At 40.6% G+C, this 144,179-nt stretch overlaps 5 protein-coding genes across 12 annotated transcripts; 2 read left to right on the top strand and 3 right to left on the bottom strand.

The window, feature by feature from the left end:
* The first annotated feature begins 15,959 nt into the window (after positions 1–15,959).
* On the top strand, positions 15,960–18,110 carry SP9 (Sp9 transcription factor). The gene is made up of 2 exons (XM_013960481.2): positions 15,960–15,980; positions 16,764–18,110. Exons 1-2 carry the CDS (start codon positions 15,960–15,962, stop codon positions 18,108–18,110), a joined length of 1,368 nt encoding a protein of 455 aa, XP_013815935.2.
* A 6,581-nt stretch (positions 18,111–24,691) lies between these two features.
* Positions 24,692–50,534, bottom strand: CIR1 (corepressor interacting with RBPJ, CIR1). Its single transcript, XM_067299041.1, has 10 exons — positions 50,397–50,534; positions 49,234–49,328; positions 48,598–48,671; positions 46,477–46,490; positions 46,331–46,386; positions 45,871–45,919; positions 45,544–45,661; positions 29,106–29,212; positions 28,054–28,139; positions 24,692–26,268 (listed from the first exon to the last, which is right to left on the bottom strand). The coding sequence occupies exons 1-10, from the start codon at positions 50,466–50,468 to the stop codon at positions 25,542–25,544; spliced, it is 1,398 nt and encodes a 465-aa protein (XP_067155142.1). The 5' UTR covers positions 50,469–50,534; the 3' UTR covers positions 24,692–25,541.
* Positions 50,535–50,602: 68 nt separating this feature from the next.
* Positions 50,603–63,593, top strand: SCRN3 (secernin 3). Of its 2 annotated transcripts, none has more exons than XM_067299040.1 (8): positions 50,603–50,784; positions 51,164–51,345; positions 52,185–52,384; positions 53,101–53,313; positions 55,753–55,915; positions 56,276–56,456; positions 58,038–58,159; positions 62,771–63,593. In XM_067299040.1, exons 1-8 carry the CDS (start codon positions 50,617–50,619, stop codon positions 62,787–62,789), a joined length of 1,248 nt encoding a protein of 415 aa, XP_067155141.1. In that variant the 5' UTR covers positions 50,603–50,616; the 3' UTR covers positions 62,790–63,593. The 2 variants fall into 2 exon arrangements, with proteins under 2 accessions (XP_067155141.1, XP_067155140.1); XM_067299039.1 differs by having other exon boundaries at positions 58,038–58,181.
* Positions 61,825–99,860, bottom strand: GPR155 (G protein-coupled receptor 155). Of its 7 annotated transcripts, XM_067299034.1 has the most exons (17): positions 98,058–99,094; positions 97,702–97,889; positions 86,145–86,650; positions 81,041–81,440; positions 79,518–79,683; positions 78,149–78,304; positions 77,184–77,267; positions 75,774–75,894; positions 73,633–73,717; positions 73,457–73,547; positions 72,180–72,405; positions 71,420–71,521; positions 69,537–69,670; positions 68,095–68,190; positions 66,957–67,021; positions 66,152–66,289; positions 61,825–63,830 (listed from the first exon to the last, which is right to left on the bottom strand). In XM_067299034.1, exons 3-17 carry the CDS (start codon positions 86,635–86,637, stop codon positions 63,608–63,610), a joined length of 2,580 nt encoding a protein of 859 aa, XP_067155135.1. In that variant the 5' UTR covers positions 86,638–86,650; positions 97,702–97,889; positions 98,058–99,094; the 3' UTR covers positions 61,825–63,607. The 7 variants fall into 7 exon arrangements, with proteins under 7 accessions (XP_067155135.1, XP_067155136.1, XP_067155134.1 ...); XM_067299035.1 differs by lacking the exons at positions 97,702–97,889; positions 98,058–99,094 and adding an exon at positions 99,707–99,860; XM_067299033.1 differs by having other exon boundaries at positions 97,702–99,094.
* A 6,453-nt stretch (positions 99,861–106,313) lies between these two features.
* Positions 106,314–141,898, bottom strand: WIPF1 (WAS/WASL interacting protein family member 1). Its single transcript, XM_067299031.1, has 8 exons — positions 141,805–141,898; positions 123,595–123,683; positions 121,788–121,917; positions 119,321–119,506; positions 117,161–117,934; positions 114,366–114,572; positions 112,802–112,915; positions 106,314–111,254 (listed from the first exon to the last, which is right to left on the bottom strand). The coding sequence occupies exons 2-8, from the start codon at positions 123,643–123,645 to the stop codon at positions 111,199–111,201; spliced, it is 1,518 nt and encodes a 505-aa protein (XP_067155132.1). The 5' UTR covers positions 123,646–123,683; positions 141,805–141,898; the 3' UTR covers positions 106,314–111,198.
* Positions 141,899–144,179: the final 2,281 nt, after the last annotated feature.

Raw genomic sequence — 144,179 nt, 5'->3', positions numbered from 1 at the left:
TATAATATAATATGGTATTATATACTATGTACTGAGATTTGGACTGTTTATAAAACGGTTTCAGAACTAAGTATACTTCTTTTATTTTCTCTGCCTAAGGTGCAATAACTATATATGCAATCAATGTTCCACCATGACAGCATTCAAAAATTATCAGATTCCCAAAAATCATGAATTTGACTTGACAATAATAAGAATGTGTAGTCGTTTGGGGGAGGGAAAGAAGGTAAAACAATGACTTGCTTTTTGATTTTTGAGTCTCCAAGGAAAGCTGATAATTCCTCTTTAAATATTTCAGCTTTAAATACGTTTGTAAACATGACTGGATACAGCTACAAGCTGCAAGATAGGGAAGTCACTCCCATACCCTGACAGTGAGAGTGTACATAATACCAGGAGATCTATAGTAATCCCCTGCTATTAAACACACTTCTCCTGAAAGTGTGAGGTCCCCTAGTAGCTGCTCAGCAGGGGACGACATTTACCCTGCAAGCTTCCTAAAGTGGTCTGATGCATGCAAAATGTTTAAATTTTGGGAGAATCACAAACATCAATATCTCCAGTGTACAAAACATGACCCATTTTTCAGTTGCTCACTAAACAGGACATGTCCAAGGTGACATCAATATCAATTGGTTAACCTGAACCTGCCTAGACCCCCCTCTGTAAATCACGCACCATGACAAGGATTTGGTTGTGAAGCCTCGTCAGTTAAGCCAACAATCCATCAGATGAAAAACATGCTCCAGTATCTCAAAGACCAGTCTCCTTGGAAAGAAGAGATTATAACAATGAGGCCACCTCAGTCTTTGATTAGTCTTCCTGTACCTGACAATAGCCCACTAGTAAAAAAAGCATTCTGTCAGCAACTTAAATATTGCAGTTTTATATTTTTGTAATTCCTGGTGACTGCAAGAGTTAAGCATTTTCAAAATATTGGATATCTTTTTTCTCCCTTTTTCAGTATGTGCCGTTCATAATTATTGACTGAAGAAATACAAGCCTATTTAATTTTGAAATGTAAAATTGTGATAGAGTGTGAACTGCAGTAGGTGTGTACCTCTAGAACTGGGAATTTGCCCAGGGACAGCACCTGAAAAAAAACCTTCCCTGATTTAAACAGCCCTAAATACTAAAATGTGTTTGTGAATAAGAAGCTTGAGAGATTCTATTTTGTTTAGCTGAGATGAAAGATGATAATCTAAAGTCTCTCAAAACTCTAAATCACAGAAATTTGTCAAATTCCTGCTTATAAAAATGTTCTGTTAAAATCTTTATTTCATTATCTCTGTGATGGGGATGAATGAACTTTAAAAAGGAAGTTCTGTAACTGATTCCGAAGTTAGATTCCTGTCATTAGATAATAATTTGATAGATTATTTTAAAACCTTTATTCATTATTTACCTTTTGTTTTCACATCAACCCTCTTAAAGAGATTAAATGGAGACCATTTTTAACTTTGATAGCACCTCCTGTGAAATAATCCTTGAAACTTAGTAATATCAATACAGAAATGCTTACAATTAAGCAATTTCCAAATGTGGACTAGATATAATTAGTATGGCTTGCTGAATGAGCTCTTTTCTCCCAATAATCTTTTACAAAAGGTATTTAGACACATTCAGGTGGAATCTTAGAGATTCTCAGTTAAACATTTGCATTTTTAACAGTCATGGCTATGTTGATCTGAAGACAGAATCACTAGTATCAATGCCCACCGTAGTCAGTAGTGCACTGCTGGAATCATGTTCATGTTTTAACCACTACCCAATTTCTTAGATCTCCCATCATTAATACAGACCTGCATTTGGTAGCATCTTCTTGAAACTGGTAGATAAGAAGTGAAACTGCTCACAAATGCAGGTTATGAGTCTTTCAACTGGGTGTATCTCTATAGCTATATACTACTTCCAGCCATTATAAAAGAAAAAAAAAAGTTGAAATCAATAAGAATTAAATGTACATCTTATCTTCTGACCAGTGTTACCTTTGGACAGTTACAGCACTACGTTCGTATGTTAAATGAGTAACTGGCAAATTCACAATGTTAATGTATGCACAACAAATAGCTAATAAATCTAAATTTTATTTCCATCATAGAAAAGTTATGGAAAATACAATGCTTTGGGCTTTTTTTTTTTTTGCTTTGGTTTGTCCCAGAATAGAACTCACAGTTACAAGTTTTTCTCTTTTGGAATTTAAAGTGTATATGAAATGAGCTATAGGCATACGATGCTAGAGTTGGGTAGGTCTTTTTCTTTCCTTTTTATTTAATAAAAACAAATACTTGTGTGGAAACATCAGATCTCATCCTAGCGCTAATATATACAGCTAATATATAATTACTATTACATTAAATGTGATCCTAATCTAATAGCAATTAGGGCTTAAGTGAGGTAAGATTTTTAAATCAACCTTTCAGCGTAGTCCAGTTCAGTATCTCTTAATGTCAACTCAAGTCCTTTCTTTCTAAATAGAGCAGTATATTATATCCTACAGCCAGCTAAAATTTCTTTTGGAAGAGCAAAGCTTCTTTTTTTTCAGTAAAGTTTCAACAGTTAAGAAGACTGTTAAACTATACAGGAATTTAACTACAGTCAAAAGTTCTGAGGTCCTGAAATATCTGACTGATCCCGAAGTGAGCAGTACTCTTCAAGATGATTATACATAGCTAGTTTCCCTGAGTTTAGTATTATTCATCAGTTAAGAAATTTGGCTAATAATCCAATATGGTTCTATGCTGAGTTTCTTGTGTTACTCAAATCCCGGGTTCTGCACACTCAAACACAACATGGACTTTTGAACAACAAAGCAATGGTAACCAGAATTCCTTACACTGTCGAAGGAGGATCCTTTCCAACCACAAAGTAAGAGGAAAAGTTTTGGCCCAAGTAGAGACAACTGTTTAATATATTCCTAAAGAATAGTTTAATTGGCTTTGTATAACTATTTATCTCTTGCTCAGACAATGGTATCCTCCCGTTCCTATTCTCCCAACCATGTGGAACACATACCCTCCTGCCACATGTTAGATTTCATACTTTATATTATTTAAATAACATGGCACTGTGTGTTATTAATCAAAATCAAAATATTTTGGAGATGCTTGTTAAACAATCTTCTAGCTTCAAAAACTTATAAAGTCACAATCTGAGACATTCAGCTGCCTTGAAGCTCTCTTCAGAGAACACTTCAAAGAGTAGAGGTCACTTAACTATATTCAACCCTATAAATGCAATGAAACATTTTTTGTTTTAAAAGTTAGCAGGAAAAACATTATGTAATTGTTTTAAATTGTTGGACTATTTAAAAATTCATATTAAAATAGTTAAGTTCCATGATGAGACTTGTCTCATAGCTTTTGACATGCATAAGCTATAAAGCATGTGTATTATTAATTTCAGAAATAGTTGTGGATATCTACAGTGAATTAAACTGTCACACTTGATGTAATTATTAAGAAAGATTTTATACTATGCTCAGAAGTTCAGATAGTGCCCTTTTCAAAACTTCCTTTGGTAGTTTTATGAGTCCTAGACCAACCTACAATGACCTTGTCACACCGGACTATGGTATGAAAGCTCTTTTTGTTTAAAGCTTGTCTTCTCAATTTTATTTGCAGCAGAGTGCTGTTCTTGTGAATGCAAGCGATTTTCGTTGTTAATAAATTGAATGCATCTCATTAACATTTTTACATGCACATGCAAACAATATAGAGTGACAAAGGAGCATGTAGTACTTGTCACTCGATTTCAAAACTGCAGATTTGTTGTCTGTATGAAATGATCTTAGGCTGAGTAACCTAGCCACAGCAAAGAAAATCTAGTGCACAGTTGTGGGGATGAACATTTTTAACATTATCAATCAAATTGCAGGAATCTGTAGTACCACTTTCACCTTTTTATTTAAAGTGATATGTGATCAAGCAGTATTAGATCAACCCTGTTACAGCAGTGTTGCTAAGCCAAAAAAAGACACTCCAGCAGACGTTCTATTTCTAGACCTGCTGTTTTTCCTGTACAGATGAGCATTCTTAAAACAGAAAATGTATCAACATGTGTGTGGTTTTTTTCCCCCACTTTGAAATGTGGGGGAAACTAATTTAGTTACAGAAATGCTTTCAGTTACACGCTAGAAAAAAAAATCAACTACACAGAAAGCAATTTGCTATACATTCCGAATTTTAAATATAGAGCTACACGATCTGTGATGTTTCTTACAAGGAGTTGGAAACAATAACATATTGCTGTTTTAAACATTGCTAGTTCACTGAAATATTTCCTGCCTTCACAAACTAGTCATGGGACTTGATCCCATAGCAGTAGTCTCACTGAAATCTTATAACCAGATCACCATGTATTGATGTCATTTACACTTGTGCAAATCTAGAATATGCTCGTTGGTATTAATTTTAAATTACTCAGGCGAATGGTGATTTCAGGAGCAGAGCATGGAAATAAATGCACATTGTTCAGCAGCGTTATTGACTTTAAAAGACTTGAAAATATACATTTTTGGTTAATGCAAAGAAAACATAGACATGCATGTGTACATATGGATGTACACCTTTGCATACTTCCCCTAGAAAAGTGACATGCCAGTACTGGATGGCTAGCTGCTAGTTATTTTCTATTCAGGCAATCAGTGTAGAAATAACATAGAGTTAAATGCTCTTCTCCTCTAATAAATTTCAGAAAATAACAGTAAAGTAAGTCATGGAACTTCTTCTGTGCTAACTGCTTAACAAACAAAACAACTTTCACTTTAAAATGGTTCAAGCTGGTTACAAAATAAGCCTTGCAAAAATAATTAGTTTTGTGCCTAGACCTATTGAATATTTAATATAGAAGAAGATGCATGTCATGCAATTTGGAAACTAAATAAGGATGTATATTTTGACTTCTAAAAATGTTAAGTGACCAAGTCTGTATACTTTGGATATAAATGAGAAATGTAACATGAGAAAAGTGATTCGCCATGCGATCATGCATCATTTGAATAGCTAGTACCTCAGTTTCCCTCTCCTGTGAAATAGAAAGAACAATACTTACTCTATAGAGATGGCGCTAGACTTGATGAAAAGATAGACATTAAAAATGTGTCCAGAAGGAGGATGCTATTAGCAGAAAAACTATCAAATATAATAATCTGAACACATTTGGCACTGTCAAGTGTGTGGAGGGTCTGGAAAAGTGGTTATTTCTTAGTCATGTAAATTACTGGAATCTAAAATAAAATCGTCAGTGTTTCTGTTTAAAGGAGATTTCTTTTCTTTTGTTTTTTCCAGTTGTTTTTATAACAGCTTTGTTTTGGTTATGCTAAAATCACTCTTTTCTAAAACATTTACCCTAAGAGTTTAGCAAAATATGTACTGCAGAATGAAAAAAAACCAACACTGCCCTCCTAAAAGATTAGTACTTACTTTATTCCCCCTTCTCCTTTTTTCCTTTTTTTTTTTTGGGGGGGGGGGGGGCGGTGTTGGTAGTTATACGTGTAAGTCTCTAACAGGCCAAAATCTAACTCTGCTATTTGGTATGTTATTGCTATTTTTAAGTAGAACCTTTACAGTTTGGTCTGATTTAGTTTTTATCTGTGGCACAAATTCTACTGAGAGGTATCAAGTGCCTTGTCTTCTGGCAAATGGTCAGTTCTGACTCCCATCCTTACTGATATTTGCTCTTTGGGGATGGAAAAAAAACCACAACATGTTTCATAAAGCTCAAATTGGCCTTATCAAACAAAACATCTGCTATATTTGCGAGTGACTTGTGACAGCAGGAGACAGCAGCACTGGCCTTACCAATAGAAGTCACTGCAGTTAATGGAAGCTATTATGGAAGAATTCTGGCAAGAATTTTTTTTCAAACAGCTAAAAAAAATTAAAATAAAAATATATTATGTTGTTATGGTAACAGCTGTTTGAAAAATAGTGTAACAAAAGGCAATCAAATATCAAACTATCAAGCTGCTAGTTTGACTATTTAGTTTCTTTTTAATTAACTAATTTATCAGGAGCTTGTCCTTCTTTCTTATGCAGCCACAAACAGGAGTGTGTGCACGCAGGTAAGAGGCTGCCTGCAAATAGTTTGTAGAATTTCAGTTGTGGAGCTGCAAAACTGTTGATACTTCAGATTTCTTCCACTCTAAGTTCCTCTACACATTTGACATCCAAAAGGACATTCAGTGTTACTGGGGCTGAGTCCCTCATTCACGCAGCAACAGAACCACACTGCGTGATATTTACCAGTCTGCACTCTTGGCACAAAGAGGTATTCACTGACTCTTAGTCCTTCACAGGATATTGCTAGTCTCTTTGCAGGTACCACATCTACTCCCTAAAGAAGTGCAGTATCACTTCTGTGCGGTCTGGGAATCAGCACTTTTCCAACTATTTGGAAAAGCAGGGTTCCAAAGCAGTTTGGAGGGTTCAAGCTGAATGCAACAAGGTACTCTTCCAATGCCTGCCATTGTATTTAGGACTTTACAATTTTTCAGAAAACTCTCTCTGAACGAACATACACAGTTTCCACATCCACTAACTTCATCATCTTGCTTTGAGTAGGAGTATGTAGTCCTTACTTAGGTGAAGTTTCTGTTGAAGTTAGTGAAAAATGACTTGGGTATTATTACTCTTACCCTTTGATCTATGCTTTTGAAACATCGTGTTTACAAAAACAAACAAACACCACATGCTTTCTGTGGTACACGTCTCAGGCTGAACAAGCCTAGGAGCAGCTACACTAAATTTTCTCCAAAATGCATAATAGAGAATAAAGTAATCCTACATAAGTACCACATAGGTATTGTGAACCTTGTATTTCCTCATACAGAGATGAGATCTTAGAAATGTGAAACTTGCATTTAGTTTCACAGCTTTTAATCACTCTGAGGTGCTGAACAGTACACATTTGCATCGAGTCCTATTTTAAAGAGATTAACTAACATGTTTTAACTAATAGGATTATGAATTTGGGGGGGGGTAGGATGCAGATGTTGGCTTCTAGCTGTTTTGCTGTAACCAAGAATATTGGAATCACATTATTTTCTAAATAGACAAATGCTTTTAGTGCCAACATTGAAAACTATTCAAGTTAGCATGCAATAAAAGCCACAAGAAACATTAGACAGCAACAACCCACAACAACTCATTTTGTATCACTTTGCAAAAGAGAAAGTGAGCTGTCTGCAACCATCCAAATTTAGTAATATTGTGCCATATAGGTCCTACTAAAACTCATACATATATATGGGACTGAGTTTGGAAACTGAATGCAAATGGTGGTATTTTCAAAAGCACCCAAAAATCCCTTGAGCATTTCAGACATTCCAGTCAAAGTGATTCTTTAATTTGAGACCTACTTACCACATTTGTTTTATATTAGAAAATGCTGTATAGGTTGTTTACATTTGTAAAAGTCAGGGGAGAGAGATTTCTGTAAGTGTTCTGAACGGCAGATTGCACCGTTACTGTAACAAGGACAATTATGGACAGACACAGGTAATAGCTGTTTAGAAAGAGTTAGGAGCATTATTGTGGATAATAGACATTCTTTTCTTATCATTGCCCTTAGGAGTTTCATTTTCCACTGGTGTCGTGTGCCTAGATTGCTTGAGACAGCTGTAGTCTTCTCATTTACATTAAGCTTACAAAAAGTTGACTTCTGGGGTGTCCCAGACTGAGTTCAGCAGTACAAAGGTCTGAAACTGAGACCTGAAAATGTCCTAAAAATGTCCATACCTAAAAATGTCAGACATGTCCAATATTTAGAGCTGCTGCAAATTATCACCTCTTCCAGGTCAGAAAGGCCAAAATAATTTCCAGCTCTATTTTTCGAAAAGCCATTTTCATTTAATCTGTCCTTTACAAATGGTAAATTAAATGAGAACTTCAGGACTAACTCAAACTAAAATTAAAAAGAAAAAATTTGGTATATATGTATTCAATTCAAATGTATTTCAGTAAGCAACAACCTGGCCACTACTGAAATAGTTCTCAAGTACTATTGAAATAATAGGTATGTTCACAAAGGAAACCTGCTTTCTTTTAAAGTGACTGTATGCATTATTTCAGCTTCTTCTGATAATAGCACATTTAATACCAGGGCCAAGATGCAATCAATCTTTTTTGTTGGAAGAAAGTGTTATATTGTACCCGTATGCTTATATCCACCCAGCAGTTTCAATCTGTTACGCCACCTGAAGTTCAGCAGGGCTGCTGCTTCACCTCTGCTGTTTTACTCTTTCCTGCTTTTTGGGGGGTGGGAAGTGCAGAAGAGGTGAGAGTGGGACTGGGGAAAAGGAAGGGAGTCTGCCTCTAAAGAGACATTGAATTAGACTGGAGTGAATAGTTGATGTCCTCTGTAATTATACACACATTGAACTCTTTACAGTTGACTTAAGTTACTTCGAACTGCATTGGTGTGGCCCTTCATATTGATTAAAAGCAGCATCTATTTACCTTAGCAATAAATGTGGAGATTAGTAAAAGCTCACTTGATCACAATAAGAAGACTGATAATTAAAGGGCAATGCAACCCAGATGGAATATAAGTGCCCGAAGCAGCACGTTAGGAAGTATAGGCTGCTTTTTCACAAGAGAATATACATGTCTATGTTGTCTTGCAGAAAGCACTTTAGGTAGACAGTTTTTGTGCAGACACTTGAAGCAGGGGAAGGCCAGGACCTGTCCTGAGAAGGTTGGTGCAGCAATTCTCCCGGGCAAAGTGACAAATACAAAGCTCTGGAGAAGGAAAAAGACTTTAAAGCACAATGACTAAATGGGCAATCTCTACAAAACCTTTCAAAGAGGCTCCACATCTTTTATTCTTCCTTCACATCTTCCCTATAAGAAAGAACAACTTTAAGGTAAGCAGGATCCACTGCTGATTCTATGTGTTAAGCTCTTGATGGTGTAGGCTCTATAAGAAAGGGAAGAACTGGATTTAATATGTGAGAGACTCGATAGAAACACTCCCTCTCATTATAGGATCTCCTATATGGAAGGGAAAAGACAGTTCATGTCTTCCTATTGCATTTATTGTTCAGTTTACATGGTAGATGTTGCATTTTACTAATCCCTTGTTATCAAGAAAAGCAGCAGCTGATAACTAGATTAGTAAGTGAACAGTCCTCAATGACATATGAACAACTTGGAAAATCAGATTCTAAAGTGGTTGTATCCACACTTTGTAACAAAAGGGTCGTATCTCTTCACGGGCTTTGACACCCGTCCCTTGTCTCGTTTCTTTGTATAGATATTGATGCACTGTGTGCTTACCTCCTTGCAGAAAATGACGTGATAAAATGGTGACTTTTGACAAGTACTGAAGTGATTTCTGGAGACTGAATGTAGAAAATAGTAGACCAGACTGTTACTGAAATACAGACAATAATTGGGATCTTGAATTAATAACATTCTCCATCGTGTGATATCTCAAAATAAATTTCCAGCGGAAGAAAGACTTACAAGTGTTTTTTTCCTAACAAATGCTGTCACCAGTTACACTGGTCCCATCAAAGAGCTATTTTAAAGAATGGTTTAGTTTTTTCACGTGTGCTTTCTTTTCAGTGGTTTAAATTCAGAACGTGTCAGAAATGTTTAACATCAAGCCAAAGATCCATTCAGTTACTTTGTCGCAGCTATAGAGAAGACAGTAATTTTCCAGTGCTAAGTAGCAAGGTGAATAAGATTAGCAAAAAAAGATATGGAGAATGGGAGAAATAGTAGCCACCCATCGCCATAATGGCGAGCCGTGGTCCTAGTCCTTCTGATCTGAATCTGTGCACCTCTCCCATAGTACTGGCAAGCGCGAAGCCACCAGCCTCTCTCAGCCCCTAACTTTCTGCCAGGAGCTGGGAGGAATTTCTCAGTCCTGAGAGGTTCCGTGTGTCTTCTGAAAGGCGACAAATACAAATAGAGTCAAGGCCTAGGGGGTGGCTCCTCTGGCTTTGGTAGCCCCTGATATTTTGTCATCTCTTCGTTTCAGAAGGGTTAGGATAATTAGGCACTGTAAGGAAGGCTCTGCCATAGCCCTTTCCTTCATCACCTGCGTGTCCCGGACCGGATCGCCGGTCGTTTAGCCTCTTCAGAACTTCAAGGGCTGGTGGTCCCCAGTGTAATTAAAAGGCTACAAAGCGACCCAAACACTTCGTTAAACAAACGTGTAAGCCACTGCTTTGCTCGTTGCATTGCATATGCACAGCAGATTAGGGGCTTGTTTAGGAAGCAGTCAGGAATCTCTTTGTTTCCCTCTTTCAGGTACAAGGTGAATTAATCTCTTTGGAAACCAGCAGATCTCGTCCCCCACCCCCCTATGCCAGAATTCTTCTAGCCTACATCTCTTGACAATAAAGACAGACAAAGCTCGAATACCTCTCAAGACGAAGGACTTGAGCCTGCTTCTTTGCGTCTAAGTTTTCTGAATAAATCGTTTTTGTTTTTTAAAGCTGTGATGAATGGACACGCAGGGCCAGGTTGGTCGCTGGAACAGTACAATGGATGTAAGAAGGTTTTTTTCTTTGCCATATAAATCACTCACATTGTTTAAGGTACATTGATCAATCTAATGGCTTGTAATAGGCTCCTAATTGCCACTAGGAAAGTACTGCAAGCTTGCATTTGAACGTGAAATGGTTCATGATCTGAGCTGAAATTCACCCTAAGCTTGAGCTCCAGTAATTACAGAACACATAAGGAGCACAAAGAACGGTTCTCCGTCTTCCCTCGTCCTAATCCCAGGACGGGAGAAGGGGGAAAGAGGGGAACATACAAATGGGGGAGCCAGTGTATTTTCCTCTTCCAAATCAGCAATTCATTAATGGGCAAAACCTGCAGTAGGATTTATTGGTCATTGTGGACTGAAGAGAACTTTGTAATGTCAATCATCTTGCCTATTACATTCCCACATATCTCTATCTACAGATAGACAGCTTTCTTAATCACAGTCAACATTCTGAGTCACGCCTTGCGAAAAATGTTATATAAAAAGCTAGGACGGTATCAGAAGAAAGATACTAGAAGAAATATGGGGAAAGGAATCTTCTGTTTTAAGGATGCTCTGTTTAAGCACACGTCTAATCTCCCGTTTAACCTCTACAGTGCTAATGCTGCCATTCGCCTCTAATAAGTTGTGCTAGAAGAAGAACTGGAAGTTAAGGAGCCTGAGATGTAGGATGCCCTCCGGGTTTTGACTTCTATAGGAAGACTGTCAAACTAACAGTTGTGGTCAGTGCTTGTCTACTTAAAATACAGTCCTAATTACCAAGTCATCAGAGCTTCTTTAATAGACTTGTATGAAAAAGGTGCTTTTACGCTCTATAAACGTGGGTCTAACCGTTTACTAATTAAACTCCTTCTATTTAGAAACACATTCATTTAAAGAAAGCTTTATGAACGCTGGCACTGGCTGAATTTCAAACCTACTGCAGTCTGAGCTTGTCATGTCTAACCTATATATCATAACAGCATTGTAAAGCATGTGAACCAAGAGATAAAATCCTCATCCTCATACAGTGCTCCTCAGACTTTCCTATCAATGCAGAAAACAAATCTATGATGCTGTTGAATATTCTTCCAATAATTGTAGTAATTAAAATCATCATACAGTCTACAGTCACCTTCCTTCCTTTGACACGAGTCTTCCCTTTAATTGTTAACGTGTCTTCGGCTGAGATAAACAGAACAAGAGAGGTTTAAAATACACGGTCCACATAAATTTAGCGGAAAAGAATTAGTTCTATAAACGTATTTTTGAGTGCAATAAAAGACAAGAGGATTTTTAAAACTATCTTGCAGATTTTCTAAGTGCAGTGTAATATGTGTCGCCCTGCTACTTCTAAATAGTGTCACCTTAAAGACCGAGGAAAGATTAAAGCCCTATCTACTGCTCCATCTTGGGTCTTTATTTGTAGGGGGGTAGGAGTAGAAGGGAGTGTATTATGTAACAAATATTATATGAAAGCTCAAGCAGAAATTGTTGGAGAGTTCCTCAATTTTAATTTAATTTCCATGATCTATTTGATTCCAGTGCTCACCCCCCTTTTTATTAACTATAAAAGATTTCCTTCTAATCAAAAGCTGCACTTCATCTTTACCCACAAATGAAAAACTCTACGGCAGAAAGAATTCAGTGGACTCAACAGGCACTAAGGTCTGTATATTAACACTATCTCTATATATTCTTCCCCCTTTTACTAGCTACTCTTTGGCAGAATAGTGGGGAAGTCTTTTCTTAACTGAAGTTATTAATGTATCATCAGATCCCCCTCTGCGTTGCTCTGATAATCAATGGTGGATTCTAGATCACGTAAATGAAAAGCATAATTGAGAGACAGAGAGAGAGAGGTTCGTATGGGAGTCCTGTTGCTAAAAAAAAAAAAAAAATGGCAGGACGCTATTATTTGTGTAAGCGATGAGCATTTTATGCGTTTCCTGCACACGTTCCTTCTGCTTGGCAGAAAAATTAGGCTTCTTCTCTTGAACTTGGAAGGGTTCACTCCTTTCCCACCCGTAACATCCATGTATAAAACTCCGTGCCCCTCCTAGGATTCACAGGAAATTGTATGGCAACCTTACATTTAACTGCTGTTAAATCGATTTATTTGGAAAATATTTGGCAGATCTTTCGCAGAGCTCTGTTTGAACAGAAGAGCCATTTCATCTGAGTCTCTTGAATATGAACCCAGGAGCCTTCCAATCAGCTTTAATGAACGAATTGTTTCCCAGCTTTACCTCCTAAAGACAGCAACTTTAGTAGTTGCACAGATCAAAAGACACACGTAAAGGGAAGATGGGAAACAATATTGTTCAAAGGAAGTGAACTGTTGCATTTAATTAGGCTATTCTTCTTTATTAGTATTCATATTGAGATTTTTTTTAAGATTTATGTTGATTTAACCATAGTGTATTTATGATGTAAATATATTCCGAGATGAAAACGTCACGGATCAATTGTAAAGGACCCGGATACATAATTTTAAAAAATCAGTTTCAGTTTATATGAGGTTCTCACCCCACTTTCGCTTCTTAGTCAGATTTGTTTATGCAGAATCGACATTTAATAGTGCTAATTGCACTCCAGTTAAATTGCCCTGATTGCAGAAAGGGAAGCAATTTTCGTGCTCTCTGTCTGGGTTTGGAAGAAATTGTTTTATATTCACCTCTTTATAAAGAAGTGGAGATAAGGCACCGAGCCTTTGCACAAATTGCACTTATGGGCTGACTGGCAGCATTCAGGCGCTATAATAGAGCATTATTTGGCCGTTTTGAATAATGTAAAGCATTTGCTGAAAGCTATTCTCCTGAAAATTGCTTTAACTTTTAAAAGGGTGATGATTCACTCCAAACCAGGCCTTTGTTACATTGTCATTATCCCCCCAAATGTTTTAACAGTCAGCTCAACACTTTAGCATAACACATTGATCTTTGTTTAAAAACTAGATTTTTGGAGTATGAAAAAATCTGTCAGAAAATACTTGACCCCCCTAAAGATTTGAGTAGCGTTCCCTGTTTCACTGCCATTCGCTTAGTCTTTTCAACGCGTGCCTTGTTTCTGCGGATTTTAGTTACTTTTATTATTACAAAGGGGATTAGAATATGTAACACGCGCGTATCCATCTGTGTTAGCACACAGCGGAAAGCTGCTCTGCCTCGGGAGCCCGAGCGGGCCGCGAATGCCTTTAGTCACTGGTTTAGACGGAGCGTTTCTGAACGTCACCGTCTCCGCCTGGCTTTCAGATTATTTTATTTATGACTTTGTCAGCTCTCCCTAAGCAGGGGGGAAAGACCCTCTCGCCGCGCGGCCCCGCGGTTGGCCAGAAACGCCTCGCTGCAACTTAACAGCCCGCAGCGCCAGGCGAGCGGCGGCGGCGCCTCCGCGCGCGCGGGGCCCCCCGCGGGCGCAGGCACCTGTTGGGCGACGGCTGCCGGGGCCCCGCGGGGCTCCGCGCCCGCCCGCCCGCCTCGCCGCTCCCCCCGCGCCGCCGTCGCGCGCCTCCGCGCGCTGCGCGCCGCAGCCCCCTGGGTAACGCTGCCGCGCTGAGCGGCTCCAGGCGGACCTTTCGGGGAAAGGGTTTGCGATCCGCTGCGCGGACCCCTGCGCTCGCTGCAGCGCAGTGTGGAAGGAATTAAGCGCAGAGCAGTATTTCCTCCCGCTCCCCCAAGTCTGGTTAATACGCAGCGACAAACAGGCAAACGCCCTTTGAAAATAGCCCTGGACGTTTAAATAAAAGATAATCTCCGGTGACATCCTTTCTATTGTGGCAGAGGTCCTGCAGATTGCATAACACAATGTACAGCGAAATGCAGTTCCTGCTTATTTCAGCATGAAAAAAATCAAACCAAGGAAAGAAAAGCGAAATCCTCTCAAATTCACGGTTTCTCCATCTTGCTCCTTAGCGATGTATATTTTGCATCTACTATGAGGTTTTATACGGGATGCCTGAAGCGGAATTGAGCAGAAGGAAATATTGACTAAAATGCGGAGCAAGCACCCAGCGTTGCTTGAACGCACTCGCCTTTCTGGTTCAGAACTGTAACTAGCTGCGCTGGGGAAGACAGAAAAAGAGGGGAAACGTAATACTCTCGGCGTTACAGAGACAATCGCAATAATAAAAAGTTGCACGTCTATTGATCTTCCGCGGACGCAGCACGGGCAGGTTCTAGATAATTACTTAAGAAGCTTCCAATAATTACAAATCAAGGGACGAGCTTGCAATACATTTAGGAGCCAAGGTTTGGACTTACATTTCGCACATGCAGAGAGCAGGTAAAGTCTCTGTCGCTCACTGGGCGTGTGGAGTGTGCACAGTGCAGAGGCCACAGGCAAGTGCTGGGGAGGCTTATTCCAGCAGCGCCCTAGCACTGCTAGGAGGGAGCAAGCTTTCTGCCATTAGCAGCACTGTTTTCACGGGGGTATATAAGGCTTGAAAAACGTGCTCTAGCCTGCAAATTTGACTTTCAAAGTATTTAGCCGGGGATTACTCTGTAAAATAAAATCCTCTCTCTCAAGCGACAGGATGTCATATGCTTTTTTTTTTTTTTGTCTCCCCTAGGTACGGGAGGAAAGGGATATATGTTGGTTAACTGTCTTTGGATTTCTTAGGCTTATGTAACTAAAAAGCATCCTCAGTTTCTTTTGCAAAGAAAGCAACAAATACATTGTGTCTGGAATCACTTCTAATATTCTGGCAAAAAAAAAAAAAAAAACACCAAACGTTTCCATAAAATGTCAGTATGCATTATTTGTATCCAGCATGGACAGCTGTCCAATGGCCTATAAAGGAAGCAAAGGGCCTGTTGAATAAAAGGAAATACATGTATGTTTTGCTGGATACGAGGATTATAGATAACTGCATAAGTGTTTGGGGGTATAGCATATCCTGCCCAGTTTATAGACAACAGAAATATGGCTGAACAGCGTTAGACGTGACACCAATTCTTCGTGCACGCTGACCTCCGGCTCTCAGCTCTTGCCCTTTGTGGCTTTCCCCTCTTTTCCCACAACCAGTTGGTTAAGAAGGAAGTGTCAGCCCTAACTTTAAATTTCCTGGCTTTTGTTGGCTTGAGTCACAACCTAAAGGACAGTCAAGCCGAGGGTTGTTTTTGTAGTTAATTGCAGTATAATTTCTTCAGTCCAAAGCGCCGAGTTTTATCCCCCTGCCTTTGACTGGCACGCGCCCCGAGTGCGGGGCCCGGCGCCTGCGCGCGCTGATTGGCTGCGGGGCCGCTCCTGCCCGCGCTGCCCGCGCCCTCATTGGGCGAGCGCCGCAGCCAGCGGTACTTCAAAGCGGGCGCTCCCCGCACTTAGGCAGAGTTTAGCCCCGCCGAGCCGCGAGTGTCCTCAGTGCCGCGGAGCAGCGCGGGGCGCCGCGCAGCCGGCACGCTCCTGCCTCCGCCTCCGCCACTGCCTCCGCCAGCGCGCACCCCCGCCCGGCCCGCCGCCCGGCCAACGGACGTGCTATGGCTACGTCGATACTCGGGGTAAGTTGGAGGCGCGTTTCGTTGCGGCGTCCCCGGAGCGGATTCGCCGCCCTCTGGAAAAACTGTTGCTGCCGCGGTATTGCAGTTTCTCGTTATGTAAATCGGGCTGATCTGCAAGTGAAAGGTAATTTCGATTCGTTTCTGGGGGCTCTCAGTGCCGGTTTCCAGTGAGATCGCTCGCAGATAGCCGTAGTTTAAAAACTCTTCCGACCTGAGAGAAGTCAGGCTAATTTTCCTTCTTAACTCGAGAAGCGTAACGCTGAATTCTAAAAGACTTTGCCTAAGGCAGCTTTGCGAGTAACCCTGGTACGAAAGCTCTGTACCATGTTTACATTTCTGCCAGCTCAGTTTTCTACCGCTCTAACACGCTGGCTTTAGGAGACATCGCCTTTCGTTCCCATGAGATTTTTGTTGTAAAGATCGTAGGTTAAAACAGCCAAGCGCTAGCCCAAAGCGTCTCGAGCCGTCCCAGAGCACAAACTTGAACCAATGCTCCTTCTCGGAATAAGCTTGCCGCTTATCCGCACTGGGATTCCGCGAAAAGGTATCCCTCACTTCCGATATAAACCAATTCAGCGCGTATCCGAGCAAGATCGGTCCCTGGAAACCGGCAGAACGCAAGTTATACCGAGTTGGTAGGGCTGGAGTTTTCGTCCAAAATACCAGGAAACTTTTTCGCGATGTCGCTTTCGCGCCGTGCTCGCCTCCACGCTGCCGCGTCCCCGCGGGTGGCTCGAGAGGCGGCGGGGTGAGGCTCACGGGCTTGCTTTGTCTCTGTCTTAGGAAGAGCCGAGATTTGGAACAACTCCCCTGGCCATGCTGGCCGCGACCTGCAATAAGATCGGTAACACCAGCCCGCTGACCACCCTGCCCGAGTCCAGCGCCTTCGCAAAAGGGGGCTTTCACCCCTGGAAACGCTCCACCTCCAGCTGTAACCTGGGCTCCAGCCTCTCGGGCTTCACGGTGGCCACGAGCAGGGGCTCCAGCGGACTGGCCAGCGGCACGGGCACGGCCAACAGCGCCTTCTGCCTGGCCTCCACCTCGCCCACCTCGTCGGCCTTCAGCAGCGACTACGGCGGGCTCTTCTCCAACTCGGCGGCGGCGGGCGTGTCGCCGCAGGAGCCCGGCGGGCAGTCGGCCTTCATCTCCAAAGTGCACAGCTCGGCGGCCGAGAGCCTCTACCCGCGGGTGGGCATGGCGCACCCCTACGAGTCCTGGTACAAGTCGGGCTTCCACTCCACGCTCTCGGCGGGCGAGGTGGCCAACGGGGCGGCCTCCTCGTGGTGGGACGTGCACACCAACCCGGGCTCCTGGCTGGAGGTGCAGAACCCGGCGGGGGGGCTCCAGAGCTCGCTGCACTCGGGCGCCCCCCAGGCCTCGCTGCACTCCCAGCTGGGCACCTACAACCCCGACTTCAGCTCGCTCACCCACTCCGCCTTCAGCTCCACGGGCCTGGGCTCCACGGCCGCCTCGCACCTGCTCTCCACCAGCCAGCACCTGCTCACCCAGGAGGGCTTCAAGCCCGTGCTGCCCTCCTACACGGACTCCAGCGCGGCGGTGGCGGCGGCCAGCGCCATGATCACGGGCGCCGCCGCCGCCGCCGGGGGCGGCTCGGCCCGCTCGGCCCGCCGCTACTCGGGCCGCGCCACCTGCGACTGCCCCAACTGCCAGGAGGCCGAGCGGCTGGGGCCGGCGGGGGCCAGCCTGCGGCGCAAGGGGCTGCACAGCTGCCACATCCCCGGCTGCGGCAAGGTGTACGGCAAGACGTCGCACCTGAAGGCGCACCTGCGCTGGCACACGGGCGAGCGGCCCTTCGTCTGCAACTGGCTCTTCTGCGGCAAGCGCTTCACCCGCTCCGACGAGCTGCAGCGGCACCTGCGGACTCACACGGGCGAGAAGCGCTTCGCGTGCCCCGTGTGCAACAAGCGCTTCATGCGCAGCGACCACCTGAGCAAACACATCAAAACGCACAACGGGGGCGGCGGGGGCAAAAAGGGCAGCGACAGCGACACGGACGCCAGCAACCTCGAGACGCCGCGCTCCGAGTCCCCCGACCTCATCCTGCACGAGGGGGTGGGCGCCGCCCGCGGCCCCGGCAAGGAACCTACCGCGGGGCCCGGCGACTCCTAGGGGCAGCGGAGCCGCAGGAGCCGCCGCCGCAGCAGCCGGGGCCGCGGGCTCCGAGGGAGCCGCCGCCGGGCCGCGCTCCGCCGCCGCCGCCGCCGGAGGGACTCGAGCGGAGCGGCGGGATGCGCCGGCCCGGCCGCCCGCAGCGCCCGGCGCGGCCCCGGGCCCGGGCCCGAGCGGCAGCGAGCAGCGGGCAGCGGGCAGCCGCCCTCCCTCCCGCCGGCCCGGCCCGGCCCGGCCCGGCCCGCCGCCGCCGCCGCCGGGGGACTCCTGGGCCAGCAGGTCCCGCCTGGCGAAGTAGTTACAAAGTGACACTTTTTTCCGTTTGCTTTTTCTCTTCTTTTTCTGTTCAAAGGAAAACATCCTAAGAGAGGCTTAAGGTGAGAAATTAAACTGCAAGTCCGAGACAGTTCCTCTGTATCTCATAAACATCTGTATAAATAGGGTTCAAAAACAGATTGTTCGCTTATTTTTCTTGTAAATGTTGATCTGATAGGGGGGGCTTGGGGGATTTTCTTTTTTTTCTTTTTTTTTTTTTAATTGGTGAATTCCTGAAATTCAGGGAGGTTTTGGGTTTTTTTTTTTTTTTTTTTAAATTTCTGATGCACTTTGTGGAAGTCAGTATATATGTAAAAGATATTTAAAATGTTGAGTTAACATTTCACTCAAAAACACGTAAGTTAAGATCACTTAAAGAAATTAAATGCGTTTATCTGTATGGAAAAAAACTTGACATATTTTCATTTTGGTATTATTAAAGGACTCTGAACAATATATTCACTGTTTTGTTCTTATTCGTACCTCCTCCCCCAGCCCTCGCATGGGTCAGTTTTTTTAGTAGGAGCCTTCGCATCCCTCCCAGTCCTCCTTACAGCGGATGTGATTAAAAATACGGCGTGCGTTGATAGCCGGGAGGGGAAGGAGTCGGCCCCCGAGCAAGGCGAGCTGTAGCGCTCCGATCGCTCTTTTCAAACCACCTTAGGTTTGGGTCCTTTAAAAAAAAAAAAAAAAATACATCGCGTCCGAACCCCACTAAAATCCCCGAGAATCACTCGGAGCCGTAAGCGCGTTTTGCGAAACTGACCCCAAAATAGATTGAAATTAAACTGTGCTGAGAAACTATTTATTTAATTTTAAAAGCCTTTAGCGCCACAAGGCTGCCTAGGTTGGGAGGTGATCTCAGGGGGATAAATCGCTAGAGTCAATACTCCGGAAAAGACATTTCATGCCTAAATGAAAATCTTGTTAAATGTTATTAATTTTGACTTAGAGCACACAGCAGCCCCCTGTGCCTTGTATTCCCTTATTAGGGATTCATGTCTTATCAAATATCTAATTAATCTCCTAGACATCATTTGTTCTGGCCAACTTTATCTCAGCTGGTCCACGGGGAAAACTCCGAATATTCTCGGTGACAAAGCTCCCTTGAAGATCCTTTTAATTGTCCAAATTAACTGCACCAAATTTGCATGTCAAACGGTAAAGGGCAACCTGAGATAAAATGTAAACGTTTTAAAAGCCCCAAACTAAGCACTTGATTTGATAACTAGGCTTTTTAATGTTATGGAAGACAACTGCTCCTTTCCTTTTCAAAGACAGTTGATCTATGCAAATAGTGAATTGGAAATGCTTATGTCCCCATGCAGTCAAATGGTCCTTGCATGTTATTTGAATATCAGTGGCTCTGCTATTGAAAAGGTTCAAGGATGCTCTCTGACTTCTTTGTGATTACTCAGTGCAGCGTCTTATTCTGAAGAAAAAAAACTCAGGAATAATTAAAGGCTGGGCTAAGGCCTGGGAACACATTTGGGACAGGAATCTCATTTAGACAGGCTCTTTCAAAATAAGGCACAGTTAAATTGACCAGAAGGCAATTATTGAAATGAAAATTATTTTCACTCCCTTTGTCTCCTGACCACCAACCTAACAGCCACAGTATTTTTTTAAAGGCAAATTGTTAAATGAGATAATTGTGTTATTAAAAAAAGGGGGGAGAAAAAAGTTAATTTAGTCTGCCCGGTACAGATTGGAGGAATACAAATATTTTAATCCTCCATAAAATAGGGAATGCAAATAACATCGGAAAACGGATTCTGCTGTTGGCCACCAACTGGAATAAAGACGTTGCATTAAAGAAAATACATCTGCTGTGCATACTAATAAACGCATTTCGCTTCCTCCGAGCCAGCGTTGCACAAAAGCGGCCGGGCAGCGCCGGCACCGCCTTTACTCTCGGCGCGGCCGCCGCAGCCCCGCGGGTTATTTTGCGGGACAAACGGAAAGGAGCCTCCCAGGAAATTCATTTTACTTCTCCCCGCGAGCATCGTCCCCGTGAGGCGCTCCGGAATTTTTCTGGCCTAACCCATCCGGAAAAGGTGCCTGCTCCGCGCTGCCCCCACGTTTCTGACTTGCGGCCCGGGCGGGGAGGGCGCCCCCCGCGCTGCCGCCGGGGCGCCGGGAGCCGGGCACTCCCGGGGAGCCGGGGCCGAGGGGCGACACAAAGGCAGGCGGCCGGGGTGACATGCTCGGGCAGAGGTAAAATCAATAGCGAGCTCGCTCGTCGGGCTGCGGGACACGGCTCCCCTCCTCGCCGGCTGTTGTCGGGGTTTCGGAGGAATGCATTCGCGCTGGGTGTTGGGCAGAAGTCAGCTTTGTTTCCAATTTATAATAAAACACATCAAAGGAAACCATCCAGGTCCAGTTTCTGCCAGGCCAGGGTTACAATTCTCAGCTCAATGATCAAGGACCTCTTTGCATTGCCTTTGCCCCTTCGGGTCAGAAAACGTCCATCATCTACAGACTCCCCAGAAATGAAGAAGGGAGCAGCTCTGGGCCGCAGAGCCGGTTCGTTTAACCAGGAAAATAGAAAGCATGTCACCTTTTTAAAAATAAATGACACTATTCTTTCGTACATGTTGGTGATAATTATATGGTCTGGGGAACTTTTACACAAAGAAAAACTAAAGAACAGGCAGTGTGAGAACCGAAAAATAAATCTGATTTCACTCTTTGAATTCGTAGTTAAGTACCATCTCTTCAGTGGGAAGATGCTAACCCGAGAGCCAAAAGCACTGGGAAATAGAGCAATGTCCCTTCAGACGTGTCAGTTATAATGGGCGGGGAGGCCGAGGGGAGATTTAGCCTCCCCTGGCCCCGCACCGCTGTTTCCCTGCGGCTTTGGCCCCTCTTAGGCAGAGCTTGTCCATGAGACAAGCCCATTTGTAATTCACATTTCGCTAGCGCGCTATTACTTCCCATTTCTACACCTTGCGGACAGCAGTTTCACACGAGCTCCTTGATCTAAGTGTCACTCCATTAAAACAAGGTTAAAAAAACCCAACAAACAACGACCGAAAGAGGTAGAACGTCAGGCCAAATTATTTAGTAAATGTCATTTGATCTCTGGGTATCTAATTTACAGGAAGTGTGTTCCCTGCCCCCCACGGCGAGTTACAATCTTAAAGGCTCGTTTTACACTTAAAAGGTAACACTGATATTTTTGTTCTAATGAGATAATATATAAACACCCTATCCCGTGCCCGGACAGTTTGCTAATTGCGTATTTCGATTCAGACGGAAACTTTATCTGCGGGAGCCGCAATTTATTTGCAGCCATTATCTGTTCACCAAGATCCTCTCCCACACTTCCAAAATGCAGATGAAGAAAAATCTAACAGAAATCCCGCCCATTCGGGTAATTGGTGCACTAAGTGTTTATTTTAAGTGAGAATAATTTAGCTACAAATTTCCTTAAGGAATAACATTCTTAACACATTAAAAAAGAGGGGGGGGGGGGCTGGAAACTCTGATTTGCTTTTACGCCTGACAGTCGCTGCCGCGCGCTGCGAGAGCGGCGCCGCACGGCGGCTCTTTGGCGCCATCTAGAGCCGCGAGCAGCGCAGGTCGGCGCAGGGCCGCGCTCCCGCCGCCCGGCCGCGCTCCCCGCGCGCCGCTCTCCGCGCCCCGGCCCCGGCCCCGGCCCAGCCGCGCCCGGGGTGTCCCGCGCCGCGGACCCGGGGGGCGGCCGGTGCCTGCGGCGGGGCAGGCGGCGCGGGCCGGGCCGGGCCGGGCCGCAGCGAGTGGTGGGGGGCGCGCGGGGAGGCCGGGGGCGCCGGGCCGGGCGGGCGGGCCGGGCCGGGCCGGGCCGGGGGAAGTTCTGCGGTGACCACGGGGCAGGAGGGAGGGAGGAGGGCGCGGCGCGGCGGCGGCGCGCACCCACCTGCAGAGCCAGAGACGGCGCCGCCGCTGGGTGCGGGCTGGGCTGCCCCGCTGCCCGCGGGCGGTCCGGGCGCGTCCGCAGCCCGCCGTGTCGGCGCGGTCCCTCGGGGGCAGCTGGGTCCTGCCCGCCGCTGCCGCCATCGCCCCGGGGCGCTCACTGCCCGCGCCCGCGCCCATCGTGCGCGCTGCGCTGCGCTGCGCAGCGCGGCGGGGCGCGCAGCCCGGCGCAGCGCGGCCCTGCGCCGGGCCCGGCTCGCCACCGCGGCCACCCGCGGGCCGGCGCGCAGCGGAGCACCGTGCCGGGGCGGGCGGGCCGCGCCGCTGCGCGGGGCGATGCGGGGGGACGTGTGCTGCTGTTTTAATACAAATCTCCAGCACTGCCTATTTCAAAGATGTGCTAATTGCTACTTGGATGGCAGGGCGCGAAGTCCTTGTCCATTGCCTAGTACAAAGTAGGTTGCTAGAAAATTTGAAATTGCCTTTCAGCCTAAAGCTGCCTTACCTGAATGTCATAATTACAGTAATTATGTACATCCAAATTACATGCTAATTAAATTAGAATCAAATCGTTCTAAATCGAAATCAAATGAGGTAGCGAGAATTAATCAATGACAACATAAATAGAGAGCTTCCTTCAGGGATATTTATTGTAACGATCCAAGCAGGAATTTGATCCGAAAGTCACCTGTTTATTTACTTCCAGAACGGTAATAATTCATTGTTCGGCATAAATTTCACCCGAGCGGGTTTCGGGGCGGCGGAGCTGACGGGGAGCCCGCCCGCCCCCCGCAGACGGAGGCTCTGGGCTGCCCGCCGCCAGGCGGGATCCCCCGCCGCCCCCGCCGCGCTCCGCGCTCCCCGCCGCCGCCCCCGGCCCCGGCGACTTCCCGCCTACCCGGCTGGGTCTAGACCTGCCGCCGGCGCGGCACGAGGGGGAGGCGACGACGAAGCCGCCGTGCACCTGTGGAGCCGGCGGGGCGGCCGCGGGGGAGCCGCCCCCCCCGCTGCCCTGCCCCGCTGCCGCGGGACGCCCCCAGCCACGGCCCGGCCTGGCCGCGACCTCGGGCCCGGCCCGCCGGGGCCTCCCCCGCGGAGGCGGAGCGGCCCCGGCCGCCCGCCAGGACCCCGGCGGCCGTTAGAGGCGGCCGTTGAAAGCGGCAGTTAGAGGCGCCGGCCCGCCCCCGTCACACCGGTGGAGCCGCCTCATGGCCTCACCGTCCCGCCGTGCCCGCCGGCACTCAGGGGCTCGAGCCGAAGAGAGACACTCTTACCGCCATCTGCGGACCGACAGCACCTCCTACAGGGCCCGGCGCGCTCCGCCGAGGCGAGCGGAGGCGGGCCGGGCGGCGGGGCGGCAGCGGCTCCGCGGGGCAGCGCCTGCCGGGGGTCTCCCAGCCCGGGGCTCGCGCGCGCGCGGGCGCCTCTCCCCTCCGCGCAGACCTGCCGCCGCGTTCCTCGCTCCACCGCTGTCACCGCCGAGGCGGGTGGCGGAGGCCCCTGGAGCAACGGCTGCATGCCCAGCCCTACCCGCACCCCTCAGCCCACCGCGTGGATCCAGCTGGCCCACGGCAAGGCCTGAGAGCTGGAAAAGATTCCTCTACCTGTGCCACGCGCAACGAGTGTGGCAGGCCTGTAAAGAGGAGAGATTTCTTCGGAAAAGAAAAGATGCACACTCCAGTATTTATTTGTTATTGCTTGAATCTTTCAAGCTGCACTTAACATGAGAATGTTCTATCAGAATACGCCTTATTTCCCCAAACACATTACTCTCTGTCCTCTCTTATCCAGAGGAATAATAAATTCTTCACAAGAGTTTTTGTTTAGATTATCCTAACGGGCTTTCTAGCTGTCTCCTCCTGATCCTTCTAAATCAGAGCTTCCACACATACATTAATACAGGGCCTGGCTCTATAGAGCTGTGCATGCCCTTCAACTCTCAGCTACTTCAGCAAGAATGCCTGAACCAACCTAGTGCAAAGGCATTTTAAAGAGAAAGGTGACATCTCTTAATGGCTTACCTTTTTAAGCACATGTGAATGACTTCGAAAGATAGGCCAGGTCATTTCTATGTATATTACACTCCCTCTGATACTGAAAAATTTCTGTATGATGGTTTTAAGAAGCAGAAGTGGACTGGTAATAAAAGAAAGTACCATTTGTCTTGTGAGTGAGGAGGGCAAAAAGAAGTTGCTTGCCAGAATACTGAGTACGATGACACATTTTCACCCGTCCACTAACTAATATACCTCTACCTGCCACCCTGAAGAGGCAAAGAAACATTCCCTTTGCAGTAGGAAGAACACAGAAAAGTGTTGCCCTGTGCATTTGTACTGACTCAGAACTCTGGCAAAGGCGGCAATTCTTACTGTTTTTAAAGAATACGATACTTTATTATGGAAGTTCATCTTCATAACAATGTTTGCAGAAAATGGCTGGCAATCATGAAGAAAAATAAGGTTTTTTTCGTGAAAACAAAAGAATGAATATTTACATTAACTTTCACAAACAATGAAATACCTGAAACAGTCAAGGCAGTAAATATTCTTTTCATCTCTTGAGAGATTATTGAACAATAACTTGACATTGTACTGACATATATCAACAGGGGTTCAAGATGTTTAGATAGCCCTGACCAAGCTGTACACCGCAGGAGGTCAAAAAACGTCGGCTACACACTTATGTGAACTATGTCTCTCTGTTGTTTTAACTCATGAAATTGATCTCTTATGGGGAACTTTAGGAAAAATGTTTCAGTATGAAAAAAACCTCTACAATCTGATATTTTGACATCTGAAGCAGTGATTTTATCCAGAACTATCTCAAACGTCTGTTATCATTTAAAATATCCCAGGACTCTTCCCAAATTACTCTCTGATTCCCCTCACAGTTGCATCTAAACAGAAATCATTGTCAAAACCCAGAGTATCACATATTGCTCTGAAATATTTTAAAACACTAAAATCAGGTCTATGGTCTATGACTTACTGCATGTATACAAGAAATACTTACCAACAAGCATATTTATACTGTAAGAAAAATACAGTAACATTTGTACCTAATTTACAAATATTCCCACATTATAGAAATTATGCTGTTGGTTTTATGTAGGAAATGACAATTACAGAGATTGGAAAATGAGCAGCAATACATAACTGAGCCCTTGTTAAAGGTATTCATCAAAAATGGAGACATTTTTGTTTGCACCTGTCCCCTACACTATCTGTTTTTTTTCCTCTCCCAGCTTCTGCTTCTACTGCGTCTGCTGCTTTCTCTATGTTCCACTTTACCACACTTGTCTCCTCCATAGCTCTCTCTACATTTTTTCTTCTCTTTGTGCACGTCTGTGCTGGAGCTTCTGGTTTCATTTCTCCTGTGCCGTTCTTCACTGGGGCTTTGACTTGGATTTTTTCTTATCTGCCTTTGCCTTTTACTGCTGTGACTTGTGCAAGGGCTTCTCCCGCTCCTCTCATCCGTGCTTTGGCTTCTGCTATCCCTCTCCTTTCTTTCAGTCTCTCCCTTGTTGGTGCTATGGTATCTACTTTTGGACTTTCTTTCCCCCTCACAGGAGTGCCATTTGTTGTTCTCTGCAGAACTGTCTTGCTTTAAAAGTCTATACTTCTCCCTATCTTTGTCCTTGTTACCGTGACTACTGGAGAGATCTTCATAAAGTTTTTCCTTCCTAGTCTTTGCCTTTCCTTCTGAATCGCTGCTGCTAGCCTCTGAAAACTTGTCTTTTTTTCTTTTCTTAGAATACATCTTCTTTTGTGCTGCTTTATCTCTGCTGTCAGTCTCACTATCACTGCTGCTTACTGAAGTCTCACTGGAGGATGAGGAAGAAGACCTTGCCTTATGTTTCTTGTGTTTACTTCTGCTTTTTTTCTTTTGCTGCTTTTTCTTCTTTCTGTCTTTCTTTTTCTTTTTCTTCTCCAGACGATCCAATTTCCTTTTATTTTCAAAATAAAAGAGTAGAGCAATCAGATGTGTTAAGACATTTTAAAATGTAATGTCACTGTCTTTTGAAGTTCGCTACTTTAGATGACCTACACAGTAAATAGAGTATTTTCCATAAAAGCTTGTTGAATTTCTCTCCTTTCTGCAAAGTCTTATTTTAAAACTTATGACCTTGAGTTAACCATAGCTAGAAACCTCCTGTAATCCACAACGGTTCCCTCAAAATAGGAGGGATACAACTTTTTAAATTCCTTAATTTAGAAAAAATAGAAGAAATGTGAATTTGGGCATTCTAACTAAGAATACATTCAGCAGTGCTTTTCTTTCATGTCAACCTGCTTTGGAGACTTTGAAAATAATTTGCTGCTTTTTGTTTGTGCATTTTTATAATAAGAGATTTTGAAAATGAAAAATTGGCAATTAGTATTCATTTCCTAATAATGACAGAAACCGAGAATCTAAAGCCTACATCTCCACGTTCTCCAGGCAAATAATACTGATGTTTTCAATCATTTCTTCTGTCACAAATAGAAATTTGTGATTTCTAGCCAAAAGGACAATATTCTATCATGCGCACTACAGTCACTGCCATTTAACTGCTTTTACCTAGTTTTTAATTTCAACCCCTTGCTGTCTCCGTTCATTCTTCTCAAAGAATCAGTGACCAAAAAGTGAAAATACTTTCAGTGTATTCGAAAACATCACTTCAGACTCTTAGAATGTAAAGGACCTAAGTATTTACTGAACTTCAACTTTGAAAATATAAAGTACCGTGATTTAATAGTGTTGGGCCAACAAGTTCAAACAAAATATTTTTAAATGACTCAGACTACACAACGTTCGTTACTTAAAATGAACATAAAATATGTCCAGCATTTTCAGAGCATGACTTATCATATATACAAATATGATATGTACCTAGCTACTCATGTACCTGCCTATGCATTCACCTTCCCCCCTTTTTTCCTTTCCATGGACAGAATGTATTTTTAACCTAAAAGGCTGCCTGACTGCCATTTTAACTAGTGATACCTATAGGGGATCTATCAGGCAGTAGTTCGTATTTTCCATTTTAAACATTTCCAAGTTATTTTAAGATAATGTTGCAAATTAACAGAGGGAAAAAAAATGTGAGCCACCTTAAGCATATGAAGTCAGTAGGATGGAAGCAAGGAATGAAAACCTTAATCTTGCAGTTCTCATAAAAAGTTAATATGGGGAGCTCCCTCTGCTGGCTTAGTTGCATCAGCAAACTTTAAACCCCTCATCTAGAGCAGCGCTGAGCTATAACAACCTTGATGCTGGGACACGACATCAGGTTAAATTTAGCTGTACTGGAAAAGATATAAACTTTGCCAAGTTGTAAATCAGTAAGCAAGCACATATCATTTTTACTCCTGGAAGAAGATGCTGTAAACAAGAGAGTTCAAAATAATATTTTAAAATAGGAATTGACAGTATCTTCAATGAGCCAATGCACAGGTAGTACTAGAGTGCTTATTTCAGTAGCAGATAAATTAAAATGAAACTCAATCCAAAGGTATCAAAACTAGACTAGAAGAGCCAGATTAAAAAAAAACAACTGGATTAAGAAAAACCATGCTGCATAATGCCATTTGTGGTCAAGTATATTTTAAATTAAGTTGATTTTCTTCTGCCATGATGTTGCTAAATTCTTCAATGGTATAGGATAGTTACAATGACAAGCATGCACGAGAAAGCTATGGTGTCAGAATTACTGGCTATATAGATCCCCTCCACTAGGTACCACAATTACCTTAGAAGCTTCTGTTTTTGTTTGGTTGACAGTGATTTTAAAAATTCAACTTCTGGATCATCATCTCCTTCACTTGCAACATATTCCTAGGAAAATGTAGTAAGATATTAAGTCCTTAAATAAAAATAATCTCTTAATTCAGATTTCTGTATTAAATCTGACGTTTCTGTGTGTACCTTATATTTCCATAGGCACAAATACATTTAGTATTACCACATCAACTTAAGACTCTTTGGAAGGAGCCACATATTTGCTACAAAGAAGAAACACACTCTGTCTCAAAGAGAAGTAGATTCTATAATGCAGGCCAACAACCCTTATATCACTGTGATAAATTTAATATTGCCCATATGCTACCTGTCTTCTGGAATAAAATATAGCTTTGTTTAAATGCAAAGGGAGATCCGTCTGTAGAGACACAATGAATTGTCCATGTGCTCAGGCTTTTCAGGACGAGTGAGGGCTCTTGTCCCCAGTCTACTTCACCTTGGTCACCTAGTGGTTTGACTGTCTTGCTATATGAACAAATACTATTTCATGGTGACTCACTCAAGTAGCATATACAAATTGCTCATTTTACATTTTTATTAAAGCACCTCAATTAGAAATGTACCTTGAGAAGTCTAAATAAAGGCAATTAAATATTTTCACTCCAAATAACAACAGATGTAACAACAGTCAATTAAGTCAAAAATCTTCAGATATAGCATTCCTGGCAGTAATTATTTGTGATGCTTTCCTAAACTTCATCCAAAGGCTAGTATCGCAGAAGAGGTATGTGGCAAAATCCCTAACCATCCCCTTTTGTGAGAAATTCAATTTCTAGTCAGCCAGAGGAGGTATTTAATTCATTAAAGATGAGTTATAAAAAAATTTGCCATTTTGACTAAAACAAAGCTGGAAAACACAGTAAGTTTCTGGATATTTTTCCTCTAGTATAGCTATTCAGCTTTCCTATGGATATGCATATTGGAAAACATTAAGCAGCAATTCACAAGCAATCACATTTAGATTTATAGACATTTTCAGCTTACCGGTAAAAAGATCATTACCTGTGATGGATCATTTGCGGTCAAGTTTCTCCCCAGTACATTTCGTTTCAGTGCAAACCCACTGTTTCTCATCTCCGCTATTAGCTCTGAGGGGTGCATTGATGGCCCTGTTCACAAAAATCACAGTTTGAATGTACCATTTATATCTCTCTACCTTTTTTGGACTCCACAGTAGGAATTCAGTTGAAGCTTTGTTAAGTAAAATCACAGCTAAATCAACTCAATAATCTTCTGCTGGGCAAATAATCAGATACGATTTTCTAAAACAGCAGTCTGGAGATTCAGAATAGAAAATAATTGCATTTTTCTTTAAGTGCAAGGGGATTCTCTTATGTAACTTTGTCATGTTGAAAATAATATATTAAGTAAGTCTAGTAGTATATTTTTATTATAGTACAAAACAACATACGAAACCAAGAAAAAAGCATATTAGGTGAGACTTTCAAGTACCTCCTCTTCCCTAGAACAATGGGAAAATGCACTTCTAATATGCTATTAATATGGCATTTTTCATAATGACACAATTTTTTCACTTAAATGCAGAAAGTAACCAAGAAATTCGGTATATTTATGAAAAAACAATTAAATACATGAAAAATTAAACTATGTCCTTATTTACTGCAGGGACCCCCAAATGTGCTGGGTCTCTGGGCTGTTAATTTTAATGCTCCTCACAGGTCTCTGTTGTAATAGCTTGCGTTAGAGTAGGTGTTTGGGATTTGGCATGTTATCTTTGTTTGCAAACACCTACATAAGAGTAAAATGTGAGACATATTTTGGATCATTCAGCTTTGACTGCATGACTTATAAGCCCCATAACTCACTCTTTTGCCTGAATTAAATACTGTGATCATCAAGACCTCACGTACTCCTGCGATTAGATACTTTCCCCACCCTCAAGCACGCACTCTTTCGGTAGGTCACTTTCAGTAAATTTACTTACCAGTTCATTCACTAAACTCACTGTCAATTAATTAGCAATACTGTATAAGGTTAATCTGAATTATAAGGCATGTAAAATGAAGCACAAAGCACATGACTGCTAATACTTCAGTAAATTGATTGTAAATGATAAAATAAGCTAGTTTTATCAAATATATTGATCCTGTTTTGCAGTTTTAAGAGTTTCTTAGTTGTGGAGAAGAACAAAACTCACAAATTTTTGATACAGAAAAGTATGGAAAACAAACAAATTTTTAATATGGAAAACATAATAGCACTTTCTCAAAAAATGGCAAATAACTTTTTCAGTTCTTCTGCATACCACACTGCTTATAGAAACAGATCTATCTGCAAAGCAGGAATGAAGAAGATAACACTTGAAAAAATAATGGTTTAAGCAGCCTTTGCATTACTGACTTCCTCTTCACAAGTTTCTAATTTTTCCAGCCAGAAGAATTTTTTAAGGAAATACTTTTTAGCTCCTCATTGAGTTTAAGTGTTTGAGTTTAAGTAGAGGTGTATTTTTTTCCCTCATATATATTTTACCAAAAGTGTTTTTTCCTTTAAAATGCTACACTGTAACCCTAAGCTCAGTGATAGTTAATGAATGCGCATAAGTTGCTTTGCTTACATTTGTGCTTATTTCAGTTTTAAAAGACTCACTGAAGAGAGGAAAGGAACATAATTAAGTTTCTCAGCTCCTCAGTATCCCTGTACAAGCTTGCCAACATACAGATCTGTCCATGTCTGTACAGCATCAAAAGAGATTATATCTATCAGCAAACAATGGTGATAAAAATAGAAAGATATTTGCAGGAAAATCAGTAAGGCTCAGCACATCATAAGTTCTCAAAGATTTACTAAAAACGTAATTTAAATTACTCTTACTACAATTCCAAATTCACATATTTGGATGAAAAGAGGAAAGAGTGAGTCTTTTTGTTTGGAAGGGTTGCTTCCCCAGGTACCTCTGACAGGGATTTTTCCTGAGAAGATCTCAGAACTGAAATGGTGGCTGTACATGGCAGCACATTTTGAACTCAGCAAGTCACTTGCAGCTGATGATCTCAGGGCCATGTTTAGGGAAGTACACGCAAGAGCAGATCCCAGACAAAGCAAACTGGTCAACAAAAGGAATTCACAGGTCAAAAGCTATGGTAGTCAGAGATGTTACTGTAACCTTGCTCTGCTTGCCCAAATCTAATCTGGATGAACACCAAGATTAGACACAAACCTAACAACAGAATTTGTACCAGCTGATGTCTTGATTCAAAAAAAGCCATGTAAAGCAGTCATACAATACAATAAAATACTAAAACAAAAACAAGCCCTGTATAAAGAAGCGGAACAGAGACACACCTGTACAGTCACAAACGAAGATTTCACAATACCAAAGAAATCAAAACCTTTGACCAGATTAAATTTTATAATCCCCCTTTTATCCAAAGACTACGGCAGTAAGAGCCACTGCCTGTCAAAATAACATGACTAACTTACCAGGCCTTCCCCCTGCAGTATCTCAGAGCATTGCAAGCACTTTGATATGTGCCGAATACCTAGATACTCCCATTAGTGTAATCAGAAAAACAGCAGAATACAACTTGTCCAAACCTACATAGGAAATCTGGAAGAGAACGAGGACAGAACCCCTAATTTTATGGTTATTTACAAAGACTAGAGTCGGGATCAAGACAGGAGAGGCATAAAGGCATGGAGGCACATCTGCCTTCTAAAGCACAGTTCAAAACCATTTTCTAGAGTGAGACCTTTCAGGCCTTCTTTGTGCACAACCATGGGGAAGGAGGTAAGCAATTTCCCCCCCCCTTTTTTTACATAAAAAGCTTATCACGAATGCACAGCATTACTGATTTTTGTGCACTTCTGGCCAATCTATTTCAGTTGTTCTTTGAAGTATGGGTCAATACAAGTGAACAAGAGGCCGGTCGGAGTGGCTACTCAGGCCAGGATCCAACACAGAACTGCACGTTAACTTTTCAGTGGGCTTCCATATGCTTTTTAGAGGCGAAATCAGCATTAGGTTGAAAAAAAACAGGAACACACACTAAGTAAGCTTGGAAGGAAAGCAAATTAGGCTAAAAATAAATTCACATGAATTCTGCTTCCTTATTTATTAATGAGATTAGGGAGACATGTTCATAGCTCCATCTGCAATGTTTTAGACACAACATGGTCCTACCATAACAAGGACAAGTAACGAATCATTGTTACTCCTGTTTTGTGGACATACACAAATTATATCAAATGTACCTACAAAACCCTTAGAAAGTCAATTTTCAGTTTTTTGAAGTGGTTTGTGAAATAAGTGATTCCTGTTTTGGTCTCCCTATAATCGTGGTGAGGGAAACAGCAATTTAGGTTCAGCCAAGGCTTGTGAGGAAAAGCGAGAACCTTCTTGAAGCTTTATTACATAAATTTTTCTGTAACTACAGGTTTTAAAAAACAACACTAAGAAACAGATTTAGAAAACAAGTCTACTCTATAAAGTACATATAAACACAATCCCATTTTACAACTCTTGTGTGGTGATGCCAGCCAGGCATGACACAAGCATATTGACCACTATGGTTGATTACAGAGGACTCTTTTGTATCAGAAAATCTTTCTGGTTTAAAAGACATTAACAGTTTTGAGCGGGCTACACAGGGGAACCTGCTCAAACTTATTTTTTTGCACAGCTGATACCAATGAACTTCTCAGAAGTTCTGACACCTACTGACAGAAAGACTGCATTGCTACTTTTTTTTTTTGGAGGGGTAACATCACTAGACTACATAAGGATAATTCAATATCTGATCTGAGAAATCTAAGACTGTTTTGTATCTGGTTATAAATCCAGGCTGAGAAATTCGGTTAAGACAATAAAATTGATAATGGCTACACAGCTTAATATCAACCCTCTATTACTACATACTGTCTGTAACACAACACTAGAATCAAGAAAAGCTTTATTCTTATAATTGAATTCCTGCTCAGTGACTTTCTTTCCCACTCCTGCATCAGCAGACCACTCTTGATTTATACTTGAATGACTTTTGATAAACTGATCTGATTTTCCTTGAAACATCAGTGACAGTTTGAAGTCTTCTGGGATTCCTGGGCACAGTTTTTTTATGGGACAGCATTGAGGGTTGCAACACTTTTCTTTTTGGGCTTCTTCGTCACAGTCTTAATGGCTGTAGCTGCCTACACATGTGAGCAAACAATCACAATGCCACTTCCACACTACAAAATTAAATAGGAGATTTCTCCTGGATAATACAAACGAGAGAGACAAAAACAGTAGGAAAGACAAACACTGAACCTCACTTAACACAGGTCTGAAAAATTCCTAACGTCTCAGCAGTGTGCTGGGTTTCCTTATTTAGGAGCTAAAGCTTAGGCCTAGGAGCCACCACTGACTTGTTGGTAGAGGGCCTGCTCATTACTAGGTGACATAAAACTCGTGAATTGACTGTAGAGTCTTGCTGGTTGGAGCTGTGACTATGCCAGTTACCAAAAAGGTAAATCTTTTCAGCTTTATCTTTGGCTTATGACCTCACTTATGTCATCACCTTCCAAGATCTTCAGACAAAATAGGTATGAGGTATACCTTATAGCCATATATCTTCATTCAGTTAAGTTCCAACTAAGTCGTAAACTGCAAGACAGATGATAAGTTTGAGCTGAGAGGCTCTCAGTATGCTAAAATCTTGGGATCCGATGCTAGCTAAGTATTCTTGGCCAGTATCCACCAACTTGCAAAAATTCATGAGTACATCAGGAACAGAAAAATATAGTGTATTGCAAAAATTGATGTCCTCATATATTCATCCCTTACTTGGGAGATAGTCTGTACAGAAGCTGGTATGACCTCATACAGGTGAAAAGGTCTAGATATGACTGTCATGAGTTGATAAAAAGTTAGATATAAAAATCCTGTAAAAATAGCTGATTGCTGGGACTTCTAACAACCAGTCTCTCAGCATTCATCCATCAGCAAACTAAAAATAAGTTCAAACTTATAATCTGTTTCATCATCTGTTTTTTATCCTTTCTGAAACAAGTCAAATACAGTACCTTGCTATTTTTGAATATGACTATGTGTCAAGCTTATTTTCTGGAATTTTCATTTTGAAAGGAAAGAAAAAACCACACACTTTTAAACAAGTGTCATCTGGAAAAGTTTTAAACTAAAACATTAATCTTCTGTAAAATCCATAGTCACAGAAGAGCTTTTTACCACACGAGAATTAATTCATTGCATATCGATATACTTCTTTTTGTACATTAAGACAACTTAAGTTTTCTAGAGCTACAGTTACCTAAAATTTTATTAAGGGGTTACACAAAAGAGGCTCCACAGTTAAGAAGCAACAAAAGCTTTTTTTTATTTTTTCATGGCCTTTGTAATTTTCAAGAAAAAGTGTTTTCAAGCAAAGAGACTATAGTTTCTTCCTTCTCCTTATTTCTCACAGAAGCACTTATTGCATTACTCCTCTCTCTCTTCTTCTGCTTAAGATATTATTTAAGGTAAAAAAATCCAGTTAGCTCAGCTGACTCAGGAGTTGGAGCATAAAATCTGGAAACTCAACTCATTAAATGAAGTGTGAAAAGAAGGATTTTAGTCTTGCACAAAGTGCAACCTGAGCAGAACCTTAAATCAACAGATGTTGATGCATCTCTATAATATTCATACAATTAAGAAATAGAAGAGCGGTAAATAGAAGTTTTCTGAAGCCTATATGAGCCTCAATTATACTGGATTGCAGAAGAATATCATACTAGGATTTCTAGAACATATTGTCAATTTGCCTGTATAACAAAGAACACTCCAATTTCTTACTGCACTTAACCAAGATCAAATTAACAGAATTAATTCTATTAAACATCTTGGGGGGCAGGGGGAAATATAATTCAGGATTTCAATTACTAAATGCCTAACTTACAGAAAGCTCTCCTACCCCACCCTACAGCACCCTCCCCAGCCCAGAAACAAAATAAACGTATAGCTAAGACTGACATTTTAGATTCTGTCCATATTTCTCTTAAAGTTACACATGCAAAGGATGCATTTAATGCTTTGTTGTTGCCAGGATGTTTCTTTGAACATGCATGGGCAAAGAACTCGTCTTAGAAGAGCAATCCTAGCTGTAACACACCATCTAGCATCCCTCCATTAAAATGTCTAAAGCACATTTTTCAAATTATTCAATATTAGAGGACAATGTGCTAAAAATCTCTTTTCATAACAACTGTGATTAAATACCACTTTTTTCCTACAACAATTTCAGCGGCAGTAAGGACAGAACCATAATGTTATGATTGCCAGTATGTCCAAAAATAGCACTTTTACTTCTGTCTATTCGCAATGCAAAGTCTTGACAGTATCTGCTCAATTTATTGATAAAAGCTTCCACTGCTGTCAGCAGTGCAGATGAGCAAACTGAATTATTCTTTGCAATCAATTAAGTTTCTAATTAGATTTTGATTCTGGAATATGTACAGAAAGCAAAGAGGTAAGAAACGGTAAGAGTGTAACCACTAACCCCACCTATGACAGGGGAAATTATAGTAACCAATTGTACTTCCACAGTGGTTGCAGTTATGTATTGATATAAAAATTACTGAAAAAAGGCAGCAGATTCCTTATGGTGTCACTTTAACTACAACTTTTTGACCTACATTTTAACACATGCCCACTGTGTGTATATATCATCAAAACAGATACTATTTAGAACAGAGCTGGACTTTTCTCAAGCTTCCTTTTCCTAAGGAGAGGTTCTGGTGTGGGACAGCTTTTAGTTTATGTATGTGGTTATTTGAATCTAAATTAACACCACCATCATACCATTAGACTTCTGCTGATTTGGTGAAAGATATATAATTATTATGGACATAAATGTAAGATAAGTACACAGGTACATCTGCTATCCATACATCAGTCTCATATATTATACATCAGTATACTCTGCACCATCAAGTTTAAAAAGTCATGTATCAATCAAGGACAAGATATTTTCAAGGCTTATCCTTTTTACTACATAGATTCTGTTAACAAAGTAGGACTAAAGCATGTTGTCTTCTTTCTCTCTCATAGGCATCTTAGACAACATGATACCATAATTCTTCCAAAATTTAAATCTGGTCTTTTATGCAACAGTGATACTAAAGCTGTGCTCTGTTATTGCCAAAAATTAAATTGGCAACTACCACTCAGACTTTAAAACTGCCTTGTTAGTGATCTTTAAACAAAGCAAACAGGAACTTACTGAATTACCCATTAAAGATGAACTACACATCGCAGGCTCACAAACAGCATTTCACTGATCAAGGATAGCATAGCTGTGTGCAAGCATTCCTGAACTGGATTACAAGGGAAACTACTTAATGATCATTTTCAATGCTGCAATTGAGCTGCTCCTGGGTTTTTGCCACATCTGAAGGCAGAGTCCTGTGGTTCTGAACAACTCCTCTTAGTGTGGAGTCTTCTACATGAACTAAGTGTTGAAAACCCATTCTGCTGGCAGGTTTTGGCTTAGCACACACTTGCACAAAGCAGGAATGCGTTCTAAACTCAGAATACTGCCTTCTCTGGATGGTGGCAATGGCAGAACATTTGCATACAAGGGTTTGGGGATTTTGTTTTTAAAAGACAAACTGACTTTATAGCTAGCATAAACAGTTCTGGCAATACATTCAAACTTTTTTTGCCTTCTCTCTACGGTCCCATACATTCTTTTTCATATGGCTTAAAATAAAAGTGAACAACAATGTAAAAAATCACAGATTGAGCCTAATTATACTATCTTCTATGACCTTTTATTATTGTTGTGACAGAGGTAAGAGAATACCCTTTCATTTACCTAAAGGACAATAAGCTATTACCATGATTATGTGATCATGATCCTGGTCATGAAGAATGTAGCAAATTTATACTGTCTCCACTAATGCAGAACTGATCATTTTCTACTAATAATTTTCCCATCTATTTCAGAGATGGCTGCATTCAGACCATATTTACACTTCAAAGCAACAGCTGCAGTTGGCATTGAGGGAAAGCAACAAATATAAAAACTCTGTGACTCTTAATTAGCCTTACTTTGGAGGGTCTGTGGTTTAATTGATCACAGAATTTCAGCATAATGTACCACGCTTTTGTCAGAGGCATTTCAGAGAATCTTGAGTTTCCTTTTACTTTTTTTCTAAGAAGTAAAAACCATTTACATTATCAAACTGCTATATAAATCCATATTTCTTGTTTAAATGCTAAGCAGAACACTTCTAATAGAAATCTGTATTTTATGCACTTACATCAAATACTGAGACTTCTGAAACATAAAGGGAGGATTATTCTAAAATGTGACAGTTCTTAGACTAAGCAAAGATTTTATTAGGGTTCCTACTGTTCACAATCAAAGCACTCAGCTGCAGATCATAAAGGAAGGGTTCATATGCTATGCATTTCTACAGATGACCTTTTGTACAAATGTTCACGGTTAACATATTCAAATACCTTTTCTTTATGTTATTATAGATTCAAGAGAACACTTAAATCAATTCCTGCTTTCCTACTGGATGCAATGCAAGTTTTTATTTGTTGGGAAACAAGAAGGTACCAGATTTGTCACTGAAAAAAATGCAGCGAGATTATAGACATAATCTAATACAGACATAGATATCCTTTTTTACTATTTCCATATGACTGATAATTTTAATGATTATTACGGAAAGGAATTTCACCCAAAAGCGAAAGATCACTTGAACGCACTAAGTAATAGACTGGTTGAAAGCACAACCATAATTAATTCCAGGGCACTCAGGTAATGCAAACAAATGGTACCAACTCTAGGAGCTCTTCATGGGTCTTTAAATCTAACGAAGGCTGTGTTTACATAGACATGTCCAGAGTTTCTTTATCTTGATAGAACACAAGACACTAGATATACATGCGTGTTACTCTATTACATTTTTACCATTATTTGTCCAAATTTTCCATAACATGCAAATCACTTTCTTTTTCTTCCCTGTAATTCCACTGGAGGGATCATGTATGGAGCCAGTCAACCCTAAAACATTCAAAGCAGTCATTAGCAGATAAGGATGTCCAGCAATCTCCAGTTTGGGGTTTCACAGGCCAACAGCATAAGAACCCTATTTATCTTAACATCCCACTGTCTTCTAACCAGAGCATTTACAAAATTATCTCCCCCTTTGGGACACTAGTCTTTCATAAGATAGTAATAAATTATTTGAAAACAAAAAAGCTGCTTGGAAACAAATATGATAAAAATTGTAAACATTTAAGCTTGCATTGCTTTTTAGTAATCTCTTCCGCCCACCCTGGTTGAAAAGGACAGACTGCTTGCAGAAAAAATGTAGGGGGGGAGGTATTTAGTTTGCCCTAACTTCACCTGGCCAAGAAAGTTAGGGGCAATTTTGAAGTGAAATAACAAAACTATTTTGAAATAGTTTGTATAGAAAACCTATGAGTCTCTGTTCTAGTAATATCGAAGGCTTTTGAAGACCCACATGATGGAAATTTCATCGTCATTTTGCTTCTCTCTTCTATTCAAGAAGAACTACATGACTTGAGAGCACTTTGGTGTGAAAATAAGAAATTGGGTTCAGTGAAGAAATAAAAGGAATCTTGACTAGCAGTATTAGGCTGCAGAGCTACTCTTGGCAATAAGGAAAAATAATTAGCATGCTTAGTTTTTGTTTTGTTACTGTTCTGTTTGTTTGTTGTCAAATCACTGTCATCATCCTAATGCCGTCTCTGAAGACACATTTACTGAAACCATCCTTTTGTACTCCATCCCATACAAATCTTCACCAGGTCCAGCAATTTTGGGGGTTTCACTTAGCACTACTATGCTCTCTGATGCTCTGCATGAAGCTTCCCGGACTTAGCACTCCAGCCTATCATTTGTGAATAATCCTTCCGATTTTAGTATGGGACATACTAATACAAGTGAAACGAGATCCAGCATATGATAATGAAGACAAAAAATCCTTAGCTCCATTTCTTTGATTTAGTATATTTAACTGACATTTGTACCTCTCAGTGATAATATGCAGAGCTAAGATAAAATACATTGTTTTGTAAAATTAGTTAAGAACATTTAAAAAAAACTGCAATAGCAAAACAAAAAAACAAAACAAAACACCACAAGCACTATTTCTATTTGCAGGTTTGACTAAAATACTGTACGCGTGTGAGAAGACCCATTTTCTTCTGTGAAACTGGACAGTGGTATACTTAGATCCACTGTGACCACAGCCTGGAAGTCGTGCAGGTTTAGAACCAACATATGTGCAATATTTATAACAATTAGGTACAAGAATTTACACTTCAATTTACATCACCGATTTGACATGTTTTGTGTATGTGTGCACACTCCATATAGGAGTGACATTTTAGAATGAACACATTTCAAAGTTTATGAACCATCATGAACTACTGACCTACCAGGAAATCAAAAGCTGTGGTCTGAACTCCCCAAAAAGCACTAAAAGCACAAAATCAACAGATACCACTGGTGAATGATAAAAAACAACTGTAAAAACAGGCAAACTTTTAGGATCTAGTGACCTGGTTTTATGTTGGCAAATAATACCTATTTTATACATGACTATACAAACACAGGCACACAAAGTCATAACCACAAATGATATTTCCACCTTGTCCAAACTTGAAAGTTAGGATTTCATCAGGAAAGAATATTCTAAATCAGTTCAGCTCAAAGAAGCATTTTGATTGCCTAATTTAACACTGTAAAGGAGAAGTAAATCTTATAAGTTGGTCTGTAAGCCTCACAGCTGGAACGTTCTAACACTACTTTGCAGTTTCCAGTGATCAAAGTAAGTTACTTTTTATCTAAAACTAAGAATTTCATAATGGAAATAATGCAACACCAGGGGGTGCAGTTATCATGAAATAATTACACTCCTGGGAGATTACAGACAAGGCTGTACCACAGGGGTGTGATTATCCCATGATAACCACATCTACTGAAATTGCCTTATTGCAAAAATAATCTCTATTCACTGGTGAGATATTATTCAATAGGCACTTTAATGGTAAGATTATTATTTTTTTTAGCATGAATTACCAAATAGATTAGTAAAATGGTCCCAGAAGCAAAATAACCAAGACACTAAGCCTAACTAATGGGTACTGACTGTAACTATTTTTCTGTTTGCTGTAGCACTGCAGTATATTTCAGATCTTGAAAAATAGCTGTCTCTTCTCACAGAACACAGTTCTGTGCCACAGGCACATGCTTTAACCCTGCAGCATTTCCACTGGAGTAATCTGAAGGCAATGACTGCTCTCTGCATACAAGATACTCAACACCGAATCCAAAACAGCAATGCCAATCATTTTATGCGCAAAGAGGAAGATTACAGCACAGTCCTCACCTAAGAGAACAAATTCAGAGACAAACATCTTTCTGCTGAACTAAGAGAATCACAGCTTGCAAGGTTTTTCTTTCCAAAAATTCCATGCTGGTGGTTATTTTACAATGCTTGAAAAACTGTACACTGACGATTAATAACTCTTCTTTTTCCTCACAGAGAAACAGAACAAAGACTTCAGATAATGCAACTCCATCACACACAGAAGTTTCATTTTCATTCATTTTTAACTCAAACATTTCCTTTGAGGATGAAAAGTAGTTTCAGCCCAGATAAGACATTTTGTGTTGCTCTCTTCCTGAAGGAAGAGGAAATTAAAATAAAACACATGCTGAACTTGCATCAAGTGCTCTTGAACATTTCCATTGTGTGTTGAGATACATTATTTATATAACTGCCAAAGGAAACTATAATGGCAATTAAAAGTCAAGTGCACTATTCTCAAATATATGAGAATTAAATAAATAGGAATTTTTTGAAAGCATCTTCTAATAGCAGACTACTCTGGAAAACTTGTGTCAACAAAACATCAAGAGATGCTGAAACTATGAAAATTCTGCTTTGTGGCATATCATAATACACAGCACTAATTCACTGTTCTGTTCACATACTACTTCCTTCCCTTTAACATGACCTGCTCATCTGGATGGAACAGTTTCTGCATTATTTAAACTTCTTTTCCTTCAAATAGGAGCCTTAATCTTATTGAAACTCAGTGATTTGGGCAATTAAAAATATGAAAAGATAAAAAACTATCACCCTTTGGACTTTCACTATACTGAAGATACCATTTCAAACAAGATATCTGATGGCCTAGTTTTGGGAGGAAGAAAGGGAAAGACAGGAAAGGGCTGGGTTTGTCATTTTTACTCAATAATTTGGCTATGCTAATAAAACAGTTTTTTTCCTCATTTTCTGCCAAAAGCTTTTGCTTTTGACCAACAAGAAAGATGAAAAATTCCCTCCAAGTAGGTAAGTACCAACCCTTTTTGCATGCATAAGGATTTGTTAGCAATAATATTTGCCACCACTGTTTTCTTTCCAGGTTAACTTTGTTCAGTAATGTTTCTGAGAGCAGTGGCCCTTCTACACTGAAGACTTTCAAAGACTTGAAAGTTATTACACTACTGATTCCAGACATGAGTCTAATTAGGATATAAGATACTTCTGTGGTCCTAAACTTGTGCGTATGAGATGTTTCAGTCCTTCCTTAGGGCAGAATATATGAAGCTCCTATCATTTCTGTTTTGTGGACAGAAACATATTTGGGTAAACGCACAAACTCATCAGTAAACAAGACAAAATCATTTATCTTCCTATGCATTAAGTGTGCTTCTCTCAGCAGAACAACGAGGTTCAGAAGAACAAGACCAGTAAGAAGTCACCTACTGGGTAACACAGGGGAAGCCAGGCCATCTCCTAAAAGCTGCTCACGCAGCAATTAGTGATGTGGAGGTATCTGGAACACCAGACAGGGGACCAGGAGGCAGAGGCTCCCCAAGCACAGACCGCTTCGGGATTCGCGACCAGCCTGCAGGCTCTGCAGCACACCACCTAGCGTCTTCCACCCCAGGCTGATACCTGGTGTGCTCTGCCAAAGAAGGGGGATTTGCACAGTTGTAACAATGTTCAGCACAAGATCAGGACAGAAGTTAAGAAACCTAACCTAAAGAGGGTAACGCAACTACCACGCGCTGTCCAGAAAAAGTGATTTCATTCTGTTTTGGCAAAAAACGATGCCAGATCATCTTTTATCAGAGGGAATAAAGTGCTACCAAGTAAATCATTCCAGGCAACACTGAGCTCTTTTCCTATCAAAAAAACTTTAGATTTGCCCTTCTTTTTTTTTTTTTTCCCCCAATCAGTTTCAATGATACATAGCCTAAATTGGGTAATAACCTAAAACTAATACAATTAGTTTCTTAAACTAACTGGAGTCCTAGTCAATTGATTATCATACTAAAATTCTTTAATTTTTTATTATATCTCTGTATTTCTCAGATAATTATATCCCTTCGTTTATGAGATGATGTTTATATTTCACTTTCCTGACACAAACTAGGAACAAGCTTTCAAAGATGGGGTTCCTACATATGGAATTACTTCCTGACCTTTAAAAGTGTTACTTGCTTTGATAATTTTGCCCAACATTTTTCAATTCTCTCTTGAGAGCTGGTTGCAAATATATGTGAACACTATTGGAAGCAAAGAAAAATATGTTAGCACCCACATCGCACATCTGGCTATTAAAAAAAACAATTAAACATGCCTTCTGGATCTGCTGTACACTCTACCCAATCTCGCTCCATCCTTGACATCCCTACTCATCGTTCTCTTCAGAGAGGCCTGTGATTTCTTCTACACTCTAGAGATGAATGTACGGCTTCTGAAAATTGTCCTTTAGAGTTCAGACCTTACCAAAAAAATTACAAAGCCACTTGGCTTGTGCTGGCAACTACAATAAATGAAAACTCTGGATTATTTACATGATTTCTATCAGTTTTCTAAGCACAAGAAGAGACATTTGTGACATGGAGGGGGGTGGGGGAGGGGGAGAGAAAAAGGGAATTCAAGTGCTTGCGTTTTTTTTTAAACGTAATCCTCAGTTTGTCAAACACAGAAAGGTTTCATGAAAAGACAATATCATAAAAAAGTCTCTGACCAGTTACAGAGCAGTGTTTCCTGCAATTCTGGCCAATCTATATAAGAATGCTGTGGCAAGAGACATTCCCACAGTACTGTAAAGCAGTCTGCTAATACATTAAGAATTTAGTCTAGAGACGCATACAGAAGAGCCACTTCGGAGCAGGAGTGCGTGTGACACTGCCAACTGGACAGAGCTCTCAGCAGCGCCAAGCCAATTACTTACTTCGGTCCCAGACAACACAGGACTGGCTCCAGGGTTTAGTTCAAAAAATTCTATTTATACATGACATATACTTTAATATACCATGTAGATGAATTATGGTCTTAAGAGAATCAGTGAATTCAATTCGGGTCCTCACTTAGCCATAGTGTTTCATCTACGTATATGTAATTTTCAGAAGTCTCACATGAGTGTAATTTAGCTCTTATTAAATCAGATGAAGATTTAGAAAAGTTGATGAAAGGATTGCATGCCTGAGGTTAGAAAAAGCAGACAACCTTTTATCGGTTGATCTAATTAAAGATATTACCATTTCTCTATAAGCCTTGTATCTTCCATTAAATCAAGAACTTACAATTGTTTTAAACTTCACCTGCAGTGTTTTACATATAGTTTCCCTGAAAGGAAGAAAGAGCAAGTAGCAGTATCATTACAGCTGACTATTCAAATCCAAGAACACAGTGTCTTACAAATTATATATACAAACCGTGATCTGTCGCCCACCCCTACTCCCTGAAATCCTTCCTCTCAGCCTATTAAAACATCTGGGCTCAGCATAGCACACTTTAAGTTCGGGAATTGAAAACGTGAGAGCACTTGCACAGCCTGAGAACAGAGAGAGTTTTACAGCACCTTCCTTCATGAAAAGTACAATCGTAGGTGCTAAATCCCTCTCTTCAGTCTTAAAACAACTGGAAAGCTACCCAGCGAACATCTTTCTGACTAGGAAATGCTCACAGCAGTCAAACATTTCTTACAGCTAGATAGTTCAGTTAGCTTTGAAGCAAGCACTTAGTCTTACACAGACACTGCAAAGTGTCCTTATTGCACTGTTATGAATAATGAGCCCATTTTCAAATTTTGTACAAGAACATACAAATATTTTCAAATTTCCCAGCAAGCACTTAAAAATTGCCCATATCATTTGAACTGAAAAAAAAAAAATTGGAATTCTACAGCATGAAAGTATGTCTTATATGTGACAGCTGCACAATATAATTCTACCACCACCACCAGCAAACTCTCCATGCACAGTTTCTTCTAAGATAAGAATGAGGTAAGAAAATGATTTAATGTTTATAAGTTATAAAGAAAGGCATGAATATAAAGGCAGAGAATGACAACTACAGGACCGTCAACATAATGGTATAATCATCAGACAACGCCTAAAAGCAGAGTAGTGTAAGAGGCGCTATATCCTTTAACTTAAGTCTTCTGAGGCTTCATCTCAAAGAAATGACATGTATCTAGGTGTTCTAACTCCAAAAGATAAGACAAGATGTAATATGGAATAAAACTAAGAGCTACCAAATAAAATAGATAACTTCTATTTTACTATCTTTCCTCAGGTTATCAAGTGTGCAATTGTAATAGTATTCCTGCAAAGCTGAATACACAACACGTGATCATAAGTGCAATAGGGAAACCCTGAAGACTCGCCCATGTTACCAGATACTGTTTTAATGTATCACAATTTTAAGAATACTAAAAATATTACAATCTTGGGTCAACTTACAGAAAGCAAAGCACTCGTAACAGAAGTGTTACTGTAGGCAAACAATATTCAGTTTGAATGATTACATCCACTGCTTTAAAACTCACTTAATACTAAATGACACATGGTTTTAACTAACAGGAAAACTAATAGAGGGAAAAAAAAAAAGTGTAGCTCATGAAGCAACAGAAAGCCAAATGAAAGGAAACAAAGCATTTGAAAAGATAAGCTTCAATTTCTTGCCCATTTATAAAAGCATTTCGTATGATTAATAAATAAATAAATAAAACAAAGCCTCTCCTTTTTCCCCAAATGGTTTACAAAAATGTACTGATGTATTCTCAAGTTTCCAAACAGTATTCCTGAATTTGAACTGGCACAGTCTTTGATAGTCTATTCGTTAATTATTTTTGTGACACAGATATTGTTGTTCTGATACAGAGTCTCATGGCAGCTTCTGAATTTCTGCCACAGAAAGATCAAAGCAACGGTCATTGCAAACTGTTTTTTAAAATCATGTTACTAACTGGAAAATTAGACCCCTAGCATTTGAAATAATTAACTTGAAATTGTGGATACTACTTTTGGAATAAAGAAGCCTTTTCCCCATTTCATCAACCATTTGATACATGGTAAACTTAAATCTTCCAAAACTAAACCTGACAAATTCCTCCAAAATTTATAACCAGCATCTTTGAAAGAAATTCAGTGCCTACCTGAACCATCAGTGGAGACTGAACTTGCATTAATTCCGGAAAGGCCAAACAAAGGACATTCTCGATCAGTGTTTACATGACCCCACTTGTGGCATTTAATACATCTCACATTCCGCACCTAAAAGGAGAAAATAAACAATTGACAGAATTTAGTTAACAATACAACTTAACATTCAGAGAAATGTCTATGTTATTATGCAAAAGGAAGGCTTTTAAACTCACTGAGAAACAGACGATAAAATTAAGAGAGTCCATGTGCATGTTCTGCAGTTAGATAATATTTGAAATAACCCAAGACATCCACAGAGTGAAATTTATGTAACTTGCCTGGATACCAAATGGCTGATCTCTGATATTCATATCATCCTTAGCATATCTGTTATACAAACACAAAAAGAAAACACAGATTAAATCTTCAATTAAAAAAAAAATATATATATGTGTGTGTATGAACGTATAGGAGTGTACATATATATATGTATGTACGAAACTACTCTAAGTCCTGCTACTGTTAAGCGTGCACCCATTTCGGAGAGATACTTCTGGTAAGCTTTAGTTTTAATGTGTTTTCAAATATGGGTGTAAAATTCAAACAAAAACTACGTTTATCAAGGAAAGGGTTCCAGGTTTACAGGTTTAACTAATTAAGTGCAGAGACATGAAAGAATTATACAAATGACTTGCTTGAATACAAAAAAAGTAAAAGTAAAGGAAGTAAAAGAAAAGGATGTCAAGATTAAGTAAGAAAAAATAATTATTTTATTTGGGTAAAATCCAGATATCTTACTTTTCCCGAGGGGCGACTTTTTGCCATTCAAATTTGTATTCAGTCTCTCCTTCTTGCTGTAAAATATAAAACATGGGAAGGCTGAAATTTATTATATATTTTAAGTAAGTAGGAAGAAAACATTAAGAAATGATGTAATAAATTACCTCTTTAGTTTCTTCTGTAGATTATCAGAAATCACGGAAAAAAAAAAAAAGAGATGATACATTAATTATACATGTAACATACAGCTGGTATCTAATCTGGAGACAAAAGATTTTATGGTTTATCCTAATACAATAGTACAATAGTACTTTTATTTAAATAGAGAGCACTAATAAATACTCAACCTCCAGTATATTCAATTACAAATCCTGTAATACTGAAATCATCTTTTAACCGTATTGCTTAAACATACAAGCACTAAAAATCTTAAAAGCTTGCAAAGGAAACATTGTACAACAGGAGAGCAGGAATATCCAGGAACTGCATATTTTGCAAAGATTGCTTTTTTTAGGTTCAGATAGAGAAGAATGAGTTTCACAGTCACTTCATTCTGCACAAAATAGTGGTTATAGAGGGAGTTTCCCATTTTAGTAGGTTATCATTAGTTTTATAAACACACCTGCTTAGAATTTAGTATATGAAGTCTGGCAGATAAGCCTGATCCATATTTCTCAAGATAAATAAGTACATGTCTTGCAGTACAGTACTCTGTTAGAATGTGCTTCTTCACTGGCTGATTTATAAAATGGAAATTGTAGTTTATGAAAGCTTTTCCTCTCCAAGAGTTTTAATGTACTTTCTAGCAGGCACGGGCTTACAGTAAAGCAAGTTACATTTATATTAAATTTAATTCTTGGTTAAAAGGATCTCATAAAGCAACCAAGAACTTGTTAATAAAAATCAATGTGCCACTTATTGTGTCAGTCCCATGGGCCCATACTTATCTGTGTAGTTTCATGTTTTAAAAGTTTCACATACCAGGGAAAGAGTATTTATTTTCAAATAAAACAAAACACACTGGCTATAAAGGAAATGCATCTCTATCAACAGATTAAAAAATTCAAAATATAAAATTTCAGCTTTGCAGGGCTGGTATCGCTAGACTTTGTAGCTAGTGAAAAGAGAATGGAGCCTGAGCTTTCTTCAGAAGGTAATTTAGAAAGGGTCTAACTTAAAGCCTTTGTATCATCACTGAAGAGTCTTTTCTTTTCTTTAGCTGGAAAGGAAGCCTGGGCTGCATGTTAGCTTTAAAAAATTATTCCTCTTCTAGTAAATCAGCACAACAGCTTTGCAGGACAACTTGTTTTTTCCCCTTCTTACAAAAGTAGTTTAAGAATTATTAGCAACAATACCTACGTTTAAAATTAGCTTTAAACATAAAAAAAAATTATTTGCAAAGATAATTAGTTTAAAATTACATTTGCTCTGAGTATAAGGGATAAGTTTAAGAGTTTTTAAAAGAGAAATAATTGCAAAACTTGCTCTACAAGAATAAGCCTATCCAAGCATTTCCAAGGGTTTCAGTTAGAGTTGGAAATATGCACTTTAAGGGGAACACTCTTCGAATGTGTTTTTCTACTACCTTTTCTTAATTCTGCCCTTGCTCATACCAATCATTTAATTTTAGCAAAGTCTGAATATATCCACCAGGTATTTATTAACTCCTGTTTATGGATCTACCACATACAGTCTTAGTCAGACCCATCAGAATCAGGTCATCTAGCACTTTTGATTATAGACTCTCCATCTCTATTTATAAAACTTTAGCAAGTTAGCTGCTTACCTTGACATTTTCTATGCCTGACATGCGTCAAGCTGAGTTTTGGGCAGAACTTTTAAGCAAAAATGGCTCTGCTCTTTCTAAAAAGGAGAGTAAGCCAGAACACAGGATTGTATTCAGCTTTGATAAAACAAAACTCAGAGCCATTGTGTTGGTCTACTCTTCCTCATCCAAAGGCTTTATAACTGGCAAAGGAAACACCTTTATTTAAGGAGAGAACCCCTGCTGCTGCTGTGAAAAATATTTTATCTTTTTCTTCCTTTCACATCAAACTGTTCCTTAAAAAGTATTTCTTAGTTTGGGAGAAATTAAAGTTGTGAGATGAAAATTATTAAATGCTACTTATCATTGCATATTCCCCACCAGAAAAACAAAAAGTCATACCTTCTAGTATTACCTCACTACGAGTACATTATTTTAAAATAAAAGAGTCTGTGCTTATTTCTTTGGAGGATTTTTAGCTTTGCAATGCTGTCTGCTCAAGATCAAGAAACCAGAGTACCTTTCTTTGCTCCAGGTGGGGCCTCATACATGAAATTAAGACCATTCTTCACACGCTCATCACCCATAAGCAATCTAAATGAAGAAGACTGAGTTTGAGGTGTTATACACAAAACATTCACATTAGTATTACTTATTTAAAAAAATCAGACATGAAATGTGCACAAGGAAATTGTCACCGTGACTGGGAATTTCTCATTGGTTTTCAGTACCAGAAGTCGAGTATCGAAGAACTGAGGGCCCAGCCAATACTTCTGCATGCTCCACTGTGTACCAAAAATCACATGTTTCAATCACAACTGAAACATAACTCTGTGTCCACAGATTATGGAAGACAGATTTCTGCATGATCCAAATGTTGCTATACAAGTTTACCTGCTGCTTTCTTAAATGTAACATACAGTGAAATGGATTAAATGACTCACACAAACTACTTGGAAAACTGATGATAAGGTCATAAGAAGTTCTTACAACCTCTGCTTAAGTAGACACCAATTTATTAGTCACTGTCCTCTTCCGTTACTAAGATCAGTGGGAGACAGTGCTTCAGATAACCCACAACGAGATGTCCCTCACTGCCACGGAGAGAAAAGAAGAGACGGTAGGAGGAAGTGTGTGATGTAACACCAATTCTCACCTATTATCATAGGATTCCTGTTCTTTAAGATACTGTTGCATTAATTCTTCTTGTTTCTTCTTATCATATGATATTTTCTGTTCCGCCATCCATACCTAGTTAAAACAAGTAAGTTTCCACTTTAAACAAACAAAAAAACCCACAACATTCATGTATGTGAAACACTGGGAAAGGATGGGCACACCATGCCAGATGGGGATTTTCCCGAGAAGTATGTGGTGTCCATCCAGAGAACCAGATATTCAGAAGCTGGAGCCAGAAAAAGGAGATAGTTATATGAACGTGTGAGAAAGAAAACTGAAAGCTTTTAATATACAGCTTTTTTCCCTGCCTCTTCCTCCCCCTATTTATTTAATGTGAGTTTCTCCAAATCAAACTTAATGTTCTAGGCAGGATAGCTTTCTCATTACAGATTAGCTTATGCTGAGAAATATGTATTGCAAATAAGAATATTCCAGAAAGACAAGGTGCGATTAACTGCTTAATTTCAAATTCACACCTAACTTCAACTGGAATAATTCTTACAAGCTGATAATCCAATGCAAAAGAGCACCCTGAGTAGCTGCCAAATGTACTTTTCCTCACTACAGCAGACAAACGAGTCCATCCTTACTTAACGTTTTGACAAAACTTATGTTACATACTAATCCAGCTGCCTGGGGAAAAAAAAAAAAAAAAGCAGTTTCCTGTGGTCTGCATATCGCCACGTGACATCCCACTGCATCCCGAAGCAGAGCTTGCTTCTTGCGGCATAGGCCGAAACCGTGCAAAACGAAGTGAGATTGGTGCGCCCTAAAATCCCGCAGTAGAATTTGTACGGAGTTAACTCCCGGGGGAAAAAAAAAAAAAGTTTACGGACTGTTTCGGTAAAGCACGACAGGGAGGAGACTAGACACGAGGCAACTTCAGAGACGCTGCTGACAAAACCGCACCGGCTGCCGCCTGCCGGAGCAGCGGGGCGGGCAGGGCCGTCACCGCCGCAGGGCGGTTGTGCGGGGCGGCGCGGCGCGGGCCCCCCCCGGCCCGGCCCGGCCCGGCTTCCCGCCGGCCCGCCCCCCCCCACTGGCCCCGCGGCAACGGCTCCCGGCCCCGGCCGCCTCCCCCGGGGCCGGGGAGGGCGGCGGGCGCCGCGTCGCGTCGCGTCCCCTCGCTCGCTCGCTCGCCTTTTTGATGTTGGACTTCGAGGCGGGGTGGAAGTCCTTCTTGCACATGAAGTTGGCGAACGACTTCCCCATGGCGGCGGCGAGGACAGAGCCGCGGGCTTCCGGCACGGACCCTCCGCCGGCCGCCTGCGCCGGGCCTTCCGGGCGGTGGGCGGGCCTTCCTGCGGGGCGGGGCGGGGCGCCGCCTCCCCGGCCCCGCCCCGCCGCCGCCGCCGCCGCCATGGCTGCGCCGCCGCCGCCGCGCTCCTGTGACACCTTCGTGGCGCTGCCGCCCGCCGCGGCGGGGGCCCGCGTCGTCTTCGGCAAGAACTCGGACCGGCCAGCGGAGGAGGTGCAGGAGGTGCTCTGCCTCCCGGCCGCCGCGCACCCGCCCGGCGCCCCGCTGCAGGTGAGGCCGTGGGGGCAGGGGCGGCCCCGGGCGGGGGGGGGACGGGAACAGGCCCGGCCCGGCCCCGCTCCCTTGTGCGGGGAGACCCGCGGGGGCGCCGAGGAATCGCGGGTACCCGCCGCTCTGCCCTTAGCCGCCCACAGCGCAGTCCCTGTCCGGCGGGGTGACCTGCTGTCCGCAAGGAGCAGCGAACCTTTACATTGTCCACACCATTTTCTGTTTATCTTTATTGAATCTTTGTCGCTGGCCTACCCTGCTCTGTGTTTGCGGTATTAGGGTCTAATTTCAGTACCCTGGAGTCGTTAAATGAATCAGTGGAACATGTCCTCCAGAAGGAGGAGGCGCAAGCTAACCCATGCCCTGCTGTGCTCGATTGCAGTGCACCTACATCCAGGTGGAGCAAGTGGAAAAAACCTACGCCGTCGTGCTGAGCCGCCCGGCCTGGCTCTGGGGGGCCGAAATGGGCGCTAACGAACACGGCGTTTGCATTGGGAACGAAGCGGTGTGGGGAAGAGAGGAAATCGGTGACGACGAAGCTCTTCTGGGCATGGATCTCGTAAGGTTTGCGCAGACCGTTTTGGTAAACAGTACTGGATTCAGAATTTAATTTTAAAACATTCATTTTGAGTTTCTGCACTCTGCATTTGCATATAACTGTTACCCTAACCTTGTATACTCTAAAAAAACCCACAAACTCAAACTGCATTTGAGTTTTATGTGCTTTCTGTGCGTGTTTGTCTCATCTGCTGTTCTAGCCATGGTTAAAAATAGGTATTTCTTGGCATGGCAGGGAGGTTACTTTTCTCTGCCAGCAGCTGGGAACCTTTGAGAGGCATCAGGCACTAGAATAGAATCTACCAAGGAAATCATCAAACATTTTTCTCCCTACAAAGTTTCTACTAAACTGAAACGGGACTCAAAAGGAGCACGGCTGGACTTGAGGGACTGGGCTTTGGGCCTTTCTCTAGAGTCTGTTTTCATTTCCCATTTCCCCCATCTCACACACATACTTTCAGTTTCAGTCCTAGCCGTGTGTCCCCATATCAGTAATATGGACAGCTGCTTTTGCCTGTCTTACTGGGTGCCAAGATAACCCTCAGGAACCTACAGTAAGTAGTCGGTCAGGTCTTCTTGGTACTGTCTTTCCCCCTGGACCACTACTCACTGAGGCATTTCCTAGGAGCCCTCTGTCTGGCTTTCTGTATTTCTGTTTGGTTTTCTCCCACACTAAGGACATACAGTCACTGGACCCACTTTAAATGACTTACTCCTGTCTCTCCCCAGATCACTTAGGCAGCAGATACACACAGAAAGAACATGCCACTCAACTTGAATATTCATGCTGAATAGTTATATTCAAAGCATTTAATTCCAAAGGTAATATCTTCCTTTTGTTTTAGGCTTGGACTTGAGAGAGCGGACACAGCTGAAAAGGCCCTTACTGTCATAGTTGATTTGCTAGAAAAATATGGACAGGGAGGAAACTGTATGGAGAGCCATATGGCTTTTACATACCATAACAGTTTTCTAATAGCTGACAGAAAGGAGGCGTGGGTACTGGAGACATCAGGAAAATACTGGGCAGCAGAAAAAGTAGAAGGTATGGATCTCTTTGTCAGGATTTTAAATATTTCCAGTGCACTGACAATTAACAATTCCCTACTTTTCATTTACCATTTAATTAAGGCATCAAAATAGCCTCCACATATGTACACATGTACATACAAGAACAGCAGAAGTTGTTTACTAGGCCCTCAGCATAGACAGGGCAGGGGTCTCACAGAGGAGCTGAGACACCCAGAGGGGCCTTCTGAGAGTCAGAGGTGACCACTTCTACACTTGGAAAAGGAGGACAGCAGCACGGTCAGCATGAGAATAGCAGCAGTATGGGCAATTTTAAGGATGGTGGCATTCAAATACAGTTGGTTGGGGAATACTGCCAGGATCGGTGTGGTTGGGCCCTGAAGATATTAGCAGCTGATTCTTCCGCTAGACTCAGAAGAACAAGCTAGGTCTTTGGACAGTCTACGGGGAAGCATGTAGAGATGGGAATGATCAGGACTGAACATGAAAAACGATGGCGGCAATGAAAGTAAATGATTCAGAGCTGAGGCAGCAGTGAATTTTGATCTGAAGATGCAAGCAGCCAGAGAGAAAGGGAGAGGGCCAAAAATAAACCACAGGATTGCACAAATTTTGTAGGAAACTCCTAAATGCATCATCTGCTTCAGTAAGCTAATAAGCTAAATATAAAGAAAGTGCCAGGAAAAAGCATTTGATATATAAAACCAATTTTTTTCCTTACCTTAAAAACAGGTGGTGTACGGAATATTTCCAATCAGCTCTCCATCACAACCAAGATTGACAGAGAACATCCAGAACTGAGGGAATACGCCAAAAGCAAGGGCTGGTGGGATGGGGAAAAGGAATTTGATTTTGCTGCCACATATTCTTATGTAAATACTGCCAGAATGACTACATCCAGAGGCCGATACTGTGAAGGCTATAAACTTTTGAACAAACACAAAGGTATCATTCTTGTTTTGTTTGTTTGTTTTTGTAGGAAATATGAAGTGTTTAGTAAGTTACATTAATTTAAATCATAAACAATTAAACATCTGCTGTGGGGTCATCATTCATATGATTTGGTGAAACAGGAGAACTTACTAGAACAACTTTTTGTTTAAAGGTGAACTGATGAACTTTAAAGTCTTTCATCCATTTTTGCCAGTTTGGGGTAGAGAAAATAAAATATAGGTCAACTATCAAACACATACAGCTACAGTAATGACACTTAGAGGTCACATTATGGCCACACTGTTAAATGGCCCATAAGACCTAGCTCTTGAACACTTTCATGGGCTATACATTATTACTGTATCTCTAAGAAAAAACAATGGCTAAACCAGACTCTCAATAGTTTGCAGCCACTAACAGAATCTTATTTACCACTTTAGTCTGGTCCTATTCATTACAAGCCTAAGACAATGGCACGTGTTCGCACACATTTTTTGTTTATTTTTTGGCTTGTGTAGGAGATTGTTTTTTAAATCTTTGTGGTTTCATTATAACTGTTACCCTAACCTTGTATACTCTAATAAAACACACTCTGAGAGCAGAATAAAGGAATTTTCTGTACTCTAAGCAGGCACTCCTAATCGCTAACTTATCCACATCACACTCTCTTTTCAGACTTCAATAGAGAGAAGCTATTACTTCTCTTCTAACTGCTTCCACCTGGCAGCTTTTTGCTGCAACTCAAAATTGCATCTGTATTCACTTGCTCATTTGAAATAATTAATCTGAACCAAAATAAAATTGCACCCCTGTGTTTTTACTTATTTCACTGAGCTCTATCAGACCAGTTTTAGCATTTAGTTAATGTGTGGGAATGAATTACCTTTTGCTGTCCTGCTCTAGTGATCATGTAAATCCTGCATTCATTTGGGGAATTGCAGGTTCTGAATACTGAAAGCATTTTCATAATACCTGTATTTACCTGTACTATAACAATGCTAAGGTTCTATCAGTGTTTTCATTCTAAATCCCCATTTTCAGGCATTTACCAGAGCCATTATAAAATTGCACTAGGTGTGCATGTGATCAGCCTCACATGGCTTCGGTTTGTTTAGATTTATTTTAAATAGGTGCCCTAAGTAAAAGCTATTTGGTTTAGAGCAATGTTAAAATCACTGTTTTCTTATTCTGCCCTTCCCAGCTTTTTCATTCAGTGGCATTACATTTTTTTCTAGATTGTCTTCACCTTGTGGAGACCATTTTTAGATAAACATTATTTACATTCAAAAATAAGCAATTGATTTTGAGAATACAAAATAGTGAAAAAGTCTAGGTCAAAAATATGTAATACCTTCTTTTCTGCAGGACAGGTTGCCAGCTTGCAGCCAACAAACTAACTGTTGCTGCTTTTAATTTCTTTGATTCAGCTAGTTTGCCGATTTGTTGAATTCTTTGACTTTCCCAGGCAACTATGGTAATACTTTAGAGAAGAGCATTCCCTTGTTTAAATGTACTGCCTCATGCCTTGTTTACAGGCAATTTGCATTGCATATAAGAAAAATTGGAGACATCTGCCTTAGCACCAGTCTAATTATTATTAATAGTTAAGAGAAAATAGCAAGGCAGTTTAAAATAAGAATCTTTATGCAGCTAGAACTTCACTGAGAGAACCACTGTAAGATTAAGTAGTAGATGATATCTTCTAGTAAAATAAAAAACAAAAAAAACCCGCGCCAAAACAGTGAATGAACAAACTTTTGTCTGCTACTAGCACATACTCAATTGGTACACCAAATCTTAAAAGAAAACTACTGTAGGAGCTGCCTGTTAGAATATTGGATTGTGTAGGGATATAATGCCACTATTTAAGCTTCTGCAGCATATGTGAGCAGCAACAGCATTGAACATTAGCTGCAGGGACATATGGCCAGGGCTCCGTTTCACCTCATCCAAAAGAGCGAGCTGTTTTCATAAGGACATTTGGTGCTACACCTCACATAGGTGGTTGATCGAGACTTCTTTAAAAATGGATGTACTATTGTTGATTCTGGGTATAAAAACATGTTACTCTCTAGCAGATCATTTCAGTTGTAATCTTGAAACCTAAGGACTTCAGCCTTTAATCCAAGCTATTAATTTTCATCTGAAAAGTTACTGACTCTCTGGAAAACCTCCCCCCCCCCCTTTTTTTAGTACTTTTGAATCATAAATTTTATAGCTCATTATCAGCTACTCTTTGAAATAAATACTTTGGGGAAAACAAAAATAATATTTTTAAGTGTGTTACATCTTAAGGTATGCTGATGGGATGACTTTTTTTTTTGCCAACATGGACAAACTAAAATTAGTATTGCCTTGTAAAGGAAAAAGCAGCCAGTTGTAGAGAACTTGCCCTTTAGTTGATAGAATGAATACTGCTGTTTGTAAATAATTGTTTTGTATCTTAAATAGGCTCTATTACTTCTGAAATAATGATGGAAATTCTTCGTGACAAAGAGAGTGGCATTAATATGGAAGGTGGATTTATGACAACTGGAAGTATGGTCTCTGTATTGCCTCAGGACCCTAGTCTGCCTTGTATTCACTTCTTTACAGGAACTCCAGACCCTGAGAGGTGATGTAGCAGCAAGTCATTAATACAAAAAATTGCAAATATCTGAATGAAAAGCAGTGTGATTTTGTCTAATTATATTTCTTTTGTTATTTTTGCTGAAAAACATTTACAAAGTCAAAAAGTAGGGGGAACAAAATGCATAAAATCTTGAGGGGCTCATTGCATACATTACTAATGTAACCTACTTAGTGAAACTGAATTAAAAATGGGTTTGGAGATTTTTTTTTTTTTTTAAGACTTCTTCCATGAGAGGAAAAAAAAATAGAATGGGAAAAAGAAAAAAATACAGCAATCTGCTGACTTGGCAATTCTAATAAAACTGTATCAGTAAAGGATATCTGTTCTATTTTCTCTTTCTAGGTCTGTATTTAAGCCTTTCATTTTTGTGCCCAATATTACACCGTTATTTAAAACTAGCTCCCCTACATTTGGTCATGATGATCCAGTTAAGAAGCAACCACGTTTTCAGACTAAGCCAGATCGAAGACATGAGCTATACAAAAAACATGAAAGTGCTGCTGTAGTTATGGAAACTACCAAGGTATGTTGATTAAATTAGATTTCAATGCAAGCAGGTGGTTTATATAAGCTCCTTGCTCACATTTTGTTAATGTGATGCCATTTAATGCCCTTTGATGGATGATGAAGAACATTGTAGTGCATCAGAGGCCAATATTCTTGGCATCTGGCAGGCATATGTTTCAGAAATGCGGAAAAATTGCAACTAATGCTTTGCTGTACCTCCAGGCTTAGTCTCGAGGCAAATATCTGTCCTGGTCATCTTGCAGAGAAGCAGGCCACACATACTCTCCTGCACTAGTCAGACAGTGGAGAAGTACAGCTCCTGATAAGAGTACTTAAAACTCATCAGCACCCTGCTCTAGGGCAGTAAGGATGTCATGCCTTTTAGCCGTGCTTGGTATCAACAGACTTATTCAAGTACTCTATGTGATGTCAGACCAGCTTATGAGAAGAATGAACCTTATATTTGTCTTTTACTTAGTTTCCCTGAGTGCTTCAGGTTAAATACTACTGATTTCATGTAATGACATTTTTTCACCAGATTTTAACTAATCCTAGTGAGGATGTTGGATATTATGGGATGTCACTTCTGAGGTCAGTGTTAGTCTCACTGAAAATTAAAAGGCTAATCAGACCCCCTTTTTTTTTTCCTTTTAGAAATAGCTTTCCTTGGTGCGATTAGTTGCTTTGTCCCTATCATCCATGCAACCTTCAACTTCTGTCATAAAGGCAGTTCCTTCTAGTAGTATATTGAGTAGACTCTTTTCTGCCTTTTGCTTCTGTTTTTTCCCCCCCCTTTCCCTCCTTCTTCCCCCAGTGCTAGTGTTTGCTTTCCCATCCACAAAATTAGCTTCTCACTGACAGTCATGGTGATACTGTCACTAGTACATCCTCTTAAGATAGTGGCAGCACCAAGAAGTACCAAGCGCTAACATCAGGTAGAATTTAGAAACGTTTGCAGCACAGTAGTAGTATATATATAGCTCAGTAACACAGTGGATAGTTATGGGGAACCTAATTTTGCTGACATAGATGGCAACATGGAAGTGGCAGTATGTAACTGTCTGAAACATTTAAACATTACTCTGAAGTAACCAAAACAATGTGGCAATAAACAGTTTACACTGAGAAACTTCCACATGTAGAAAGACACTAAAAAATGAAACTTAGAAGCAAAGATCAGTGGACAGACAGGGAGACGGTTGCTTACTCTTAAACAGTAGTCTCTCTCCTATTTGAGAGCTCTTATCCAAGACTAAACAAGCTTTTGAACTGAGAAGAGACACAGATACACATTCTATGAAACGGACATCAGCCCACTGAAGTTTTGCTAGCATAAATACCTGGAGCAGCATTTAGTTTTTTTTCCTGTCATCAGACAAGGAGTTTATAATATTGTAGGGAGATGAAGTAAGTGTTAGATGTTAGAAAAGAAGCACTGATCCAAGAAAATCTGCCATGGTGCTGTCTTCTACCAATAACAGCTTGTACCCTGGAAACAATTAAGAGGTTAAATAATGACTTTAAAACAGTTTCGTTAGGGTGAAACCTACATAGCTCTGTAGAGCTTTTAGTGAAATATGGACTTTGCTTTTTGCAGGAAAAAGGTAAAAAGATGCTGGCACAGATGCGGAAGTTGGAGAAACAGAAAATCAGTGAAATGGAATCAATCCTGCAAAACAGATGTCTTGACATTAATCAAGCTGTTAACCTGTTTTCAAAGTGTGTAGAAGAAGAACTCAAAGTATATACATAAAGCTACTATTTGAATGCAGTATAATTCTGTTTTATGATTACCTCTTCTAATTAAGTGGATATATAGATTACATCTTATTTTCAATATACCAATTACTGTGGACAGTTTTAGAGATGTGGATTCATATTTGGGCCAAAGAGTATGAAGCAATGCTAAAAAGGCTCTTCAGAGCTAGGGAATAGCTTTGTCTGTGAGTGGCATACAGCTGTCAGCAGAGATCCATTTGCTAAAAAGCTGAGAGGCAGTTAGAAACCAAGTTACTTGACTGACTTACCTGTACAGTAGATTGCCTATTAGAATCCCTTTGTTGGATGAAGAACCCCAACTCTGATTTGGACAACTCCCTTCTAGTTATACGCTTACATAGCTTTTATTATAAAGATTATCACCGTAGGAGAATTTCACATTGTCTGAATTAAAATGGCAACACTGGATGACTTCCTAAAATATGGAACTTGCACTGAATAAAAAGGAAAGTGATATGCAAGTCAAGCAAGATCAATTTCTAACTGTTTGATAAAGCCCTTTAAAATATGTTTCATATGTGAACCTCTACTCCTTTAATGCAAACTGAGTAATGCAAACTGAGTGTAAGAGTCCAAGGTATATTAAAACCAAATCAGTTACAATTGTACAATAATTTGTTCTAAAATCTGATTACATGAAATTCAGCAATTGAAATGTCCTGCAAGTTAACCACAGTTAGCTTTTCACTTCCCTATCTCCCTATTTTGCCCACCCTTAATCTGAAAAATAATTTTTTTACATACAATATGATTATTGTTAAATTAATTCTGCAATATATCACACTGGATTGTTTTGAAATGTTTCTTGAAGTGTTACATTTTTTAAATCAGGCAGCTAGAAAGGAAGAGGTCAGAGTACATAGGGATATAAAGCATACATATATTCAGCATGAAACTTAAAAGGACTTCTAAATTTTCCACTTCATATGCACCCTTTTAATCATATCTTATCTTGCCAAAATTGCTAGTCAAGGAGTTGATTTAACACAACTTTTTCTTGCCAGGAATTATTCCTTCCTGATTGTGTATAGAAGTAGCGATCAATCTGTGACTTTACTGCATGATCTAGCAGGATAAATAGTGCAACGGTTCTTCATATGCATATAATGTTAATAGAATTAAGTATTGCAGATATCTTTTGTCTTGTTGTCTTTGATATCTAGGACTCTGAGCTGGTTTTTCTTTTTCTTTTTCTTTTCTTTTTTTTTTTTAAGTTTTCCTTTAACTTAATGAAACCAAGTATCCAGTGTTTGCTCAGAAAAAAAGTCCTCAACCAACTTTGTTAACAACTGATAATTTCAATAGCTTGCCCTTTTGTATTTTTGTGTTCTTATATACATAAAATAAGCTGAAATTTAGTCAGTTTCTAGAATGATTTCAGATGCTAAAGATGTGGATACAAAAATCCAGTTTTCTCATTTTATAAATTGTTCTATATCCCCACTGAGAAGAAAAAATGCAAAAGAAATACATGTGCAATTAACTTTGTAGAATGCTGCTAAATGAATGAGAAAATGAGCTTGCCAGAATTTATTCTTCCTGATCCTACAGAGAAAGTAGAGGTTAATTTGGGATATTATGTTCAGATCCATAGCAAGAAACTAACGGATCAGTAAAGATCCTTGAACTTTATAGTTCCAGTGATCTAGTTTTACTGATCTGTGTATCAAGTGGCTGTAGCAAGTCAGATCTTCTGCAAAAGTAGGCTTAAGTCAACTGTGAACCTTTTGTGCCTGTGCTGCCAACAAAATTTCTTAGAAGTTCAATAGGACAGTGGACACTCATCAAGTGGAAGATATATTTAATAAAATGTGGTATTTTACTCGTTTGCCTCATGGATGTTTGTATCTGACAATCATTTGTATCCTTGTCCCATTTTGGATCATCAGCTGTCCCACACAAGGACCAAAATAAATGCTAGATAAAACTCGAGACCAAGATATGAGTCAAGTTTACAGGTAGTTTAGCAAAATCAGATTACACGTTCATGCCACAATGCAAATATGGGGAAGTTATATAGGAATGAGAGTACTGAAGGTGGTGCAGCAGGCCTTTAATCACAGCACTGCCACTTAATCACAGCATGGCAATTAACCAGAGTGTCAGGCTAAGCATATAGGTCAGGTTGTAACATAGGCAGATGCAGTCTAACTATTCTAGTTTCTGTGCTATCTTTTATATATTGGTCTACAGGGTACTGACTAAAAACAATGTGATGTCTAGAGATCGATGAAGTGATGGGCAACAAAGTACAGGATATTTTGCTACCCTGCTCCCTGGGATTTCATACTTCTAGAACACATACAGTGCAAAATACAAAATGACAATGAGACCAGCAGGAAAAAATAACCCTCCTTCCCACGAGCATACATTAAAAATCAGAATGTCCTCTAGAGGGCAGTCTTTGTCTGTTTTTAATTTAGGAAAATATCTTTCAGTTTATTTTAAAAGAACTAGAGCTTTATGAAGGATCATTACTCAAAAAATGTACTAAAAATGCTACTTAGAAAACGCTCTAAAATTTTCATATCCACCCCTCTCCATTATCACAATTATTTTGAGATTACTGCTAGAAAAAAAGAGCTCACGTTTTTCATTGTAGAGACCCCTGGATTTACATGCTCAGTGGATGTTTTCATTGAATCATAACTTACAAGTTAACTGAGATTTAACCCAAACCTACCAATCTTTAAAATGAAAGAACTCATGACATCACTGACCCCATCTTTAAAGCAAAGCTATTTCTAATCACCAAAAATTCATACATCAAATTGACATACATAAAATCATCAACTACTTCAACACTTTCTGATGCTCACTGTTGGAAGCAAATATTTATCAATCAGATGTTTTAAGGGTTAAATAACTTCCTAATATCATTCAAAGCCTACTCTTAGCTTCCAGAGAACCTAGTGATTTAGAAATAGGATTAAATTATTCTGTATTTGATTCATAGTTTCTTTAGTCAACTTATTAACCATCATAGACTCTAATTGGATTAATGGTGTGGATATCAGCAGTCACAATGTTATGCAGAATTTAGTGTGACTTAATTAAAGGTGTTCTCTTCATTAGATTTGTAACAAGGAACCTCCACAAACAGACATTTTGAGTAATTTCTTTCTTAAAAACAGATATACATTGTTCAAATCTAGGGAATATTAGATTATCAAAAGGAAAGCAAGGGCAGGACTCTATGATGAAAAGGAGAGAGAATAGAGTGCAAGAATGGTGACTATACCTAGGACTGGAAAACTGAGTTAAGAGCAACTTCTTGAACATTCAAAGAATTTTCCAAATTAAAAATATTTGGTAAGTAGACAATGTGAAACATTCCTAGAGATCTGAATTAGCTCCTCACTGGTATCAGTAGCAGGCAGGCTGCTAGAAGAGAACTGTTATCTCTGTGTGAATACTCATTAACACTTGTTAATGTCCTCTTGTCCTCTGCCTACTTAAAAATCATCAAGGGTGGATTTAAGAAATACCAAATTTAAAATCTAAGAGCAACTTTAACAAATTTAACAGAAAACCACATTTCTTGTAATATTTGACATGCACACGCAGCTCTCCCATACCTCACATCACACCAAAGCTCAGAACTCTGAAATCAAATAACAACAGATTTATTAAGAAGTTACAGTTTTTAGAAGCCAGACATACTCACAGCTTCTACTCTTAATCCATGTATATCTAATTATTCCAAAATAATTGATGTACTTGTCTTCAGCAGTTGTAACAGAAATATGCTATTGTTTTCCTTTGTGGTTTATAAGCCAGAGCTTGATGCAAATGTCAATCACTTTGTTGTTGGAAGTACATAAAATATGCCACTTTGTATAATAGCATATGTATGCAGTAGGATACTGTTATGTTTCTGTGCACCCTGCAGATGTGCAATAAGACTGACTTTGATAGTAAAAGGAACTCTTTTCCCAGTTTAAGTCTTGCATGGAGTTATAGCTACCATAAAAAGACTGTTTCTTGAACAGTAGTTTGTGCTATTAAAACTACTTTTAATTCTTAATACAAAGCAGACTCATAGGTAAAGGCAATAAAATCCATGTATTAAAAAATGAAAAGACATTTAAAAAGGGTGAAAGAAGTTATTCATAAGTTTGGCTATTCCAGATGAGTGAAGAAATTTTTTTTTGTTCCTTTCCCTCACTCTACCTATTAAAAAGTTTATGTAGACAAATAAATGCTGTTCTTGCAATTCTAAAAGGGCAGCAGTAATAGCTATCAGATACTACAGTTTATCTCTAACCATTTCAAAATACTGTAGGAGATGCACGGATTCTCAGATTCTACTTTCAGTGCACAGGAATCTGAATGACATTAGAGCAACTATTTAAACATCATGTGAAGATACCTGAGGTTTATGAGAAAGCTTTATTAGGCAACCAATACTAGAATTTTAAGAACTTTAGCTATTTTAAAACCTAATCCAAATGTTCAGTTAGGATTCTTTATAGAATGGATTTAAAAGTCATTGCACTACATTTAAAAGGTTCTATGATTTGATAAAATTTTTGGTCTTGACTTGTGCAGGTATCCAGGACTTCCATAACTTCTCTGAGACTGGCACTTCTGGATTAAAATGGAGAGGCTAATTTCAGAAGGCAAAATCTACTCTCTACAGAGCTGTTACTACCACCAAAAGGCAAAATTTCAAAACCAATTGTTTACACTAAACTCCAGTATATTCTTTCCTAATTGGGGATTTTAGTTTTACATGTTTTCAAGACTTTCTCAGCTTTAATCCTCTGACATCATAATCCTCTTCACAACAATTATGCCATTACGAATGGAGGATTTTATCTTTAAGAGAGAAATAAACTGCCTGATCTGAGGCGTAAACAGCTGAGAAAAGTTCCTGGTGTTGGACAAAGCTACAAAGTAGTAAGAGTGTGGGTATGATGGAAGAATTCAAGTCAGTGGGAAGTCTGACCTTAAATAGGGATCAAGATTTCATCACACTAAATAAATATTGAAAACATACAAGAACATAAAATATTCCCAACATTCATGTTTTTTTCATTGTGGCACCAGTCACTAAATTTGCTATTATAGTATGTCTGTAATACGACAATGACATATATCATTTTACTATTTGTTACACTCAAAATGGAAAAAAAACCCCTCTAAACATGGAGCATTGTGTTTTGTTCTAGTTGCATTCTGCTTTGAATGCTCTCTAATAATACCACTTGCTACTATTTTCTTCAGAATAGACACAAGTAGAACTACATTTCTTATGCTTTACAAGAGAGAATCACACAATTCTCTGAGGGCCCTGAGAAAGAAATACTTTCAGTTTCAATGGTGAAGGCCGAGGAGACGGCTGTGTTCACCCTTAACTGCCTGTCCTCTGTGTAGGTGCCCAGGTCAATGGCTCTCAACTGTAGCAGATCTCTTTTGAATAAAGCGGTAATACAAGTATTCATCCCGAAATTCAAATTCATTTGTGATATGCTGCACGACACCTCCTTTCACCAGTCTGTCTCCATACATCACAGCTTCACCACGGTCAGAGGCAAGGCCAACTCGCATGAGCCAGTTTACCAGGTCACAGCCAAAGAAGATGCCAGTGGAGATCTTTGCACTACACCTGTATGTCAAAGGAATGATTCACCCACATGTTCTGTAAATCTGGTACCACCACTGCACGATGGGGAAAGGCAAGGAAAAATAGCAGGAAACAAGGAAAGACATCATGATAGTTAAGAGTATGTTAGAAGAGAACTTGTAAGCTTTGCATGTTAGGGACATGCCAATGTTCACTACCTTTTCCTACAGACACTTCAATGAAAAGCAAAATTTACATACAAAGTTATTTTAGGCCTGTGCAAATAAGCTACAATTAACGTAAATAGCAATTTTTCTACAAACATACAGAGTGTAATTCTATCTATTGGATACTTACTTCCCATGTACTCATTAGTATGACCAACTCTGCAGCAAAATATCTGATTTGAGTGCAGTCTGCCTGCAGCATCAGCAACTGAAGCTGCACTTTAATGCCATTTTGTAATTTCTCTCCAGCTTTAAACAGACAATAACTGCTTATATATATATTGCAAATAAAAATCATTTAAACTTGCATATCTGGTTAAATATTTACCACAGAGGCAGTACTAAGAATAAAAATAAAAACATTTACAACAAGATTAAACTAATTTCCTTTTACATATTTATGAGGCAATACCACTAACATCTAGCTAGTAGCAGTAAAGATATCATTTGGAAGTTTACCTGCAGCAATGAATGTTTCTGGTTATCTAAAATCTGTTCTATGGAACCCAAGCGCAGGGTTTCTGAAGATGATTAACAGCTACACAAGACAGCAAAAAACAATGAACTTCTTTCTCTATTTTTTAAGTTAAAACAGCAGGAATTTAGAGCAAGTGTTAACGTCTATTAGCAGAGAAACAAAAAATAAATAAAAGCCATGATCACAAGGTCTCAGTTACAGTATGTTTAAATCAAAGAGGATTAGGATCAAGGTAGATGTATATTTAAAATAAGAAAATACATGCTTTCTTTTAACTTGTAAGGGGGAAATAAGACATGAAACTAGCTTTGCACAAACATAACATTAAAAAATGGAGCAACAAATGTCAGATTTGGATGTATTCTCAGATGATATAGGATTAAAAAAAACAAAACAAAAAGACCAACAACCAAGCAAATAGCCAAAAGCCCAAGAAACCACAACAGTAGTGGGAGCACAGGAAACCACAGATGTAAAACCTGTCCTATTTCAAAACAAACATTTTCTGGTATATCTTTTCTGTCTGGGCATGAAAGAAGCAAGTCTTTGAACTGCCATAGTTCATCTTTCTTAAAAGCATGGATAACTTACTTTTTATTTTTTATACAACATTAACTGACTTCTGGGAAGACTGAATGAAATCATGGTCGAAAATAGCCAATACTGCCAACAACATGTTCTGGAAAGTGGATTCAGATTATCCGACCATTAAAAAGAAAAAAAAAAGTCCTACTTAAAAGCTGACAACACAAGAAAAGTGGAAGTGCCTTATTAGGACAATTCTTCATGTCTCAACTTCATATAGTAAATATTTGAAAACAGGAAGAATCTTTTCTTTATCATCTTGCTCCCGCTGCTTTTGTCTGCATTTCTCCTCTTCTCATCTACCTACACATACTTGAATACATAATTCTCAATTTGGGTATCATAATTTGTGTCTGAAAGCTTTGGTGAGCTCACAAATTGAGGATTACAACCCATGAGAGGAATGAGCAAAAGAAATTGTATGAACTCAGAAGGAGTAGAGGTCCTAAAACCACTATAACCTCACATACTGAGTGGCCTCTGAGAACACACAGACTTCAGTTGCAGCAACATGCCCAAAAGCTTTTGCCTCCTGCAAAGGCTACTAGTTAGCAAAAATTCTTTCGTATAAATACTGACATCTTCTTAATCCCAAAATAAAACAAATGGAAACTAAAAAGAAAACATTCCAAAACACTGGAATATTTCAAACATAGAGAATTGTTCTTAAAGGGAAGATTAAGTCAAATCTGACAAAACTTCATAGACACACACTCTATTAGAGTGAGAACTAAAATAGCCATTGTCACATGCATTTCTTCAGAAAGTTTTTGTTTCCTAAACTCCAGCTAAATGCAAAAACTGAGGCCATATTTTAATGATAAGCTATGAAACTTCTGATTACTTGTATAAAACCTAGATGGGACAATGTGGTAATTTGAACTCCAAGGCTTCAGTTTGAGACTGGAAACATTTCTCTAAATGTTATTGCTAAATTCTTAATCCTCACTCTGATATTTGAAAAACTTTGCCACAACAGGAATCATCCACAGAAACCTTAAACCACATTTCATTATTCCAAAAGGCGAGCTATGACCCTTGTAACAGCTGGTATGCACAAGAGGAAACCTTACCTTCTGCCTCTGACAATGCTTCTGACACAGTGATCTCTGTGATATCGAACAAACTGCTGACAGGTCATCCTGATTTCCTCAGGAAGAGAGGGATCTGTATGCCCTGCTGCTTCTCTACCTCCCCAGAGAAATTCAAGTCTTAAAAACAATAAAGAGAACAATAAAAAAACAGTAAATCAACAAATGGCACTCATTTAAATACAATCTTCCTAATATATTATTGCCTATGAACACTCAGGGGTTTTATTCTAGGCTTAAGCAGAAGGAAAGACAGAAAGTAGCTGGGAGCCCACTCTAGCTGCTGGATTCACACCACAGCCAGCCAGCTGTAAGTCAAAGATGACTTTGTACAACTTCATGCCTTTACACTGAGGTACCAATAAAAGTCTCCATCCACACAAAGAACCTCCATTAAGTCATGAATACGGGACATTAAAACAGCGATAATAGAATTTGGTTCAGCATTCATATCTAAGGTTTTATTTATTAGCTGAAATTATTTCTGAAGACCCATCACTCTCACTGATCTAATCACATGTTGCACAATCATTAGATAACACAGATTTTGTCTATGGGGATCCTGTGGGAATTTTGTCTATGGGAGTGCCATTAGGACAGTGATACACACTCACACACAGTGAACTGCAATTAGCTCTCCACAGCTAAGAGAGGACAAAAATTTTGAAAATGAAAAAAGATAGCAAAGCGAATAAAAACTGAGGTGGCAGTGAACATTCAAAATCCTTTTCAAATGATAGATATTAATAATTAATTTTCTAGGAATATGTATAAAGATTCTATTTACCTTCGCTTGAAAGGCAGAATGATTAAATGCTTATCTAAGCCAAAAATACCAAAGGAAATAAAGCCCTGGAGGAAGAACACAGAAATAGCAACATTAAGAAAATACTTCTGTTTTAGTCTGTAAAGAGCAGAATAAAATGCTAACAATTCATTGCCAAAAGAGTGTGTCTGTGTGTGTGTGCGTGCGTGTGCGTGTGTAAGTAAAGAAAAAAAGCCCTTCCTCTGCCAAAATACATATGCAAAAAGTATCCTTCTTCTCTGGACACCACTAGAAACGTATTTTGTTGCTGGTTTGATTTTTCATTTGAGCCTTAAAAAGATTAATACATAACATTCTGTTAAAGAAACTCTCCAAGAAACAGAGTTCAGTAAATCTACTGCTGTGACATCCCATCTGATATTCAAAACGTCAGGATCCTTACATAACCGGTTATTTAAATCTCTCCTTATTAATGTCAAGAGAAGAACAGACTGATTGTAATTATACATGCTATAATACTCTCCAATTAATTCCTTTTTCTGCACTGCCTTTGGAGCAAGGCTAGTATGATTACCGGATACTGCACTGCATCTTGTTGGCACACTTGTCTGTGCATCTGCAAAATACTCCTCCTATATTTACACTAAGACTGCCTTGCCTTTCTCACCCTCAGAGATAACAAAGCTAATCTGTGTCATTTTACACTGAAATAGATTAGGAACATTTATACATCTAATTCTCAGGCATTAGTTAATAGAGCAGTAACTAAAACTAAAAAGGTAATAATTTAAAGTCTTACAGACAAAATATCCTCATAGTCTTCTTGCACCCATTTAGTTATAGTGGTGTAATTTCACAGAAGTTACACTGGTGCAACTTTCTGGTATGGGTATGCTAAAATCCTACTCAGTTTCTACAAGCATTTGGCACTCAGTTGTCCTTTGTGCCTTGCAAGTGTTCATCCCAAATGCACTTAAAACAACCGTGTCATGATAAGAAAACTATCAAGGCAAAAGAAGAAGTTCAGAAAAACATGCAAAAAACCATGAGGAGCTGCTATATCAGCACTCTTTGAGGACTTCAACTTATATTGCCTGTTACAACACATGCTGCAGCACCCACTAACAAAGTCAGTGTCAGAATAAACATTGATAAGTACCTGGCCAAAATTAAACACTGCACAAAAGAATTGCAACTCCACATAGAGCCTTCCAGGTTCTTGGTTGAACAGCCACCATAAGCAACTGGAAAGATTCTGTTGAAAAACAAAACAAAACACCACAAATCAGAATTGCTTCTCAAAAGCAAGAACACTTTCTTACTCCTCACATGGTAATAGACTCTTGCTCAATTTTCACTGTCTTTATGTAACAAATTATTCAAATAAAGACAAATAAGAGGGAATAAACATCTTGAAACAGCATTTTAGTTAGGCTCAATAGCTATAACAAAAGGAGTGTGTTTGATTTTAAATAAAAGCAATGAAAAGAGGAAAACATCATTGTAGAGGTCCTGCCCTTTTACATGTTTATATATGGAACTTGTCCTAAGCACACTTAGGTAGTCAACCTAAAACAGATAAATACTGCAAATCTGTCTGGACCAATATTGTCTTTAGGCCTGTTTAGCTGAGACCAGTGCTTTCTACACATTTTCTACATAGTTAAGATTGTGTTAAGCTGAAGCACACACTACTTTAGCTATTTTAGATGCCTGATAAAAGAAAAAACCTCCAAAGTTAGCCCATTTGTGTGTAAAGGTAAATTTTGTAATATAATTGGTTTCATTTCCTAGTATCTAAGTAATCATTCAGCTACAACTAAAATAGAGTCTAAAAGGTGGGGCACCTCATTACAGTAAAGATGTAAAATACGTATATATTAGCATGACATATTTGTTACAGGAAAAACTTTTACTAAGTTAGTAAGTCCTGAAACATAACAGCAGTAGCTGTTGTGCCACACTTTCCTGCATTGCAGTACGATATATTTGTGCACAGTATTTTTCCATTTACAAGTAAAAATATTCTCCCTCTTATTGTCACCCACTAAAAAAAAAAAAAACCAACCAGACAATCACTGCCAAACCACCACTATAAGTAACAAAACTGTATTTTTCTATTTTAAATAAATTCTTATATTATCTTCAATTCCTAAAGCATCTGTGAAAGAAATGCAATTTCAAATCTCAGTGTGATTAGATGAAGCCATTTTTATATAGCCTTCTTTAGAAGTAGAATTCACTTTACATTTTTAAATTGATTATTGGCTAGGGAAGAAGACTAGCTCTTAAGAAAAATGGAAAGAGGGGCAGTAGTGATGAATTAATTTGCTAAAGATATAACTCCATTTTTTCTTCTCCTTCAGTGTTCTCCAGCGTGGTTTGCTCACTATCATCATCATCATCAACTTTACACAGCACAGCAAAATTAATCTTACAATGTCCCCCTTCCAATAAGGGACCAAAATAAAGCCTCTAATTTATTTAATGTATTGCCACAAAAATGAGGAATTGGGAGATTTTTACTGGACTGTCTATATAGTTTTCCTCAAAACCATTCCACATCAATGAGTTAATCAACAGCAGGAGAAAAATATTTACAGCAAACAGGCCAACAACGAGAAGTAAACACAGCAATACGTGTCTGGCCAGCTGTTTGTCTCCAGTCTGTAGAAGTTGTTCTTCCTGTGCCAATATGCAAGTTTGAGCACTGCACTGACTCACACACTGATCAGCTGAAAAACAAACCAGAAATTTTCATTAGGCTTCTAACTTAGCAAGTATGGCTTATCTCTAACCCCATGAGCAAACTTGTTAATGTATTAATGTTACTGGGATTACTTTGTAAGTATCTGTACTGAAGTTATGAAGTTTAAGGCAAAAATTTTAATATTAGCTTTGTCAATAACCTGTTCAGACATCTATTCTCAAATGAAACAGTTGCTCCTAAATAAATAAATAAATAAATAAGAATCTTTTTGCAACAGAAGTCCTCTTTGAAAGGTTTAATGCAAAACTTAAGTTGTGATTAACATTTAGAAATCATTACTAGAAATAATGAAAAACTAGCAACTTCTCTGAGTGAGTTTTTAAACCTAGAATTAATTTTTGGAATATATATTTCAAATATACTATCAACTCTAGATTTTTTATTCTGTATCTCAGCCTTGCTGAGCTCTAGATCAGACAATCAACCTTCTCCTATTTATATCAGTTCTGCTATTGCATTTTTAAAATGGTATATCAGAATGTTGTCACATTTCTGCCAATCAAAAAGCCAAATACACAGAGAACGGTTGCTTTTCTTCTGGTTAGACAACTTAAAGGAATTCTGAGTGTCTTCCAGTAGATGGCAGTAAAAAACTTCCTGGCAAGAAAATACCTAAAAATTTGCACTAGATGCTTGTCATAGCAGTGCAATGAGATAGCAGAAGGATTAGTAATTATTGCAGCTAAAGCTATACAAGTGTATCCATTAAAATTTGGTTTCACTCATTTGTAGTTTTGAAGTGTTCACTTAGTAGACAGAAATATTCCCACTTGATCATACTCGAGATAAACAGTATCTTATCTTTTAGGATAAGAAAATTAAACTTGTCTTCCATTTGAAGGCATTCTTATGAGGCTTGTCTGAATTACTTTACAGAAAAAATAGCTGAGAATAAGTATAAAAGATATAAAGTTAGCATTTTGTGAGATATATGCCTAAGCATGTTTCAGTGGGAAATAATTCAGTTTTGTTAAAAGTTATACTGCATCCAAACAGTGCATATGAAAACAAACTTTCTTGTTAAGGATGCAAAAACAACAAGAAGAAAATAAGAAAAAAGAAAGGTTGCACTGCAGATAGCTTTGGCTATTGAAAGTGACGGAAGATGAGAATGGGCTGAACATGCAGAATTTTCCATCAGGTGCTGGACAGTCTCTTTAATCTATTTTACTGTTCCAGTGGCTCTTAAGGCCTTCAGTCACTTCTCTCTTCCCTAAACATGGACAATACAGCAACATGGTCTTTCTATCTAGTCTGCAGTATGAGCTTGCTCCTCATGATTAAAATATGAGCTTCAAAGGCCTTTTTAGAAGACCAAAGATGTGAATTTGAGAATGTAAAAAGTGTGTTTAAGTCAAAAACTGCTAAATTGAGGGGGGGGGGGGACACACACATTCAATTTCTCACTGCCCAAACGAGAGAACGATAGTGAGGTAAAGTTTGAATGCCCAGAAGGAAGTGTTAAAATGGTAAACAAAAGCGGTAAACAAAAGCTGTTTGTCTTGAGCAACGAAAGATTACCAGTAACTGTCAAAGAGCAAAAGAGGAAAAAAAATCATTGACATACTGCCCAAGACTTGAATTTAATATGAAATAGAAGTTATCCATGTAGAGCTGAGAAAACAACAGCCCAAATTGTTTCTTTGTGAGAACAACACACACAAATGCTGTGGAATAGTTCAGAGTATTAAACAGGGATACACTTTTGTATTACCTGCCTCAATTGGAAGAATCTTGCTTTCAACTGCATTTGACACTGCTTTGCTCTCTCCAGCACAGGATAATTCACCATTTGTTGTTTGACAAGAACAACAACCTGTTAAGCATATATAGTAACAGGATGGTTAGTTTCCTTCACTACTATAATTTATTTTCTAAGTGTAACAATATATACTATAAAGCTGTAACTATCATGCTCACAAATAACTTCAAAGGAAAAAGCAGTCATAACTCTTCCAATCTGCAGAGAGGCCATATGGGTCACACTATTTATATATAGAAATATTTAACATAGCACTACCACCGTGGAAGCAATACAAGTACTTTTAACTATAGGGAAAAACATAAGGTAAATGATCAAGAGGCTAAACACAAACAAGCAGGATTAGAAACACATTGAGTAGCAATGTTGCAGGTGTATAATTCATTTTGAAAGAGACAGTTTGGCAGGCAAACAACCTAAGATGCCTGTTGGACTGTATTTATCACATGCTTATCACAGCACCACTACTTTCATAAAAACATATGCATACACTTTTTTTCACAGCCACTTCCCCCACCCATACAGTGATAACCCTCAAACTTCCCTTAGAAACATAAACCTAAATTCTTGGACAGCTATATCTAGATTTTCTTCCATCCTAGAATAGCACTTCAAGTTGTAAACAACAGTTCTTCCCAGGTCAGAAATAAATTCAGAACAGAATTCTGTTGTATCCCAAGCCATTAGCGTGTTACACATTCACTTTCTCTACCTCTTTCTGCAGACAGATGTGCAGAAGATCCTGCAGAAGGTTGAGGCACTGCAGCTGATACCTGATTCCCCTCACTCCCTTCCACTTCAGCCTCCTCTGCTTGGCTACGAGGTGAATATGGGTTCAGTATCTCATAATTTGATTCTTGTCTGTTTCTGTTCATGCACATAAGTGAGATACCCGACATCAATATGCTAATAAACAGGATCACTGCTGTGGTAATTATCTGTTAAGAGAGCAAAGAAAATACATCTAAGATAAAGGAAAATACTTGCATATATGTGTCTTTCTAACTTCAGTACTTTTCTAAATATTCTAATCAATACATCTGAATAGAGACAGTTTTCTATATTTACTGCTCTTGTAGCATTGAAAGAGTGCTCAGTACAATAGACTAATCAACTTTCTCAGCCTGAGTAACCTAGCTCCTTTTTCTGATTTTTTTTTCTTTTTAATGATGAGGACATATTTTACATAAATATAATATTTTCCAAAATATTTTCTATGAAATCCAAAAAGGTTCTTGCATCATCACTTTCTCTCTCTTCAGGGCCATTAGTGCTCCATTCTAAGCCCTGTTTATGTACCTTTTAATTCTAAAGAGGAATGTGCTCTTGTCACCCTCTGGCACAGCTCTGTTTTCCATACTTTCTCCAATGGGGAACACCCCATTAATTATCCTTTCCTTCTAATCATCTGCCACCCGTACCCAGAGTCTGCTGTGAGGCTATTTCAGTACTTGTGAAAGTGCCATGAATAATCTTGAGCCTCTTAATCCATAAGAAAGGCAAAGAGAAACCAACACATATCTACTCTAGTGCACTTCACATCCTTTGTTAAGAGGAACTATTTATTGGTAAAAACTGCAGTTCAGGCTCAGGAACTTTCAACCCTTGATTGAGCAGAGAAGTCTTCCATACAGCGAGGAGTTACTGCTACACATGTAATGCAGATCTTATCTACTAAAGGCCAAAAGACATTAATTAGCTATTGAATGGTAAAAATTTTAGATGGGGGGGATAGCCTAGTCCCTCTTTTTCTTAGGTCACAGCTGTCTAAACATGAAGGTCTTTGTTTAAACAAGTTTTTCTAATGGTCCATTAGAGATATACATTTTATGTCAATCTACAAGCTGATCTTCTATAATGATACTGTTGTTATGATAACCTATACTTTGACTGAAAGCTACTTACATAAGAAGCAACCAGAGAACAGTTTCTCAATAACGTATTAGACAAGGCAGAAGTAAGAAGAGATGGGGACAGAAATGTTCATACCTGATGTTTTCCATAAAAAAAGGCAGAGTCAATGCTATCGCTGTTACGTTCACCAACTATTAATAAGATTCCTACCAGAAGTGTTGGGATACTGAAAGAGCAAAATACAAGGAGTCAAAGCAGCTTAATTAGCATGCTCCCACTTATTCTACAGGGAAACAGCTATACTAACTTACCCCCATCCAGCTATGATAATGAACCCTATGGGAATCTTTACTGCTTCTCTCTTCTTCAACAAGAACAAAGAGAAAGATAGAAAACCTAGGAAAAACAGAAGAAATGTCTTGTTTATTACTAAAGAGGGAAGTGACAATTAGAGAATCTAGACACTATGATATGACCTGCTCAATAACTAAGATGTTCTTTTTCCAGACCTTCTAACAGTCTAAAATTGTTTTTCTAGATTTATTCCACCAAAGTAAAATAGAAACACCTATTACCTTCAAAAGAATATTATTAACGAAACATTGAAGACATTCTGGCACACTTCATATTAATTTTCCACTTATAAATACTTAGGAAAGTTCACAAATGTTTAACAGATGTGATAAGAATATTTAAGACATAAGTAACTAATTTATTAATATATCAACAACAGTTGTTCTAGACTGACAATATTGTTATCAGTTTGACATGTTGTACTCTGTAGTAACATATCTTTAAAAACTGATTATTCCTTTATAAAGTTAATCTTTCTGAAATTTGCATTTATCATTGAATTTATTTTTACATATATAAGTGTGCATGGGTCTGTCTTCTGGGTTTGCCAATTCTATTCACAACTCAGAAGCTTGGGAGTATACTAGGAAACTCACTGACAAAAGCTCATTGACCCTGGACTATTTACTGCATTGTAGCTCAGCTCCTCAACCTGTGGGTCCTACCTGTGGGCCACTCTCTCCTAAGGGAAGATGACAAAGGAAGGAAAAAACAGGCGATACTTGGAAGTAACAAAGACAGGAAAAACCGGGAAGTCAAAAAGACAAAAGAGGCAACAATGTAGTGAATACACAATATACAGCCAGCGCATTCTCTGAGGAAGATAATCACTGCCAAAGACAGAAGTGGTTAAAATACAGCTCTCTTGCTGCATTTTACAAGGTTAGTGTAAATACAAGATGTTATGACATTAACTTTTTTTGTAACAAATGGTATGGACAGAACTTGTAGCTTCATGGCCCCTATCAGCCTTTCACAATGCAGAGTGCAATAGGACTTCTTAGCAATCGCAGTACACAGAAGCATCTCTGGTGAAGCTTCATAACATTTTGAACATCTATACCTACAAAAATGGTCTTCTTTAAAAGTTAAAATAAAAAAGCTCTCTCAGAAAGAACACTTACTGTAGTAGCAGGGTTATCTCATCTAGAACAATAAATTCAACATCATAGCTTTTAAGATTTAACACAACCTTGACATACGTACCCTCTTTGAGTGACACTTTACTATGCTTGCAGTATATGTGCATGCACACACCCAAACACATAGTCTTTGTAAACAACAATGAACATGTGGAGGCACACAAGTCTTGTAGAATAAAACCTAGTTCTCCATGCTGAAGCAAAGCTAGTATTATGTAGGTTATACTAATCAGGAGCTGCCTAACTGCTAAATGCTACTCCACAAAAACAGCACAGGAATTAAACCCTTAGACTTCCAGACTCAGGAATGGTATATAAAGTCTCTTGAACACCCACAGTCTCTTTTTTAAAATCATACATAATAAGGTTCTCCAAGTCCTTTGATGCATCCTGCAACACTGCCTGCTTCAAGCAGTCCTTTCATTACTCATCTACACCTGCAGAACACACACACTGGCTTTAGAACTTGCAGTTGACAGTGGAAAAAAAAAAATGTTAAAACCACTTTGGTATTTCCCTTAATTCTGTATTTCCTAGTCTTCTGAGTATTTTTTTTTTAATGTGCAAAATGCTGAATAATTTAAAATCTTAAATTCTGCATTAATTAAATTGTCAGTAAGCTTTTGCATTGCTGAAGAGCAATCTGTTACCATTCAGTCTGTTTATAATTGCTTCTGCCTTGAGAACAGGTTCTCGTCACTCGTTAGAAGCTAACAAGGCTGCTGTATCTAGCAAAGACAAACAAGACCCGTCTAGGCACAAGCTACCAATAGCAGAACCAGTGCCTGACACTTGGATCTGCATTGCTAGCACTTCTACCTAGCAACAACTTATAAGTGTCCGCTTACAATAGTTGTAGAATTACATACAAGTAATCACTCCGAAGAATATAATCAAATTATTTCAGTACATCGATCTTTTACTACAATATCTAATTCTCCCCCAAAAAATCATACCTGTCCACAGGTAGGTGCTATAAAGAGAGCTGTACAGGAATATAAATACTAGGATCTGTACAGTGACGTCTTTCTCTTTAACAATAAAATTCCATATCACCATTCCAATGCAAGCAATAAACTGAAAAGAAAGAAGAGACAGCATCATTTGAATTTGGAAAGCAGGATGGCAAGAAAAACTAAGTACAGTGCAACATACCTACAATAAGGTTTCAAACTCCATCCCCAGATTCATTGGAGCGTAATTTTATGAATTCAACAGTTTCCACAGCTGTAAACCACTGCAGCAGTAAGTTCAATATTTCAGTTATGTCACTGACTATGGTACTTTTTTTTTTTTTTTTTAAATGGTGACAGCACATATATATAGCTCTGAGAAACCTGGACTAAGACAAGTCATGACAAATATATAATCTTAATCTTTATGTATCTTATAATAAGCAAAATGCAAAGCTTGTGTTAAGTACAAACCATTTATCTGAAATGATTTGGACACAAAGTTGAGTCCAACAGATATTGTTCAACCAAGAATTATACAAGTTTTGACCCTGCAATACCTCATATATGACAGTTTTAGTATTGAAGGAATCTGAAGAAATAGGCTTCAAAGGTAATACAATGGTTCAACAATATTTCAAAATTAACTTCATGCTGTTACAGACAAGAAGCACCTGAAATTCACATACATAATTTTGTTCAAAATGTGACCCCATGATAAGACCTTCGAGACTTCACTATTTTGAACTGTATAGCTCTATAAAGTGCCTTCTGTGCAGATATATTACAAGCACAGGCTGGTCTCACTGAATTTAATAGCAGCTTTGCAGCTGACTTCAACAAAAGGAGGTACATGTACTCTATATAGTTTTCTCTAAGCTTAAATAAGAAGTAAAATTAATCTAAGTCATAGCTTAGATTTGGCTCTGCCCTTCCCTAGCCACCAGCCATGCATTCCCATGCCTCCTCCTTGCAATAGCAGTGGAACCTGCCTGATGCCCTAGTGAGTCCAGTCAGGGACCTTAACCAGCATTTGGGTTAGTTCCCTGTTTACCTTCTTGAATCAGGTCACCCACACACTGCTGGTCACCATGGCATTGCTGACTTCAGATTGGCAGAAAATGACATGAAAGTGCCATCAACACTATTCAAAATATAATTCAGAAGCTATTCTCCATTCTGATTATTTATAGTTCTATTTCAGACACTGCTCTTTCAGATACACACTGCCACCGTTAAGTGTCATTTAATTCTGCCAAGAGTACATTCTAAGGCAATAAAAATTATTTAGACACATCACCCATTAGATTCCCCTGCCCTCAGACAACTACAAAGATATGACTGTAGAAAGCAATCTTGTAATAACGTTAAAAATAAGACTTTTTATTAAAAGGCATTCTTCTCACTACTGACCTGAGCAACAAGTAGATTTGTTGTAATCATATGAGGAAGCTGCTTGTATTTCTTACTCAGAAGAACAACAATAAGAGACCAGATCTGGAACACACATGATAAAATTGAATTTAAGACTAAAAAAAAAAACCAACAACCCAAACAAAAAAAACCCACAAAAGAACAAGATGAATATTCTGGCAAACTATGCTGGAATTAAACATACAACAAATCTTCTTGACAAGTTTCTTAGTATCATGCCTAGTATAGTGAGCCCCACAACATCTGCTGCCAGTCCCTATGCCACAGGAAATACGGCCAGGAAAAAGAACATATTTTTGTGTTCTCATGATGAAGTATTTCCAGGGCGTACCAAAGGCTTGTCTATGATGTGCAGAAGCTTGGCTGTTCCTCAGGACAACAATATGCAAATCCATTTAAGTCTTCAGGAACGAACATGAAACTGTCTGGCAACCTGGCTTTTAAAAGTCTTCCACCCCACCCTTACTTAATCTCCCCAAATGACTTGTGACAGCAAGGGGCAGTCTTCACTTGTTGCGTCCCTCGAGGCATAGTTTCATGACATGAGGATTTCAGTGAAACACCAATTGAAGAAAATCCCAGTCCCCTCCAACATGGAAGTTTTTATTTAAAAAAAGCAAACAAAATAAGCACACTATTTATAGCATCTGTAAAGTCAAAACACAATTCACATAAAAAGGGATGTGACATCCCAGATTTTCAAAGAACTTGGTAACCAGAATTTTTAGGAAAGGAAATTAATAAAGCTAAATTAAAATTTCCCAATTAAATATTCTCATTAATACTCGTTAATTAAATATTCATTAATGTTTCAGGAGCTTAAATTCCAGCTGAAGTTTTTACATAGCCTCCAACACTGTGATATCCAAGCCCAAGCTTTAATGCAATTATTCCCTGTGAGGTAAACTAGTACTGCTAGGTTATTTCACTTTGCCAACACCTACCAAGGAAATGAGGCTGACAATACTTATGTCAAAGCTAACATTCTGGAGTGCAGAGGCCAGCGGGTTGGGATCCATCGATGGAATGGTCAACAGCCAGGCAGAAACGTACATGATAGGGGCAGACACAAAAGTGCTTATCACCATGCCTGAGGTAATCTGCAAAGAGTCAAAAAGAAACAAGAGCAGAGTTAATCAGATCTCAGGTTAAATAATCAGTCTTTAGGAATACTTCCACTTGTAAAATCATGCCCGTGACTTCAACATACATAGGGCTTTATCCAGTCATGGAGTTCTTTCCACGACAAATCAGTTAGAATTTGAGCCAGGAAGTATCCCTTTTATACAGATTGTTAAAAGGATTTTTTTAAGCTTCTGAAATAAGAGGAATACAGATTTTCCCACAGCAAATTCTTACAGAGCTTTTTCATAGACGTCAAAGATACCATTGACTCCAGTGTAGGAGTAGATCTACAGTGTCACAATTTACTTTTGGATGAAAATATTCACATTGGAAATAAATAAACAACATGTAGTTATGCAAATACTAATAGGAAATGCATGAGAAAAAGAAGCCATATGTATTTACATTTAAGTGATTTCTATCTTGGTTTTACATTGCTTTGTTCTTTTTAGAATTTGCACAGTGATGCAATCATGAGTTTTAAAACAGACGTCTGTGGTATGAATAAAAGATTTCCTGAGACTGTTGAGTGCAAGAATTCCACCTTACAAAGCTTTACTTTTAGTGTCTGTTTTTTGCCAAAATGGATAATATTAAAAAACAAGGAAAGTCACGAGGAATGTTTTAGTATCACCTCAATTTGGGGGGGGGGGGACAGTTAGAAGATTTATATCTTAAGTTGAAAAGGTAATTGATATACCCTATGTTAAAACAGTCAAATTCATTTCTACCACAAGATTTAGCTGGAGGGAAACACAACAGAATCAGTTAAATCACAAGATTTTTCAGAAGTTTTCAGCAATTAGCCAACACTGTTCTCACTGAAATCAGTAACAACATTTGTTTTTTCCAAACAAAACAGCAGCTCAAAGATAAGGTTTTTGAAAAAACAAGGATACAAGTTCTTTATAGTCAAAGTTATTCTAGTTCTTCCTACTAAAATCATGAATAAGAAAAATATGAGTACTCATTTAAAAACCTTTACTATCAAGGCACTTGAGACACCAGGAAAATTACTTTGGTTAATTATTAATTTGAAATATAATTCAGATTTGAGATCTAGGCAGAATAAGTAAACCTAGAGAGTCTATACTACAGAGAAGTAATTTCAACAAGCTTTTTAAAACAAATTGATTTATAAAATTAAGTTCAAAGTTAATACAAATTGATAAGGAGTTAATTACATACAATTCCTACTTCCATGTTGAATTGAGTTGCAAATATTGCCACGCCAGGCGCTGCTGGAAAGACTCCATAAAGAAATGCATAGTTTGATAAACTGGTATGGTTGACTGCGTCATCACTCTTGTCCAAGAGTTCCACCATTTCTCTACAGAGAAATGGCATCATAAGCCTGAAAATAGGGGGGAAAAAAATTACTCAGCCTATAGGCTTGGACTCCGCTTTGCTCAGAAATGGAACTAATGGACATTTAAGGCCTATCTGAACACTATTTATGATAAGTAAAATAATGACATCACTTTCAGTGATTGCCTTTACTGCTACCATAACATTTACCAGCTGCTTCCAAATTTGGTGTCACAAGTTAAACTGAAAAAAATCATACATAAAAGAAATGTTAAAAAACACACCAATTAATTTCAGGGATATAAGTACATTTTCTAACAGTCAGATACCTTCTTTGTATGACTTCAGTTTTCAAAACATAAAATATAAAAACAAAACTCAATTTTCAACTGTTAAAGTAGTAGCAGCTATAAGCAGTCACCAGTTATGAAAATCAGACCACATTACTAAGGTCTCTGACATGAAACAAGGGCTCAAGTTTAAGTACTCAGTTCTGAAATTCTTTGCCCAGCAAAAGAACCTCGATTGATGCTATTCTGTTTGCCTTTAGCAATATCCCAGATCTTACAAAGACTCGCTATTCAAGCCTTACATAGACATACATAGACTCACCAGTAAAGCAAAGTGATAACATTAACCACCATTCATTTTTCCCATGCTCTTTGCATGTGTATCATTGATCTAATTTACAAAGTAGGTCTTTAGTTAGTTAATTGTACCAATATTCAAATCTTCAAATTTTCATATCTTCAAATTTTACAGCATGAATTTCATCAAAATAAGAGTTTCATTATGCAAATTGTAGCTCCATAGCAAATAAAATATTTAGTTCACCAGCAACTGAGGTATACTCAAGGGAAGATAATGATGGCATAAGCTCTATATAAAAGTTGTCTTTTATTCAAGCTCAAATATCAGACAGTTTAAGAGTGTGATGTGATCATTTTTAAGCTCTTCCAAAATAGTTTGGGAGATTTAAAGACATAGCAAGCCAAACCAACTAATTTAGAGATGTATTGTCTAATCCAAAGAAAATGCAAAGGCTAATCAAGTAATACTTACATTTACTGTTGTCTAACTATTTAACCAGCAAATTTTAAGCCAGCAATTTCCCAAACAGCGATATGATGAACGACCTGCAGACAGTTCATGCCTTAAAACCTTTAATTTTTTTTTTCACTGCAGAGCTTGACAACAGGTTTGTGGTTTGAATAATTTTTTTTAAGTTAATAGTCGCATACTATCAAAGACTTTGGGAAGCACTCATCTAAAATGCTTGAAGTGAATCTTTGTACCACTATAAGGATTTTGAGAGCAAAGCTATCTGACCAGTATATTCATAGATTAAACATATTGAACCATTTTAAAGAACAAAAAGTATATAAGTAATAAGTTGAACTTACAGTTTAGCTGTGATGAGAAGGATCAGTGCAACAAACATACCCTTTGTCACTTTTTTTGTTTGTCCCACCATAGTTAGTCCAAGATAAAAAAGTGCAGAGCCAGAAAATGAACTGCCTAGTCCATCGAGGAAGTTTTCAAGATATTCTGGAATCTTCTGGCCAAGAATAAAGTTTGAGGCAATTCCTATGAAGACCATGAACACAATTGGGTTCTGCAAAACTCGAAGGAGTGCTAGGCCCACTATTTTCATTTTGTTGTGCGACATAGTGCGATTATCCCTCCACTTCTGGATTTCACAGAAGATAAACCCAAGAGGGTTTAACATCATAAGAGATATTGGAGCCACTAGGTAAATGTACTGGAGATATTCTGGGTAAGTGGTTTGATATAAAGCTTCAACTAGAAGACAGGAAATGAAAAGTGATGAGTGATAATATTTCAGTACAAAAATAAATTAATATTGAAATTAATTTTTGTTGTCTGAAAACTAAAGAAAAAAAATATTGCCTTATCCCTCAGAACTAACAGCATTTACAACTGATGTAAGAAGACAGAGTTAAGAAAAGCACATCTATTTGCCATTAGGCCACAGTCATGTAATGAATATATTAAAGATCAAAGATGAACTATCCAGCACTATTTAACAATTCTATGAATATTCAATAGGTACAGAAAATAAAATCATTCTGAAATAAGGATCTACTATTGCTAAACAACATAAATAATCCCACATGCCCTTTAATTCATCCCAAGTGCTAAACAAAGCAATTGTTTTCATTGAATGGCTTTTTCTCCCCAGAAGCACAGGAGAGTTGTGGAGAAACACAAGCACATTTACAAGATGCAAGTTGTTTGTCTTCTTAGGAAAAGTCTTATGTCTCTGAAAGGCGACCAGTTATCTATGGGTAAATCAGGTGTAATATTTCTACACTTACTACATAAAACACAACAAAACAATAACAAAATAAAAAATACATTAGCATAAAATTATTAATTCATTCTCTGGAACTACTCGGGACAAGAGCTATGACTGTAGTTCTGGTTTCAGAGCACAACTTGTTTTTGTGACCCTGGGCAAGCCCTTAATTTTCAGACACACACAGCTATGCTGTATTTGCTGACTCTGAAGATCAAGCCATTTACCTCTTCTCTGACTTACCTGGCCTGTCTGTAAAAAGAGTGAGGATATACATTACACTGGCTAGTTATCAGCTTAATTAAGAAATGATAGATCTTGTCATTCTAATAGTCCTCCTTACATCCCCTTTCTTATGTCAGATAAGCTATTTGAGGCAGAGTCAGTGGTTTTTGAAGGTTTCAGCGTTTCCACCAATCTGGTACAACAATGGGAAATATAAAAATGGACCCAGGAAGCTTAATTTTGTATCAGTCTTCCCTATAGAAAAGGTTCATCCAAGTATTTCTGTCACTACTCTTAAACTTCACAAGTAGTAACTGCATGAACTTGACGTGATTCTTGGAAGTTCCACAAACAGGAGTAGAAAATATAATGCAGATTAAAAAATATATTATGCTTCTATTTTGCTGAACTATAAACTTACAGCACTGCCAGAAATAGGTTCCACAAGAGACAGTGTGTGGCAGTTGAACACTAACATCTCAGTTAGTGCTAAGAAAAAATTCAAAATCAGTATGCGAACCTCAGCTCTCTGATCTCATGGTTTGTGTTTGAGCTATTATCTAGGCTAACTTGTTCAGACATGCAAAAAAAGCATTATGAAGAAAAAGAAAAAGTCTTTTAAAAATGACCTCCTTTTCCTAGCCACCAGTAGGGCACACATTTTTGTACATAAATTGAAATTCATTTGTATAGGCATGACTTCAAAATAACATTTGAAACAAAAAAAAAGAAAAAATAGTCTCAACTTGATTTCTCAGTAACAACTTTGTAATAGCAAATGATGTCAGGATAAACCTTTTGTGAGAGAGACAATAACAAGTTTTCTGAATACTTCTGCCAAAGCAAAGAGCTGCTTGATCCTTTTAACAGACTAGTATCTCTGAAACCAAGAATATCAGATGGGGCCAACAAGTTAAAATACTTTCAGAATACTTCCAGGTTTTAGAAGAGTATCCACTTATAAGAGTCCTTCTTCAGATATTTTCCTTACATTGCTAGATTAAGCACCTCACTTCTATTCAGAGCTTTTGTATTCCACATAATTAACATTATTCAGAGTACTTAAGTTATTAGCAATGGTTACAGGAGAAGTGAAAGGAATTCAACTAAGCTATGTGGCTATACTGAAATAAAGAATCCTACATTTGCAACAAATTCCAACCCAATGAACTGCATCACCTCTAGGAGTCCTTGGTTAACCTCTTCCAGATGAATAATAAAAGCTTCACATCCCATCTAACAACGACTTACTTTCAACATGTACAGTAAAGAATATCTGCCATAGTGCATTAAAAAAAAAAATCATTGACATGCTTGCAGAAGTTTGAGTTGTACTTTATGTGACTGTAAGTAACAACAGTACTTATGCAACTTCATTTTTTGTGGCTGAATATAGAAGAGTAGTGCATGTGAAGAAAAAATAAAAGCAGCTCTGCTCACAGATCTACTTATTTATATATATTGCCAAAACATCATTTGCTCTGAATTTCCATTCTGACATTTTCAAGGAAAGTTATCCTATTGCAGGAGAACTCCCTGACTGTTCTTTTAAACTGTATGCTTATTTACAGGAGAAACTCTCTGACCTTTTCCTTGAGGAATTTTAAATCACAAACATTTGTTTTCACTGCTGCTGCATATTTCCATTAAAACATCAGGCTTTCCTCTAAATGTAAACAAAACATGACCTATCACCATAAGCGTAAAAAAAAAGAAAAAGAAAAACCCACAAACAAAACAAAACAAAACAATTTGAGGCATTCTTTGTGTAGCCTCGTCTTCCAAACACATCAGACAGCCACTAACAGTAAAAAGGCTGCACATGTGACAGCAAAAGCCCAACACTAGCAAAAGTTTGGGGGTGGGAGAAGAGGAGAAAGGAAAGGACAAGGAAGGAAATAACAGCTCTAAGAAATAAAGAACTCTAAGGTGCTTATAATCTCTATTATTGTAGTGTTAAGCATTCCACTAAAGCTCTTAATGAACTAAAATTTTTGAATTTGGTAACATGTACATAGAGGAAATATGAATCATATCTTAAAAGTAGCAAAATATTTGAAAAAAAAAGTAAACTGACATGAAAGTCATTCAAAGTAGAAAGATGTTTTTAACTAGAAAGATACAGTGGAAGTGGATGTGGAGAGAAGGTCAAAGGAAAAGAGAGAGAAACCCTAACTGGTATTGTAATCCAAGGCCAAGAAACAAAGAAGTAATCCTCACAGCCCTATTTGCACTATTCCTCCTGGGGAAAAATCAGACGAATAGGTCTCAGGAGAAGCAACTGAGGGACACATGGTATTTTGGTCTAAGGAAGAGAAAGGCAGCAACTGCATGTCTATATTTTATACATATTTAGCAAACTTTAAGAGAATAAGAAAGATTCAGGATTTTCCTGAGCATGCTGCCTGGAGTAGGAAGAACAAGGCTGCCAACTCCTCAAGTTTATCTAAAATATGGAACTGCTTGTTGCTAAGTATAATCTAGAATTGCATGTCTAAGCTTCTGTTTCATAACTGTATTTTCAATTCTGTAATTAAATATCTTATTTTTCACTTTGCTAGAACAAACTTGTTTCCTTTCTTTGTTCTTAACCTTGTCTGGATGATAAGAGTGATCTCAAGAGGGTCTGAGAGGCATAGAGTACTTTCTCTTCAGGGAGCAGTGAACAAATACAGCAGAGTCCTGGCATCTTCTCCAAATGCCACCCACTCGAGGTGTATTTTGGAACTGCTGGTACTTGCAGTGTGCTTTTCCACACCAGCCACAGAGGTCAGCGAGGGAGAGGCAGCCCTGAAAGCTACGCGGGCACAGAACAATCTCCCAAAGGAGGTATCAACTACTGCACTTCAGACAGTAGTAGGCAGAAGAAACCTACCACAACTGCAGATCGCTTCCTAAGTATCATGGTACATACGGCTAAAAGTGTATTAACAAACCATTAACAAAAACTCTAAAAAGGAAAAAAAAATTGCTTAACAAAAAGAAAGAAAATAATAGCCTTATAGATTGAGATAAAATTAAGTTTAATAATTTATATTGCTTGAAATTCAAAATATAGACTTACAAAAAAACAAGTACACAGCTATACAAGTTATACTCTGAATGCTTTTTTTTTTTTTTTTTTTTAACTCCACTGGACTGATGGTTTTCTACACATAATGAGAAAGGCATCATCACAGCCATATGAAATTTCAATTTGAGATGAACAAACGCAGATTACCACATATCATACAATAACCTTGCTTTTAAAGGACTGATTTCTTCCCACGACATATCCTAAAGCATGTCTACTGGTTACAACAGAACAAAGATCAGTGGATAAAACTTGATTTGTGACATAAACTAAGATATGTTAAGTAGTACAGAAACTGGATGTTTCTTCTGAACAGATTAAAAGTTTCAACACATAAATGTCACAACAGGTAGACACCAATGTTATGCTAAATGATTTCTTTGAGCCAGACCAACAGTTAATGCCAAATTAGTAAAAGACACTACAGCTATTTCAGAAGCCACACTTACAGGCTCACAGTTTGCAAAGGAAGGAATTTTGGTCTTGAGGGCAAGTCTGGTAATTTCTCATAAGGACATTCTTAACATACAGTAAGTGTAAGTTGCTTATATCAATTTTAAAAGGATATTTTACATTTTTTTTTTTAATCCGATTTAACTTAACATGACTAGATCACTCAGTCATAGACAGCTGCAGTCAGATTGTTTTAAATTTTGTCTCATTCATGACAGTTGACAGTTTTCTTCTCTTACTAAAGAGTACACAATCTGAGGATTATTTATTTATTTATTTATTTTAAGAACTTCCTTAAGAAATGTGACTTGAGAAATGGTTTAGGTAGTTCACAACTTCAGTTGAGAAGTTCATTTCAAACCATGGAAACATAAAAGCAAAACCATCTAGAGGAATGAAAAATAATTAAAAAAAAAAAGCATAAGTTGCTACTTACCTATTGGATATCCCAGTGCAAAGTCATTGCTTTGTGTAGCAAAAATAGGAAACAAACCTGCTTTGCTAAATCGATTCTCAGGACTGGCCACCAACAATGTTAAAATGCAGACTAAGAAAAATACAGAAGCTTTGGCAACTAATATACTGTACAGAAAGGACCAATTCACATCAGAAAAGTTAAGTACCACCATGTTCTTGAACAGCAGAGCTGGCAGTGCAAAACGGGAGACAAAATTTCCCAGTCCTTTGGCCTGAGTTGATGTGATAATGTTGGCTCTTCCAGCTATGTACCCGCAGAGAATTATTCCGAAGCATTCTAACAGGGCTGGGAAAAGCCTGCTTATTGACATAGATGGAGGACTACCGGTGGTATTGAGTCCAGTTTGCCCAGGCAAAGAAATGGACATATTAGCTGAAGAAGAGAGGTTCTTTGCACTGAAGTCTGAATAACTATCCATTTCCTGTGACCACCTCTTCCAAAAAGACAGCATGCAATGGTCTCATCTGTAAAATAAACAAAAGTATTTATTAACTTCTGTATCAGTGTTTGCACGTATTTACGGTATCTGGCTTGCTGACAGAAGTGTAAACACTTACCAGTGCATTACAAATAAACAATGAGACAAGTAATAAGTAGCTACAAAGAAAAAACACTGAGAAAGTAAAAAGATGAAAAACCATTCTATATATATATGTGTGTGTGTGTGTGTGTGTGTGTGTGTAGCCTTTTTTCACAAATCTACACAATTCACCTGGAAGTGCTGGATGACAGAGGCTAAAACCCTAGATTTCAACTATATATGAGGATAAAACTGAAATATTAAAACTAAGTGAAATTTGGGAATTCAAAAGGTTGAAAATCTGTTGGAAGGAAAGGAGATTATGACTTAAGTATTTTTTATTCTTATTTTAGGATCTAAACATTATTTAGAATAACTTATAGCCCTTTAACCTTTCCAGTCAGAAAACAATAATTGCTAAATTGTCACAGTGTAGCCCTTGCTTTGCTGGACTATCATTAAAAGCCTACTTAGCTTTATCAGGAAAGCACAAGGCTCCTTAAAACTCCCTGTATACTTGTTAGCAACTAGTAACTTTGTCTCCTCAATTCACTATCAGTTCCCAACTACAATTCCCACCTTCTCCATTCCTTCAGCTATCAAACTGTGTGTTTCTCTTCTCCAGCCCCCTTTGTTTGCCCCATGAGCTTATTAGGATAAGATCCCAGCTTCTCCCTAAACTATGTTCAACTTCCTTCTTTCTCCTTCTCTCTCCTTAAAGTGTAAAAATTACATTTTAAACTCCCAATATTAAAAAAAACACTCTTGACCTCTCTTTAACTACTGCCCTTTCATCTCTGCTCCCACATACACAATTTACAACTGGTCAGGAGCTCTTCTCCTTCAGGTCCATCTCTAGATCCTATTTAATCGAGTTTCTGTCCCTGAAACAGCTCTTACCAAAATCCTTAGAGGACAAAATCTTCTTAAACTCTCAGAATTGGTGTTCCATCTTCATCTTTTCTGACCATCATACACCTTTATCATAATCATCCTCTTGAAATCTGGCCCTTCCCATATCTTTTGTAATTACAGCTCCTCCTAATTCCTTTCCCATCTCTACTTGTTCCTTTAATGTTTACATGGGAGGAACCCTTTAAATATCTGTGGGTGCTGATAGGGGTCTTTCCTTGTTCCTCTTTTTTCCCCTCCCTACATCCTCTGACTGCGTACTTTCACAAACCTTAATTCAGTTATAAACAGATGACTCTCAGATTTCTCTCTTTTTTCTCTCTAATCCAGACCTATTTCTTCTGTTAAAACCACCATTTCAGCCTGTCTCCAAGATCTCTTCTGTGACTATCTTGCTGTCAATTCAAGTTCAATGAGCCTGAAACAGAGCTCTCATACTACATCAAAAAAGTACTCCCTCAGTTACTATGGACCATGCATCTATTTTACTAGAGAAATGAGTGACAAAGGTCAAAAAAAACCTTCTAATTTTTGGAAAAACGTAATCTTATTGAACTCATATTAATCTATAATGCTACTACAAGGATAATTCTCCTAGTCTATCAATATCAGTTCTTTCTTTGTATACCCTTCCATATTCTTCCCACACCAAACTTGTTCTCATGTTCCATTACAGTGCAAGCTATGTGCCCTCTTAATCTCTCACTTAGTAATGAGAGCTTTATTCTCATCACTGACCAACCAAGAACATCTTAATAAATTTCTCAATTGCTTTTGTGCTTTTTCCCATAAAGATGATAATGTTCAGAAGCAGCTCATCAAAAGAATTAGTAAAAGTATCCCACTTCCTTTTTTCAAACCCGAACTAGAATCCTTTATGGTTTTGATATGCATAAAAAGAGCAATATTTACTGGGCTGACAATATGCTACCTATAAGTGTGGCTTATACTGTCCTATCATATATGTCAGCTAAACTACATATAGTTTTTTTCAAAAAGAAGTGAACTTTTTGTCATGTTTGCACAGCAGCTAGCACAACTGGGTTCTAGCCCATAGCTCCTAGATGCTACACCATGACCAAAGGGAACAAATACTCAGAGCAGGCAGCTAGAGCAGCAAAACCTGAGGAGCAGCCCTCCTCCTCTCCAAAAAATTTTTAGCTGTGGGCCTCGTATCCACCAACAGACCAAGCATAAAGTTTAAAACATGTGCTAATGTAATAAACCGAAGCAAGCTGCTTTTATTTGAATGGTTTAGCATCATACACCGTTGTAAAACCAGGGCCTATCAGAGAAGATAACACTCCATCCTATTCTCACCGGCTATGACGACTATTCTGTCTGACCTGCAAGACATTTGAGAATCTGCCTAAATTGGCCTGCTGATACACTAACTTAAAGTCACACCATCTTGCCTGCATTTTACCAAAGTTCCGCAATATCTCTTCCAACAAAAATAGACAATATCGTGTGCTCAATCAAGAGTAAAGCCAGTGGCCCCTAAGAGAGCTATGGGTACTGTGGTAGGATTACAGAACCTCAGAAGAGGGGTGAGGAACTAGGAAGAGCCTTCCCAGTCTTATAATTATGTAAAACCTCATGTGCATGGGCAGAACCATGTTCCCTCAACGAGAGAATAATTTTCTGTAAAAAAGGATGGGTCAGATAGATCAAGAGTTTAAGAGACCGAGTCATCTCAATTCTCCTGGTTTCCCTGGGTCTGCACACAAAATTAACTGGGGGTCTGTCCTGTCTATGCAGAAAATGCCAAGACATCAGCTGAGAGTTTAGATGATTATGAGGGGCAGTTCCACTTAAACTTGTTTGGAAGCTGATATACATGTGACAATTAATATCACTATCTGTCAACAGAAGCATAGCACAGACTAGGCCTAAAAGTATTACTGAAGCTATTTACCCTGTCCAACACTGTTGCCTACTGCTAAAAACTGTGTACTAGCACGTGTACAGAGCTGGTCACAGCACCCAGTTTATTAACTCGTTTGCTTCCATACCAAATTCCAAGCTCTTTTTTAACATGTTACCCATTCACATGAGGCTGCAGCAATGCCTTCAAATTATCTAAACCGTTCGCACAGAAATCAGAAATTCTTTTGCCTTTTCACAGCCACAGAAAGATACAGTCAGTACTTGAGCATGAGGCTCGGTTGCTGAGTACACGGACCATGCAAGTGTGACCCAAGGAGGCAAAAAACCAGCCTCCAGACAAACAGCCCTGGGGCACTAGAGGGTACGAACTCAGTCTAGGTAAAAATCCTTCAGCCTACGTGCATCTGCAGGAACATTGCTCCTGTAATTTGTTCCAGTGTAAAGTTACCTCTCATCTCAAAACAGTAAGATCTCCAGAGCAGTTATGTGAATGTAAGGAGTTGTCCAGCTTATTTTAAGCCTCCACATTTATGTAATTAGGCTTGCGCCAACGTAAGACATGCCCTATTTAGGAGAAATTTGTCACCTGCTTTGGAGTGGTTATACCTCTTCTCCTCACAATACCAAGAGCCAGTCTGCATGTTTCTTACTATTGCTGTTTTTCTTTATAACAAACATAAGAGGAGTAGCCCTTACAAGAACTGAGTGGCAGGCAAGGAAGATTAATTTTGACCAAGGATTGTAACTTCTCCACCCTTGCATGAAAGCTTATGGTAAGGCTTTTTCTACCTTCAAGATAGGGCTTATAGAGAACAAATCATCACTCTTCAAGCTCACACATTGCTTTGTGCAACTTTGACCTCTCTCAGTTGTTCAGTATCAAGCACTAATTTTAACATGATATACCCTTCCAGCTAGCCAGTGATCCATGTATGACACAGTAGCCAATTGAGTATTTTAATTCAGCACACTATCACTTACCAATATTCCTACATACAATTCTTTAGACTCATGACAGTCAAATTTAAATGTCCACTAAATCAGATTAAGTGTTTATGGACAATAAACATGTCTTGTGACTCTGGATCTTCACTGCTTTCCAATGATCCACTTTGAAAGGGCAGACTATAAGAATGCCGGGTCTGTATGCATGTGGACACATAAAGTCTGTAAATTAAGATGAAGAGAGAGGACATCAATTAACTGGTCAATGGCAAGGTCCTGTCAGAAACAGATATGGGCTTGGTGACAGAACTCTGAAAATTATGCAGTCCATCAGCTAATTCTATATTTAAACTTATCATGAGTAAATCACAAAGTACTCTTGAAATGAAGCCAATACAATTTCTGCCCATTTTATAGAGATGGAAACCAAGGCAAAGGCATTCTTATTTGCCATAAGTCATCTAACATGCCAGTGGCAAAGCTGAGATTTCCAATTCCCAGCCCAGGTCTTTGTATAGCTTAGTGGCTAGGCTTGTGCAAATTAAAAGTTGGTTTAAGGGTCTTACTAGCTTCTTTTTATCCTATCCTCAGGGGATAAAGAACAGCCAGGTAAATAAGCAAATAAATCAAGTCAGAGCAAAGGTGAGATCTTGTATGCTTTATTTCACACTCTGGTATCCAACACATGCATATTCACATATAGCATAAACTCCTTAATTCATGATTTGTATTTATGCCTGAGGTTTTCAGTAAGCAACACCACAAAGCTGTTGTAATTTATCTGGACTGAGCAGCTGCATCATCCAAATTTGTTCAGTAGCCTTGGCTACCTCTTCTCCTACAGAAAATGAGTTTCATTCCAAGTAGGGCTTATTTTAATTGTTGCTTTTTTAAAATGTTGTAGAAAATAAATTCACCTAGATGTATTTAGACCAGAGCTCAAAGCATTACCTACTACATAACAATGGAAAAAACCTTGAAATAAATAGAGCAGGCAATGAACCATTTCTTCTACTAGCAAAACTTAAAGTAGTTGGGGTTTACAAAATGTCCATAAAAGGATCAAAGTTTGTTTTATCACAGCAAAGGATAGAAAGGTTCCCAACACTGAATTCTTGAAAGAAGCAGCCCCATTCTACACCAGCAGCAAGGTGAAAAGTTTTTAATGTGCATTTTTTTGGTGCAAACCCACCTCAAATTCTTCAAGCTTTGGAACCTGCAGCACTCAAAGGCAAGGCTCTCAGGAACAAGATTCAACCTGCTCCTTTCTCTGTTGAGGCATTTTTCAGCAATAAGCTAAATTTGAGGGTTTTTTTAACCAAATGCAACACCTGATCTGTGGTGGAAGTGCATTATCCTGGCTGTACCTATCTCTAAATTCTGCCATTCCTTCTCATCCCCTATGCCTTCCTATCCAAGGCCACATCTCTTACCACTGTGTCAATACTAATGATGAAATTTATTTTCTGACATTTTTACTCACAAGAGCCACACTATGTGTACAGTTAAACAGTTTGAAAGACTTTTGCAACTACTGCTTCTTTTTCCGCTCCTTCTCTCCTGAAAAGTGTTTTGAGCTACCTGTGTTTTTTTGCTTACACAGAGAAGAACCTTCATAGGTGACTCTACCTCACCCATGAATACTTTTAAGCCAAAATACTTTTAAGCCAAAATCTTGCCTAAATTGACTAAGCACCTCACTTCCTCCCTTCTGTATTGAAATCATTATTTGTCCTCATAAAAACCCTAGGAAAAATGGAAGTGCCCTTGTCCCCATTTTATAATTCAGGACTCACTCAAATAAATTTGCAGAAGACTTTGACGCTGTAGTTGTACCAGTCAGCAGCAAGTGCTAAATTCTACCTCCTCTGCCAGGGCGCCAGGGTGTTACTGCAGGCTATCACCACCCCAAACTTCATTCCAAGGCAGTCTGCCTGTGCAACCTGCCAAGCACAGTTTTTGGTGAACCGCATGAGTTCCAGAGAGAAGATGCACCACGGTAAAGCTGCTACTGGCGCTCCTTGGAGGGCTCTGAATACTAACCATCTCTTTAGCCCAGAGAGGGGCGCATCCCAAAACATTCACATCTAACTTGCAGAATATCTATTGTAGAGAGGCAGGTATTTTCCAGCAATGCAGGCTGTTCACAGGTTGGTGCCTCACACAGCAAATACTTCTCTCAGCTCTTTTTGCTCTCTAGGATACATGTGTTGATATAACTGTCATGAGATCGTGTGATGACTAATCGTGGATCTAACATACCGCATCATCACACCTAGGGTTTAATTCAAACTAGCTTCATAACTAGTTTGAATTCACTAGCTCAAACATGAGCAAAAACCTCTTCAGTTCACGGTTCTTAATCAAATGATGAAAAACTAAAGCCTTATATATTCTACACAGAAACTCAACTGTTCTCTCTGTAGATGTAACAAATTAACTAGTGAAATGACACCAAAGCAAGGAATTTAAACACAGGCCCAAAGGAAAGCATCTGGCTTTGGCTGCATAGCGTATATTGGTTTTGGTTCTCCCTTCAGGGATTTCAGACTGAGATCTGACTCCTTGAAAACCCACTCACAGCTGCATATGTTGTTGGGAACTGCAGACCAATAAATATGTAGCTTTTAGGAATAACGCTGCCTTGTCTGCTATTGACTATATCAAGAGCGGCTGCTTGCAGCCAAACTGGCAGCTTGCACTCACAAGAAAGGACAGTTTGGACAGCATCAGATGAAGCCTGGTATGAAGATTAGCAATAGAGAGGGGGCAAGGAACCAGTGCAGTTTATCATCCCCTTGAACTAAATTGAAGCAATAATATTTGCCTACTTCTCTTGCAGGTTGTCAATATTTGTAAAATGTTAAAATTCACCAGAACACAAACTGAATTCTCCAGCAGCTGCGAGTTAAGTAACATCAAGTTCCTCTCTTTGAAGTAGAGAAGTTGCCTGCTTCTCAAGCAGGAAAATCCCTTTCATCCTTTTTTATTTTATTTTTTTAATAAAAGCCAAAGACAATACAAGAGATGCATCAAAACAGACCTTCTCTCTGGCCCTTCACTTTCAACCTTTTAGGTGATAATCACTGTCAGGATAATTCTGGTGACACTGGCCAGACTATGTGGATTGTTCATAAATTAAATCCCACAACATGACCTCATTTGCCACTTTAATGCAATCTAGAAACATCCCAAGGATGACACATGAATGTATTCAGGAGGTTGGAAGTGGAATCAGGGCAGGGAGAGTTACCATTCATAAAGGTCTAGTACCTCATCCTCAGTTTCAGGCAAGAATAAATCATATGCATTTTCACATAAAGTTTCTATACTAAGTCTAGAGAGGAAGTAAGTCTAGAGAGTTACAGCGATAAAATTAAGTGGGGAGAAGTGATTACTGCAGTTCCTATTCTTGCAAATTAGCCACAATTTTTACCATTCTCGTCACTAGGCTAGAAAAGCAGATAGAGGACAGCAGTGTAACAGCAATTAACCCAAGAAGCTGGCCACCACTTGCATGAAATCCAGGCAGCATCACCAGAAATTTCAGACCCTAAATCTCTTTGGGCAAGTTATTTTTCAAAATTACATTTCCTTTTTCATTTGTTTCCCACACTGCTGCTACAAGAAGGTACCTAGACAGCCTAGAGGCAGGGGAAGCTGAGGGCGCACAGGGCCCAGGGAAGCGGAGGCCTAACGCAGAACTGGCAGCACTCAAAATGGCAACCCCTAAAGCTACATCAAAATTTATCAGTGTCGGTGTTTGAACAAGTCCCAGTGAAGCAACTCTTGCCAAGGGAAAAAAATAACAAGCCAGAAAAATAAATGGAAAACATATGTTTCCTTAACCTTCAATTAGTTATCTTAGGACTTGTTAATAGATGCATATTTTTGAAGTAAACAGCAAAGCATTTTTCTGAAAGAGATTTTTTTTTTTTTTTAACATGCAGTGCCGCCGGCGCAGTGCTTCGCTTACCCCGCTTGTCAAACGAGGACGAAGCATCTTGGCGCTCCGCGGTGGAAAAGCCGCAGCAACCTGCGCCCCGGCCCCGGCCCCGGCCCCGGCCCTGTCCTGTCCTGTCCTGTCCTGCCCCGGCCCCGGCCCCGGCCCTGTCCTGTCCTGCCCCGGTCCCGGCCCGCCCGGCCGCGGCACCTGTCCCGGGCCCGGCGCACACGCAGCAGCCGCGCCGCCGCCTGCGGCAGGTGCCCGACAAGAGCGCTGGCCCGCGGCGGCGGGGGCCGGCACCGTCCCCATTACCTGCTCCACCGTCCGCGCCGTCCCCGCGCCGGCGCCCGCAGAGCAGCGGCTCCTGCTCGGCCCAGGGCAAAGCAACCTCGCCGGCACCGGGAGGCCCGGCCCGCCCCGCGGCTGCGCCCCCGCCTCCCCCGGCCCGGCCTGGCCTGGCCCGGCCTCCCGCGGCGGCGCCCGCAGAGGGCGCCCGGGGCAGGGCGGCTCCGCCGGCAGCGCCTCCCCGGCCGCCGCGGGGCGGCAGCGCGGTCCGCAAGATGGCGGCGGCGGGGCGGGGCGGCCTCTCGCTCGGCCTTCTGCGGCGCGGCGGGAGGCGCCGTGGCCGCGCTCGCGCCCGGCAGCCGCCTTCCCGCTCCCCCGGGCCCCGCGCAGCCGCCGGGCGAGGGGGCCGGGGCCCGGCGGCGGCCTCCCGCCCGAGCGGGCCGCCCCGCTCGCTCACGGCGCCGGCACCGCGGCGGGGCTCGCCCGAGATGCGGCCCCGGCCGGGGCAGCGCCGACCCCTCTTTTCCGGGCGCTCCGCGCTGTCACGCAGGCCAGCAGCCCAGAAACCGGGCGTCCTGACCCCCCTTTCGGCACTCCCAGAAGTTAGCGTGTTTTCTGAGTTTTCCACTGCTTATTTCGGGCTTTTGGACAAAAATAAAACAAGCTGCTTTTCCACATGGCATCAGCACCCCAGGGCTGGCAGACTATTAGCTGTTTCCCCTGTAAATATTAAAAGTTGGTGACACACAAAGATGTTCTTGCCGAAAAGGAGGATCAAGCTTTTTCATGGCTTCCCCTTTTTAATGTGACTCAGGAGACGGTTTGAGCTGCCCCTTTTCTGGGAACTAAGCCAGATATTTCTGCCTCAAAGAGGGCAAGTATAAAATTCTGTCTTCCTTTATACTTCCCTCCATTGCTATACAGCCCAGCACAGCCGCTGGCACTTGTTGAGCGTGGCAGACCCCTGTGGCAGCAGACATCCTCTTCGGCACGAAGGCACCTTACAGGCAGAGGGTAACGCCACCCAGGTCTGCACGCTCAGTAATTTCTCTTCTGCCCCCAAACCTCCTCCGAACTAGAAACTTAAAGCAAAAAAAAGCAGCATTCCTCTTCTCCTTTTGTTTTTGTCTTATCTGAAAGTTCTGTAAAGAGGAGGGAACTGTCTGAACCAAAAAATATTGAGGACTGATGTGTGATTGACAACTGCTGTGTTGAATATTCATCTCCTAATAATAAATTCCCCCACAGTACTTCAGATGACAAGGTCTGCTGTCAAAATACATTTAGGAACCTTACCAGAAACAAATGGGATACTATGTATTAAGAACAGCAATATCAGTAGTAACAACCAAAAACAATACTTAAGGGAATTAAGTGTAAGAGACCTGGTGAAGGTTAAGAAAATCCCATAAACAAGGCAGATGAGGGAGAAAGGACTGTAGGAGACTTTTAGAGGGGACCGTGTTGTTGACATTGTCTGTCTGCTTTCATTTCAATTTAAATATGCTGATGTGACTAATGAATTTAAGTATTGTTGCAGTATAACAGTAGACCCATACTATAGCTGCAGATTGACAATTAGCAGCGGTGCTGATTGGGAAGCCAGTGCCTGCCTCCTCCCATCCTTGTCCCCAGTCCATGCCCTCGGCTGGGCCAATGCAGCCCAAACAAAAGATGACCAGTTTATTTCCATACAAAGCCTATGTCAACAGATGTACATTTTTCACTGCAAAGTGGTAAAACCAATTGTGTAACACTCCCCTGCTATAACTTTAGGGTGAGACCTTGGTGTGAACATAATAAGGAAGACACTTGTTAGTTTATTCAGTGTTAAATTGTGTGTATCCAGCGCCTCACAAACACCGCTTTGAAACTGGTTTGGCTTTGTTTTTGGAAGCACAAAATATAATGGGATCTTTCAGTATTTTTGGCTTTTTGCCTAGCAGCTCTTCCCTATAGAAATTACATGCCTTAGAGGGATATAATCTGGGAGGCAGCAAGGAATGTATACCAGACTGTAGTAAGAAATCTTGATAAGAATTAATTTTACAGAAGCACAGGTTTGGCTAAAGAAGCCACTCATTGATTGGTGTTGATATCCAGCAACCCACAGCCTGAGTCTTCTCCACATCATGAGCAATTACTGTATTATTTTTATATACACACACACACACACACACACACTCTTCCATCCCCGAGATCACTTACACACTCCCAGGCAGGAAAGTGCACTTGTCCCCAGTCTTGCTTTCTGTTTTGGGAAACACGGAGAAGGACCAGTTCTCCACTGAGCTGGGAACCTTTGGGAACAGCTTGTCAGCATCTTTTGAGTTGGATAATTAGAATGATAACTCAATGTTGGAGTCAATTCTTTCTTATGCCATATGGAATACGTAGGATGCTTCTGCATATTCCCAGAGCAGCAAAGGATAGTATCTTCTCACTGTTCAACAAGCCCCTTGCCCAGCCAATACTTAATCAAAGCTCTCTAGACTTTTTCCTCTGAGCTACATGCTCTACACTGGCCTTGAATGTGGCTTTGTTTTGGGTTGAGTCTTTTTGTTTCAGCTCCCTGGGTTTACAATGAAGTCTACTTTTTTTTCCCTTTTAAAATGTTTATAAGTGAAGGGCTGCAAGAAGCTTGATCCTCTCAATGAGGACAGACTTCAGAGCATTTAGATCTTAAGATCTTGCGGTGACCACATGCAAACCTATTTTCAAAGTTGAACAGATGAGCCTGTTTGTGCGGATTTTCAGGAGATCACAAGTGTATCTTTGTACTTGATGCAAAGGCTACTTTACTGGTGAATTCCAAGTGCTCATGTCAAAGACTGAAATGCTGGAATCTTCTGAAGAGCCCTCAAGAGTTTTCTGTAGGCAAGCGTATTTTGCCAGTTCATCTCTGAAAACAACTGAACATGAATGGTGTTTTTCTAGAAAGAGTCAGCAAGCTAGCATGGAAAGTGTAGCCAAATTGTTAAGGCATAAGTGATAAGTAAAAGATAACAATGACTTACAGTAGGAAGCATCAGGTGAGCTTCAAAGCAGCAATATCAATTGAAAATGCAGTACCAATGACTCTCAGAATAACCTCTGGCTAGCATTTTACTAAGAAGTGACTTTTCCAAGAACAGATTCAAATGAGGATACAGAGGATGAGCAGATATCAGATCTTGGTAAATGCAAAAGGATCAGGATGAAACATCTGGAAACAAGTATAATATCAATGTGATTTCCAGGCAGCTATGCACCTGGTTTTCAACAACATGGAAAATTTAAATATCTTATCAACATAGTAATTATAAGAAGTGCTTTTCTTTCCACCCATTGTTTGTGTAATCTGCTTATATTCAATTACAGAGAAAATACTTACTCAATGCTCCTTGGTTACTGACAGCAAGCCAAATTTTATGTGAAAATTAAAATGATGTCTTCAGACAATGTGGCCTTGTAACTTTAGTACTGGAAAAAATATTGTCCTTGAACTGTTTGTTGCTTAACAAAAAATAAAAAATATAATGCACAGGCAAGGATATACGCTCAGTCTTTGTTAACTTTACTAAGCAGACTAAATCTGAAAATGCATATCTAGGTCTGGCTATCTAAAACTTTAGTTCAGGGTTCAGAAACTTTGTTTCTGAACATCCTACACGCAGCTACAAGAGAACAGTCATTAGAAAACAACAGTCTGCAGCACTTATCTGTATCTGGATGTGCCCAATCGCTTGGTTACTCGCCCCGTTACTGCAAAATAAGTGATAACTTAGAACACAGATGCCTTTGGTGCAGTAGTTAAGCAGCTTGGGCAACCTGAGCAGATCCACCCATAGAGACAGCAACAGACCTGTGGATGTCTTCTTCTCTGCATAGGGTGTCAAAAGGAAAGTGCCGAATGATCCCATGAAAGGAGAAATTCCCAGACTTTGGAGGCTTTAAACACCTTTAAAAATCCAGCATCTGTGGCCTAAGAGCAACCTAACCAGGCCAGGAAAGTGCCTAGCCGGCTCAGTTACTCATGAGCTTACAACTTACCAACATGTTTATGTTCACTTTGATTACCTTGGAAGTCTTTTGTAAAACATCTTCCTTCTTGAGAAAGACATTTATCTCCTCATCTACAGTTTCGCAGTAGTACCCATTACCATCTAAGTTGGTTACCAGAACTTAATTGGTGTTTTTGGTACAAAAAATCAATCATCTGCTGTAAGATACTCTGTGTGATAGAGTTGGTCTCGCAAAGTGCATGTTTACTATACTGTACTCATTGCCCATCTGTTCTGCGCCCGAGACGTGGATGTGCTACCAGCATGTCAGATAGCTGTAGGCAGAACCGTAGCCTTCACAGTATTGTGACTGTCAGAAGAAAATACATAGAGCTAATATTCTTGCTTGCAGAATGTCAAACTAAAACTTCAGCAGTATTTATATATATTTGCAATATTATATATATATATATATATTTATATATATATGCTATATATTTGGGTCTGCAGAAATGGACTAGCCTTCTTATAAGCATACAGAGTAAACGCTCCTCACTAAGGGCGGGGGGGGGAATTCAAATCAGATTCCACTGCCGTCAGTAACATAGCCCTTACTGATGTCAGCAGTATGAGATTTTTTTTCTTAAATAGTTTTCAGGGGAAACAAAACAATGTTGCAAAGTCTTCCTAAATGTATAGGTTTGATCATGGTAATAGTGTATCAACTTGCAGAAGGCTACTTGGCTCAGCAAAAAGATTAGTTGAAGTGAAATACAAGCACTCAGAGACGAGGTAACAAGTTAACAAGTCAGACTGAAAAGAAGAGACTACCAAATGAATCTCTGGACAGAAATGAAAGAAGTTAAAGAAAACAAAGAAATCTCTAATTTTAAATGCAGTGATTTTGATTGCTTAACCTGTGAAATGATTATCAATTCTTGTCCATTTGCCTTATATTATGCCTAGAAATGTATCTACCTATCACTTTACATAGACACTAGCTATTATATAATATTTTTATATTTTTCACATTACTCACATGACTGATGGTACGTGGTGAAATTATTAAGAACAGGACCTAAGAGTTAAGGCTCCTTTTGAGAAGGCCTATTTGTTCATTTTGACATCTGCAGCCCATTCCTTGCTTCTTCTCAGTACTCTCACTGCTTGGTTGCCATGAGACTAATCAAATTCAGCCTGATGCCTCCAAAAGACAAAATGGGAACAGTTATCAGTAGTGAACACATGCTACTAAGTGTGTCTTTGCTCAGGAACACTATGTTAAGGAAAGCTGCGCTGATAAGCAGTTTCTGACCCAAGGTCGGTTGAACCCGTCGGTTATTCTTACAGTCAGTAACCAATTTACCAGTGGAAAAAAAAAAAAAACCCAAACCATTTTGGCATCAGAAATCAGGAACTTTATATTTTCAGAATATGACCCAAATCTTTGTAAAGCCTTCTTCACTTACTACATTTCCATTTGCGATCATGCTATATTACACTATTTTTCAAACCATTATTTACTACCTTTATAAACACAGTTTAAATATTACCCAAAGATGTATTGATTGCACTGTATTGTCTCCTTTGGCAGGAGCCCCAGTGGATTTTTGTTCATTTGTTTCTTTTTCATTTCATCCTGCTATAACATTTCATCTTTTCTGTTACTCTGTCACATACTAATATACCTTCTTCTTCCCGAATTCTTCAGCATAAAGCTATTGTACATATACTTTCATAACGCTTCTCCCTCACACTTAATCTGTTTTCCTCTACAGATTCTTCCCTGACATTGTTTCTTCCTTATACCTTTTCCTGATTATGTTTAGCAGTTTGGCACTTCATTTAAATTTATGGGAAATATTTTAATCTCATGTGGATTGCCAGAGACTTCAAATTGACTATGTTTTCTATTTCCTTGATTTGCAATAGAAATGAATATTTCATCTGATAAATATTTAAGTAAATAATGCTTTTAAGACTAATACTGTCAGAGTGACTTTCTCACAACCACCTGCTATTTCCATTTGACATTTACAATAAATGTATCCATTTTAATACTTACCTTCTGCTCCAGCTGCAGTTATAGACTTAATTTGTTTGGTTCTAATAGCACACTGCTTTCAGGTTGTGCTGAAACAGAGTGGAGTCATACATGCTATTCTGTTGCATCATTTTTATGCCAATACTGGAATTTTACTTGCCTAAGAGTTGTGCAATTGAGTCATGGATCAAGCCATGTGTGTTTAAGACTAAACAAGCTACTGTACCAACAATCAAAAGGTATACAGTGTTCCTAAAATAATAATAATAAACTACACATTTTCAGATACGCTTTTAACAAAAAAAAAAAAAATACAATCACAATTTTTACAGTTAAATACAACTTGTGAACTGGTTATCATACAAGCAACAAAAGAGTAGTAAGAAATTTCCAGCTGATGAGATCCCAAGGTTTTGACATTGACATTAAAGATAATCTCTCCTGGCTAGAAAGTAAAAAATTAGGTTAAAGAAGTCAAAAGTGCCATCTAGTGCCCTCCTTGAAAATGCCATCTTCAAATTGCTGAGCAGTCAATATAGTTAACGAAGATGTTTTTGAAATGAGCCTAAGCAGGAGGAAGCAGGCTCCAGCCACTGAGTCAGCGTGTGCAGCCCCACGTCCGCACCCACTGCTGGGGCCCAGGGCTTCACCCGGCCGCAGGCGCCGAGCAATGCCGCCGAGTGCAGCGAGGCCGGGGCTTCAGCCGTCTCCTTCAACATGCCTTGGTGAACTGGGCCATTTGGGTTCTTAATTATGTTTTGCTTTGGAAGCTAGGGGTTTTTGTAAAAATAGAACAATTCCTTTACAAAAATAGAGGGAAAAATAAAAGCCAGTTAAAAAAAAATAAAAGCTTTTGAAATAAATATTTAAAATAAAATTCCCAGGTGATAATTACAGAGAATAATTTTAAGTTATTAAAAATGTCAGTGAGGAAAAGACAAAGCTAGAAGACAAAGCTAAACTACTACTGAAAATCCAAATTGTTACAGTGAAAGCACACCAGTGTAACAGACAGCAAGAGCTGAGCTACTGTATTTGAACATCCTTGTTATTTTATTGTATAGCATGCTCTTTCATAATATATTGAGCCTCTGATTCCTTAGGCTACCGAGTTTAGACAACTTATGGGGCACAAAGCACCTCTTGTACCAGAGACAGGGTATTTGTCATCACGAAAGAAATTCATAGGCTGGAGATACACATCATACTTTTTCCCACCCGCTGAAGCATCAGATGTCTGTGTGCTTGGGGCTTTTCCCTGTTTAGTTAAAAATGAAACCAGACATATACAGGTTTCTCATTTTATGATGCCTGCTTGTACTTAGACTTACATTAGAAATGTTTGCAGCTAATGTTTATTAAGAAAATGGATTTACAGTTTTCCCATCTGCTACCTGGTGTGCTGTACGAGACAGAGGAATGAAGGTCCTGGCATAGTGGATATGCAGTAATTTTCTTAGAGCACACAGCTTGATTTTTATTTTTAAATCAGCAATAATTTGGACTAAACACAGAAAAAATAAATTTTATAGGCATTCAAATCACCATTCAGTCCTGCAGCCACAACTGAGGGCTTAAACTGTACATTGAAAGGCAACAAACAGGATGTATCTGTGTATTTTCAAACAAAGGTTCCTGGTTTTCTTAAGTAACTCAAGTTACTGGCCAAATAGAAGAAGTGAAAGCTTCTATTTTAAACAAGGAGAAAAAACGTCAACACAAGGATTCAGCACTGGGCGGCAAGGCAGGGCTTGGGGCAGCCCAGCAAACGCTGGCGGGCTCTGACAAACGCCGCAAGGAAAGTCAGGCTTCGCCCGGGACGCCGGCTCCCCTGTTAATGCAGGTATGCATTAATACCTGCGTTATTAATGTAGCGGCTGTTCCTCAAGCCTCGGCACTTCCTCACCTCGCCCTGCTCCCCCTGCCCTGAGAAGCAAAGTGGTTATGCACTAACAACCCGCAATGGTCACACAAGCTTGGGGTCGAGCAGTTTTACACACAAGCAAGTGCAAAACGTCGGCAGAGCTGCCGCCTTTGGCAAGAACAGTTCTGAAACCCGAATGCGGCAGTGATAAAAGCCTGCTCTGGATACAGGGAGGTATCAACAGTTCTTGTTTTGGCGAGAGAAAAGAGGAACAACAACAAGCAGCCCCTTTTCCCTCGGCCCTGTGTCCACCCTTATCTTAGAACTTCTTAGAAGGAGTTTTTTTTTTTTTTTTAAATTCACTATATTCTAGCCAAAAAAAAAAAAAAAAAAGAAGAAGAAGTAAGAAGAACAGTTCCATATTCAAAATAAGAAAAGTATTTATGTAGACTAAAAAAACCCACCAGTATTCTTGAAGAAATAACTTTTTTTTTTTTTTAATTTGGGGAAGAAAAAGTGAATGACAAAACCCAGAAGTTTATGAAAATTAAAAAGCAGCCTACTGTAATAGACTAGGAGGCTTGATGATATCATACAGACAGCATCTGTGATGGATTTTTGTTTTATATTTTTAATGTAGTTTCTGTGGAAGCTGTATTTCAAGCCACAAATATTTTAACATTTTAAGATTGAAGTAGAGACTGTTTATCTAAATTGCTCTTTTTATTCAATAGACAGATTGATATTGGACATACAGAGAATAAATTGGGCAGCTGCTGCTAATACTATACATTTTCAAATTAAAGTATTTTTGTGTCATCCTTTACTCAAGATTATTTTTATACCTGTATTTGTGTTGAAATTTTTGGACAAGTTAAGAGCCTGATTGGTGATGCTGAAAAATACACAGTATCATAAGAATGTTTCAAAAGATTATGTTCTAATTCCATTTAAATTAACATCCTTAGGTAGCAAAGTTTAAACATTTAAATACATGTTTCCATCAGCCATGAAAAAATAGAAGAAATCAGCAGGATTCTTAAAAAAAAAAATAAAAATAAAAATCCAGGTGCGGTATGTTACAGATCCTTTCCCAGAAAGTTCTGACTATTGCAACTGAAGGTTTAACAGAGCCAAGGCAGCTGCCTTTCCATTAAGCACCACTGTACAGCCTTTGGGGGCTGCAAGACCAACAATAAGCAGTTTTGCCTCATTTAAGAAGCGATGAAAGGGCTGTCTGCCATGGGTCTCATATGGGACAAGAAGACACTTTTGCTGCCAGGATGCAAAGGATCCAACTAATGAAGCCTTTATTAGGAGATTTCCTAAGGACAGGACAGGCAATGGAGGAGAGGTGACAGATAAACACCCTGCTGAAACTTATGACAGAGTCAATACACTCCTACAGCAATGCCTTCAGCACTTACTGCAAAGACAAGTTATTATTGGTAAAGGCAAGTACCAAGGAACTGCTACATCACCCTAGAATGTGAAACAACCATTTTGCCCACAAGGGTGTCTTTACAGGACCTGTAAATCAGTCAAAAGATTTAACCTTCCATGTGTTCAGAGGCTCACATTAGTGATGGAAATAATTGTATTGCTTTTTACTCCCAGCACCACTGCAGTATCTCCAGTGTGGAGACACAGCAGCAGTCTGCTTGCTTTTATGCTTTGCCAAAGTTTTTGATTAGTAGTTTTTATTTGTGTAAACATGCACAGGACAAGCAACCCAGATACCACAAAACATAATAAACAACAGGTTACAGAAAAGATTATGAGGCCCTAATTTGGTCTGCAAAATTTTTATCATGATGTATTCAAAAGGGGGAGTGGAGCCCAAGCATGACTCTGTTTCCAGATAGCAATTAATGCACATGGGGAGAGATAATTTAAAAAAAAAAAAAAAAAGAGAGAACTTGATTTTAAAGCTGCCAAGACACTGTATATTCCAGACCCTCACAACCTGGAAGAGTAAGTATGAACTTTTTAGGAGGATTATAGAGTCCTATTTGACAAGTCAAACGGACAAGCTGTTTTGTAAGTGTAAAATAAATAGTTTCATTATGTATAAGAGAAAGTCTGTATGAGCTCTGGGAGAAATGAAACGTCATAAAATCAACCTCTCATCATGTTACATATTTGAGTAATTTTGAGAGAATCAAAGATAGCAGAAGCAGCTGTTAAGACTTGCTGGGTATGATTGCTATTAGCCAGAGAAAAAACAAATCCTAAAAGGTTCTTATTCTAACTCGATAGTTAACCCACACAATACATTAATTGTCCTGCAGACATATCTGGGCCAATATTTAGCCCCACAAACTGAGAATTGGCTAGGACCAGCTTACTATTTTCAATGCAAAATGGAGTCAGAGTAGCTAGAGGGCAGAAGGGAGCAGCCTGTGCATGCATGGCAGGGAGGTCACTGGAAGTTGCTGAACCATAATTGAAGGAGTTTGGCATTTTCATGTGTGCCGCTTGCAATGCACGAGCCTTCCCACAACTCCAGAGAACAGTTAGAAAAAAAGAAAACCCAAAGTATTGTAAAATTCTTCTCCCCTCCCCCTTTTTTAAAGAAAAGATACTGCCTTGAGTTAAACAGAGGAAGGACTATGCTGTGGTCACACAAGGCTTAGTCCAGTTCCTTTCTCCCAAAGTCAAGCAAGTCACTTAACTTCTTGAAAAACCAAAGCACCATATTTCCTTTAATAAAATCCCAAAGAAGGAGGCCTACTGAGAAATCATTAAAGTCATACCTCAGAGTCCTGGTTTAAGGCTACTAAGCACTGCAAAGGCCAGCAGGTGAATCAATCTGCTGAGCTTGCTCCTTCACATCTCCCTACATCCTACCTGCTTCTTCCTATTTCTGCAGCACCAGCACCAGGGCTGAGGGGTTTACAGGTTGCACCTGAGCCACAGCTGCCTGTGGCCTTTTGGAGAAGTGGAGGTCTCCTCCCCAGTCAGTCTGTAAAATGGAAGTAGCAACAAGCAGCCTCCACTGGCATCAGAGGATCCACCACCTGTGTAAAGACAAACCTGTTGCTCAAGTCTTTGCAAGATAGATGTGTCTATTTTGGAGATATTATGAACTGTCCTGAGGGTTTTAATTGACCTTTCTTATTTCTGAGGAGAGACTGAAAGAACAACCTGAATTTGAGCCCTCTCTGGGCTTTCATCAAAAGGTCTTTCTATGTTGAACCTGGACCAAATTATTGCAAAAGTTTAACATCCAAGATCAAGATCAGGGTTCTGAAGGCAAAAGGAGGGTTTCATTTGTTTGAAAATATATAATATTCTCTGGAAGCCTTCTGTCTAGTGAGCAGAGATAAGATGAACAAAAATCTGCACTGAGATATATTTTCCATGTCATCTCCCCATTGCAAATATCTAGCTTGCCTTGTTAAGAACCACTGCCTACAGACTCTGCTCATCAAAGAACTATGAGAAAAATCACCGTCTGTAAGTGTAGTATCACTGATCAAGTTTTTTCTAACATTCTTTATCCTAAACTAAACTCATCACTTCTCTATCTATGAGTGTCTCACCATCACCACATAGAAGAAGCCTGAAGTTCTTCGCATCTTTCCACTGCGCTGCCAAGGATTGGTGTGTGGCAGGGGAGGAGCGGCCGTCCCCCATTCCCACCAGCGTCATTGTTGAACTCCTCCTGAAGCTGAAATCTGTTTCTGCCGAGCAAGCAACCGTGGCTGTTTTCAGTGTAACAGTCTGCACCACCAATTAAATAAAAGTAAAATTTATTTGGCATAGGACAGAAAAATAAGTAGAAAAAAAATCACATACAAAATAAATGTTAAGCAGAAAAATATCCACAGAACTAGACTAATATTTTATAAAAAGCTCAAACTTCAAGCATCTGATAAAAATGTTACTTTCTGTTCAGCCTGTGTTTTAAGTTCTGTTCCTCTTCCTTTCATAGTCGTGTGGCTTTAGAAGTCCAAATTTAAAGTGTCTTCCTTTGCATGTATTACTTTACGATCATTTATCACAAACGAACTGTATTTCAAAAAGGCAACATACTGAAGTGTATTACTCCCTTTCTTAAGACATGCCATTTCCATTTTTTCTCTCCTAATCTGTCTGCCTAACTGCATACTCAGCAACTAAGAACATACACACGTGTCCTGCTTCTGCTGAATACCTCGAACGCTCCCCTTCTCATCAGTGCTCCAGATTTACATGTTAACTAACTGGCACAGACAGTTTCACCTTACAACCGAAAAGGTCACCATTTTCTCCCGACGTACATGAGGAAACATTCCATGAACTAGCTACATTTAACATGTTACTGAACATCTTTTACCTAAGAGATTCACCTTAATTTTCTGGTGAATACAGCTCAACAGATTAAAGTTCATACAATATATATTACACAGAGTCAATGTACCGCCATAACAGGTTCTGTTCACACATGACTGTAAGACAGCAGTGTTCACAGTATTACAATGAGATACTACATACATGCACATTTTATCTTGATTTGTACTCTAGTATTGATTCCAGACTTCAGCAAATTGTTTTTTACTTCCATGAACACTCTTCTCCTTTTCAGAGTCCTGTAGCTGAATGGCCCTCTGTCTGCGTCTCTTGACCTTCTGCTTGAAACAATTCCCAGTTTGATCACCCAACTCCAGTCTTTGTTTCCAAGGGGGAAAGTACAGTTTCTTTTTGCATATTTTTGCTCATAAAATTGTTGTGCTGCAATATATGTGAAACACGATAGCAGTTTAGTTTCCTGGTCCTCTGCTCCAACAGAGCGCAACTTCCACAAGCGACATGTAAACAGTTGTTGCTACAAGTAGAAGCTACTGTCCAGCTTTCTAAACAACAAGCTAAGGAACTTCTTCGATAGTTCAGTATTGCAGGAAAAAAAAAAAAAAGGGTTCTCATGACTCTTTTAGTGCTGGGAAATCCTGGCTTCTAAACAAGAACCTTGCAACCATATTTAAGTAGCTCATTTACAGAATTACACGCTTCCTGAATCACAGGTTGGGTTTCCTGTAACAACTCTGAACATTAATCACTGCGACCTCTTCTACCAGTGTCTGATGCAGATATAACATGTGCTTCTCCTCCAAAAATATTGAGCAGAAATAATTGTTATATGGTACAAAAGTTATTCCCATTTTATTTACTTAGTTGAAGTACACAGAAATGAACACCTGTGGCCATTGCCACGCAATGCAAGTCTTAGTGATGACATAAAAGGTAGTTTGAGGTGTGACTGTTGCTACTACAACACCATTAAAACAAACACAGTAAATCCTATACGCAAGCGGTGAATCAAATTTAGCCCTCTAATAACCCGTGCAACCATGCTGAAGTCAGCTGGGCTGTACAGAGAGCAGAGAGAGACACTGCTTCTGGGAAAGGGTTAGGTTTCCAGAGACATACCAACAACTTACGGTGAAGTTCCCAGTGGGAGACCAGTTCCACTTAGGTCTCCCCTAAAGACTGATTCAACAGTCCCTCCATACACTTAACTCAATCTGAAGTTAGCTGACTGAGCATGTTACAACAGCAGGGCTTGGCTCAAATGCTGTCTAATGCTACTATCAGCACTATTTTACATTAGGGCATGGAAGAACAATGCCTATTAATTTTTATAGTGAGACACAGAAAAGTTGACTAAAAAAGTCATAAGGCACCACTGGTTCAATGAGTTTTGTTTTTTTTTCTTTTTTAACATTGCATAGTGAAATAAATATTTTAATATTGATCATATTGTAAATAGCTATGGATATATGAAGCGATATATTGAATGATAAAATGCTGCATTGTTCTGGAATATATCTAGGGAATTTTACAGCAAAAGATACAAATGGTAAAGTTGTTGTTACATGAAAAAAAAAACCCTTCTTTCTGCATTTTTAACATATTTTATCTATATGCCAAACATCCATTTCAAAGAGGTTTCAATAGTACAAGAAAGTGCTAAAAGACAAGCAGCTCGGGTTTCTTGGCATGTTGACTTAAGGCCTTTTACACAGCACATTTTTAAGTGAGATTGAAGTTGATTTGCCAAGTCTTTGGTTATTGCCCAGAATTTTTGGTCAGAAAACCTTGCTCAGGAAATCAAACAGAGAATATTTTGAATTATGCAGGGAGTTGGCAGAACAATGTGCAGCATTTTCATTGACTTATTCAAAGTAAAACAGTCATGCTGGAAATAGATAAGTTACAAAAATGTATAGCTTCTGGATTTTTCTCAGATTTTTGGCTGCATAACTACTTGAATATTAATAAGGATTTGGCAGGTCAATGTATTGAAAATATTGTATTCTTAAATTCAAAATGTCATTCCTCAGAAAGTTATAAGTGCTTCAGTTTAATAACATGAATACAATAATTTATCCTTTAAGTTATCATCCTAAAAATCTTATTTGGACTTCTATTCACATAATAGTATGCCAAAGAGATCGGCACTTTGCATAGTGCATATACTTAAGTGACATCAATAAAATACATTTACAAATTCAGTATTGAACTGGGCTTGATCCCAAGGTGCACCTGTCACATGGAGGTCCCGTTACTATCTATTTAAGAAACTCTTACGGCCATGATCCTACAATTAGATTTAGATACATCCCTGCGCCTGCGCAGATTTAATTGCAGATTCAAGACCATAAATAGTAACTTAAAGTAGGTCATTAGATACAAAAATGTAAAAACGGGTACATAACCAAATGCTATCACAGCTAACATAGTTTTGTAAACAAGTACCGAAAAGGCCAAATTAAGTTAGGTCTGGCCTAATCCAACTCTGTCTGATGCCCTCGGTTGGGACAGTCTCGGCTGCAAGGCAGGAGGGGGCTCTGGCCCGCCACGGTCACTGACAATGCAGAAGACCCTGCACACAAGCGCTTCTGTGGGGTTCAAGCTCTCTTTGGCTAAAGTCCCTGGATTTCCAAGGACTGACCTCATTCTAGCCTCAGAGTGCACTTAGGATCATGTCTCCCACACCAGGGAAACATTTTCCTAACCTACGTGACTATTTTTTCTGATTTTTTGTTTTGTTTTGTTTTGAGCAATACCCTGTGAAACATGCCCACTGACACAGGCTTTGTAGGGAGTCCAAGGAGTAAGCTGAAGAAACAGATACTGCTGAGGAGACAGGAGAATTTTTTCAGAGCTAACCTTCAGAAGTCCATTAATAAAGAACTATTAATCAGCAATATTTCAAATCCAGAATTATAGTCTTCCTCTGATTTCCGAAGGCTTTTTACATTTACTTAGATCCATTTATAAAATGCACTCACTCAATTAACTCTTTTCTCAAATACAAAATTCAAAAGCCATTAAACAAATCAACTGATCGTCACAATGTGAGAATACTTTACTCTTTCTTCTATTAATGCAAGGCTGGCGGCTCTCTGCTGAGATTCCTTTCAGCACGAGTTGAAAGGACAGGCTTCACGGTAAACTCAGAAGGCCAAATCTTTCCATTTTTCTTGAATGAGTGAAGACAGCAATTCTGGTGCTGATGCTTCCGTTAGAATACACTAACCCCAGACCTCCTTCACTAAATCAAAGGGCTTTCGTTTATGCACATTTCTTGACCTCAGCTGCTCTGCTATAACATAGTCAAATACAGTCTCTCTGAGGCTTGTGAGCTAAGCCCCAAGAAGCTTTTTAAGTAAAAAACCCCATGATTTAATTGTACCAAGGAAACAACTGGAGAGCTTATGCAACCTGCGAAGCACTGATGTTAGCGATGCTTCACAGAAAGAGCTTGTAACTACAATAATTGCTGCATTTGCACTAAGACTGCTTTCTGAGGAAACTTTGCATGTAGTCTCACGTAGAGAGCATTATAGTAATCCAGGCCATGGATGGCTGTGGGCTGATCCACATCAAAGTAGGAAAGAATTAGGTGACTAAAAGCATAAGGCTATTACAAAACAAGGTGGGAAGGATAGAGAAGACATTTTTATGCTGCTGAATTCTTAATTTATGCTTTTCTTTGGAAGATCCTCCACAGATAAAAGCAAGGCCAGGCACAGTCCATCCTCGGGGCAGGATGAGCCATCGATGGTTTAAAATATGGTTTGCTTGGCTAAGCTGAGGTGCAAAGATGTAGGCTGCAGTCTTGGTCACCACGTAGTAGCACTGGCTTGCAGAAGCACTTGGGCCAAGTTAAGCATGCAAAGAAGGATCCATGGGACTCTTGGCTATGCAGTATTCTCTGTTAATTGTTTTTTAAACAGAAAATAAATTGTACTTTGCCATTCAAATAATACAGCCACTGTACCCCAAATTAATGAGACAGTTTTGTTCCAGCCATCATTAAATTCAAAGGCAGATCTATTGGACTCAAGGGGACAGGGCTGGACCCCGTACGCATGATGTACGTATGTTGTATATGTGCCACCAAATGCTTTTCATGACAGCCTGCAATATAAGCAAGTAAAATTGATAGCTTTAAGCAACTATAGTTCATAAGCTGCATCTATCACTTCTGTAATAGAGACTGAAGTTTATTCCAGCTGACAAGCCAAAAGTAGAAATAAAGCAAGACAGACTACTTTCCGATGATGTGGACAGGAGAACTGACTCGAAGGAAACTTTAAAACAGAAGTTGCCCAGGGATGGGCCAGAACCCATTTCACCTTGGTATAGGCGGAAGAGGGGGAGCACCTCTTTCTTTTCGGCCAGAGCCACCTGAAAGAGAAAGTAAGTTTTTTGTGTTACTTCTCCCGGCTTCTTTTCATGTGAGAGTTCATGTCTAAGCCATTCATTATGCAACTGGTGAAGAACTCCTCATTTTCTTGTCTTACCATTTTACTAGAAATTCTCTGTAGAGTTTCTGGTTAGTTTATTAAACAACAGTATACCAACTGTATTTTAATGAATGCTATCCGCAAATGCCTGGAAAGCATATATATTTCTGTCCTTTGGCCCCTCTTCAGAACAAATCGATAGCTCCTGTTAGCCTTACTATTTTATGCAAACACATAAGGTCTTAGTGCTGCTTGAACACATGCAAATTTCAATGAAAGCTCTAAATGTAGTAAGACCTCAAAGCTCTTAATATATTACCCTATATGAAGATTTTCATTCCAGACTCATGAAAGTAAATATAAATGTGTATAGCTCTTTGCCTTTCCTTCTGGAGTGATAGGAAGGGGTGAAAGCTAACAGTGCAAAGTGAAGGGTCAGAGACTAACAGGAATTTCTACTCCAAACCTCATCATTTGGAAACAGCAGAGAGAGAGAAACATCTGAGTGTACAGATGATTACAGGCTAACTATGAGCCACTGAAGTGACTGGTTGTGAAAGAAGTAAATTGATCCTTGGGTGTATCAGGTGAGATACCACTAATGGAGATAGGAAGTATTTATGCTGCTGTAGAAGACATGGGTGAGACCTCAGCTGGAACAGCATGTAACACTGATTGGAAAAGACAAATTCAAACTGAAGTGTATACAGATGCAACACTGATGATCAGCGAAAAAGAGATCTTATCTTGAAAGAAGAGTCTAGTACATCCCGGTTTAATCAGCCCAACGAAACAGAAACTGAGAGGGAGTATGACTGTTGTCTTAAAAAATATTGGGGCTTTCACACGCAAAAGGAGAGAGGATAACTAAACTAAAGGATGATGTTGGCACAAGAATAACTGAGCCATGAATTAATTTAGACGGGAAATGAAAAGGAAAGTCCTAGAACAGCCTTTCAAGAGGAGTAACAGGGACAAACAACAATCAAAATGGTCCTAAGGTGAAACTGGGGATTTTGTTGTTCTGTCTGCCTGTAGCAGAAGGGTCCAGATATAATGACAGAGAAGGTCTCTTACAATACGAGAAGGTCTCTCAGGAAAATGAACAATCCCTCTACCTCCTCCTCCCGCCCTGAGCCTCTACAGGTTCAAATTTGAGACGGATTTTATCTGCAAACTTGCATTTAGTGTTTTCTGTGTGGTGGAGAATGGTGATCAGGCTGTTAGTCTGAGAAGTTTTGAAACCTCAGTACCCAATCTCTTCTCCATTCACACTGCCTTTTAGGATGATTGCTTTATGCTGACAGAAAAGGGGGATCAACAAAGGAGGCATTAGACTGAAGGAAGCCAAACTATTCCTGGTTGTAATTGTCTTCAACTGATCAAATATTTACTCCTTACTGGGAAAACTGCTCTATGCTGTACTAACCCTTTCAAGTTCATAACTGACATGCTGAAACTCCAACACCAGAGCTGGAACAAACTTACCTCTGCTTTCATTTCTTGCTAGTTTACTTGGATAACTTTTGTTCACAGGTACATATGGCTCTGGAGGTGGCAAGTCAGATATAGGATGGAAAGAAAATCTGCTCTCCCACTCATCTGAAAAAAATAAACATACAGTTTACTGGTTAATTTTCTGACACAGCTGCAGAAAGTCATTTGACATGATATTTCATGGAAATCAGTGCTACATTCCCTTCCATGTGTAATAGATCTGATTATATAAATATACATACATACATATACATACACATAGCCCTGTATGTAAGTTATTGGAAATGCATAATGTCTCCTACTACAGAACAGTATTTCGTTCCTGGGTATAGATTTTTTCTGATATTTAAACTTTGTTGATATACAGAGCTCACTAAAAGCACACTGAGTTATAAGTAGTGTTTTTTGTGTTTCAATTTTTATACAGGAAAAAGAATATTTGGGGGCATTCTGATAAAACTTATGATGACAGAGAACCTTTTAGCATGCAAGTAGAGTGAAAAATGGCTAAATGCATCAGTATCTCGTGGGACTACAAGGACCTTGTTGACATACTTATTGACCATACAGGATTCTAAAGAATAAATAAAGCTGATCTGTTTCTTAGTTAAAATAATGGGAAAAATGTCTCTGTTCTGTATTTGAATTTGGATGCTCAAGGAGGAAAGTATGGGCCATCTCAAACTTGGTCATTTCCTGACTTGGTTGCTTCAGGACTTTGCAACCATGACAATCTTGCAATATTGTTGTATTTTATTGCATAATGTAATGAACAGCTGAGTAAGTTTTTCCCAGCAGCTGAACATGTGGTTATTTGCTGAGATCCAGTTTTTCTCTCCTTACTCCTAATGGTTGCAATTACAAACTGGTATGTGAAGGAGCTGCAGGTTCTAAACCCTGAAAGTGATTGATGTAGGAAAAAATGTGTTTGTGACCCACCTGCTTTATCTGATGTGTAAAGAAGGTTCAAAAGGGTTAGTTACAGATTTATCTTCTGTTTGCCTTTTTTAACCTTATAAATGTCAGAAATACCAATTTTGGCCTTCTGTAATTTACCTTAAAGGCTTATCCATACATTACAAATATAAACCTTAATTAAAAAGCATGACGAATCTTTAAAACACAGCTATTGTGGATCTCACCTTTTCAATAAGCACTAGCAAAGCAAGAGAAACTCAACATCTTCAACAGTTTTCTGACAATTTCTTCCCTCATCTGTTTTTCAGCTTCCAGTTTTTGAGTCACCATCTAACTTAGTTTGAGACTCAGTATCTGTATTGACAACTTTGCAGTTTTTTCTGTGTATGGTTTATATATATATGTATACACACACTATATATACTTACTATATATAGTATACTATATATAGTCTCTATGCATACGTACTCCATTCCTACCTGGCAGGATTAATTGAGACTCAGATGACATCTCTGTAGATCATAAATTAAGGGTCTGCACTAGAAGCAAAGCCTCTAGCCCAAGTCTGGTTTGCTGTGTTGAGGCCAAGAGCCTCCCCAGGGCTTCTCTCCCAGGCGACCCCTGCGAGCGGGCTTACCGTCACACGACTCCTGGAAGCCGTTCCTGACGGCGGGTGCAGGCGGCGGCGGCGGCGCTCCGGTGCCTGGCCGGTCCGGGGGCAGCGGTGGCCTCGGCCCCCCTCTCTGGCTTTCCAGCCCTGCGCGGGAGGGCAGCTGCGGAGTAGCCGGCAGGGCTCTCGACGTGCTGCCGTTCCTGCTCAGGGGAGGTGGTGGCGGCAGGGGGCCTGGAGTGAGACAAGAGTCAAGCACACGAACACTGTCTGTAGCAAGAATTACTCTGCCGGTCATAAGCCGCTGCCTGTGTCTGACTGCCTCCTGCTAACAACGGGAGAGGTGGGCTTGTGTGGCCCCTCAGCCCAAAGGAGGAGCCTTGGCAATGCAGGGCCTTCAGCGCCCGCTTCCCTGCTCTCCTGGGCTCTCCAAGAGCTCATGCTGGCTTGCAGGGTATAGCACAGGCAGGGTATATCTAAGCATAAATGCACCTTAATGCTCATATTCCCATCTCCCTCAGCTACAGTAGCTTCTGTAGAGGAGCTGATCCTTGAAGACACTTTTAAAACACTCTAAACAACACTGGCCTCAGTGAGTAGAAATTACGGCTGGAAGTCAGGACACTGCGGAGGTCCAAACCAAACCCTGTTTCCTTTCTCTATGCTGTTGCCAGGCAAGAAGACGTGGAGGAGAAGAACAGCTCTGTTTCCCACAGAGGCTCTTTTTCCATAGGGGTGGTCCACTCAGGGCGCCACTGACAGAGCCTGCCAGTGGTGTACGGGGGGATCCAGCCCGGGAGCGGCAGCGTTAAGTGGCACGGCATCAGTTCTCTCATTTATAAACATATCTGCTGCATGCCGGGTTTTGCTGTAATTGGAGCCTATCCACCTCCCACTGAATTGGAAACAGACCTCACACACACACTTGCATTTCCACTGTCAGTGCATCTGAATAACTGGCATGATGACAAGGCAGGACAAATACACAAGGCATATTCCACACAACATGGGACCAGAGCTGCATCGAGGGCAGGTCAAGGGTGTTTCTCTGCAAGGAGGCAGCAAATAAAGGCAAGAAAGGCCAACATTACCCAGTTGCTGCTCTCCAGCCAGGTGACCATGGTAAGGACACCAGGAGACTGAGAAGAGGGTGTGGATGTCAAAAGGTCTCACTGCCTCTCTGTTCGGCATAGTTGGGCAATTGACAATTATGTTAATTTTTATGAAATGCTTCCTTGTCCTGATGAAATCTAGTTACAGATGTGCATTTTGAAAAAGAGAGCAGTGGATAATGTACTTCTATGAAAAAGCATTGAAACACATTGCAATAAACATGCTGTACTTCAGGTTTTGTTCTTTTTTTTTAATTATTAAAGCTTGCCTTCATAGAATGGTTTCTATGGGTGAGAAGCACTTAGCAACTTTCAGAATAGTTTTGCTTGCTCTCTCTCAAGCCTACCTAAGACCCATCATCTATATTGAATGGGTGCTGAATAAAAGAATTTACTTTTACAATTTATAGCTTCAACTTCCTCCTACTTATTATGTCATCAGAAAGGTAGTGGTGACTTGCTAAGATCATGCATCAGAAAAGACGCAAACAGCAAACCACCTGTGGAAGCAGAGGCCATCATGGAAGAAGTTCTCAGAAGTGTTTGAATAATCACAAATGCTCTCTGCAGCTTTGCTCTGTGCTCCCCAGCAGTGCGGCTGCTGCAGGTGCTGCATTATAGGGGATATACAGGGGATAACGGGGCCAGTTAAAGGAGCTGGAAAGCAACATGGATGGCTAGAGCCTCTGGTAGACCCTGTGAGATTCATCCTTGCTGTGCAGGACTGGGTGGGTTTGAGATGATTCCAGATTATTATTCCAAAGGACTAAATGAAAGGCAAAGCCCAAGGAGGTTCCCAGGGCTGCCTTCTAAGCAATGCTTCTCCCTTCCCAATGTTACGGGGTTTGTGCCTGGCTGTTTGCACCTTAATTCCCTCATCTCCAAAAGGAAAATCATCTGGTATTAAGAGAGCTAAGTTACAATGTGCAATTCTTAAAAATTATGAACGATAATATCAAAGGACAATGTACATTATGAAATAACTCTGTGGAGACAATTCTATTTTTAGTCTCATTTGAAATGTGCACACAGTAAGTAACAACAGTTAGTCACACCACAACAACTGCCATTATACTTGACAACTGTTGGATAGGTCTTTTATTAAAATAATTCATATTTTGCTCTAAGTGTTCATGCTTCCCAGCATGTAGGAGGTCAGATTTTGCAAACCTGTATTCAGGGGAACGCTACCATTAACTTAAACTGGGTTATTCCCAAAAGTAAATAAATAACTGTCACCTGACAGAAGCTAGAAAAAAAGCAGGGTCCTTGCATTAAGGAATGTAACGGACAACCCCCCTGTTCGTAGCCCCCTTTTTACTACGGTAATAATAGTGAAAACGGCCAAGATCTGCCAGAGTATGTAAGAGTTGGCAGGTGATGCATAAGGAGGTCACTTAAGCCCCCAGGATGCCCACAAACCTTCGCCTTCCCTTGCGGAACCCCTTGTGCACAAAAGCACCCTTTCCCCGCCCGCAGAGGAGCCGTGCGCGGCTCGGCAGGTTTCGCCGGGCAAGGAGCTGCCTGCCGCCGCGACGCCGCGCCCTGCTGCTCCGGCTCTTTGGGCGCCTCCGGCCGGGCCAAGGCTGCGCCCCGGCGGCAGCCACGGGCCGGGTCGGGCGCGCGGCATCCCGCGGCATCCCGCGGCATCCCACGGCATCCCGCGGCATCCCGCGGCCGGCTCGCTGGCGGCGCGGCGGCGGCTCCTACCTGCTCGGCCCGGCGGGTCGCGCACGGGCGGCGGCGGGCGCTCGGCGGGCGGCGGCGGCGGCGGCAGCGGCCCCGCGCGGCCCCCCGACGCCGGGCCGGGCGCCGCGGCGCCCAGCGACGCGTTGCGCTGCGGCAGCCGCGGCATCTCGTCGCCGCCGCCGGGCGCCGGCGGGACGGGCGGCGGCCCCGGGCGGCTGGGGGGCGCCGGGGGCGCCGGGGCGCCGAGCGGCGGCCGCGGCGAGGCGGGCACCGGCGGCTTGCTGTTCTGCGGCGGCGGCGGCGGCAGCGCCGCGTCCCGGCCGCCGCCGGGGGGCCGGTGCCCGGCGGGGGGCGGCGGCGGCGGCGGCTTGTCGTCGGCCGGCCGCCCCGGCGTGGGCGGCAGCGGGGGCCTGCTGGAGAAGGGGGACGACGAGCTCGGAATCGACTGGCGAACGGACCCTCCGAAGGCGGCGTTGCGGCTGCCCGGGAAAGGCGGAGGCGTGGGCCCGAGGCTGGGCTGCCGGCTCACCCCTGGCACCGGGGGGGACCCCCGGTTGTGCAGGCTGGAGGCAACAGGGCGCGGAGTGTTCGGCACCGGAGGAGGCCCGCCGTCGGGCTTGGAGCCGAAGTCGGGTCTGGGGGGCGGCAGGCGGTTCCTCTGCGGCTCAGGAGCAGCGCTTCTCTGTCCGGAAGGTGGTCCCGGGAATCGGGCTGGCCCGCTCGGAGGAGAAAAAGGCTTGGCAGCTGCTGACCTGCCTCCAGGCGGGAGCACCGGCGGCCTGCTTCCCCCGGCATCTACGCATACAAGAGAAGACATCAGCATTCACAGGCTAAGAAACCAAACAGGACTTCACCCAATAGTGTCTTAATGGGCCAAAACCCAAGATAATACAAAGGCCCAACCGGGTCGGTCTTGGCATGGGACACTCAGGTGTTCAGGGTTTGTCACCCAAAAACATTGATTAGCAATTTTGATATGTGCTGGGGAACTGCTCAAAGTAGCTAGATATGTTCCAGCACAGCTTTTAAGGGTCTGCTTGGGAGAGCCCAAAATGGCCATAAAGTAATGTAACTGATACAGCCCTCACAGAGCAAGTAATAATGGGATGAGGGGAGAGAAGAAATGGTGAAGAACAACTATTTAATACTACCAACCTGAAGGCAAAAGGAGTCTTATCTCTCAAATGATATTTCACAACTACAGCTCAGCAAAAGGCTCTTTTCAACCCTTTCCAGTCTCTGCTGTCTAAGAACATACTTGTGCAGGTCTGGAAGAAGTCAGCCTTGCAGTTGAAGCAGCACTGTTCTGTTACGTCAGGAACTTTAGTATTAATACCAGTTCCCAAAATAGACTGTGACACAACAGAAAATACCAACTCTGAGAGACTTTTGTCCATGTGTGCTGAAAAATTTGTTAGTCTATAAAATACATGAGATTCATATCCCTCTCCAACCCCCATTGCCCAGTCCATCTTCAACAAGTGTGAAATGATACATCCTTAGCCTTAAGTTTGCTGGTCCCAGCATCTCCTTTGTTTCAAGGGCCACAAAGCTTTGGGCAGCTGTTTTGAAAGTTAGAAGAATACAGTGTACGTCCCTGACTGCAGCATGCATACCAGTGAGCTGGGATGCCTCATGCACTACCTAGATGGCAAGTCATGCTGTCTCAGTGCTGACACAGATATACTTCCCATTCAGAAAGCAGATCCTTTTTTCTGGTGCACAAGGCAGAGTGAATTGGGAATCCTCTTACGGCTCCCCTGTGGTCCTGCACACCCACAGTGAAGGCAGGACTTATCTGTATTACTACACTTTGCAGGTGGCAATTCAACATTGCTGAGATTTTTAATTTTCACCAATAATTAGAAGGATGGGTGGAAAGAGAAGACTCACTTTATAAAACCTAGCATTAAGAAAAAAAAACAAGATTTAAGATGAAATTTGCATTTCCTAAGAGCCCTCCTTGTGTCTGGGCACCTGAGGGAGACCTTAACTTGACTGTACGCTCAAATGCAAGAGTGAAGCTAAGTATAACGTCATGTTTAAACAGGAGTTCACTGTGCTGTTCAAAGGTGCTTGGAGACATTCTTAATCCAAGCAGGTAATTTATTGGTGTTGTATGAAGGTTTTAAGTAATCTGTCATTTACTTTTTTGCACTGAACCTGTAAGGTCCTTCTTACCAGCATCTCGACTGGCAGTAGATCTGAGCTTTGGCATTCCTGCTTGAAAAAGGCCTCCAAGGCCAGGTGGTCCACCTCCACCGAAGCTGCTGCCACCACCACCGCCACCACCAAAGCCCCCGCTGCCGCCGCTGCCACCGCCGCCTCCTCCAAAGCCACCACCACCTCCACCAGGTCCTTTGGGTTCTGTTGGAAGAAAAATCCCCCAAGTTATGCAGAGAGATGAGGCTGATCCAGCGAAGTCCTCTCTTGCATTAGAGCAGCTCTTGTAACTGGGGAAAAATGGACAAACTTTCAAAACACACAAGCCCTTCTTCAAGTTGGACCACCTCTGCTACCATCAACACCACTATTACACTGTGGAAGAGGTGGTGCAATAAACATAGTTACTGTGTTTTATTAAGCCATTGCTCTCCTTTAGTCTGCTGTGGATTGGAAGGTGGAAAAATGGCCACTTTGGACAGTTTGGAACTAAAACGTGTGGGACCTCTGAGAACATCGTGTTGTCTTTGTTAACATCTCTGTAATTGTTTTCCATTTCTTTATACCTTTGGTCTCTTATCCTTCCCCTCCATTTCTCCATAAGCAAACTGAGAGACTAAGCAATTTCAGGGGAAATGAGGAAGGAAGGAGGAAGACCAAGGTGTTCTTCCTCTTGTAGGTGTCTCTAGTGTTCACTTCTGGGAATGCACCGATCTCTGTCACTACTGACGTAGTTGCAACACATCTTATTTACATCTACTTATTTACACAAAGCCTAGTGGGGAAAGAGATTTCATTTCTGATTACTTTCCTGCAGGTCCAGAAATGCAGTGACAGGATCATTAGCAGCTAATTGTTCCAATAGGAAGAAATTATTATTTCAGCCCCTCTCTTCCTCTCCCATTTTTCCTCTAATGCCATCATTTCTGCTGTGACAACACTGAGACACTTGAAGTAAAATGAAAGTGTTTCCACAATTATAAATTATAAATGCATGGAAGGGACCTATTTAGAGCACCACTGCCAAATGAACAGGGCCACAGGTTGGGATATCTGTGGAGATCAGGTCCCAGATGATGGTCTGCATGGCTGTGGATCAATTGCTTAATTTCTTGGCATCTTGATTTCCACACCTTTGGGTGGATAAAAATTTCACTGTCTCTAAACTAAAACCTGTACATGAAAAGCACTTCTAACAATCCCACCTAGAAAAAAAATGAGGAAGGCTGTGTTCATGGAGGAACGTTTAGCATCATCCTTCTCTTAAGCAGGTTAGCTCAGTTCAGCTCTGACTCACATAGGGTGTGAACCTCTGGAAAATGTTGCTGCTATGGTTTAGTCTTTCATCATGATTTACTAATTCATGTAAACAAGATAGACCACATCATTTTAATCTTACTGTTTAGACCTCCTTTAATCACCTCAATGCTTTTTCTCCAGCTCAGTAGAATACCTAGAATGTACTGTGCTTTCAGAGATAATGCTCAAATATTTAAAACTAGGTATACAGCTGACTGCAGGAATGTATCTGTTTTAATATTTCTATTCTTCTTTGGTCACATTCCTTCTGGCGTTTCCTTCTTTCCTCAACACCTTCCCGTCACAGTCCAGCTTCTAATTGCATAGGCAGACCTGGACTGAGTTGTGTTACATTTGCTAATCTGTCTGAAGAAATGTCTTTGCTCCCTGGACAGTAAGTGCTGTGCTACCGACATTGCATGCCTTTCTTTCTCGCTCCTCTCATGTTTCTGTCCTATCTTCCCAACACTTTTGGCACACGGGCTTTGCCAGTCTCCTCTCAGGGTCTGCCAAGATGCACTGTGAGATGCGGCAGCAGTTCAGCTGGGTGGAGACCTTTTCTCCATTCAGGTAAGGTGAGTTGCTGCGTTGTGCCAAAGCACCGTCTGGCAGGCTGAGCAGCAAGGTTTGGTCAAGAAGATAACTCTGGTGAGTCACTCCAGGAGTGGCAAAACCATGTGTGCAGCAGGGTGATACCCAGGTGGAGCTGTGGCTCACAGCTTTGGCTCTGGTTTTGCATTAAGTGGTACTGGATTCATTAATAAACCAACGCTGTCATACCCAGGGTACCTTTACTTTTATGCTGTTTGTGCAAAAGTGGAGGTTTAAAATTCCACTTTATTCTCTGTGCTGTTCTCAGTGCCGAAGGGGTTTTCTGTGCGCTTGACCTGCTGCACCTTTTCAGCAGAGCTCCCCGTAGGGTTATTTAAGCAATTGAGAAAATCAACTACTTTACAAGAGTCAGCAAACAAATTAACACTCACATTTCATAAGCATCAATTGATTTCTCAGCTGACTTAATCTGTGATGAACAGAACTCATTTTTATTTATGCTAATTTTTGACATTTTATTTTACCTGCTTCTCTCGTGGAGCTTCATCTGCTGATACATAAAATAGTTTTCTGCACTCAAATATATAGCACCATTCAAGTATAGCGAAACTCAGACATACAGAAGTATACTTACTGTCTAGAATTGGAGCACTTCTGTCATTAGTAACAGTCTTCTTTAGCTTTTTTCCTTTGGTAATATCAGATAACAGAGCATTCCGCCCAGCTTGCTCTGACCTGCTTAAGGATGGCTTTTCAGTATTTGCCTGCAAAATAAAATTACAAATGGGGAGGTAAAATAAACCTCAATTTCTAGTTACAAAGTTCTGATCAAATACGGTAGTTACCTGAGACCTCAATTTCTATTTTAACAGCACTAAACTAGGTAGCGTGCCACATCTGGTTTTGTGGATGATGTTATAGGTAGCTGGACTTGTGACTGACTCTAGGCCCAAAACACTACTGCTAGCCCAACCCAGAGAATTCCCTGGAAACAAAATGCTTTTATTTGAATTCATATTTTTTCCACTCTACATTTAGAGTCTCAGTTACTTTTAGATACTCAGATACTTCTTGAAAGTTGCAGTGAAACTCCTAATACACAAATCCTGTATAAATCAGAATAAAAATGAAGTTTTAGTTACTATTTTAATTTTGATAGAAATACCTTAAAAATGTCAATCACCAGTGTTAACAGTAAAAGCATGAACCCAATTGCATCTGCTTGTACTTCATGAATTGCAACTGAATTGTGATTTTTCATCACATTACAATCTGGAAAGTGTAACAAGTATGGAAAAATAAACAGAGAAAATAATGGTACAAGAATGTAAATTAAGAAGTTTAAATTTCTGCAAACATTTAGAAAGTACTGGAAGAGAAGAACTATGACTTATAAAGTTTGAGGTTTGTTTCAGTGGTCTTCCCTTTTTACTTCATGTTTTGGTGACTACAGATTTTCAAGAAAGACCCAAAAAGTATATATACATACATAGACATATGCACACATACACATATGTATATATGATTATTTGTTCTAGGAAATGGAAATGGTGGTTCCTGGAAAGCTTTCAAACATATCAGATCAGTGTTATGGAAAATTCCTGACAGGTGGTGGATGTTGCCATGAAAAGACTAAGCACAAAGTTTCTGCTTGTGGTGGGAAATCGGGGACTAGCCAGGGTCACAGGCCAGCAGATCTAGCAACCAGCTAGGCTAACGAATTAAAATATTTGAGTACTTTATGACAGCATTTCAAGAGTCCTCCTATTTCTTGTTAGAATAGCCACAGCCTATCGGAGGGCAAATGCAACTCAGGGTATGGCTGTGCTTCAGCTCAAGCGAATTTAATTCAGGTCAGGTGCAGTCTCCCCCGCCACATTGTGCCAGCAGTGGATCCTGTACCCTCACACTAAGGGCTGGTTCAGGGAGCTCTGCTGGCTGAAAACTATCCTCACCCGGAGTAGAAAGCAGGGTTCATTTTGGGCCAGCTCAGGTTCTCCAAACCAGCTCACTGCTGGGTCATATAAGTGCCAGAGCTAGAGCAAGGGAGAAGGTGGGAGCACAGGCTGGAGCAAGGGAAGAGCAAGACTTCAATTGCTCTGGCCTAGACAAGCTGCTGAGGACCAACAACACTCAGTTGAGGACCCCTACACTAAACCAAACTGCTGGTGCGGGAGGAAGAGGAGGGTGGAAAGCTGGTGTGGCTAGTTATATCCTCATGGGCACTGGAAGGGAGTGGGAGCAATGATCCCTCTTGTAGGATCAGTCATCAGCGATCAACAGAATGTAGGAGATCAACCTCCAAATACCTAATATTTGGTGTATACCTAACATAAAGGCATATCCTTGTCCACATCCTTTGCTTTGGCACGTCTCTTTCAGTATGACAAGAAGCACTAGAAGACAGCATATACTGAGCATTTCCCTCCTGTAAAACTTACCAAGGCCAGGGTTGGGGGCGGCGGGGGAGCCGGAGGGGGAGGCACCGGCATGGTGGGTGGCTGAGCTCCTCCTGACCTTGCCAAGAAACCTGCACAACAAAACGCAGAAACACACAAGACCAGCGATTAACAAATGTGTCACCTTTGGGAATACTTTCTACTCAGCCATGAGCCATCCCTGTAGCGGACAGATTTATCAGCTACATTTTCTAAGTCTAGTTTGTGAAAAGCACCCGCTACCCACTGTACAGAAACAGCTGCATCCTTAAACAGGGGCGCCCTGCGTGACCTCCCTGGCCATACAAACGCACATGTAATTTAGCACACACACACAATTCATGCACACTTTGCTATGGCAATGCACAATAATGGAATACAGTCATGTGCAACAATAAATAACAAAATTAAACTCCATTTAATCCAACAATCTTGTCCACGGGTAAGTACTGCAGGATAATCCCATTGCTAAATCATCAGCCCTTACTTCAGGAAGGCATCATCTCGTTGAGATCTTTCACGTTCTTACTCAGAAACCGACACAGTCCTTTTAAAGCCACTTAATTGCTGCAGGACAACACACACGCCTACTGCCACGGCCAGGGTGGAAGAGCAGACGTCTAGGAAAGGCCCACGCGCCTCCCCTTCTGCCTCCTTGCTCTAAAGCAGCACCTCTGATGGCCCCTTGCTCCCTGCCGGGCGCAGCAACCGCAGGCAGGGCTGCAGGCAGGGCCGCAGGCAGGGCCGCAGGCGGTGCCCGAGAGCAGCGCAGGGGACCTGCGCGCGGCGCCCAGCGAGGATCCCCGACTCCCAGCCGCAGGCAAGTGGAAGCAAAAACCAAACCGAGATCACCATAACAAAGCAAGCACTTTCTGGAAAAATACTGCTTGTTTGTTTAACACACCCCTTTGGCCTACATGCTTTTTCTCTTGCCCTTTCACATGAGTAAGCTTTAGTAGCAGTGATTAGCCATCGTTTATATCACGTTTGCACACGAGAGGTAAAAGCAGTGGGAATGGGAATAAGGACAATTCTCCAGACAACTGCACTGATAGCGATGTCCCAGCATGGTTAATTACAGGAATACACATCTCATACTTTCCTAGATCACTTCATTTTTCATAACGCCAAGGAGAGCTGTAATAAAACAGCATCTGTCAAATCAACTTCATGCTAGGTACAGTGAGAGACTTACTTAAGAGACTAAATAAATATTAGAAAAACAAAATGGAATTGTCAGTTACCATTTCAAGTGAGTCACCACCTAGAGAGCCTGTAATGCCTCTGAGATGATCCAAGGTACATAAATGTGCTAGAAAAAATGGTTAGAAATACATGTTTCTCCCATCAGATGCTCATGCTTTAAAAGAAACAGAATACGGCTCTCCTAGGCACTTATAAACCCAAATAAAATATTGCTGAGCTGCCTTCCTGAGAAGACAGCTTTTCTGAAATGAGACTTTACATGAATTTTGTCTAAAATCTTTTGAGAAAAAAGGGCTGGGAAAGGGAATGAACAGCATCACCTCTAACTCTAGCTGACCATCTTGAAAAGAAAATGGAGTTGAAAGGGGCTGGAGGCACTGCCGCTGCCTCTAGTGTCTGCAGGTTTCATTGGGCTCTGCTGTAGAAACTGTTTCTCTTTCCTGTTGCTGAGAAAGAGCAAGCGGAGCAAAGGGGAAGCTGCCTGGCTGATGGACGGACAGACGGACTGACTGACTTACCCAGGGGAAACTGTGCGAAAGCAAGTCTGCACAGTGCTGTGCACACACACGCACACACTCCTTCAAACAGACAGAAAGTTTCTCATCATTCCTACTCACGAGTTACTTCTAATATTAAAACATATCCAGGGAAGCACAAGTTTCAAATTCATGGGATCTGCTTGAATTTTGTTAATTATATATCATTTTTCTAACTCTCAGGCTTTACATAAAACTCAGCACAAAGCCCTATCCTTTCCCAGTCCTCTTATACTGAATTCAATATTTAAAATCTGAAGTCTATTAAAAGCACGAAGACTAACGCTGCTTTGTTCTTCAACTTCCTGTTTAAAAAAATAGTCAACAGGAAAATTATTTCTTACTGCAGACCACAACCATCCTGTTTCTTAACACAGTCTTTTCACAGCTGCAGTTGTCTCTAGCGTAACTGTGCCATTAGGCTACTTCACCAGGCTTTTAACTCCTTCAGCCGATTAAAATGAGAAAGAGAAATTCTGCTCTCCACCACGCTTTGATAAGAGGCCAGGGCGGCCTGGATAAGGCACCGTGAGTCCCTGTGCCGGGGGCAGCTTCCTGAGCAGGGAGAGTAAGGTCAGCTTCGCACTCAGGCTCCGAGACGAATTCCCTGGGGCAGCTCAAACCTGAGCGCAGCAAGTCAACTGACCTGTGCAGAGCTTTCTCTAAAAAGCAGTGCTTTTGCAAATGATGCTACTCGTTTACCTCTCTGTCACTTGAACTGTCACTTTTTTACACGCCTGTGCTATTCTATTCTGCTTTCTTTCCTTTTAACTAAGCTGTTTTAGATCTGCTTCTTTGGGGATTGGTGGGGACAGAGGGGAAGCACGGAAACGCTCGGAAGCCTGCAGTGTCCCGGGGGAAGCCGCTACCCGCGGACACATCCCGTGCTCCAGAGCCTCCTGCGCACCTTCCTTGCGGGGAGAGGGAGGCGCGAGGTGCAGCCTGCTCGCCCATCCCTTCTCACCGAGGGGCGACAGCCTCTGCCGCCGCTGACGTATCTGCAGGGACCCACCGTACGCTAGCTGTTACCTCCTCTGAGGCTTTCTTGAGCGGGCAGGAAACGAGGTACACAGCTGTATGTTTGCGAGCCCAGCGTTTAGCTAGTGCCGAACAAGCCCTGTAACCCCTAGCACACAGTCGCAAGGGGGTTCGGGAAATGACATTTTGCAAGCATAGGGCAAGGTTCTGCAACGGGCCAAACTTAGGCACAATTGGCTTTTAGTCTAATGTAAGCATTCGGCATAGCTGTTTACACTTTATGTTCATGCTTTGATAATTTTTGGTGATATATTCCTATATAAGATCTGCTAAAATGGATATGGTAATTTAGAGTAATTTGAGGGGAACTAAATAAACTCGATGTGGCATATAAATACAGAGTATTAAGTGGTTCTGAAACCTCCAGTGAGCCTTTAGAGGACTATATTTTGTCACCCAATAAATGTATTTTACATTCCTGCCTCCGTGTTTAGAGATGAAGTACATACAGCCAAACTACTTAGCTTAGCCAGAAGTATACCTGAATCAGCTGAAAGGACAACTTTCCAATACATAAGTATGAAATACGATTCCTATATCTCTGTGTTGTATTCTAGAGCATATATTTCCCTTAGGAGCCATCAGAAAAAAGATTATATGGCAGTAGTCGGAAACCTGCATGCCCACACATATAAGTAAAATGCATGCACTTACAGAGTCAGTAAGACACTGATTTTTCAAATTTTAGCTTAAAACATAAGTTATGACATTGTTTCATTCTTACTTTTGTCTCTCCCTGACTCAGCCCCTGCTGAGAAACTTAAATAGAAACTCTGCAGCAAGAAATAGGCCTCTGTCTTCAAAGCTCTAACTCACCCTTGCTGTTTGGCTGTTAGATTTTGTACAATCTATTTCTTTGTCTGCCTTTATGTAAGCAAAAAAATGGCACATTCTTGATTATAAATTTGATCACTATAAGCCTGGAGGATGACTAATAATAAAGTAGCGAGCACACAGAGCGAGGGAGAGGCATGCCTGCGCAGTGCAGCACCTCTGGCGCTGCAGGGGCAAAGCACCCGGGGCGGCAGGACTGCACCTCAGCCCTGCAGCTGCGTTGCTCATCACTAAGTCACGGGATCTCTCTTCCATGTAGAACATGGAGATGTCCTAAGAAGTTTAGCTGTAGCTCCGCAGTTAGAGGAAAGCTTTGGTTATTGTCCTATACTTTAGCAATGGACTCGAGTTTCTCATAGTGTATTATTTGCTCTTGATCAGTGGGAAAGATCTCATTTTAAGAAATGGACATGATGTTCAATTACTACCAGCTGATACTATAAACGATCTGAAATAGTAACTGATCCACACAGTAATAAATTCTACTTACTGACTTGGTTAACTACCAAGTTGCTTAGAACATTCAGTGCTGTGGAGCATTGAAAAAGACAACTAATTCCCCCCCCAAAAAAGAAGAGGAGCTAAAGGAGTATCAGTACTTTGAAATCCAGTATGCATTTTCTTGCCTGCATTCTAGGCAGTGGTGTAAATTATCGCTACTTTCAAAAAGCTAATATAGAATCATTATATTTAATGAAGCTTGGTTCTGCAGGAGAAAGGATTAATGTAACTGACACACACGTGTACACCAAAATCGAGGACTCCGAGCTCCAAACACAAAGGTCTGTATCATCCAAAATAGAGAAGGATTTCCACAGCTGGCCACAGCAGTAGCAGCTGCTTTGCCCCTGCGCGGCGGGCACCAGCGAGAGCATGCCCAAGCCTGTTTCCTGCTGAGGGTCAGTCTCTGTCAGCACTAACTTTGCTATTAGTGGGCACGCACCACCACAGAGGCCTCAAGAGCAGTCTGCAATACGTCATGTTAAAAAGAAATTCCATTTAAAACACAAAGTATAGGAGAGAGACAATATATGTTGTGCTCTGCAAAAGCCCCTTGCTCTGCAAGACACCCCATGGAGGGTAATAAGAAAAAGCGGCACCAAACTAAACTCTGGAAATTTCAGATTTACGTTTGGTACCTCAAAAAATCTTTTCAAGAGCACTTTTAATGTATAAATGTTAAAAAGAATGAATGACTCCTATGTGGGATGGATGGTGGGAACAGCTGGACTGCAACTGCACTGTTTGCCTATAGTCAGCCATTTTAAGCTGCTGCTAGCTCCCCCTTAAACACGTTGAGTCAGAGGCAGACAGACAGCTCACTGTGGTTAATCATTTCCTGCATGATTAATTTCCAAGCAAAAAAAGAGGAAGGAACAAACAACAACTGCAGAAAAAAAGAATTGATAGAACTCAAGGGGAAAATGCATGAAGTCACCAATTAAACTGTCGATTGTCCCTCTGTGCATAAGGGCCAAACTTCCAAAACAGTATTGATCTGATTCTTTCAGAAGGTATTGCTTTTTGCTAATGAGAGGAAGGAAAGTTTAAGAAATCCGAATTTGAGGAAATTAGGCTAGGTTACCAAGCAGGTAACTCTCAAAAAAAAAAAAAATCACTAAGTTAAAAAATAAGATAATCGGAAAAACAATTTAAAAACAGAATTGTTTTCCCACAGAAAAATCAGTTTTATGCAGATCAGAATATTGTTTTCATGAATTTTTTGTAATGGAGTACAGAACTATTTTGATTAAAAATATTACTGCAATGTCTTATGAAATTTGTTTGAGTCTCCCTGCTCCCTTTTGCCATTTTCCTTGGCGGGCCTGAGTCCTTAGTAAGGCTACGTGTCCCATGGTACACCACAGTGCCGCCCGTGGGCCACAGAGGATGTCTGTGTTAAGCAAGTTGGTGCAGGAGTGTAGAAAGTTTTGAATGAGAAGCTTTAGAGGATGATGAAGACACAGCTCCCATGCAACACCATGCCAGTAAATCCCACCTGAAAAATATCAGATATTTTCCTTCTCTTTTTATCAAAGCAAAACCAAAGGCTTAATTTCTAAACATACAGAAACCTATAGAAAAGTACAGACAGATGTTTCCAAAACCCTAAAAGATTCAACCAGGACACCAAAGCAAACCCAGAGCAGCAGGCAGCTCCCTGAATACCCTGAAGAGGTATTCCCCTAGACAGCAAAGGAGAACTTTTTGGAGACGCTGTGGACTTGGTCCTTCACACACATAGTAATACAAAGCCTCTGCCAGGTGCTAAAGTAGCCCAATACAAGATCTAGCTGAGATGCGGGAGGGCGGCTCTACAACCACCAAAGCAGAATGGGGGTAAACCTCCCAAAGCCTGGGAGCTCAGAGGGGAAGAGTGGTACCAAAAACATTACCCTCAGCATTTTTGGGGCTGTTAACATCAGTGACTGGCCTTTTTAGGCATGGCTTCTGGCTGAAACCGCACTCCTTTTGGTGCAAGGATTACAAGACTGCGTTGTCTGAAAAAGGCCATCACAAGGATGCAAGGACATAAATTTTTTACCCTGTCCAGAGGAAGCTGTGGCAGCACTAACATCACACACTCAAAACCACTCACAGAGAACTGGACAGTCAAAAGAGAGACCAAGAGAGAAGTTATTTTGGATGCATGAGACCCAGGGAAATTCTGGAGAGATGATGACACTAGAGAGAGGAAGTCGATTTTATTTGGGGCTTTTCTACATTTTTTCAAAGAAACTCTCAGTGGTACCTGAAATGAGTGCTATGAGTATGACTTTCCATCCAGAGTGAAGAATGCCCCCTTCTACGCAAAATGCCGGGGCAGAGCGAGTGGCCTGTCTCAGCAGTGCTGGGGAGCTCCTGCACCGAACATCTCCCCCCATCCCTCTGTTCTTTGGGGTAGAGCTTCCTCCTTCTTTCTATGGGCATTAAAATGCTGTAGGAGGACCCACAGATGATGTACTTCATTCACAGGTACCTGTATAAAGCAGGTGAGGTCTTTGTACGCTTTGGAGGCCCCACACCAGGACTTAGCGTGATGTGGATGGCATGGCTGGGTAGCACAGGGAAGATCTGACCTGGGGAGCTGTACTCCTACGAAACCCGTGCTGACCCAGCTGGAAGTCATCACACACTTCTGCCATGGTCAGAGGCCAGAGCAGAGGAAAGGGGAAAGCAAGAGTCTAGAGATCTTTAACAGGAGTGCTCAGGGGATTTTGGGGGGAGAGCAGATGTCAAGCTGCTACTACAGTAAGCATTTCTGCAGCCCTATTTAGGCTGCACAGAGACTCTCCCATCCTCCCAGAGCTCCTCGGGTGACCCAGTGCCGAGCGGCCCAGGGCAACGCAACGCCCCGTGAGGCAGCACCGACTGTAGCTGCACGCTGGGAAATTCCTCAGGGACTCCGGGGCCCCTAAATGCTTTTGATCTACTTCTCACCATCACAGGAAAGCCGTTAACAAAGCACATGTCCCCGGCGGTGTCAGTGATAAGAGAACTATCAGACCACTGAGCCAGTACATAAGTGGGAAGCGCAAAAAGCAGTAACAGCTAGCAGCACTCTTGGTCTACTGCAAAGTGCGTCCAGCAAGCCAGATCTGTCAGAGGCAACCAGTGAAATGCAGTCGTACTGCATCTGTGGAAAATTACAGCTAGGAAATAGGCCACTGTGGTGTCAGAATGTTGTTTTAATCCAAGTATTTAAAAAAGTTTCTTCCTTCTCAGTGACAGATTTTTCAAGATACGTAGAGGATCATAGGCAATTGCTAGCTTTGGAGGATTGCCCCTACTCACCAATATAGTCACTATTTTGGGAGAGAAAAAAAAAAAAGGTTTTGGTCATTGTGAGCATTTGGACATTGACTTGAGAAAAACAGATAATTTAAGAGTAAATACACTAGGCAGAAAGTCTCTCTCTGACACAGCGACAGTCGATATTTCTCCCATCCAGTTCATGTTCCTGTAGTTTCTCCCAGCCCGTGCTTTCATAGGAGGCGTGCAGAAGCGCTGCCGTAGGCTCAGGTGCCGAGAGGCACCTTACCCCCCTTCACCTCTGCGATCGCAGTGTTTCCCCAGGGAAAGAGGCCTCAGGCCAGTGCAGTGATGTGCGGAGTAAAGCCAGCCCGCACACGAGCCCGGCCTGGAGGGAGTCTCACCGCTGCGCTAAACACACGCGTCCCACTGACGGGGGGATCCCATCCACCTCCAGCTGCGTGCCCAAAGGCAGCTGAGGCACCTGTTTCAGGCCCGATAATGGTGCCCCAGGGTGGGCGCTGTCCAAAACCCTCCGTAAAGAAAAGCCCAACAACAGCTTTGCCTTCTCTCCCAGGCGACAGCGATGCCAAAGGACCGATCTGTTTGCGCCTAAGCTTTTTCTTGAGCCATCCGGAGCACAGCGCTCTGCAATATTTAACCACCTACCATCTAAGGCAGCTTTTAGTCAACCTGAATGTTTGACAGAATGCAAAATATATTATTCTAGGCAAGTTGCCCAGAGTCACAAGCAACAGATTCACCCAGGTGTGCGGTGAGTCTCTGCGCGCAGTCCTAAAGAAAAGCCCCTCGATTTTTAAAGCTCTCCTTGTTAAGGCACCCCAGAGCAGCTGTAGGGACAACGTCTCAGAGCGCCTGTGACCACTGCCCATACCCTGGGAAACAAGCGTCTGACATTCCTCTCCATCTTGTTCCCTTGCCTGATCCTTCTCGTGAACAATTTTTGTACTGCTCTTTGTGCCCAGTCCAAGAGCTCTCTCTGATGGGGCTGCTTTTTCCAATGTCTCATTACTACAGAGCCGATCACTCAGTGTCATGTGGATATCCAGCAGCATGTGCTTTTCTACACCGCTTTCTCCCACAAACTTTTGCAGTCTTAAGCTCCACGAGTTGCCGGTAGGGTAAATGGGCCAATTTAGAAATTAAAATTCTCTCAGAATTGCCTCCAGCTTCATTCAGCCCTATATCAGAAGAAACCACTGCATTAAGTTATTCACCTAAAGAACAGGACTTTTTGCACCAGTGCCAAACTTGTCAACACGTCCACACCATGCAGTGCCACTCAGCTTTCTGACCGGACAGGCTAATTCGTGGAGTGAAGGTGATAGACATAACACCACACATATATAAATAGGTAGGTAGCAGCAGGAAAGGATATTTCTCTCACATGTCATTCCTGGTGAATGAGAGCCAAAAGAGCATGGACTGGCCCTTGGATCCCCAAGTTCATTAACGTGAAAATAACGTAATGGTCACATTAACTTCCCTGCCTTTTGGCTTTCTGGTTGAGTAGAGGAGCTATATGTATATGTATTTTTTGGATGCTATTGCTTTATGTATCATGAAAGAAATTTTGTCATTTGAAACAAACTGACAGACATCTGGTGGATTTTTCTCCTCTCCCTTAGGTGTAACACCTAAGTGGTAACAGGCCAAAAGGTATCAGGAGTTAGGAATTAACCTGAACGTTTTTAGAAGGCTAGAGCTGTTGCAACATTCAGCCAGTGCGGCAAGAAATTGCAGGAACCAAACTTGGTGAAAGAGCCCGGGATTTTGCTGGTGGACCTCTGCTGACCGCAGTTCCCCACCGTGGTGCCATGGGTCCCTTCACCGTGGTGGCGATATGAAGAGGGGCTTCTCTCCCCTGCAAATCTGAGGCTGGGCTGGGAAGAGCCTGCTTGGGGTTACAGGTTGTGTAGTGGAAGCTCTGTGACCCCCCGCACTGCATCCTCACAGACGCCCAGGACACCAAATTAATAACACTGTGACCTGCATAACTCCGTTCCTGAAACTGTCTTCATTCATCTTTCTCTTCTGAACAACAGGAAGACAGGGAGCCTCAGCAAGAAAGGATTTTACTATAATGAAGTCATATAGAAGATCAAGGATCTCACACTATGTCAGATTATTCTGCTTCTCAGTAGGCATAAATTCAGAATCAACCACTTAGAGGCTTTTTTTAACATAAAGCCTCTTCTTCATCACAATCAACTCAGTCTTACTAAATCTGCAGTGAACTATGACTGGTCTAATAAAGCAAGCATCTATAAAATAATATTAAAATAGTGACTAACCCTGAATGGAAATCTCTGAGGAATAAAAAGGCCAAACATTTGGAATGAATTTAAAACATTGTTTTCCAATCGCTATCTCTTGTAAATATTACAATATTCTTATAAAATTGCAGAAAAACTACAGCATACAGAAGAGATCTGTTCAAATTTCACATCAAAAGCCCAAACAAAAAGTTAAGTGACGGGCAATCAGCAGCGAAGGAGCAACTGTATCAGCAAGAGCGCATTAGAGTTTTTACAGCCCAGGTGTCAGCATGAATTAGAAAGTAACTTGAATACCTGTCATTAGAGCAGCAATCAAACACTGATCTGTCCAGAGTGTGGGAAAAACAAAACAAAGCACAACCCCAGATCTGCATAATGTTCAACCAAAGACAGTTCAGAAAAACAAATACCACCTCAGAGCCAGATTACCATCAATAAAAGCCTCTGTTCAGTGTGGCAAGCCCCATAAATCAGTTCTGTGAGGAACAGGCAACCATGTTTGGTAGAGTTTTTAATTAAAAGAAATTTTCCTTTCCAAAAGTTAATTTTGTGTGATTTGAGCTGCAAAGTGCTGAGACTCCAAACTTCCACTAAAATGGGTAGAGATGTAGAGTTTAATTTTACTCTCATTAGAGTTCGTAGAAAGGCTCAGGCCAGTTTTCAAGGGAGCTGGAGGAGACCCATTGGACCTTATGACTTTGCAGAAAGTGTTTGAACTGTTTGAGATGATTGGACTTAAGAACCTCATGAAGAGTATCCCCAGAGAAGTCCCTAGATAGCCTCCAGGGTGCAGGGCTTTGCAGCGTAGGTAGGGATTAGTTATTAAACCAGATCATTCGTGCAGCAAAGAATCATGCCTGCGCGTAAGCGATGCGCTAGAGGATCTCAGCGGTTGGCAGCCAGGGCTGGCGCTGGTTCCCACCACGCTGCCTGGTGGACGCGTAAGGCTGGTGGAGCAGGGACCATGGCCACAACCTGCACAGAGATGCCCTTCCTGGTGCTCACCACTGCTGGCATCCTGCTCGGGGACAGCAAACTGCAAAATGTGCTGCCACCTGCCTCAAAGGCCCGAGACCTCCTGAAAAACTCCCCACGACTTTCCCCCTGCGCCCCGCTCACGGACCACAAATTGAATAGAAAGCCACAGGCCGGACCTTACAGACTGGCTAGATACCAAATGCGGACACATTCTGCATAAAACTTGTGTTCCTTGGGTCCACAAACCTTCTTCGACTTCAGATGTAAAAAGCTATAAAATGGCATTTGATCTGCCATTTAAATGCTTATTTCAATAATATGGCTATGGAAATTTTAAGGTCTTTGTAGACTCTGATGGGCTTTATAAAACAATTTTCTTTCATAATTCACATTCCCAAAAGAATTAATTCAAGTTTTCAAATAAAGCAAAGTTAAAATGGAAAAATTTCAGCTCATTGAGGTGTAAATGAATATACACAAAATACACTATTCACTTTCTATACTTAAAGTTTTGTTTCTTTATTTACTTTGAATGGTGTTTTAACATAGATCCTCTTTTGAGAATAGCTACAAAATGAAACTCTCATACGTAATTTATGTAGTAACTAGCTTACAGTTATTAAAATGAACATCAGTTTTAAAGCTTGAAAACCCTGAAGCATGTGTAGTCAGGCAATGTACCCTGGGCATCTGCACATGCAGGGAGTGGGACGGCAAAGCGCCCATTTGCACAAGCAATCAGAGCCACTCTGAACGTCCCTTCTTGCCTGCTTGGAAGAGGGCCTCTGCCCTCTGAGGCTTGGCCTGCCATGCATTTTGTATTAAGGCTCAGGAAGCTTTTAGGTGGGTTGCTACAGTTTCCATAATTATCTTTGAAGGTTCTCAGCAATATAAACACACATCTGTGGAAAGAGATTTTAAAATCAGGATGGAGATGAAAAAGGGGAGGGGAAAAGTGGAGGCAAAACAATCTGAAATAAACAGAGTTGGCTTTGGCAAACAACCCCCCTTCCAAACCCAGCACTTCAGTCTCCTCTTCTTAATGCTGAAGTTTCCCTTAGCTCACTCAAAACCACTCAGATACTGTGGCTAAATGGTAATCTTCTTTTCAGAAGGGACTACAAAACTTTGAAAAATCTATCCAAAGCAATCCCAAAATCCCAAACTGAAGGGGAATTAAGGACAAAAGATTCATTTTAACCTTTTACATCCCAACTTATATATTTTTCTTTGAAACAGGTTCATTTAAAAACAACAACAAAAGGCAACAGTGTTGAAATGCACAGTGTAGAAGCACACTATTTCATGTGCGAATTTACATGATCACCTAATATCCTGGCAGTATTGGCAAATGATATGTTGTTCTAAGCCATATAAAAACAAGTTCAAAATGATATGTTCCTGCACCATCAGATTACTTGCCTGGTAGGAATCCAGCAAGAAGCTTCTCCTGCAACTTGTTTCACAGAAATTAATAGAGGAAGCAATATGCTTTGCTATCAGAAAACCCTGTAAAGTTTACCAAACCAGACCAAATATCTTTTTCTCTATTTTAAATATGTAGATTTGATTTTATATCATACATGCATTAACTCTGTTAATCCACTGCCTTAGTTAATACAGCAAGAACAGCTTAATTTTAAAAGTCTTTTTTTTTTTTTTTAAGTGTAAGTAAAATCATATCAGCTATGCTTAGTGGATAGGAACTGCTATAGTTTCACTCCAGAGCTATGAAGGCTTGTACCAGCTGGAGATACAGTTCAAATGGAGTAATTTGAATATGCATGATAAATTATGAGGACTGCCAGTTCAGACTTCAGGGCAAAAGCTGACTGCCAGCCAGGAGGTGAAGAGTTCTTGCTTCCTGGTGCAACACTGAACAACTGAAGGCATCATACGCCTTGTTCTGGGTTGGCCAAGACTTGCCCACCTCCGAGACTGGCTACTGGAGCAAAGGGAATGCTACAAAATGGAAATACATATAGAAACCCTGCAGAAGATCTCCCATTCTGCACTTGCTGGTCTGAGGAACAGGAGCTCCAGCGTGAACCAAGGGTTTGGTGCGCCCTGCAGCAGGGCACCCATCCGGCGCGAGGCTGAGGGAAGGTGGAGGAGCAAAGGCAGGAGGGTGCTGGAGACACCCTCACTATCTGGGCAGCACAGAGAGGAGCACCAGGCCAGCCTCGTGAATCCAAGCCACAGGAGGGACGTGGAACTGGTGGATTTGTGTTTATGGAGATCCCCAAGCAAGGAGCTTGGAGTCCCGCTGGCTGCTATTTCCAAATATCATTCAGAGCAGGAGCGGTGGAAGGACAGACCTGAAATTCTGCCTCCTCTGTTTGGATTTAGTCTGGTTCTTTGTGAAGCAGTACAAGTTTAACCCACAGTGCACTGAATACCTCTGTGTGTGTAATAGGAGAGATCTCAGCCTTCAGCATCTGAGGTTGCGTGTGTGAAAGTCACCACAATACTCATGTACTGTTCCTATCACCGACAATTTCCATTTGGTCCAATCTGGAAAACATCCTGAGTAATACGAGGATTTTTTCTGTTAAATATTTCCAGTGCTGCCTTTTGGCAAGAAAAAATGTCAAAAGTCACTGGGAAAAGAAAGGTACAGCTAAGAGATGTTTCAGTTATTTTCTAAATAAGCTGCCAAAATGCAAAGAGTAAAATCCAGTCAATACTAATATTCTTCATATTTATACCACTATAAGCTAGAGTAGTGACCAACCTCAATTACATTTTGTTTCATTTGCTTCCTCAAATACATCATTCAGAATACATTTTTATATACAGCTACAACAAAAATTTAATTCAAAATGGCTTTGTAAGGCTACTTTTTCATATATTTTGGAGTTTGATGTAGTTTTGCAGCAGGACATGATATTTATGGAAACTAGCCCCACGAGGAGAGATAGCATTGAAAGTGGGGGCTTGGTTTTTACAGCTGGCACTTTAACTGAAGGCTCAGATTTGGTATTTGGGGTATGCAGTTTGCACATAAGCACCTCAGAACTCATGGTACACCACTGCAGCAGATAATGCCAATCTAAATAGCCACAGTAAGGGCACACAGTTCAGCTCTCCATATTTAATCTAATGTTTCCATTGTCCAGTTAAGAGCCTTATAATTAAAGCTAGATTCTGAACATTTCATTTATAAAATATGCTTCTCCGCTTATGTTGGCAGTTATCTAACAGATGACAAGGTTCAAGTTCTATTTTCTACCAGTTTGTGGTTCTTTTAAACTCAGAGCAATTCTAAAGTCATATCAAAGAGTCTCTACTAAGCCTGCAAATGTCGACTCCTTGTTCTGTCTAGATTGGCACTAAATGCTGTATTTATGTATGTTAGTATACTACAGGAGTAATAATGTATTTTTGGGGAAAAAAAACTAGAATCAAGTGGGAAACTAATTTTATGTCCTGTCAAAGTTTGAGCGATGAAGAGATTTCTGTCTGAATCAGAAAAAAAAAAAGTTTAAAATCTTGATTTTTTAAAAATTTCATTTCAATTTCAGTAGAATTGAAACTTTAACTTTTTTGTTCTAAGAAATGTAAATTTCAGCAAAGCCTATATTTGCTTTAAGTAGCATTTTAATTTGTTTCAAAAGATAATTTTGAAACTTTCTAATTTTAAAATTCAGGTTGATTTCACCTCTGCCCTCAGGGAAAAAATGGACTTGATAAACTTTGTCTTAAAAAAGCATTTCAATAAATACGCCCTAAAGAACTGTAACTATGATCATTAATTTTGATATCCAAACAAAACTTTTCAAACGTAGGCATCTAAATGCTATTTATGCCTACGCTTTCATAGCTTCACTGCTGCCTCAACATGGCAGGAGCTGAGCTTGCAGAGAGCTTCTTGCTGCCCGCTGACCCCCTGAATTGGGCAGTGATCAAATGATGCACAAGGCGACTTGGTGCCACTAGAGCGGGCGCTGGAAGGACATAGGTGCAGACACGCAAGGCCCCAAAGTCCTGTAAAGGGGCTAGTTTAAGGCATGGCACAAATCAAACCCAAGTCAACCAAAGACAACAAAGTAAAAAAGCCCTTTTCCTTTCCTCCACGGCTCTGATTACAGAGGTCTTTGCTCCAGTTTCCTGCAGAGCTCACTTTGGAAATAACTTTTTACAGCTGCACATGGCAAGTACTTAGCTAGCGAGTGAAGAAGAGAAGCTGGAAAGAATGATTATTAATGGATTCTGCCAAAAAAAGGCAGGGCAAAGTCTTTCATGGATTAACAGCAAGAACTAGCCAATCTTCCTCTAAATAAGGAGGAGGCATATTTTGCATTGGCTTTCTGAGAAAGAAGCCAGAGCAGCTACATTACCTACCACAGCTACCCTGGGCTGTCCCATATGGAATAACACAGCAGAACAATAACACTTCTCATTTGTGAGGCTGGTAAAGTCCATACACGTTAAAAAAGGATTTGCCAAAATCATTGTTAGTTAAAAGCAAGCAATTTCATTCAGCTGTGTCTTATTTCAAATATTTATACCTCCATCTTTTTTCCAGTGAGCTTCAACAATCAAGTGTTTCCTTGGAGAAAGTGCAGTCAAAGGCAATCCATCATGTTGGTGCCTGCCCTGAAGGGCACAGATTTACCAGCAGGGCTCAGAGGACTGTAGTAACATCACATATGAGGTTGTATCTGCCTGACTGTGCTGCTTTCCTCCTCTCTCAGTCAGACCAGGGTGAACATGCTAGAGGGACAACTCAAGTTGTTGCCTGCCTGAGAGGCAGCAGCTCCTACTGACCTCACTGGGACCTGCAAGCCATTGCTCAGAGGGGCAAGGTACCACCGATCAGCTCCTCAGGGACTGGCAATGCCTCCCAGTCTCTGACAAATTTATGTAATCAGTAACAGGCAAGTATCTCACCTTTGTGTCAGGTGGCAGCTCTGAGCCGGTCTGCTCCACCATCCATACAGGAACTCAGTGGGAGCCCAGGAAGCAGCTGATTTTGGAGGTGTTTTGCCTCTGTGCAAGGGAGCAGATCTGGCCAAGCTCCTGTGGTACTCAGAATGCAGCTTTTTGCACAAAAAATAGTAGTCTGGTGCTGTTTAATCTAAAAAAAAGGGATGGTACGGCATACCACTGCCACGAAAAAAGAAAAATACCCACAAAACCAGAAGCAGCCACAGAGGGAAAATGCAAGTATTGAAGAATGCTTTCGAAAACACTTAATTGACAAGTCCTTGTACTCCACATGGCTATTCAAACACATCCTTACTAGTGCCAGTCTGCCAAAAGCTCAAAGAAGTATGCAAGTCAATCACTTCAGACTGCAATGCTCAATGCAGTTGTCCTAAAACAGCAGGTATTTGGGGACAGCAGCTAATTTCCCCTTTATTTTCTTTGCAATAGAAGTGGTTGTTACAGTTGTTAAACTCTAGCTAAAGTTAGCATCGCATCTGCTGAATCCTTTAAAATATGGCTGAAACCTTGACCAAACTGACCAGTTTGGCTAGCGTATGCAGACAAAACCAAGCTGGGCTTATTTTAAATAAGGTTGGAGACTAAGTTTAGCCTATAACTTAGTACTTTGTCACAGTACACAGTATAGTGAACTCATATCTGGTGACTCCCAAATTAGAAGAGCAAAATCTCCTCAAGATATTCAGCAGCAGCATGTTACCTGCCCTCCCTGAAAAGTGAAGTGCTGGATATACGGTACCATGCATCCAAAAGTGTTTATTGCCTTTAAAGTAACTAATCAGCTTTCATCAATAGCCACAGAAATTTAAAGTTACTGTCAACAAAGAGATTGAAATACAGAACAACAGACAATAGGGCTGGCAGAGGCAGATTCTTCCACTTCCTCTAAGCTGCAATCTATTATGTTTTTATCATTCCTGATAGGTGTTTGTCTCTCCTCTTCTTAAAAAGCTACAATGATGGAAATTCTGTAAAACTTCTCAGTCCTCTACTCTTCAATCAGCCTTCATCAGCCTTACAACTAGTGAAGTTTTCCCCAATACCTAATCTAAACCTTCTTTTCTGTAATTTCTTTTGTTATTTTTCATCCTATTTACAACTGATGTGGAGAATAATTTATTGAAAACTTAACATGCCTCTTTGATTTTCTCTTCTTCATGCTAAACAATCACATTTCCTTCAATCTTTCCTCACAGGTCATGTTTGCTAGGCCTCTGGTCATTACTGTTGTTCTTAGGATATTCTGTAATCCCATATCATAATATCTGAAATGGGTCAGTGTGACACAATTCACCAGCTTTTTCTCAATATTGCATTCTATATTCCTTTGCAGCATCTAATTTACTGATCTGAAATAAAATATAAATGCTAATTTAAAAATACCCATATTTTCCCTACATACATGTCCTGCTGCTTCAAACAGATAATCCTTTCTAACTTTCAGTGTCTGAAGAGATGTGTTTGGCTACTAATCACAGGTGTACCATCTTATTTGGTCCTCAAATCTGGAATAATTAGGCAATTATCCTGGCAGCAGTGCAGCACTAATCATCATCCTGACAGTAGTGCAGCCTGCTTGGTAGGAGATGCGGAGCCATAAATGAAGTGAGCTCTTTGCCTAGTGCTAGGATCAGCTCTTTCTTCTCCCGTCTCCCAGGCCTGGGACCCAGATTTCTCCAGCCTATGGTTTCTGATGCCAGTGCACTGCTAAAACTACACCAAAGTATCAGCCCGCACCAAAAAACCCCCTCAAAAAGAGGGGCAGAATAAAGGTGTTTGTGCTCACATCTACAGAGAAGCAAAAATCCCAAGCGCCTCTGCGAGCCGCCCACATCAGCTTCCTACCTGGCTGCTAATCAAAAAGATGCTACAGTCAGGGGTTAAAACACATTAGACTTGCGATATGGAGTAACATTTGATTTACTGGGCTGCACCAGCTCCAGATCAGCATGATCCAGTTATTTACATCAAGTGCTTTTTGATTGAGCCTTTTCTGCAATTAAAAAAGAAATAAACTCACTGTTACCTCCTCTGTTTCTGATTCTCTGTGTGACTCAATGGACCTTTTCATACTACTACTTTGTATTAACACCAAACTCTGAACACTGGGGCCTTCGCTGTGCAGTTTTCAAATATAACAACATTATTTGCTCTAAGTCAGGACAACTATGAATTCACAGCACCTGATCAAATCATATCTTTCTATTGCCTCCTGACCTACCTGTGAAGTCTTAAAACCCTCTACAGTTAGCCCTCTGTTCCTGGAAGGAAAAAACCTGCTGCGTGTGTTAAATGCTTGTGGATCTGGCACAGAATCTGACACAAGCTAAGGCACTTAAATCTGAACTGTAGCACCAGCAAAGCTGTGCCACATCAGAGCACATCAGTAAACTCACTAGCATTGTTATTAAACCTACCCTGGAAAAAGTGACTCCAATATTATCATATTGCAAATAAAGAGACATTTAATAGTAATCATGAGAAGGCTCTGTGCTTTCCGACTTTTGCAGAGAATATCCACACTGGAGACTTGTTTCCCTCTGCTGTTTTCCACACAGTAACTCCTCCCCACTCTCCATTTCCTCCCCCCCACCCCCTCCCCAGCTCTGGGTACCTACCTCTCAACCAGCAGGAGAGATGCCTGGACGGAATACAAGACCTGGCGAGCTCAGCCCAGAATAAATGTGCTCAAGTTAATTATCTTGCAATAACATTTCCCAGGTTGCACATTCCTGCAAGGAAAAAGAAAAGAACTATTATTTGCAAATCCAAAATGTTTGGGGACCCTGCAAGCTGGGCACATATCTATTGTGCCTTTCCCTGTTTAAATAGAAATTTTGCAGGAAAAACTGGCAGCATGTGAAGAGAAGGCTGCCTCCATCAAAAGAGGAATCAGAACAGGAAAATACACTGTCTATGCACTCAGTACCCACAGTGAATGTTAGTACCTGAGGCCAAAGGGCCCAATTTGCTCTCAAACCAATGTAAATTTGAAATAATTCCACTGACTTCAGCATAGCATTGTAAAAGCCAATATAAATGGTGGAATGAAAACAGGAGAGCCTAAAAACACGTGTGGATTGATACTGTGGGAAGACTGAATGGAGTATCTGCTGCTACGGTTGCTTCTCTCAAATGCCATGGTTCATTAAACAGCTTTGTAATAAGGAGGTTTCTATAGTTTAGGCTAGAGAAAAATGCATGCAAAAGCTGAAACAAATCAACTAAACAAAAGCAAAAGCAACCTCCTCTCAACCCCTAGATGCTTTAGCAGCTAATTACAGAAACGATTTGCAGAACTTGCATTCAAGTGTGCGTGTGGGGAAGGGAGGGGGAGGGAATGGCCAGCAAGGCGTGAGAGAGGCATGCTGCAAATGAAGCCCCAGCCAAAGATACCGCTGTCCATTTGACATACAGAGCGATAAACAAAATGGCTTTAAAAATCCAGGCAATTTAAAATAAAGTACAAGAACCGTGACCATGCAGGACTGTGTTTATTTACTCATATTTAGAGATAAAAGATAAATTTCTCACTGGTATGAAACCTTTGCTTAAACTGTGTGGTGAACTGAAACCCACGTGGGGACCCAGCTATTAAGTCTCTGAAGCTGGCCTGTACGGTTCAGGTTTGCATTAGTCAGTGATGCACATTTTCACTTTTGTTTTCCCCCCTTGCAGGGTAGGCCATGCCTGTCCCCTTGCACCAAGCATGCAGCAGATACACAGGCAACAGGACAAGGCAGCCTAGTAGCTTTTGGAGAGCAAAACTCACTAATGATTCAAATGGCATCCTGAATGTTTTGATTTTTCTGTTTATTTGAAGAATCAAGCATATTTCAAAGTTGTTTCCACCTATCTTTGGTGCTATCTCAAACTTTAAGTTGTATGCTAATACTGCCCAAGGGAAAGTAACCAAAATAAATAATAACAGTAAAAAGATCACACAGAAAAATGAAGGTTTCTTCCATAGATATTATCAATAAAGTTGTACTCAAACGCACACACACACGCATGCACACATTCTCCCTTCCTTCTGAACTTCAGTAAAAGAGGTTTTGAGCAAAAAATCTGCACCCATCTGGTTCCATTTTTTAATATTTTCTTTTTTTGGTTTCCTTCTCTCTCTCATTCCAATCCGTATTTATTTCCTTTTGTTTAGTCTGTACTCTTTACTCCCTTTCCTCTTTTTGCAGATTTCTTTTTTAATTTGTTTGGGAAAGAAACATTCTTTCCCTGTTTTTCATAATACAAGCTGGTGCAACAGGCCCATTCGGGATTTCCTCCTCGCTTTAGTCTCCAGTTCTGGTTGTCTGTGCTCAATCTTGGTGGTAGAGTAAAAGTGTTAGGCTTTATTTATTTAAGAAAAGGGTATTGGTTTATTTTAAATTCAATTTTAGATACCTAGTGCAAACCTCTGTGTGGAGGCTCAAATGCATTAGTGATAAGCCATTATACTTAAGCTAGCTTAAAGCAGCTCCTGATCTATTGGAGATGAACCACTATATGGCATGATTAAGCTGCAATTAAAGTGTCTGCAGGGGGATTTAACTAATTTGGTTTAAAATCACATTCTTAGTCAGACTGGAAGAGCTGAGTTGCACAGCGTTCAGCTGAAGGTTAGAAACGCCGATAAAGCAGGAAGACTGGCGCTGGGCAGAGCTTTTGCACGCCTTGCAGAACTCGCCGGTTCCCCAGCCCGGCGGGCGCTCTGCCCGGGCAGCCGAAGCAAACCTGCGGGAAACCCCGGGCGCCCGGCCCGCGAGCAAACGCTGCCGGGCCGGGGGCAGCGAGCGCCGGGGCAGGGACGAGCACCGCCGAAGCCAGGCCCTGCCGTTGCCAAACCCGCCGCATCTCCACGCGGGGGCCAGGCGAGGAGCCCCCTGCTCCCCGGCGGGAGGCGACCGAGGACTGCTCCTGGTGAAGGCCCAGACAGGGCTGGCGCAGCCCGACCCTTTCTGAGCCGCTGTATTCATTTTACATAGACGTTCTTACG

Source organism: Apteryx mantelli, chromosome 6 (assembly GCF_036417845.1).
Source record: "Apteryx mantelli isolate bAptMan1 chromosome 6, bAptMan1.hap1, whole genome shotgun sequence".
Taxonomy (NCBI): Eukaryota; Metazoa; Chordata; class Aves; order Apterygiformes; family Apterygidae; genus Apteryx; species Apteryx mantelli.
This window is presented reverse-complemented; position numbering and strand designations above follow the sequence as displayed.

Excerpts from the sequence above, each read along its gene's own strand:
- CIR1 (XM_067299041.1), bottom strand. The coding sequence starts at position 50,468 with ATGGGGAAGTCGTTCGCCAACTTCATGTGCAAGAAGGACTTCCACCCC. Across the intron at positions 45,662-45,870 it reads ATCAGCCATTTGGTATCCAG|GTGCGGAATGTGAGATGTAT; the intron begins GCAAGTTACATA and ends TTCTCCTTTTAG. Across the intron at positions 26,269-28,053 it reads CAAAAACAGAAGCTTCTAAG|GAAATTGGATCGTCTGGAGA; the intron begins GTAATTGTGGTA and ends TGAAAATAAAAG.
- WIPF1 (XM_067299031.1), bottom strand. The coding sequence starts at position 123,645 with ATGCCGGTGCCTCCCCCTCCGGCTCCCCCGCCGCCCCCAACCCTGGCC. Across the intron at positions 121,918-123,594 it reads CGCCCCCAACCCTGGCCTTG|GCAAATACTGAAAAGCCATC; the intron begins GTAAGTTTTACA and ends TTTATTTTGCAG. Across the intron at positions 111,255-112,801 it reads AGCAAGAAATGAAAGCAGAG|GTGGCTCTGGCCGAAAAGAA; the intron begins GTAAGTTTGTTC and ends TTTCTCTTTCAG.
- SCRN3 (XM_067299039.1), top strand. The coding sequence starts at position 50,617 with ATGGCTGCGCCGCCGCCGCCGCGCTCCTGTGACACCTTCGTGGCGCTG. Across the intron at positions 53,314-55,752 it reads ACTTTTGAACAAACACAAAG|GCTCTATTACTTCTGAAATA; the intron begins GTATCATTCTTG and ends TATCTTAAATAG. Across the intron at positions 56,457-58,037 it reads TAGTTATGGAAACTACCAAG|GAAAAAGGTAAAAAGATGCT; the intron begins GTATGTTGATTA and ends TGCTTTTTGCAG.
- SP9 (XM_013960481.2), top strand. The coding sequence starts at position 15,960 with ATGGCTACGTCGATACTCGGG. Across the intron at positions 15,981-16,763 it reads TGGCTACGTCGATACTCGGG|GAAGAGCCGAGATTTGGAAC; the intron begins GTAAGTTGGAGG and ends TCTCTGTCTTAG.
- GPR155 (XM_067299035.1), bottom strand. The coding sequence starts at position 86,637 with ATGCTGTCTTTTTGGAAGAGGTGGTCACAGGAAATGGATAGTTATTCA. Across the intron at positions 79,684-81,040 it reads CTTCTCATCACAGCTAAACT|GCTTATGATGCCATTTCTCT; the intron begins GTAAGTTCAACT and ends CCCTATTTTCAG. Across the intron at positions 66,290-66,956 it reads ATTCTGCCTTTCAAGCGAAG|ACTTGAATTTCTCTGGGGAG; the intron begins GTAAATAGAATC and ends ATTGTTTTTAAG.